General features: G+C 46.0%; 1 protein-coding gene across 1 annotated transcript; it reads left to right on the top strand.

Moving 5' to 3' along the window:
- The first annotated feature begins 22,526 nt into the window (after nt 1-22,526).
- Nucleotides 22,527-116,332, top strand: LOC139259438 (Krueppel-like factor 7). Its single transcript, XM_070874910.1, has 4 exons — nt 22,527-23,074; nt 90,950-91,514; nt 109,009-109,132; nt 114,151-116,332. Exons 1-4 carry the CDS (start codon nt 22,973-22,975, stop codon nt 114,200-114,202), a joined length of 843 nt encoding a protein of 280 aa, XP_070731011.1. The 5' UTR covers nt 22,527-22,972; the 3' UTR covers nt 114,203-116,332.
- Nucleotides 116,333-129,096: the final 12,764 nt, after the last annotated feature.

Below are 129,096 nucleotides of genomic sequence, written 5' to 3' on the forward strand. Positions count from 1 at the left end.
ATCCTCATAAGTCAATGGAATAAAGCTAGTGAAGCTTCTCTGAACAGCCTCTAATGCAAGTATATCCTTCCTTATATACAGAGACTAAAGCTGTATGTGCTACTCCAGGTGTGGCCTCACCAATACCCTGTACAGTTGCAGCAGGACTTCTCTGCTTTTATACTCCAACCCCCTTGCAATAAAGTCCAACATTCCATTTGCTTTCCTGATCACTTGCTGTAACTGCATACTAACTTTTTGTGTTTCATGTATAAGGACCCCCAGATCTCTCTGTACTGCAGAACTTTGCAATTTTTCTACATTTAAATTATAATATGCTTTTCTATTATTTCTGCCAAAGTGGATCACCTCATATTTGCACACATTATACTCCATCTGCCAAACGTTTGCCCACTCACTTAGCCTGTTGAAAGCCTTTTTACTGACCTTCCGAATGCCTGCCCCCAACCAAGCCTCAGGCAACCTATCATCAAGGGCGTTACTCAGCGTCGAGCTTGCGGCCAACATCTCGCCACAGGCAATTAGGCCCATACAGCTGTGCCAGGTTTCCAGTCGTCTTGGACCACCTTGCCACTGGACCAAGACCTTGCTCAGCTAAGCCCATGTGGTGGCCGTGTGCAACGGCCACCCCACGTTACAAGAACTCACGCACAGGCATTTTCCACTTCGTTAACATGAAATTCGGGACCTGGAACATCAAGACCCTCACGGACAACTCCAACAGCAACAGGCCGGAACGCCGCACCACCATAGTTGCCCGGGAACTTAGACGCTTTGACATCGACATCGCTGCCCTAAGCGAGACCCGGCGGGCAGGGGAAGGCCAGCTCAAAGAACAAGGTGGAGGTTACACCTTTTTCTGGTAAGAAAAACCAGAGGAAGAATGCCGCCTTCACGGAGTCGGCTTTGCCATCAAAAATGAGCTGGTCGACCGCCTCAAAGACTCCCCCTGCGGGGTTAACGAACGCCTCATAACTCTTCAACTCACCCTATCCCGGAATCAATGCACGACAGTCATCAGTATGTATGCCCCAACACTCGATGCAACGGATGAGACAAAAGAGGGTTTTTATTCCAACCTCGAAACATCCCTGTCCCGCGTCCCTGCGGGCGACAAACTGATCCTCCGAGGTGACTTCAACGCCAGGGTCGGCAAAGAAACAGCCCTATGCGGAGGCATGATTGGCAGAGAGGGGGTAGGGAAAGCCAACTCCAGCAATACCCTACTCCTGACAAAATGTCTGGAACATGAACTTCTCATCACCAACACCCTTTTCCGCCAGAGGGACAAATACAAGGCATCATGGCAACACCCTCGCTCCAAACACTGGATCCTGTTCGACTATATCATCACCCGAGCCAGGGATCGCAAGGATGCCCGCATCATCCGCACCATGACAGGAGCTGACAACTGCTGGATGGACCACCGCCTAATCCGATCTATCATCGACATTAACATAGCCCCAAAGCGGAGGGGACAGCAGAAGCTGTCATGTATTCAACGATCATTGTAACCCATGTATAAGCTGGCCTAAGTTGTACACCTTGAGAACATTGACCACAAGGGGGTGAACTTGTGGGAGACACTCCTAAACTGGACTTTCAGGTATAAAAGGGGAAGCTCCACCCACCTTCATCACTTGAGGTCTTGGTAATAAAGGTAACTGATCACAGAGTGACCTTCTCTCAAGTATGGGCTTCGTGTGCATTTATACTCTATAGCAAGGACATATCATTGGCGACAAGAAACTGGGATTTAAACCACGCGAGCATGGTCACTAGCAGCACAGAAGAGAGGTACTGTGTTGGTGATGATTGGGACGACTTTATTGAGAGACTACAGCAAAGTTTTGTCACTAAGGAATGGTTGGGACAGGATTCGGCCGACAAACGCAGGGCTCATCTCCTGACGGTTTGTGGATCCAGAACGTACTCCCTGATGAAGGATCTTCTAGCGCCAGAGAAGCCGGCGGACAAGATGTTCGAAGAGCTCAGTAGGTTGATCGGGGAACGCCTTAAACCGGTGAGCAGCATGCACATGGTGAGACATCGGTTTTACACACACTGGTGGCGAGAAGGGCAAAGCGTTCCAGACTTCGTGGCAGACCTCCGGCGACTGGCGAGCCTATGTAAGTTCCCAGATGCATGCAGAGCGGTGATGCTGCGAGACTTTTTTATTGAGGGCATCGGGCACGCTGGGGTTTTCAGGAAACTGATTGAGACCAAAGACTTGACCTTGGAAGTGGTGGCTCTGATAGCCCAGACATTTATCTCAGGGGAGGAAGAGACCAGAATGATGCATGTCAAAAATCTTGGCTCAAATGCAGCAAACAACCAGGGAGTCAACATTGTTAATGCGGCACACAGTTCTATAGGCAGACAAGGGCAATCGGATATGCCCCAGCATGTAGTCGAACCCAAAGGGGGGAATTCAACAGAGAGAATGGCTAGCTGAACGGCGATTCATGCCATCGCAATGGACAATGCGGCTAGTAATGGGGCCATTAACACCTGTTAATGGTGCGCTTAAGGACAGTTACAGGGACAGTCAGAGATGATCGACTGGTAATGGACCTTTTGTTTCCAACAATGGGGCCTCCAGCTCATGCTGGAGGTGTGGAGGCAAACACCCAGCCAGAGCTTGCAGGTATCAGCAATATACCTGCAGAAACTGCAACGTCAGCGGTCACTTGACGTTTATGTGCAGGAAGCCTGCAGCCAGGTTGATGTACGAGGAGGATGGGCCCAATGTAAGCCCTACGAGGCCAAATGAATACAGGGGGAAATGGCTGGAAGCTGAAGTTCAGCGCGTTCATGTGGGGCACATATACAGTTCATATACCAGGACGCCACCAATAATGATGAAAGTGCTCCTCAATGGCATCCCAGTATTAATGGAGCTAGACACGGGGGCCAGCCAGTGCCTGATGAGTATCAAACAGTTCAAAAGGTTGTGGGTGTCGAAGGCCAGGAGGCCAAAATTATTGCCGATTGACGCACAGCTACGGACATATACAAAGGAGATCATTCTGGTGCTAGGCAGCGGCACAAAGATTTGGAGAACAGGTTGCCACCCTGGATTGTCCCGGAGGACGGTCCAGCACTACTGGGGAGGAGTTGGCTGGTTGTCATGAACTGGAAATGGGGCGATGTCAATGCAATTTCTTCTGTGGAGCGAGTATCATGCTCACAGGTCCTGGACAAATTTGACTCATTATTTCAACCCAGCATTGAAACTTTCATGGGGGCCAAGGTAGTAATTCACATAAACCCGGATGCCAGGCCAGTACACCACAAGGCCAGAGCGGTGCCGAACGTGATGCGGGAAAAGATAGAATGCGAATTGGACCGCCTGCTGAGGGAAGGCATCATCTTGCCAGTCGAATTCAGTGACTGGGCGAGTCCGATTGTGCCGGTGCTCAAGGCGGATGGGTCGGTCAGGATATGTGGCGATTACAAGGCCACCATCAATCGAGTGACACTCCAAGACCAGTACCCGCTACTGAGAGCGGAGGACCTCTTTGCGACGCTATCCGGTGGCAAACTTTTTTCACAATTGGACGTGACCTCAGCTTACATGACCCAGGAGCTGGTGAGTGAGTCGAAGAAGCTGACCATCATCATGACACACAAGGGCTTGTTTGAGTATAACAGATGTCTGTTCGGGATTCATTCGGCCGTCGCGATTTTTCAGCGAAATATGGAAAGCCTCCTCAAGTCGATTCCAAGGACGGTGGTTTTTCAAGACGACATCCTCATCACGGGTCGTGATACTGAAGAACACCTCCACAACCTGGAGAAGGTGCAACGCAGACTGGACCGGCTAAGGCTGCGACTGAAAAAGGCGATGTGCGTCTTCTTAGCTCCAGAGGTAGAATTCCTGGGGAGGATGATAGCAACAGACGGGATCAGACCCACTGCATCCAAAATGGAAGCGATCCAGAGAGCACTGCAGACCCCGTAACACAACGGAGCTGCGTTTGGGTCTGGGGGGAAAGCCAGGAAAAGACTTTTGATAGAGCACGCAATTTGTTATGCTCCAACAAACTGTTAATGTTATATGACCTGTGTAAGAAACTTGTTTTAACGTGCGATCCTTCATCCCATGGGTTCGGGTGTGTGTTGAAGCATGTGAATGCCAATGGTCAGTTACAGCCGGTAGCTTATGCCTCCAGAAGTCTGTCCCAGGCAGAAAGGGGCTATGGGATGGTAGAAAAGGAAGCGCTAGCATGTGTATATGCAGTAAAAAAAATGCACCAGTACCTGTTTGGCAGGAAATTTGAGCTGGAGACAGATCACAAACCCCTAACGTCCCTTTTGGCCGACAACAAGGCCATAAATGCGAATGCATCGGCCCGCATACAGAGGTGGGCACTCACGTTAGCCGCCTATGACTACACAGACCGGGCACTGAAAACTGCGCCGATGAACTCAGCAGGCTCCCACTAGCCGCCACTGAGGGGGCAACTGAGCATGATGCTGACATGGTCATAGCTGTTGAAGCTTTCGAAAGCGAAGGCTCACCTGTGACAGCCCATCAGGTTAAAGTCTGGACAAATAAAGACACGCTACTGTCTTTAGTTAGAAATGTGTCCTGAATGGAGACTGGGCAGCCACATACGGGGCATGCCCTGAGGAATTTAAATAGTTTCATAGGCGCAGGGATGAACTCTTCATTCAGGCCGATTACCTACTGTGGGGAAACCGAGTAGTCATGCCCCAGATGGGCAGAGAGGTGTTTATCAGAGAACTTCACAATGAGCACCCGGGCATTGTCACGATGAAGGTAATTGCCAGGTCACACATTTGGTGGCCAGGGATAGATGCAGACCTGGAACTTTGTGTTCGCAGGTGCAACACGTGTGCCCAGCTGGGCAATGCACCCAGGGAAGCCCCCCCTTAGCCCCTGGTCCTGGCTCGCCAAGCCATGGTCACGCATCCATGTGGACTACGCAGGTCCTTTCATGGGAAAAATGTTTTTGGTTGTAGTAGACGCTGACTCCAAATGGATTGAGTGTGCCCTTTTAAATTCAAGTACATCCTCTGCCATGGTAGAAAGTCTACAGGCAATGTTCGCCACCCACAGTCTACTGGATGTCTTGGTCAGCGACAATGGCCCGTGCTTCACAAGCACTGAATTCCAGGACTTCATGGCAGGCAATGGAATCAACCATGTCAGAACGGCACCGTTCAAGCCGGCCTCAAACGGCCAGGCGGAACGAGCAGTGCAGATAATCAAACAGGGGATGCTCAGAATCCAAGGGGGTTCCCTACAAAGCCGCTTATCAAGTCTCTTGTTGGCCAATAGATCCCGACCACACTCGCTCACAGGGGTTCCACCCTCAGAGCTGCTAATGAAAAGGACACTCAAAACCAGGTTATCCCTTATACGTCCCACTATGAAAGAAATTGTTGAGAGCAGGCGTCAGTCACAATGTGACTACCATGTCAGGAATGTGAGGGCGCGATGTATTGATGTCAATGACCCTGTTTTTGTCCTTAATTAAGCTGCAGGGCCCAAATAGCTTGCAGGCACTGTGATTGCCAAAGAGGGGAATAGGGTTTTGGTAGTTAAACTTACCAATGGACAAATCTGCCGCAAACACGTGGAGCAAACTAAAAGGAGCTTCAGCAACCCCATAGATGAAGCAGAGGAAGAACACGACGTAGAGTTTACTCCACCACAGGTGACCGAACACCAGAACCAAGTGGAGGAGAGCCCAGTCACTGTGGGCAGTCCGGACAGGCCTGAGCCACCGCAAACAGCAGACACTCAGACCAGCGTCCAACAACCGGAGACCCAACTCATGCGCTCTACAAGGTAGCGTAAACCACCAAAGAGACTTAACCTGTGATCCCAATAAGACTTTGGGGGGGGGAGGTGATGTCATGTATTCAACTATCATTATTACCCATGTCTAAGCTGACCTAAGTTGTACACCTTGAGAACATTGACCACAAGGGGGTGAACTTGTGGGAGACACTCCTAACCTGGACTTTCAGGTATAAAAGGGGAAGCTCCACCCACCTTCATCACTTGAGGTCTTGGTAATAAAGGTAACTGGTCACAGAGTGACCTTCTCTCAAGTATGAACCTCGTGTGCATTTATACTGTATAGTAAGGACATATCAGAAGCAGTGCCGCAAAAACGTCAATGCCGGGGCACTTAAAGACCCAGCTAAGAGAGACCTATACAGCCAGTGCCTCACAGCTAACCTGGCATGCCTTGATGACCCTGAGATGCTGAATGTCCACAGTGTTTGGTCTGCCTTCCAGGTCGCCATAACCAGTGCCTGTGAAAAGACACTCGGTCACTCAACCAGAAAACACCAAGACTGGTTTGATGAGAATGATCAGGAGATCCAAGAACTAATAAATCGCAATCGCAGAGCATTTCTGAGCCTCAAGCAACAACGCAACTCGGAAGCAGCAAAGCAACATTACGGGCGGCTCAAGGCTGAGGTCCAACAAAAAACCCAGGCCTAAAGAGCAGATGGTGGATGGAGTAAGTACAGGGGATACAACATCTGGCCAACAGCCATGCAGGGAGGGAAACAAAATGGAGACAGAAGCAAAAGACAGAAAGGAGATGAGTAAAAGTGGAGAGCAGAGAAACCCAAGGCAAAAAACAGAAAGGGCCACTGTACAGCAAAATTCTAAAGGGTCAAAGTGTAATAAAAAGGCAAGCATGAAAGCTCTGTGCCTCAATGCAAGGAGTATTCGGAACCCAGGAGAGGGCTCTGAGCTAGTTAGAGTGGGTGAGAGCTCAGATGAACAGGACCCCAAGAAAGAATGCAAAAGGCAGGAGGCAACAGAGCAGAGTAGCACTGGGGTAAGTATAAACCACAAGGTGATAGGAAGGGACAATATGTATGAATACAAAGGGGCTGCAGGAGAGGTCAAAACTAAAAATCATGTTTTAAAAACTAGTATTAAAACACTCTACCTAAACACACGCAGCATTCGAAATAAAGTAAATGAGTTGGCGGCACAAATCATTACAAATGGGTATGATTTGATGGCCATTATAGAAACGTGGTTGCAGGGTGGCCAAGACTGGAAATTAAACATACAGGGGTATCTGACAATTTGGATAGATAGACCAGATGGGAAAGGAGGTGGGGTAGCTCTGTTAATAAAGAATGATATCAGGGCAGTTGTGAGAGACGATATTGGCTCTAATGAACAAAATGTTGAATCATTGTGGGTGGAGATTAGAGATAATAAGGGGAAAAAGTCACTGGTGGGTGTAGTTTATAGGCCCCCAAATAATAACTTCATGGTGGGGCGGGCAATAATCAAGGGAATAATGGAGGCATGTGAAAAAGGAATGGCAGTAATCATGGGGGGATTTTAACCTACATATCGATTGGTCAAATCAAATCGCACAGGGTAGCCTTGAGGAGGAATTCATGAATGCATACGGGATTGTTTCTTAGAACAGTATATTACAGAACCTACAAGGGAGCAAGCTATCTTAGATCTGGTCCTGTGTAATGAGACAGGAATAATAAACGATCTTCTAGATAAAGGTCCTCTCGGAATGTGTGATCACAGCATGGTTGAATTTGTAATACAGATTGAGGGTGAGGAAGTAGTATCTCAAACGAGCGTACTGTGCTTAAACAAAGGGGACTACAGTGGGATGAGGGCAGAGTTAGCTAAAGTAGACTGTGAACACAGACTAAATGGTGGTACAATTGAGGAACAGTGGAGGACTTTTAAGGAGCTCTTTCATCGTGCTCAACAAAAATATATTTCAGTAAAAAAGAAGGGCGGTAAGAGAAGGGGTAACCAGTCGTGGATAACCAAGGAAATAAAGGAGAGTATCAAATTAAAAACCAATGCGTATAAGGTGGCCAAGGTTAGTGGGAAAATAGAAGATTGGGAAAATTTTAAACAACAGCAAAGAATGACTAAGAAAGCAATAAAGAAAGGAAAGATAGATTACGAAAGTAAACTTGCGCAAAACATAAAAACAGATGGTAAAAGCTTTTACCGATATATAAAACAGAAAAGAGTGACTAAAGTAAATGTTGGTCCCTTAGAAGATGAGAAGGGGGATTTAATAATGGGAAATGTGGAAATGGCTGAGACCTTAAACAATTATTTTGCTTCGGTCTTCATAGTGGAAGTCACAAAAACCATGCCAAAAATTGCTGGTCACGGGAATGTGGGAAGGGAGGACCTTGAGATAATCACTATCACTAGGGGGGTAGTGCTGGACAGGCTAATAGGACTGAAGGTAGACAAGTCCCCTGGTCCTGATGAAATGCATCCCAGGGTATTAAAAGAGATGGCGGAAGTTATAGCAGATGCATTTGTTATAATCTACCAAAATTCTCTGGATTCTGGGGAGGTACCAGCGGATTGGAAAGCAGCTAATGTAATGCCTCTGTTTAAAAAAGGGGGCAGACAAAAGGCAGGTAACTATCGGCCGGTTAGTTTAACATCTGTAGTGGAGAAAATGCTTGAAGCTATCATTAAGGAAGAAATAGCGGGACATCTTGATAGGAATAGTGCAATCAAGCAGACGCAACATGGATTCATGAAGGGGAAATCACGTTTAACTAATTTACTGGAATTCTTTGAGGATATAACGAGCATGGTGGATAGAGGTGTACCGATGGATGTGGTGTATTTAGATTTTCAAAAGGCATTTAATAAGGTGCCACCCAAAAGGTTACTGCAGAAGATAAAGGTATGCGGAGTCAGAGTAAATGTATTAGCATGAATAGGGAATTGGCCTGCTAACAGAAAGCAGAGAGTCGGGATAAATGGGTCCTTTTCGGGTTGGAAATCGGTGGTTAGTGGTGTGCCACAGGGATCGGTGCTGGGACCACAACTGTTTACAATATACATAGATGACCTGGAAGAGGGAACAGAGTGTAGTGAAATAAAATTTGCAGATGACACAAAGATTAGTGGGAAAGCGGGTTGTGTAGAGGACACAGAGAGGCTGCAAAGAGATTTAGATAGGTTAAGCGAATGGGCTAAGTTTTGGCAGATGGAATACAATGTCAGAAAATGTGAGGTCATCCACCTTGGGAAAAAAAACAGTAAAAGGGAATATTATTTGAATGGGGAGAAATTACAACATGCTGCAGTGCAGAGGAACCTGGGGGTCCTTGTGCATGAATCCCAAAAAACTTAGTTCTCAGGTACAGCAGGTAATCAGGAAGGTGAATGGAATGTTGGCCTTCATTGCAAGAGGGATGGAGTACAAAAGCAGGGAGGTCCTGCTGCAACTGTATAGGGTATTGGTGAGGCCGCACCTGGAGTACTGCGTGCAGTTTTGGTCACCTTACTTAAGGAAGGATGTACTAGCTTTGGAGGGGGTACAGAGACGATTCACTAGGCTGATTCCAGAGATGAGGGGGTTACCTTATGATGATACATTGAGTAGACTCGGTCTTTACTCGTTGGAGTTCAGAAGGATGAGGGGTGATCTTATCGAAACATTTAAAAAAAATGAAAGGGATAGACAAGATAGAGGCAGAGAGGTTGTTTCCACTGGTCGGGGAGACTCGAACTAGGGGGCACAGCCTCAAAATACGGGGGAGCCAATTTAAAACCGAGTTAAGAAGGAATTTCTTCTCCCAGAGGGTTGTGAATCTGTGGAATTCTCTGCCCAATGAAGCAGTTGAGGCGAGCTAATTGAATGTATTCAAATCACAGATAGATAGATTTTGAACCAATAAGGGAATTAAGGGTTACGGGGAGCGGATGGGTAAGTGTAACTGAGCCCACGGCCAGATCAGCCATGATCTTGTTGAATGGCAGAGCAGGCTCGAGGGGCTAGATGGCCTACTCCTGTTCCTAATTGTTATAGGGGAATAGATAGGCGTTTCTGCGGCCGCAACCGAGACTCCAGGATGGTATGTTGCCTCCCTGGTGCAAGGGTCAAGGATCAAGGATGTCTCGGAGCGGGTGCAGGACATTCTAAAAAGGGAGGGAGATCAGCCAATTGTCGTGGTGCACATTGGTACCAACGACATAGGTAAAAAAAGGGATGAGGTCCTACGAAACGAATTTAAGGAGCTAGGAGCTAAATTAAAAAGTAGGACCTCAAAAGTAGTAATCTCAGGATTGCTACCAGTGCCACGTGATAGTCAGAGTAGGAATCGCAGGATAGTGCAGATGAATACGTGGCTTGAGCAGTGGTGCAACAGGGAGGGATTCAAATTCCTGGGGCATTGGAACCGGTTCTGGGGGAGGTGGGACCAGTACAAACCGGACGGTCTGCACCTGGGCAGGACCAGAACCAATGTCCTCGGGGGAGTGTTTGCTAGTGCTGTTGGGGAGGATTTAAACTAATATGGCAGGGGGATGGGAACCAATGCAGGGAGACAGAGGGAAACAAAAAGGAGGCAAAAGCAAAAGACAGACAGGAGATGAGGAAAAGTGGAGGGCAGAGAAACCCAAGGCAAAGAACAAAAAGGGCCATTGTACAGCAAAATTCTAAAAGGCCAAAGGGTGTTAAAAAAACAAGCCTGAAGGCTTTGTGTCTTAATGCAAGGAGTATCCGCAATAAGGTGGATGAATTAACTGTGCAAATAGATGTTAACATATATGATGTGATTGGGATTACGGAGACGTGGCTCCAGGATGATCAGGGCTGGGAACTCAACATCCAGGGGTATTCAACATTCAGGAAAGATAGAATAAAAGGAAAAGGAGGTGGGGTAGCATTGCTGGTTAAGGAGGAAATTAAGGCAATAGTTCGGAAGGACATTAGCTTGGATGATTTGGAATCTATATGGGTAGAGCTGCAGAATACCAAAGGGCAAAAAACGTTAGTGGGAGTTGTGTACAGACCTCCAAACAGTAGTAGTGATGTTGGGGAGGGCATCAAACATGAAATTATGGGTGCGTGCAATAAAGGTGCAGCAGTTATAATGGGTGACTTTAATATGCACATAGATTGGGTTAACCAAACTGGAAGCAATACGGTGGAGGAGGATTTCCTGGAGTGCATAAGGGATGGTTTTTTAGACCAATATGTCGAGGAACCAACTAGGGGGGAGGCCATCTTAGACTGGGTGTTGTGTAATGAGAGAGGATTAATTAGCAATGTCGTTGTGCGAGGCCCCTTGGGGAAGAGTGACCATAATATGGTGGAATTCTGCATTAGGATGGAGAATGAAACAGTTAATTCAGAGACCATGGTCCAGAACTTAAAGAAGGGTAACTTTGAAGGTATGAGGCGTGAATTGGCTAGGATAGATTGGCGAATGATACTGAAGGGGTTGACTGTGGATGGGCAATGCCAGACATTTAGAGACCGCATGGATGAACTACAACAATTGTACATTTCTGTCTGGCGTAAAAATAAAAAAGGGAAGGTGGCTCAACCGTTGCTATCTAGGGAAATCAGGGATAGTATTTTAAAGCCAAGGAAGTGCCATGCAAATTGGCCAGAAATAGCAGCGAACCCAGGGACTGGGAGAAATTTAGAACTCAGCAGAGGAGGACAAAGGGTTTGATTAGGGCAGGGAAAATGGAGTACGAGAAGAAGCTTGCAGGGAACATTAAGACGGATTGCAAAAGTTTCTATAGATATGTAAAGAGAAAAAGGTTAGTAAAGACAAACGTAGGTCCCCTGCAGTCAGAATCAGGGGAAGTCATAACGGGGAACAAAGAAATGGCGAACCAATTGAACAAGTACTTTGGTTCGGTATTCACTGAGGAGGACACAAACAACCTTCCGGATATAAAAGGGGTCGGAGGGTCTAGTAAGGAGGAGGAACTGAGGGAAATCCTTATTAGTCGGGAAATTGTGTTGGGGAAATTGATGGGATTGAAGGCCGATAAATCCCCAGGGCCTGATGGACTGCATCCCAGAGTACTTAAGGAGGTGGCCTTGGAAATAGTGGATGCATTGACAGTCATTTTCCAACATTCCATTGACTCTGGATCAGTTCCTATGGAGTGGAGGGTAGCCAATGTAACCCCACTTTTTAAAAAAGGAGGGAGAGAGACAACAGGGAATTATAGACCGGCCAGCCTGACATCGGTAGTGGGTAAAATGATGGAATCAATAATTAAGGATGTCATAGCAGTGCATTTGGAAAGAGGTGATATGATAGGTCCAAGTCAGCATGGATTTGTGAAAGGGAAATCATGCTTGACAAATCTTCTGTAATTTTGTGAGGATGTTTCCAGTAGAGTGGACAAGGGAGAACCAGTTGATGTGGTATATTTGGACTTTCAGAAGGCTTTCGACAAGGTCCCACACAAGAGATTAATGTGCAAAGTTAAAGCACATGGGATTGGGGGTAGTGTGCTGACATGGATTGCGAACTGGTTGTCAGACAGGAAGCAAAGAGTAGGAGTAAATGGGGACTTTTCAGAATGGCAGGCAGTGACTAGTGGGGTACCGCAAGGTTCTGTGCTGGGGCCCCAGCTGTTTACACTGTACATTAATGATTTAGACGAGGGGATTAAATGTAGTATCTCCAAATTTGCAGATGACACTAAGTTGGGTGGCAGTGTGAGCTGCGAGGAGGATGCTATGAGGCTGCAGAGTGACTTGGATAGGTTAGGTGAGTGGGCAAATGCATGGCAGATGAAGTATAATGTGGATAAATGTGAGGTTATCCACTTTGGTGGTAAAAACAGAGAGACAGACTATTATCTGAATGGTGACAGATTAGGAAAAGGGGAGGTGCAAAGAGACCTGGGTGTCATGGTACATCAGTCATTGAAGGTTGGCATGCAGGTACAGCAGGCGGTTAAGAAAGCAAATGGCATGTTGGCCTTCATAGCGAGAGGATTTGAGTACAGGGGCAGGGAGGTGTTGCTACAGTTGTACAGGGCCTTGGTGAGGCCACACCTGGAGTATTGTGTACAGTTTTGGTCTCCTAACCTGAGGAAGGACATTCTTACTATTGAGGGAGTGCAGCGAAGGTTCACCAGACTGATTCCCGGGATGGCGGGACTGACCTATCAAGAAAGACTGGATCAACTGGGCTTGTATTCACTGGAGTTCAGAAGAATGAGAGGGGACCTCATAGAAACGTTTAAAATTCTGACGGTGTTAGACAGGTTAGATGCAGGAAGAATGTTCCCAATGTTGGGGAAGTCCAGAACCAGAGGACACAGTCTAAGGATAAGGGGTAAGCCATTTAGGACTGAGATGAGGAGGAATTTCTTCACCCAGAGAGTGGTGAACCTGTGGAATTCTCTACCACAGAAAGTAGTTGAGGCCAATTCACTAAATATATTCAAAAAGGAGTTAGATGAAGTCCTTACTACTAGGGGATTCAAGGGGTATGGTGAGAAAGCAGGAATGGGGTACTGAAGTTGCATGTTCAGCCATGAACTCATTGAATGGCGGTGCAGGCTAGAAGGGCCGAATGGCTTACTCCTGCAGCTATTTTCTATGTTTCTATGTTTCTATGTTCTTATGTTCTATGTTCTTTTGTGCAAGGATTCTTCATCGCAGTCAAGGTTGCCCACGGTCCAAACTCCCAAGGCCTCACCCCACTGCTGGCCAAGAACGGGGAAACACTAATCAAGGACACTGAGGTAGTCAGGGCCCGTTGGAAGGAGCACTTCGAAGATCTCCTCAATCGAGACTCTGCCTTCAACTCGAGTGTACTTGATTCCATCCCGCTGCATGTGACCCGCCACCACCTCAGTGAAACCCCAACGTTGTACGAGGTAGGAAAAGCCATAAGACAGCTCAAGAACAATAAGGCTATGGGAGCGGATGGAATCCCTGCTGAGGCGCTACAGTATGGCGGAGAGGCGCTGTTGGCGCGGATACATGTCCTCATCTCTCTCATTGGGAGGGAGGAGAGCATGCCAGGAGATCTCAGAGATGTAGTGATCGTGACCATCTTTAAAAAAGGGGACAAGTCCGACTGCGGCAATTACAGGGGAATCTCCCTGCTGTCAGCCACTGGGAAAGTTATCGCTAGAGTTCACCTCAACTGTCTTCTCCCTGTGGCCGAGGAGTTCCTCCCGGAGTCACAGTGCGGATTTCGCCCCCTACTTATGGGGCACAACAGACATGATCTTTGCAGCGCGACAGCTGCAGGAAAAGTACTGGGAGCAACGGCAGCACTTATACATGGCCTTTTTCGACTTTACAAAGGCCTTTGACACTGACAACCGCGAGGGTCTATGGAGCGTCCTCCGTTTCAAATGCCCCAAAAGTTTGTCAACATATTTCGCTTGCTCCACGATGACACGCAGGCCGTGATCCTTACCAACGGATCCATTACAGACCCAATCCACGTCCGGACCAGGGTCAAACAGGGCTGTGTCATCACCCCAACCCTCTTCTCAGTCTTCCTCGCTGCCATGCTCCACCTCACAGTTAGCAAGCTTCACGCTGAGTGGAACTAAACTACAGAACCAGCAGGAACCTGTTTAACCTACGCTGCCTCCAGGCCAGGTCCAAGATCATCCGAACCTCTGTCGTCGAGCTACAGAACACGGACGACGCCTGCGTCTGCGCACATTCTGAGGCTGAACTCCAGGATATAGTCGATGTATTTTCTGAGGCATACGAAAGCATGAGCCTTACACTAAGCATCCTTAAGACAAAGGTCCTCCACCAGCCCGTCCTCACCGCACAGCACTGCCCCCCCGGTCATCAAGATCCACGGCACTCGACAACGTGGACTATTTCCCATATCTTGGGAATCTCATATCAACAAAAGCAGACATTGATGCAGAGATTCAACATTGCCTCCAGTGCACCAGTGCAGTCTTCAGCCACCTAAGGAAAAGAGTGTTCAAAGACCAGACCCTCAAATCTATCACCAAGCTCATGGTCTACAGGGCTGTAGTAATACCCGCCCTCCTGTATGGCTCAGAGGCATGGACCATGTACAGTAGACACCTCAAGTCGCTGGAGATATATCACCAATGATGTCTCCGCAAGATCCTACAAATCCCCTGGGAGGACAGGCACACCAACATCAGCATCCTTATCCAGGCTAACATCCCCAGCATTGAAGCACTGACCACACTCGATCAGCTCTGCTGGGCAGGCCACATAGTTTGCATGCCAGACACGAGACTTCCAAAGCTGTGCTTTATGCGGAGCTCCTTCACGGTAAACGAGCCAAAGGTGGGCAGTGGAAACGTTACAAAGATACTCTCAAAACCTCCCTGATAGAGTGCGACATCACCACTGACACCTGGGAGTCCCTGGCCAAAGACCGCTCTAAGTGGAGAAAGTGCATCCGGGAGGGCGCTGAGCACTTCGAGTCTCAAAGCCGAGAGCGTGCAAAAATCAAGCACTGGCAGCCGAAAAAGTGGAAAGAGCATGCGGCAAACCAGTCCCACAAATCCCTTCTGTTAACGACTATCTGTCCCACCTGTGACAGAGTCTGTGGCTCTCGTATTGGACTGTTCAGCCACCAAAGAACTCACTTCAGGAGTGGAAGCAAGTCTTCCACGATTCCGAGGGACTGCCTATGATGATGACTATATCCCTTTGCAGATTTTTTGTCCTCCTCACAATTTGCTTTCCCACCCATCTTTGTATCATCAGCAAACTTGGTTACATTACACTCGGTCCCTTCATCAAAGTCATTAATATAGATTGTAAATAGTTGAGAACCCAGAAGCGATTCCTGCTGCACCCTACTAGTCACTGTTTGCCAACCGGAAAATGACCCATTTATCCCGACTCTCTGTTTTCTGTTAGTTAGCCAATCCTCTATCCATGCTAATATATTACCCCCAACCCCGTGAGCTTTTATCTTGTGCAGTAACCTCTTATGTGGCACTTTATCGAATGCCTTCTGGAAATCCAAATACACCACATCCACTGGTTCCCCATTATCCCTCTGCTCGTAACATCCTCAAAGAACTCCAGCAAATTTATCAAACATGATTTCCCTTTCATAAAACTATGCTGACTCTGCTTGATTGAATCATGCTTTTCCAAATGTCCCACTACTGCTTCCTTAATAATGGACTCCAGCATTTTCCCAACGACAGATGTTAGGCCTATGGTCTATAGTTTCCTGCTTTTTGTCTGCTTCCTTTTTTAAATAGGGGCGTTACATTTGCGGTTTTCCAATCTCCTGGGACGGCCCCAGAATTCAGGGAATTTTGGTAGGTTATTACCAATGCATCCACTGTCTCTGGAGCCACTTCTCTTAAGACCCTAGGATGTAAGCCATCAGGTCCAGAAGACAACTGATTACCTTGCTCTAAGTGTATTTATAAAACATCTTTGGATTTACCTTGATTTTACTTACCACAATTGATTCATGATCTCTCTTTGCTTTCCTAATTTTCCTTTTATTTTCACACTGCATTTTCTATACTCCTCTCGGGTTTCTGCAGTATTGAGCCATCGGTATCTGTCACAATCTTCCCTTTTTTTCTTTATCCTACCCTGTCTTCCCTTTGACATCCAGGGGACTCTAGATTTGTTAGTCCCACCCTTTTTTTTTTAAGGGAACATATTTGCTCTGAACCCTCAGGATCTCCTCCTTGAATGCCACCCACTGCTGACACTGATTTACCATCAGTCCACTTTGGCTAAATCACATCTCAGCTTAGTAAAATTGGCTTTCCCCCCAATTGTGAACTTTTATTCCTGGTATATCTTTGTCCCTTTACACAACTACCCTAAATCTAAATGAATTCTGATCACTAGCACCAAAATGCTCTCCCACTGATACCCCTTTCACCTGCCCAGCTTCATTCCCTAAAACTAAGTCCAGAACCGTCCCCTCCCTTGTTGGGTTTGCTCCATACTAGCTGAAAATGTTCTCCTGTATGCATTCTAGGAATTCTGCACCCTCTATACCTTTCACAGTAATTCTATCCCAGTTCATATTAGGGTAGTTGAAATCCTGTACTATTACTGCCCTATCATTTTTGCACTTCTCAGAAAATTGGCTACACATTTGCTCTTCTATCTCCCTCTGACTTTTTGGGGGTCTATAGTACACTCCCAGTAGTATGATCGTCCCTTTTTTGTTCTTCAATTCAACCCATATGGCCTTGTTTCGTTGACCCTTCTAACATCTCATCCCTTCTCACAGTTGTAATTGTTTTCTTAATCAATACTGTGACCCCTCTTCTTTTTTTATCCCCCCCGCTATCCCATCTGAAAATCCTGTAATCAGCAGAGCTGGTCTCCAGTCATCTTGGTTAACCCTTGCCACTGGACCAAGACCTAGCTCTGTCAAGCCCGTGTGATGGCTGGTGTGCAACGGTCACCCCACGTTAAAAATTCCACGCACAGGCATCTTCCATCCTTCAGGATGTAGTTCGGGTTCTTCTTTCGAAACTCCTGTGAACTCATCCTTTTTTTTGGCGTGGAAGCAAGTCATCTTCATTTCGAGGGACTGCCTATGATGATGAACCTAGAATGTTGAGCTGCTGTACCTGCCCTTCTTTCAGCCATGTCTCAGTAATAGCTACAATATCCTACTCCCAAGTGTCTATCTGAGCTCTCAGCTCATCTGCTTTATTCCCTAGACTCCTTGCATTGAAGTATATACCATTAAGCACTGCCAAATTCTCTTGTTGTCTATTTTCTAGCCTTTGTTTCCTCTGCCTTCCAAATTCACTTTCTAATTTTCCAATTCCAGCTTTGCTTCCCTTCCTTCTGAATCTACTCTCAGTTTCCCAACCCCCGTAGAAGCTAGTTTAAACCCTACCCAATAGCACCAGCAACCGCGCCCGCCCCCCTGCAAGGATACTGGTCCCAGCTCTGTTGAGGTGCAACCCGTCGGCATGTACAGGTCCCACCTCCCCCAGAAACGGTCCCAATGCCTCAGGAATCTAAAGCCCTTCCTCCTGCACCATCTCTCCAGCCATGTATTCATCTGCTCTATCCTCCTATTTCTGTACTCACTAGCACATGATGGTATCCTTGTTAATCTTTTTTGCACCTATTCCAGTGCCTTGATATCCTTCTTATAATATGGAGATGAGAGCTGTGTAGTTATTTTATAGCAGATCATTTTTATTATAGAATTTATGCTATAATGTAGCGGTTTAACGTATTAGAAAAAAGAAAGACCTTGTATTTATATAGTGTCTTTCACATCCTTATGACATCCCAGTAGAATTTGCTATTTGATAAATGAACCATTCCCAGACTCCCAGCAGAGAACCATGCTTGAAGAGACTTCAAAACTAGCTCAATACTCTGCCCCATTCCCACAGAATGAGACTCCCTAATAGGAACACTGTTTAGATGTACAGATGCAGCGTCGAGAATCCGGAGTTCCAGAATCCGTAAAATGTTCCGGAATCCGGACCCGATGACCCTGCCAACCTTGGGGCCCCGCCGCTGCCCAACTTCGGGTCTCACCTCATCGCCGCTCACCGCCGCTGCCCTTACGTTGGGGCCTTCTCGCCAGCCCACCCGATGACCTCCTTGATGGGACCTGCCCAAACACCTCCTCGGTGGGGCCCCGCCTGACGCTAACAGCTCCTCGGCGGGGCTGGCCCGCCCAACAACAACCTCCTCGACGGGGCCCCAGCCAGGCCCGACAGCCTCCTTGGTGGGAATCCCCCCTCTTTCGGATGTTCCGAAATCCATAAATACACGAACCTGGGCTCGGGTGTTTCCGGATTCGTGACGTCAGAAATCAAATTGAAAGTCCGGAAAAGCCCGGAATCCGGAACGGCCTCGGTCCGGAGGTTTCCGGATTTTAGACGCTGCATCTGTATGTGATAGAAGATATGATATATTACAGAATTTACGAGATATACTGTGCATTATAGAATTTATTACATTATCGGAGGTAGTGATCATTAAGTCCCAGGCTTCGAAAGGCCTCCAAAGAAAAATGTTTGCTAAGATATTCAACTACACAAAAATCAAATAATAATTATATTGTTCTGATTTATTTGCTTTCTTGTGTCTCTCTAATGTGGAAAACTTTATTTTTATGAGTCGCTCCTGATGTGACTGATCAAATCAGGTGGTTTCCAAAGTGATTTTCAAACTATGTGTTGGACAATTTTATTGGTACCCCCCCTTATTTTTTTAATTGGTAGCAATTGGCTGCTTGTTGATTGGTAGATTTTTCCTGTCTTGGTACTCGCGGATTGGAACTTTCTCTATCTGTTCTTTTGTGGCTTGATAGTGTTTCATGAAATTGGAATTTGAACCAATGAAGTGCAAATGTGAGATACACTTTCAGGTTAAATTTAACCACAAATCTTTGAGATGTGACATTTTTTAAGTATGACACTTTGAGGTATGATACTGTGAGGTGCCAGAAGCTTGCACTAGACACAAGATATTTCCATATATTGGTGAACTAGCTGAAGTCCTGTGACGTTGCTCATGGTGAGTTGGGGGATAGGCTCTTTTTTAGCAATAGGGGTGCTTTAAAAGAAAAACTTAAAGATAGAAACATAGAAATTAGGTGCAGGAGTAGGCCATTCGGCCCCTCGAGCCTCATCCGCCATTCAATAAGATCATGGCTGATCATTCAACCTCAGTACCCCTTTCCTGCTTTCTCTCCATACCCCTTGATCCCTTTGGCTGTAAGGCCAATATCTAACTCCCTTTTGAATATATCCATTTATATAGAGCCTATCACATCCACCAGACGTCTCAAAATGCTTTACAGCCAATGAAGTACTTTTTGAAGTGTAGTCAGTATTGTAATGTGGGAAATGCAGCAGCCAATTTGCACACAGCAAGCTCCCACAAACAGCAATGTGGTAATGACCAGATAATTTGTTTTTGTTATGTTGATGAGGGATAAATAATGACCAGGACACCGGGGATAACTCCCCTGCTCTTCTTCGAAATAGTTCCTCCAACACATATTAACATCAAAACCTGAAGTTTAATTTGTCTCTCGTAACATATATTAATCTATTGTACTTTAAAAATTGATCATAACCAAACCTTCCAAACTCTTTCTAGGATATCCTCATCCCAAAAGGTTTCTTGCAGACACTACAGGTCAGTGCCTTTAAAACACTGCAACAACTGCTTCAATTTCTTCTCCTCCCCACACCCCACCTCAGTCCGTTCACATTAATCAAGACCAATGTAATCATGGCTCCTAATAAAGGACATGTGCCTGATAATCCCCCTATCATTTTATCTCGGGCTTTTCCCGCCTCTCATGCTCCTTCCTAACTTTTCGGGCAGCTGTTGCTTTCGCCTGCAGCTCCGGCTCTTTTTCACCACCTGTTTGAACCTTCCCTGCCATTTCAGCCTCCTCCTTACATTAGGTTTAGGCCGAGGAGCTGTCTCTTCTCCCTCCTTCTGCCCCTCACTAACCTTTCCCTTTCTACATGATGTCACCCCACCCCCAATTCCAAGTCTCCATCCCTCTTTGACTCCTCACGCTCGAGCTCTTCTATAACTCCCGTCCCTGCTCCCTGTCAGATACATAATTTCCCTTAGAGAGTCTTCCTGCTATCATGGTTTCTCCAACAGTGCTTCTCCCTTTGGCCTCATCTCCACGGTTGACCCTTACTCCCCGTTTCTTCTATCTCTGGAACAACGGCTTGTCTTCACCTATCTTGCTCCCTTTTGACTTCTTTGTCTCCCCGTTCCTGTCCTACTGTCCCTTTAAGACTCCTGTCTCTTGCACCCTCTCCTTGGTTTGCCCCCTCCTGCTCCCCAAGATTTCCAACTCTCCATCTGTCTTTGGAGTACTTATACTTAACTCGCACTCTGTTCCGGCCTCCCCTCCCCTCCGCCCCACAGACACCCGATTCTTTAGGGAGAGCTGAGCCGTATTATGGCTCGATTCTGCCTTTGACTCGTGCTGCCCTCCACTGTCTTTGTCCTTTTCCACCATACTTGGTGTGTTTTTCACCATCTCCATCCTTCTCTTCTCCTCAATTTTTTGCCTCTTCCAGCGCTCTTTTCTCATTCCGTTCGGCGGCTGTGTCCTCCACCTATTCCGCTCCTCCGACTGTTCCACTCACACCTCCAGCTCCTTCTCCCTTCTCCTCATCACTCAAGAGGCTTCCTTCTGCCTCACACTGTGACACACCCCACAGCTCTCTGCCTTGCAGCTCCGAGCAATATATCCAGACTCACCGCAGTTATAACAGTACAGACAGCTTCTTACAAGATGGTTGTGTCCAAGACAGTAATAGAAAACCTTCACTTGGTTATCATGCAGTACCCTGAAGTACTGCACTCCTTCCATTGTCTCAAATTTCTATGACAATGACTTCACCCTATCTAGGAACCGCACTTTTACATAACGGGTTCATCTGCTACCCGCGTTCCTGGATAGTATCTCCTCTTTATTGCTGAGAAAATTATGTCCCATGACTCCAACATCAGCCTCTGGTTTTGGAAGAACTGGTGTGGATCTGGGTTTGGGAGACCTTGAACTAACATAATCTAAAACCCAGATTGTGATTACCAATCGAGCACCTATTATAATTTTATTATATTGTCAAATTTGTGCATGGGGGATGGGAAATTAATTATCAGCAGACATCTTCAATTGGCAGCCCTCAAAACATTCTGAAGAAATACTTGGATTTATATAGCACCTTTCACGACCATCGGACATCTCAAAGGCTTTACAGCCAATGAAGTACTTTTTGAAGTGTAGTCACTGTTGTAATGTAGGAAATGCAGCAGCCAATTTGCATACAGCAAGCTCCCATTAACAGCAATATGATACTGACCAGACCTGTTTTAGTGATGTTGAGGGATAAATATTGGCCAGGATAACTCCCCAGCTCTTCTTCAAAATAGTGCCTAGGATCTTTTACATCCACCTGAGAGAGCAGATGGGGCTTTGGTTTAACATCTCATCCAAAAGATGGCATCTCTGACAGTGCAGCGCTCCCTCAGTACTGCATTGGAGTGGCAGCCTAGATTTTTTTGTGCTCACATCCCACTCCAGTGCAGTACTGAGGGAGCGCTGCACTGTCAGCGATCCCATCTTTTGGATGAGACAATAAACCAAAGCCCCGTCGGCCCTCAGGTGGATGTAAAAGAACCCACAACCTTCTGACTCAGAGGCAAGAGTGCTACTCACTAAGCCACAGCTGACACTTGAAGTGTCAGCATTGCATTGCATTACAGATGGAGCAATAATAGTGATGCAACTCTAATAGACAGTCAAGAGTTATTGTCAGGTCTAGTCCGGAGTGCCACCCTTAAAGTTGCACTGTCTATTCTCTTTCAGATGCTGACTGACATGCAGCCTACTTGCACCAGTTTCTTATTTTAGAAAGTATGTTAATAGGGCAAGGATGCAGAGGTTGGTGTTGTAACCCTCCAACTGACTAGCTCGCCTCTCTCTCTGGCTCGCTTACTTGCACTGCAGCCTTTATATAGGGCTCTAAAAATAGCTTCCCTTGCAATACCATATAAGGGAGCAGGGCGAGCAAGCAGTAGCCAATCAATGGACGCGTCTTATCCGCCGCTGCGCCCTGGGAGGGAGAAAGCGATGACTCACTCCCTGTGCGGCTCTCCCATTGGTCGGCAGTGACGTCAGCATCCACTGCCCTTATACGGAGCGGCCGGCCGCTTTGATTGACAGGCGCTGCCGACAACTCCCCTCTCAGCTGCTGTGTTAACTGTGTGTGTGTTTTCTCTCTCTTGTCTCCCCCTTTGCATTGGAGCCCAGTGGTGCGTTCTGCTAAAGAGGCAGAGAGAGGAGAGGGGGGAAAAAAATTAAAGCAAGGATTGCAAAGGAGACGCATCGCCAATGCGGAAATACATGGGCATCACATGTCCCTGAACCCATTCTTGTCTAAAGATCTGCTGGCGTCGGAGTCTGCAGAAGATTTGCAATCAAAGACATTGACTTTCCAGTTGCATTGCCTGGAATAGCAAAGACTGGCTGCCTTTTGGGTGCAAATTGCAGAGGGATCCGATCTTCATTGCCATTAATAATCATCCCCTTCTCTTTTTCCCTTCCCCCTCCCTCCCCCCTTTTCTTTCCCTTTCCCTTCCTTTCCCTTTCCCTTCCTTTCCCTTTCTCTTCCCCCCCCCCCCTCTTTCCTTCCCCATCCCATCATCACTTCACCACCATGGATGTTTTGGCGAATTACAGTATATTCCAGGAGCTACAACTTGTCCACGACACGGGTTATTTTTCCTCGCAGCCTTCTTTGGAAGAAAACTGGCAGCAGGTGAATGTTTAAAAAAAGTATTATTGCACAGGCTCCGGGGGAACGCCATCTGGCGCGGCTCAGGTTTTTTAAAGGTGATATGTGTGTATTGTGGAGAGGGAGCGGAAATATTACTAACTCAGCACTGGACAGAATCATTACAACTGTCATTGAGAGGCTGACCCCTTTCTCTATATCGCTGGTTTCACGAGAGGGTCTCAAAGCAACTTTTTAATATAAAGAAATCAAGAGTTCGGTTTATTGGATTCAGTTGAATTTTATTTGCAATATATCCTTGCCACGGTAGGTTTTAGTGCATTTTTTTTTACAAGGGGAAATTCAGATAAATCAATGGCTTAGCAACACGAATTCAAAATTGAATGTTTTCTTTTTGTTTTGAAGAGATGACATGAATCCCCATTCACAGCTTCAGACAATAGGATAAAATACACAGCAAACGGAGATGCCCCTCAGTTCCTGTGTGACTTTAAATTTAAATCTATAAACGACACTTCCCCATCCCGTTTCACCTTTACAAACGGCCCCGGTGGGATTTCCTTCTGCGTTATATATTGTGATCTGAATCCTCGCGGCCATTTAGCCAAAATCCTCTTTTTTAAACCCCCCCCATTGTGGCATTGATTTAAGTTTGGGCGATAAGGCTATTTTCAGTCTTTCTGTAATGGACTGGATGGTGTAACTGACCAGAGGTTCCACTTGTCATTTAAAAATGGGAAGAATTTAGCGGTAGCCTGACCTGAACCTCACAACACTCAATAACAAATAACACATACCTGATTAAGTGGCGGATTTGTAGCGTTTTCTGCTTCATATGCTAATGACCGAGGCAACACAATGCAGCTGTAATTAATGAAATGCGAGTTACCCAGTGCTTAATGTAATGGGATTCTATCTAATAAAGCATGCTGTAGGCTTCATTATTAGATAAATATTACTAAAGGCTGTTGTTGCCTTATGCTTCTACAGAATCATTAATACCCCCCCCCCCCCCCCTATGTAATTTCTTACAATGAGTTAGCTCAAGCTGTTGTTAAAATGTTGACTTACTCTGAATATTACCTGTAGCAGTGTTACACTGCATTTCTCGGTTCTGTTGTAATCAGTTCCTGGTATCCCTCTTTTGTAACATTTTAGAACAGTGACTTGAGATGCTGCATTGAGGAACCTGTGTACAGTCACTTGGACACTTATTTCAGGATTTCGACGTTTAATTTGTTTGAGGGCTTCTGTAGCATTCCTACAAGAGCAAAAAAAAAATGACATTTGGTATTTTAAGTGATCTCATGGTGTGTGCATTTTGGCAAGTCAGTGTACCCTGCACCTTTTGAAAGATAGTTGCGGTTTCACATCCACGAATCTTATTCCCTCTTGGCCTTGGAGGGAGTGCTACACTAATTCGCCAGAATGATATTATGGCTAAAAAGGGTTAAATTATGAGAACGGGTTGCATAGACTGGGTTTGTATTCCCTTGAGTATAGAAGATTAAGGGGTGATCATATTGATGTCTAAAATGATTTTTTTTAAAAAGGCTTTAATAGAATAGATGGAAATAAATTAGTTTCTCTAATGGGGGAGTCCAGAACAAAGGCCATAAGCTTAAAATTAGAGCCATGCCATTCAGGAGTAAAATCAGGAAGCATCTTAACACACAAAGGGTAGTGCAAATTGGGAATTCTCATCCCTAAAAGGCTGTGGATTCTGGATTGATTGGACCTTTCAAGACTGAGGTCAATAGATTTTTGTTAGGTAAGGATATTGGGATATGGAGAAAGGCAAGTAAATGGAATTTGAGGTGAAAATCAGCCATAGTCTCATTGAATGACAGATCAGGCCTGAGGGACTGAATGATCTACTCCTGTTCCTATGTTGTCCTCTTCCCACCCCCACCAACCCTAGTAATGAGTTGTCCAGTCTTTTTGCAGTAGAAAAAAATTATTTCTCTTGCTCCCTCTTTTTATCTCTCCTCTCCCCTTTCTTTCACCCCATATCCTTCCTCCACTCTTTCTTTCCATTCCTCCCTTCCTTTCACCCCTTGGCGGTGGAGGAAGAATTTCAAGTGGAGCAAGTCTTTTGATCATGTGAGCTCCTGAGTAACCAGGTTGCGAGCATTGTCAAATGGTACTAGACTTGTTGGCCACTCGTTCAGTTGGGTCATAAGATCGATGAGGATGAAGAAGGCCAATCACATTATCTCGGCACATCTATTCAGAAAAGCCAACAATATTTCCACCTCCCCATCACACATCCAACTTTCTTTTAGAGGACTTCAAGTTTCTGCCTCCATTCTCCTGGCCTGGAAGTCCAATCCATGTGTCAATAACCTTTCCTCCTCCTTCAAGAAAAGCCAAAAAGTACATTCTATTTGTGAAGATGAACCTGCAATATTCACCTTGCACCAGTTTTAAGCCTGTACCTCCTTGTCCTATTTACATGGCCTGCTTTTCAAAAAGAAAGACTTGCATTTATATAGCATCTTTCATGACCTCAGGATGTCCCAAAGTGCATTACAGCCAATGAAGTACTTTTAAAGTAATCACTGTTCAAGCGCGGCAGCTAATTTGTGCACAGCAAGCTCCCACAAACAGCAATGGGATAATGACCAGATAAATTGTTTTTGTGATGTTGGTTGAGAGATAAATGGTAGTTAGGATACTGGGAAGAACTCCCCTGCTCTTCTTCAAAATATTACTGTGGGATGTTTTACGTTCACCTGAGAGGGAAGACAGAGCCTTGGTTTAATGTCTCATCTGAAAGATGGCACCTCTGACCGTGTAGCATTCCCTCAGTACTGTGCTGGAGTGTCAGCCTGGATTTTTGTGCTTGAGCCTCCGGAGTGGGTACTTAAGGTTTAAGTGTATTGGGGCTGGGAAGAGGAGAAGGGGCTTCCTAAGCATTCTATACTTGTAGTTCCTTAGGGATGGATGGAGTCGTCAATGAGAGAGGACTTCTACTATAACCAGTGGGATTGCTCTTAAAAGGGTTGAGAGCTGCTGAAGCGTCATGAGAACAGGACGAGTTCTTTGTTGTCATGTGTGTTACCGACCTCTCCCAGCAGCAACCTCAGTTAGCGATCATGTTCATAATACATACATACATCAGTCGCCCAATTGAAGGACTAAATACATTTCTGGCACTTATGTAAGCCACAACTGCCACTGAGCTGGAACATTTCCATTTGGCTGAATACTTTTGGTGCTTTGCTTCAATTGTGCTAGTTGGCTTAACTGGGAGAGGGGAAGATCAGTCAGTCAGTTATATAGAAATTTAGATATTTATCTTTTTATGATAACCACAGGAAACAGAGGTTAAGGTAAATGGCAAAAGAACCAAGGGGGAGATTGTTGTTCACGCAGCGCGTTATGATCTGTAATGCACAGCCTGAAAGGGTGGTAGAAGCAGAATCAATAATTTTCTAAAGGGAATCGGATAAATACTTGAAAAGGAAAAAAAAATTGTCGGGCTAAGTAATACAGGTACGACATCTGAAATCCGGCAACCTCGGGACTGAGACCACGCTGTTCTTGGATTTTTGGGGATTTCGGACCCCACTGTTGGCGCTCCTCATCGCCCGCCGATTCTCGCCTTCCGTGGCCCCATGATGCTGTGTTTTTTTTTTACCGGTTTACCCATCCCTCGCCGCCCGATGTCGACATCTTGGACGCCATAAAATCTCCAGTTTTCGGCCAATTCAGCTTTTCGAACAGCCGGATTCGAGATGTTGTACCTGTGATTCTTTCAAAGAACCAGCACAGGCACGATGGGTCGAATGACCTACTTCTGTGCTGTGTGATTTCAATGTTGTGTTTCCTCCCCTTAAGCTTTCACCCACTGGTCCAACCAAGTGGGTACATGACGTTTTCCTCGAACTATTCCAACGTAATTGAGTGGCATAAGTTGACATCTTGAAACGGTCTTCATGGCTCCTTTTGATGAGCATGGGCAGAATCAGTAGCACGCAGCACAAAGAATTGGTGTCAGTCCAGCGTTTTACTGGTCTGCATGGTGCAGCGGTCTGGTTACACACTCTCTCTCTCTCTCTCTCTCTCTCTCTCTCTTTTTTGTCGCAGACTAAATAAGGGTTGGCCTGGGTTTAGTTATCGTAAACCTAAAAAAATAACAACTTGCATTTATATATCGTCTTTCATGACCTCGGGACGTCCCAAAGTGCTTTACAGCCAATGAAGTACTTTTTTGAAGTGTCGTCACTGTTGTAATGTAGGAAACATGGCAGCCAATTTTCACACAGCAAGCTCCCACAAACAGCAATGTGATAATGACCAGATAATCTGTGAGGGATAAATATTGGCCAGGACACTGGGGATAGCTCCTCAGCTCATCTTTGAAGTAGTGCCATGGGATCTTTTACTTCTACCTGAGAGAGCAGACGGGGTTTCGGTTTAACTTTTCACCCCCAAGGTGGCACCACCAACAGTGCAGCACTCCCTCAGTACTGCGCTGGAGTGTCAACCGGATTATGTGCTCAAATCTCCGGAGTGGGACTTGAACCCACAACCTTCTGACTCCAATGGGGTGAGATGAGACTACTACCCACTGAGGCATGGCTGAAGGGGGTGAACGTCTGGATTGATAGGATGCTGATATCCAAATTCCAATGCCAAATTTGTTCTTTCGTGTGATTGGTTGTGGTACACACTGTGTGAAAAGCAGTGTTTAAAAATGAATGCTTTGGGGCTTAATCTCTGAGGACCCAGAGCTAGAAGAGAGTGCAATGCGACAAGGTATTGAGTGCTGAGCTGTCACTTAGATTCCGGTAGAGTTGAACAGTGGCAGGATGAAATTTACATACTGTATTCATGTCAAATCGAAATAACCACCTAGCAGTACAATGATGATGACGATGATGAATATTCAGTGCTTGGGTTTGTCTCCTTAGGCAGTCCCTCATATCGAGGATGACTTGCTTCCACACCAAAAAGGGATGAGTTCTCGGGTGTTTCAATGAAGGACCTAATATTCCAGATCGCGAACTACATGTTGAAGTGTGGAAAATGCCTGTGCTTGGATTTTTTTAATGTGTGGTGGCCATTGCACACCAGCCACCACACGGGCTTGACAGAGCTAGGTCTTGGTCCAGTAGCAAGGGTTAACCAAGACCAGCTCTGCTGCACGGACCTAGTGTGGGCTGGCCCGTGCTGCCCCTGGGCCCTCACCTCTCCTGGGTCCTGATCACGTCGCTCTGCAATCTCTCGACGCTCCTTCGCCCCGACCTCACTGCTCCTGCTGTACCTGCCCATGCTCCAATCAGCGAACTGGATTATGGTGAAGTTCAATCCAGTCGTCCTCTTCGCAGGCGTTGCCCTCCTGGACCGGCTCGCGCTGTCCTTTGCAGTGGCCGCCGCCACGCTGCTCCAGAGCACAATGTACAGCAGGCACCTCAAAACACTGGAGAAATACCACCAACGCTGCCTCTGCAAAACCCTGAAAATCCAGTAGGGTCTAGCTGCATAATGTTTGTGAAGTACATGATAACACTGGGGTACAGTGCTGGTGGGTACAGGTCTGTCACTGGATAACACTGGGATACAGTGCTGGTGGGTACAGGTCTGTCACTGGATAACACTGGGATACAGTGCTGGTGGGTACAGGTCTGTCACTGGATAACACTGGTTATAGTACCTGGGGATAGAGGTCTGTCATTGATTAACATTTGGGTATAGTAGGAACCTAGGACGGAATCTAGGAACAGGCTTAGACCATTCAGCCCCTTGAGCTTGTACCACCATTTAGTTAGATCACAGCTGATCTGCCATTTACCATAACCCTTAATAAAAATCTCTCAATCTCAGTTTTGACATTTTTAATTGACCCCCAACCACAACAGCTTTTTGTGGGAGAGAGTTCCAGATTTCCACTACCCTTTGTGTAAAGAAGTTATTCCTGACATCACCCCTGAACAGCTTGGCTCTAATTATAAAGTTATGTCCCCTTGTTGCAGACTCCTCCACCAGAGGAAATAGTTTCTCACTCTTATTTATGCTCTGACTAACCTTGGATCATTTTAAGCACCTCAATTATATTACCCCTTAATTTTCTATATTCAAGGGAATGCAAGTCTAGTCTGTGCAACCTGTCCTCCTAATTTGACCCTTTTAGCATCACTATCGTTCTGATGAATCTATGCAGCACCTCCTCCAAGGCCAATATATTCTTTCTGAGGTCCGGTGCACAGAACTGAATTCAGTTCTCCAGGTGGAGTCTAACCAGAGCTCCCTACAGCTGCAACATCACTTCTATCTGGGAAGATGTCTCAACCATGGCTAACAAAGGAAATTAGGGATAGTGTTAAATCCCAGGAAGAGGCATATAAATTGGCCAGAAAAAGCAGCAAACCTGAGGACTGGGAGAAATTTAGAATTCAGCAGAGGAGGACAAAGGGTTTAATTAGGAGGGGGGAAAATACAGTATGAGAGGAAGCTTGCTGGGAACATAAGAACTGACTGCAAAAGCTTCTATAGATATGTGAAGAGAAAAAGATTAGTGAAGACAAACATAGGTCCTTTGCAGTCAGAATCAGGTGAATTTATATAACAAAGAAATGGCAGACCAATTGAACAAATACTTTGGTTCTGTCTTCACGAAGGAAGACACAAATAACGTTCTGGAAATACTAGGGGACCGAGGGTCTAGCGAGAAGGAGGAACTGAAGGAAATCCTTATTAGTTATGAAATTGTGTTAGGGAAATTGATGGGATTGAAGGCCGATAAATTCCCAGGGCCTGATAGTCTACATCCCAGAGTACTTAAGGAAGTGGCCCTAGAAATAGTGGATGCATTGGTGATCATTTTCCAACAGTCTATCGACTCTGGATCAGTTCCTATGGACTGGAGGGTAGCTAATGTAACTCCACTTTTTAAAAAAGGAGGGAGAAAGAAAACGGGGACTTATAGACTGGTGAGCCTGACATCAGTAGTGGGGAAAATGTTGGAATCAATCATTAAGGATGAAATAGCAGTGCATTTGGAAAGCAGTGACAGGATCGGTCCAAGTCAGCATGGATTTATGAAAGGGAAATCATGCTTGACAAATCTTCTAGAATTTTTTGAGGATGTAAATAGTAGAGTGGACAAGGGAGAACCAGTGGATGTGGTGTATTTGTACTTTCAAAAGGCTTTTGACACTGTCCCACACAAGAGATTGGTGTGCAAAATTAAAGCACATGGTATTGGGGGTAATGTATTGACGTGGATAGAGAACTGGTTAGCAGATAGGAAGCAGAGAGTTGGGATAACGGGTCCTTTTCAGAATGGCAGGTAGTGACTAGTGGGGTGCCGCAGGGCTCAGTGCTGGGACCCCAGCTATTTACAATATACATCAATGATTTAGATGAGGGAATTGAGTGTAATATCTCCGAATTTGCAGATGACACTAAGCTGGGTGGCGGTGTGAGCTGTGAGAAGGATGCTAAGAGGCTGCAGGGTGTCTTGGACAGGTTCGGTGAGTGGGCAAATGCATGGCAGATGCAGTATAATGTGGATAAATGTGAGGTTATCCACTTTGATGGCAAAAACATGAAGGCAGAATATTATCTGAATGACAGCACATTAGGAAAAGGGGAGGTGCAACGAGATCTGGGTGTCATGGTACAACAGTCATTGAAGATTGGCATGCAGATGCAGCAGGCAGTGAAGAAGGCAAATGGCATGTTGGCCTTCATAGCTAGGGGATTTGAGTATAGGAGCAGGTGGGTCTTACTGCAGCTATACAGGGCCTTGGTGAGGCCTCACCTGGAATATTGCGTTCAGTTTTGGTCTCCCAATCTGAGAAAGGACATTCTTGCTATTGAGGGAGTGTAGCGAAGGTTCACCAGACTGATTCCCAGGATGGCAGGACTGCCATATGAGGAGAGACTGGATCGACTGGGCCTGTATTCACTGGAAGTTTAGAAGAATGAGAGGGACTCTCATAGAAACATATAAAATTCTGATGGGACTGGACAGGTTAGATGCAGGAAGAATGTTCCTGGTGTTGGGTGAGTCCAGAAACAGGGGTCACAGTCTAAGGATAAGGCAAACCATTTAGGACCGAGATGAGGAGAAACTTCTTCACTCAGAGAGTTGTTAATCTGTGGAATTCTTTACCGCAGAGAGTTGTTGTTGCCAGTTCGTTAGATATATTCAAGAGGGAGTTAGACATGGCCCTTATGGCTAAAGGGATCAAGGGATCAAGGGATTATGGAGAGAAAGCAAGAAAGGGGTACTGAGGTGAATGATCAGCCATGATCTGATTGAATGGTGGTGCAGGCTCGAAGGGCCGAATGGCCTACTCCTGCACCTATTTTCCATGTTTCTTTGCTTGCTCTTTTGCATTCCAGCCCTTTTGAGATAAAGGCTAACATTCCATTATTGGGTGACCTGACTTTCCCGCATTGAGCTCCATCTGTCCCAGTTTTGCCCACTCACTTAATCTATCTGTGTTCCTTTGCAACTTTATGCTCCCAGCTACACTTAGCAAACTTAGAAATATAGCTCTTTATTCCTTCATCCAAGTCATTTATAAATATAGTGAAAAGCTGCAGCCCCAGTACAGATCCCTGGTGGACATCATTAGTCAAATCCTGCCAATTTGAGCACATACCCATTATCCGTACTCTCTGTTTCCTACTTCCTAACTAATTCCTATCCAAGCCGATAGCTTGACTCCACTTCCATGCGCTCTTAATTTTGTTAACCGTCTCTTAAATTACCAGAACATATAAAAACAGATTGTAAGAGTTTCTATAGGTACATAAAAAGAAAGAGTGACTAAAGTAAATGTTGGTCCCCTGGAGGATGAGACTGGGGAATTAATAATGGAAAACAGGGAAATGGCAGAGACGTTGAACAAATATTTTGTATCAGTTTTCATGGTAGAAAACACTTAAAACATCCCAATAATGGATAATCAAGGGGCTATAGGGAGGGAGGAACTTAATACAATCACTATCACTAATGAAGTAGTACTAGGTAAAGTACTGGGACTAAAGGTAGAAAAGTCCTTGGATCTGATGGCTTACATCCTCGGGTCTTAAGAGAAGTGGCTGCAGAGATAGTGGATGCATTGGTTGTAATCTACCAAAATTCCTTGGATTCTGAGACAGTCCCAGCGGATTGGAAAACCGCAAATGTAATGCCCCTATTTTTTTTTTAAAAGGAGGCAGACAAAAAGCAGGAAACTATAGACCAGTTAGCCTAAAATTTGTCATTGGGAAAATGCTGGAGTCCATTATTAAAGAAGCAGTAGCAGGACATTTGGAAAAACATGATTCAATCAAGCAGAGTCAGCATGGTTTTATGAAAGGAAAACATGTTTGACAAATTTGCTGGAGTTCTTTGAGGATGTAATGAGCAGGGTGGATAGAGGGAACCAGTGGATGTGGTGTATTTGGACTTCCAGAAGGCATTCGATAAATTGCCACATAAGAGGTTAAGATAAAAGCTCACGGGGTTCGGGGTCAAGGCCACCTATGGTCAAAACTCCCAAGGCCCCACCCCGCTCCTGGCCAAGAACGGGGAAACAAGGATATCGAGGCTGTCAGGGCCCACTGGAAGGAGCACTTTGAAGATCTCCTCAAACGAGACTCTGCCTTTGACTCGAGTGTTCTCAATAGCATGCGACCCGCCACCACCTCAGTGAAACCCCAACACTGCACAAGGTAGGCAAAGCCATAAAACAGCTCAAGAATAACAAGGCTATGGGTGCGGATGGAATTCCTGCTGAGGCACTGAAGTATGGCGGAGAGGCGCTGTTGACGCGGATACATGACCTTATTTCTCTCATTTGGAGGGAGGAGAGCATGCTGGTAGATCTCAGAGATGCAGTGATCGTGACCATTTTTAAAAAGGGGGACAAGTCCGACTGCAGCAACTACAGGGAAATCTCCCTGCTATCAGCCACTGGGAAGGTTGTCGCTAGAGTTCTCCTCAACCATCATCTCCCTGTGGCTGAGGAGCTCCTCCTGAAATTACAGTGCGGATTTCGTCCCCTACGGGACAGAGCGGGCATGATCTTTGCAGTGTTACAGCTGCAGGAAAAATGCAGGGAGCAGCGCTATCCCTTATACATGGCCTTTTTTGATCTTACAAAGGCCTTTGATACTGTCGACTGTGAGGGCTTATGGAGCGTCCTACTCTGTTTTGGATGCCCCCAAAAGTTTGTCATCATCCCTCGCCTGCTCCACGACGACATGCAGGCCGTGATCCTTACCAGCGATCCATTACAGACCCAATCCACGACCGGACCGGGGTCAAACAGGGCTGCGTCATCGCTCCAATTCTCTTCTCAATCCTCCTCACTGCCATGCTCCACCTCACAGTCAACAAGCTCCCAGCTGGGGTGGAACTAAACTACAGACCAGTGGGAAGCTATTTAACCTACGTCGCCTCCAGACCAGGTCCAAGATCACCCCAACGTCTGTCGTTGAGCTACAGTACGCGGACGATGCCTGTGTCTGCGCACATTCTGAGGCTGAACTCCAGGATATAGTCGATGTATTCACCGAAGCATAAGAAAGCATAGGTTTTATGCTTAACATCCGTAAGACAAAGGTCCTTCACCAGCCTGTCCTCACCACACAGCACTGCCCCACCCCCAGTCATTAAGATTCACGGCGCGGCCCTCGACAACGTGGACCACTTCCCATACCTCGGGCGCCTCTTATCAACAAAGGCAGACATTGATGCGGAGATTCAACATCGCCTCCAGTGTACCAGTGCAGCCTTCGGCCGCCTAAGGAAAAGAGTGTTTGAAGACCAGGCCCTCAAATCTACCACCAAGCTCATGCTCTACAGGGCTGTAGTAATATCTGTCTTCCTGTCTGGATCAGAGCCATGGGCGATGTACAGAAGACACCTTCAGTCGCTGGAGATATATCACCAACGATGTCTGCGCAAGATCCTGAAAATCCCCTGGGTGGACAGGCGCACCAACATCAGTGTCCTTGCCCAGGCTAACATCCTCAGCATTGAAGCACTGACCACACTCGATCAGCTTCGGTGGGCAGGCCACATAGTTCGCATGCCAGACATGAGACTCCCTAAGCAATTGCTCTATCCGGAGCTCCTTCACGGAAAATGAGCTAAAGGTGGGCAGCGGAAATGTTACAAGGACACCCTCAAAGCCTCCCTGGTAAAGTGCGACATCACCACTGACACCTAGGAGCCCCTGGCCGAAAACCGTTCTAGGTGGAGGAAGTGCATCCGGGAGGACGTTGAGCTCTTCAAATCTCAATGCCGCGAGTGTGACAGGTCAGGCGCAGGCAGTGGAAGGAGCATGCGGCAAATCAGTCCCAACCCCTCTTCCCCTGACGAATGTGTGTCCCATCTATGACCGGGTCAGTGGCTCTCTTCTTGGACTGTTCAGCCACCAAAGATCTCACTTCAGGAGTGGAAGCAAATCTTCCTCGATTCCGAGTGACTGCCTATGATGATGATGAATATATTAGCATGGATAGAGGATTGGCTAACTGTTTTCTGTTCGGGTGTCGGGATAAATGGGTAATTTTCTGGTTGGCAAACAGTGACTAGTGGGGTGCTGCAGGGATCAGTGCTGGGTCCTCAATTATTTACAATCTATATTAATGACTTGGATGAAAGGACCAAGTGTAATGTAGCCAAGTTTGCTGATGATACAAAGATGGGTGGGAAAGCAAATTGTGAGGAGGACACACAAAATCTGCAAAGGGATATAGACAGGTTAAGTGATTGGGCAAAAATTTGGCAGATGGAGTATAATTTGGGAAAATGTGAGATTATCCACTTTGGCAGAAATAATAGAAAAGCATATTATAATTTAAATGGAGAAAAATTGCAAATTGCTGCAGTACACAGAGACCTGGGGGTCCTTGGGCATGAAACACAAAACGTTAGTATGCAGGTACAGCAAGTAATCAGGAAGGCAAATGGAATGTTGGCCTTTATTGCAAGGGGGATAGAGTATAAAAGCAGAGAAGTCCTGCTACAACTGTACAGGGTATTGATGAGGCCACACCTGGAGTACTGCGTACAGTTTTGGTCTCCGTATTTAAGGAAGGGTATACTTGCATTGGAGGCTGTTCAGAGAAGGTTCACTAGCTTGATTCCGGAGGTGAGGGGGTTGACTTATGAGGATAGGTTGGGCCTATACACACTGGAGTTAAGAAGAATGAGAGGTGAACTTATTGAAACTTATAAGATAATGGGGGTTAGGGTTAGGGTAGAGAGGATATTTCTACTCAGGAGAAACTAAAACTCGGGGACATAGAATAAGGGGTCTCATTTAAAACTGAGATGAGGAAAGATTTCTTCTGAGGGTTGTAAATCTATGGAATTCTCTGCCCGAGAGCTATCGAAGCTGGGTCGTTGAATAGATTTAAGGTGGAAATAGAGAGATATTTGAGTGATAAGGGAGTAAAGTGTTATCGGTAGCAGGCAGGGAAGTGGAGCTGAGTCCATGATCAAATCAGCCATGATATTGAATGGCGGAGCAGGCTCGAGGGGCCAAATGGCCTACTTCTGCTCCTATTTATGTTCTTATGTGGAACCTTATCGAACGCCTTCTGGAAATCCATATAAATAACATCCAAAGACACTCCCATATCTAACACGTTTGTTACCCCCTCAAAAAATTCTGCTAGGTTCTTTAGACATGACTTAGCCTTTACAAATCCATACCGGTTTCCTCGGATCAGCTTGTATTTGTCCAAACGCTCAGTCACTCGGCCCCTAATAACAGATTCTTGTAACTTCCCCATAACTAACATTCGATTAATAGGCCAATAATTTCCTAGTTTATCTCTCCTATCCTTCTTAAATGATGTAGTGACATTGGCAGTTTTCCAATCCTAGGGGACAATTCCTGAATCGTGAGAGTTTTGGAAGTTGGTGACTAATGCATCAACAATTTGCTCACCTACTTTTAAAACTGTGGGGTTAAACCATCAGGTTCTGGAGATTTGTCTATCTTTAATATGGTTAGTTTCTCCATTTTCTTTACTTGTATTAAATCTAGTTAATTCCTCCCCTTGATTTAATTTTAGTTTTCCTTGTATCTCTGGTAAACATAGAAAATAGGAGCAGTAGTAGGCCATTCGGCCCTTCGAGTCTGCACCACCAATCAACATGATTATGGCTGTGCAACACCATATTCCCGCTTTTTCCCCATACCCCTTGATGCCTTTCGTTTCTAAAAATCTATCTATCTCCCTCTTAAATATAATCAGTGACTTGGCCTCCACAGCCTTCTGTGGTAGAGAATTCCACAGGTTCACCACCCTCTGAGTGAAAATATTTCTCTTCATCTCGGTCCTAAATTTCCTACCCCGTATCCTGAGACTGTGACCCCTTGTTCTAGACTTTCCAGCCAGGGGAAACATCCTCCCCGCATCCAGTCTATCCAACCCAGTCAGAATTTTACACGTTTCAATGAGATCCCCTCTCATTCATCTAAACTGTAATGAATACAGGCCTAGTCGACCCAATCTCTCCTCATACGACAATCCTTGCGTTCCCAGGAATCAGTCTGGTGAACCTTCGCTGCACTCCCTCTATGGTAAGTATATCATTTCTTGGATAAGGAGACCAAAAATGCACACAATACTCCAGGTTTGGTCTCACCAAGGCTGTAGTAAGACATCCTCGCTCCTGTACTCAAATCCTCTTGCAATGAAGGCCAACATACCATTTGCCTTCCTAACTGCTTGCTGCACCTGTCTGTTTGCTTTCAATGACTAGTGTACAAGGACACCCAGGTCCCTCTGTACATCAACACTTCCCAAGCCATCACCATTTAATTAATACTTTGTCCTTATGTTTTTCCTACCAAAGTGGATAACTTCACATTTATCCACGTTATACTGCATCTGCCATGTGTTTGACCAATCACTCAACCTATCTAAATCGCCTTGCAGCGTCTTTGCGCCCTCCTCACAACTCACAATCTCACCTAGTTTTGTGTCATCAGCAAACTTGGAAATATTACATTTGGTTCCCTCATCCAAATCATATAAATATTAGCTGGGACCCAAGCACTGATCCTTGTGCTTACCCCACTAGTCACTGCCCGCCAACCCGAAAACGACCCGTTTATTCCTACTCTCGGTTTCCTGTCGGTTAACTAATTTTCAATCCATGCCAATACATTATCCCCAATCTCAGGTGCTTTTAATTTTTTACACTAACCTCTTATGTGGGACTTTATTAAAGGCCTTCTGACAATCCAAATACACTGCATCCACTGGTTCTATCAATTACATCCTCAAAAAACATCAGTAGGTTTGTCGAACATGATTTTCCTTTCATAAATCCATGTTGACTTTATTTAATCCTGTTGATATTATCTAAGTGTGCTGTTATCACATCCTTTATAATAGACTCCTAATATTTTTCTTACTACTGATGTTAGGCTAACTGATCTGTAGTTCCCTGTTTTCTCTCTCCCTCCATTTTTAAATAGTGGGGTTACATTTGCTTCCCTCCAATCTGCAGGAACTGTTCCATAATCTTATAGAATTTTGGAAGATGACAACCAATGCATCTACTATTTCCATGGCTACCTCTTTTAATACTCTGGGATGCAGATCATCAGGCCCTGGGGATTTATTGGCCGTCATTCCCATTAGTTTCTCCAGCACTATTTTCTTACTAATAATCATTTCCTTTAATTCCTCTTGATCACTAGAACCTTGGTTCTTCAGCATTTCTGGGACGTTATTTGTGTCCTCTTCCGTGAAGACAGAACCGAAGTATTTATTTAATTGTTCTGCCATTTCCTTGTTCCCCATTATAAATTCCCCCTTTTCTGTCTGTAAATGATCTACATTTGTTTTCACTAATCTTTTTCTTTTTACGTACTTGAAGAAACTTTTGCAGTTGGTATTTATGTTCCTTGTAAGTTTACTTTCATACTCTATTTTTCCCCTCTTACTCAATCTCTTGGTCCTTTTTTGCTGAATTCTAAACTGCTCCCAATCCTCAGGCTTGCTACTTTTTCTGGCAACTTCGTATAACTCCTCTTTGGATCTAATACTATCCTTAATTTCTTATGTTAGCCATGGTTGGGCCATTATTCCTTTTGTGTTTTTACTCCAAAAAGGAATGTATAACTGTTGCAATTCATGCATTCGTTCCTTAAGTGTTAGCCATTGCCTATCCATCGTCATGCCTTTTACTGAATCCTCCCAATCTATCACAGCCAATTCATTCCTCATGCCTTCGTAGTTTCCTTTGTTTAGATTTAGGACCCTAGTTTCGGATTGGACTACTTCACTTTCCATCTTAATAAAGAATTCAATCATGTTATGGTCACTCTTCCCTAAAGGATCCTGCACAACAAGAATTAACCCATTCTCATTATACAATACCCAATCTAGGATAGCCTGTTCCCTAGCAAGCTCCTCAACATATTTGTCTAAAATACCATCTTGTACACACTTCAGGAATTCATCTTCCACCGTATTATTACTAATTTGGCTTGGCCTGTCTATATGTAGATTAAAGTCACCTGCGATTACTGTAGTACCCTTGCTACAAATTTCCTGTTTGATGCCGTCCCTGACACTACCACTACTGTTTGGAGGCCTATAGATAACTCCCACCAATGTTTTGTGCTCCTTAGTTCCACCCAGACTGATTCTACATCTTGATTTTCTGAGCCAATATCCTTTCTCACTGTTGCTCTGATTTCATCCTTTACTAACAACGCCTCACCACCCCCTCTTCCTTTTTGCCTGTCCTTCCTAAATATCGAATATCCTTGGATAGTCAGTTCCCAACCCTGGTCACCCTGCAACCATAATTGCAATTATATCGTATCCGTTTACATCTATTTGCACTGTTAATTCAACTACCTTATTACAGATGCTTCGTGCATTCAAGTACAATACTTTTAAATTTGTCTTTTTAACATTAGACATCTTAACATTATTTTCCACTATAGCCCTATTTGTCTTATCGCTATGTTTTCTTACTTGGACCCTATTTGTTAGTGCACTCTTTTGTTTGTATGCTCTGTTCCTTCCTGACATAATCTAGTTATCCTTACCACAATCACTTTCCTGCATTGCTTCCTTTTCTTTTCTCTTTAGCATTCTAGATTTCTCTCTACTGCGACCGTCCTTTCCCCCCCCCCACTCCCCCCCACCTATTTAGTTTAAAGCCCTATCTACCTCCCTAGTTATTCGGTTCGCTAGAACTCTGGTCCCATCATAGTTCAGCTGTAGTCCGTCCCCATGGAACAGCTCTCTCTTTCCAGAGTATTGGTGCCAGTGCCCCACAAATCGAAACCCACTTCTCCCACACCAACCTCTGAGCCACACATTCATCTCCCTGATTCTATTGACTCTATGCCAACTTGCTTGTGGCTCAGGTAATAATGCAGAGATTATTACCTTTGTGGTTCTGCTTTTCAATTTCGTCCCTAGCTGTTCAAACGCTCTCAGCAGAACCTCTTTATTAGTCCTACCTATGTCTTTGGTACCTATGTGTACCACGACAACTGGATCCTCCCCCTCCCACTCCAAGTTCTTCTCCAGCCCAGAGGAGATGTCCTTTACCCTGGCACCGGCTAGGCAACACAGCCTTCGGGTCCCACGTTCTCGGCTGCAGAGAGCCTTATCTATCCCCCTAACTATACTGTCCCCTACTACAACCACCTGACTCTTTACACCTCCATTTGAATGGCTTTCTGCACCACAATGCCTTGGTCAGTCTGCTCATTCACCCCGCAGTCTGCACACTTGTCCTCAAGGGTTGCAAGAACCTCAAATCTATTGGACAAGTGCAGGGACTGAGGCTCCTGCAATACTACCTCCTGGATCCCCTTACCGGCTTCATTCACATTCCTGTCCCTGACCACATGTCAATTCTAAAGTATTTCATCTAGTGGGTGTGGCTGCCTCCTGGAGCAAAAGGTCCAGGTAACTTTCTCCCTCCCTGATGTCTCGTAATGTCTGCAGCTCGGTCTGCAGCTCGGACTCCAGCTCCTCAGCTCGGAGGTGCAGATACTTACCGCAGATGTAGTCGCCCTGGACCAAAACGTCCAGAAGCTCCAACATATTGCAGCAGCAACACAACTTTAACCTCGTCCTCTACTGTAAAGACCCATACAAAGTAGATATTTAGTAAGTCAGCCATTTCCTGATTTCCAATGACTATCACCTGTGTCTGTCGTTAAGGGGCCCACATTACTTTTAGCCTCTTTCTTTTAATATATTTGTAAAATCCTTTCGTGTTGTCCTTGATATCTCTTGCAAGCAAGCTTTTTCTCGTTATCCCTTTTGCAACTCTTGCCACTTTCTTTGTATCACATTGCTGTTCGTTATACCTCTCCTAGCCCATGGGATCTCTGCAGTTATTTGCTTTCTTTTAGTTTTATACTGTCTCTCACATCCCTTATTGAGCAAGTTTGTTTAATTACAATTGTAGGGCTCTTATCCTTTAGGGGAATGTACAGGTCTTGTATTTGACCAAATACTCTTTTGAACACCTCCCACTGTTCATCAGTAGTTTTATCTGTTACTAGTTCTGCCAGTGTATTGTGGTCAATTCCTGCCTCATCCCTCCAAAGTCAGCTGTACTTGAATTTAAAACCTTGGTTCGTGATTCATCCTTCTTCTCAAACTTAATATTGAATTCTATCATGTTACGGTCACTGTGAGTTAGGTGTTCCCTTACGGTTAGATTATTAATTAATTCAGGCTCATTACTCTTCACTAAATCTATTCTCCTGTTGGTTCAAGAAAATACTGTTCCACAAAACTGCTCGAAACACACACTAGAACAGGTGGGTACAGGTCTGTGACTGTATAACACTAGGGTACAGTACGGGTGGGTACAGGTGTGTCATTAACACTCAATTACGGTACTGGTCAATCACTATAACACTGGGGTTCAGAACTGTTGGTACAGGTCTGTTGGAATATAATAGTGGGTACAGGTCTGTCACTATGTAACAGTGGGGTACAGTGCTGGTGGGTCATGATCTATCACTGTGTAACACTGGGGTGCAGAATGTTAACTCCATCTAACTTCCTTCATTCTGTATCTGTTGATGCCCTTATCTAATAAACATCTATTAATCGGTTGACCCTCCCAGCCTCAACCGCTTTTGCGGGATATTGTTCCAGATTTCCACTATCTTTTGTGTGAAGCAGTGCTCGCCTCTCACCTCTGATTCAGAAGGCTGTGGGGCCCCACTCAATAGACTTGAACACAAAATCTAGGCTGACATTCCCAGTGCAGTACTGAGGGTATGTTATGCTGTGGCCACTTTCCATACCTTGGGAGCCTATTATCAGCAAGGGCAGAAATCGACAACGAGGTTCAACACCGCCTCCAGTGCGCCAGCACAGCCTTTGGCTGTCTGAGCAAGAGAGTGTTCGAAGATCAGGCCCTCAAATCTGACACCAAGCTTATGGTCTACATGACTGTAGTGATATCCACCCTCCTGTGTGGCTCAGAGACGTGGACTATATACAGTAGACACCTCAAATCGCTGGAGAAATACCACCAACGATGCCTCCGCAAGATCCTACACATCCCCTGGGAGGACAGAAGCACCAAGGTCAGTGTTTTCGATCAGGCCAGCATCGAAGCACTGACCACACTCGACCAGCTCCGTTAGGCGGGCCACGTTGTTTGCATGCCGGACACAATATTCCAAAGCAATGCGCTCTACTCAGAACTCCTACATGGCAAGCGAACCCCAGGAGGGCAGAGAAAACGTGTCAAGGACACTCTCAAAGCCTCCTTGATAAAGTGCAACATCCCCACTGACATCTGGAAGTCCCTGGCCAAAGACCGCCCTAAGCGGAGGAAGAGTATCCGGGAGGGCGTTGAGCACCTCGAGTCTCGTCACCGAGATCTTGCAGAAATCAAGCGCAGGCAGCGGAAAGAGCGTGCGGCAAAACAGACTCCCCACCCACCCTTTTCTCCAACGATTGTCTGTCCCACCTGCGACAGAGACTGTAATTCCCAAATTGGGCTGTACAGTCACCTGAGAACTCACTTTTGGAATGGAACCAAGTGTTCCTTGATTTCGAGGGACTGCCTATGATGATGATGCTGATGGAGGTGCTGTCTTTCAGATGAGACGTTAAATTGAGGGCCCGTCTGTTACATCAGGCGGACGTAAAGGATCTATGGCACGATTCGAAGACGAGCAGGAGAGTTCTCCCTGGTGTACTGGCCAATATTTATCCCTCAACCAGCATCACTTAAACAGAATATCTGGTCATTATCTCATTGTGTTTTGTGGGAGCTTACTGTGCGCAAATTGGCTGCCATGTCTCCTGCATTACAACAGTGACTACACTTCAAAAAATAAACGCTTTGGGATGTCCTGAGGTCATGAAAGGTGCAAAATAAATGCTAGATTTTTATTTCTTTCCAATTATGAATTATATAATCTATTAATCTGTTAATTAATGCACAAGTATCAAAACAGCTTTCATCGCTAGACAATGGTTTGTGCCGCTGTGCTGTTTGCCAACCAGCTGAGGTGTTTTTAAAGTGCACAGGATTGTCATAACACAGTCACGCGTGTGTTTGTGAGACACGTATAGCGCTTCACTGTACGGCTGAGTGATGGCTTTGAGAATCCAGTACATACTGGAATGAGCACATGCTATATTCAAAAAACAACACTGGAGTCTTCGAATTCTCAAATGACAAGGCCCCGTCTCTTGCTGAGTGGGGGGTGGTTCTGCTTAGTTTGGGAGTGGAGGACACTGTCTTCAGAGAGCTTTAAATGAAGGGAATCTTTTAATTGCCATTGTGATTTTAATCTGTTTCATTAACAGAGCTGTCCCACCAGCTGATTTTCAGGTGTCACGTCTCAGAGCCTTTACTCCTTGTACTGCTCAGACTTGATGATTTAAAAAAAAAGATTGATTCTGGACCCACTCTGCCATGAAATTGGAGTGGTAAGTGGAGTTGTGGTCAAAGATCAGTGTATTGAATGGCAGAGCAGGCTCGAGGGGCTGCATAGCCTGCTCCTGCTCCTAATTCTTATGTTCTTATGTTCTTAAATGTCAATAGGATTTCTGCATTGTCCTTTTTGAAGGGGAATTTATGTGATGCCCTTTTCAGGACCGTTTAGTTTAAATAAAGTTCCAAAATCTCCCTTGACTAACTGAAGGCTAACCTGAGCTGTGGGGAAGTAGTTGATTTGAAATCTTTATGGTGATTATTTGGGATGAAAGTCGCATGTGTGTTTTATATGAAGATCCCCTGCATTCAAATTGGGTTTAAAATTGTACAGATGCCTGCAGGGTTCAAACCTACTTTTGTATGCTTTAAGATGATATGTGGTCAGTGGAATCACAACCTGTCTGATTTTGAACAGGAACGTCAGTTGCTTTGGCCTCTGTGACTTGCCAAAGTCCGTTTGGTTCTTTCTGGCACCCAATCCTTTCTGTTTACCTTATGAATCTCATTTACTAGCAAAACTCCATCAAAACTTGCCCCATGATACTAGTCTCTTGCCCATCTCCTCCTCCCCCCACCCCCACAACTGACCACCCTTGCTTCCACCATTTTGGATTTGGCTAAATGCAGTGACCCAAGATTCGAGCAGAGTCTGATTTAAGAATCCTTTGGGCTCCGGGCACCAAGAGCACTCTGGACTACTTGTGGACACCAAGCAACAGCAAATGTCGGTGTCAGCTGTGGCTCAGTGGGTAGCACTTTTGAGTCAGAAGGCTGTGGGTTAAAATCCCACCCCAGAGACGTGAGCACAAAAATCTAGGCTGACACTTCAATGTAGTGCTGAAGAAGTGCCACACTGTCGGAGGTGCTATCATTCTGATGAGGTGTTAAACTGAGGCCCTGTCTGCTCTCCGGTGAACATAAAAGATCCCATGGCACTATTTCGAAGAAGAGCAGGGGAGTTTTCCCTGGTATCCTGGCCAATATTTATCCCTCAATCAACATCACTAAAAATAGATTATCTGGTCATTGCAGTGATGTCATCATTGCCGATTGTGACATCACGGACTCCACTGTGAGCTGGCGAGATCCAACACCTGTGGGGTGGGAGGGGTAAGCGTGGGGAACTTTCTCTTTAAGTATTGTCCCTGTTACAGGGATATAAGGATCTGGACTTGGGTATGCAGGGCATAATTTCAAAGTTTGCAGATGATACAAAACTCGGAAATGTAGTAAACAATGAGGATGGTGGTAACAGATTTCAGGAGGACATAGATTGGTGAAATGGGCAGACACATGGAAGATGAAATTTAACACAATTGTGAAGTGATATGTTTTGGTTGGAAAAATGAGAGGCAATATGAATGAAATGGTACAAATTTAAAGAGGTGTATGTATACAAATTTTTGATGGTGGCAAGCTGTGTTTTTTTTTAAAGCATTGGCTTCATTAATAGAGGAATAAAGTACAAAAGCAAGGAACTTATGCTAAACCTTTATTAAATACTTGTTATTATATTGTTATTGCACTTTTTACCCTCAGCTGTGGTATTGTGTTCAATTCTCGGAACTACACTTGAGGACGAAATCAAGCCCTTGGTGAGGTTGCAGAAGAGATTTACCTGAATGATACCATGGATGAGGGACTTCAGTTATGTAAACCTTTCCGTCTCTCTATAACCTCTCTTTCCTCCTTTTAAGACACTCCTTTAAACCTACTTCATCTGCCCTAATATCCTCTTGTGAGGCTCGGTGTCAGATTTTGTTTGGAAACGCTTCTGTGAAGTGCCTTGGGATGTTTTATTATGCTAAAGACGCTATATAAATACAAGTTGTTGTTGGAATATAGATGGTTAAGGGGAGATTTGATGGTGGTGTTTAAGATCATGAAGGGTTTTGATAGAGTAAATAAGGCGAAACAATAATAAGAATAAAACTGGACAGACGACCCAGCATCGAGCTCGGCACCGGCTTCGGACACAACAACGGCACAACCAGCCCAGTCATCCCTGCAAAGTCCTCCTCATTAACATCTGGCGACTTGTGCCAAAATTGGGAGAGCTGCCCCACAGACTGGTCAAGTAACAGCCTGACATAGTCATACTCAGAATCATACCTTTCAGCCAATGTCCCAGACACCTCCATCATCGTCCCTGAGTATGTCCTGTCCCACTGGCAGGACAGACCCATCCAAGGTGGCAACACAGTGGTATACAGTTGGGAGGGAGTGACCCTGGGAGTCTTCAACATTGATTCCAGACCCCATGAAATCTCATGGCAAGGAGACCTGCTGATTACCACCTACTGTCCTCCCTTAACTAATGAATTAGTAGTCCTCCATGTTGAACACTGCTTGGAAGAAGCACTGAGGGTAGCAAGGGCATAATGTTTACCCTGGGTAGGGGACTTCAACGACCATCACCAAGAGTGGCTTGGTAGCACCACTACTGGCTGAGACCTGAAGGACATGGCTACCAGACTGGGCCTGCAGTCGTTGTCGCGAGAACCAACACGAGGAAAAAATCTACTTGACCACGACCTCACCAATCTACCATTCGCAGATGCATCTGTCCATGACAGCATTGGTAACAATGACCACCGCACAGTCCTTGTGGAGACGAAGTCCTGTCTTCATACTTACAAACAGTAGTAGGGAGGTTGGGGATGGCATCAAACAGGAAATTAGGGACGCGTGCAATAAGGGTACAGCAGTTATCATGGATGACTTTAATCTACATATGGATTGGGCTAACCAAACTGGTAATACTGTGGAGGAGTTGTTCCTGGACTGTATAAGGGATGGTTTTCTAGACCAATATGTAGAGGAACCAACTAGAGAGCAGGCCATCCTAGACTGGGCCTTGTGCAACAACAGAGGATTAATTAGCAATCTGGTTGTGCGAGGCCCCTTGGGGAAGAGTGACCATAATATGGTAGAAATCTTCATTTAAGATGGAGAGTGACAGTTAATTCAGAGACTAGGGTCCTGAACTTAAAGAAAGGAAACTTTGATGGTATGAGATGTGAATTGGCTAGGATAGACTGGCGAATGATACTTTAAAGGGTTGACATCCAATGGCAGACATTTAAAGATCACATGGACGAACTGCAACAATTGTACATCCCTGTGTGGCGTAAAAATAAAAAAAGGAAGGTGGTTCAACCGTGGCTAACCAGGGAAATTAGGGAAAGTGTTAAATCCAAGGAAGAGACATGTAAATTGGCCAGAAAAAGCAGCAAACCTGAGGACTGGGAGAAATTTAGAATTCAGCAGAGGAGGACAAAGGATTTAATTAGGAGGGGAGAAATAAGCGTATGAGAGTAAGCTTGCAGGGAACATAAAAACTGACTGCAAAAGCCTCTATAGATATGTGAAGAGAAAAAGATTAGTGAAAATTAATGTCAGTCCCTTGCAGTCAGAATCAGGTGAATTCATAATGGGGAACAAAGAAATGACAGACCAATTGAACAAATACTTTGGTTCTGTCTTCACCTAAGGAAGATACGAATAACCCCCTGAAAATACTAGGGGACCGAGGGTCTAGTGAGAAGGGGGAACTGAAGGAAAATCCTTATTAATCAGGAAATGGTGTTGGGGAAATTGAAGGGACTGAAGGCTGATAAATCCCCAGGGCCTGATAGTCTGCATCCCAGAGCACTTAAGGAAGTGACCCTAGAAATATTAGATGCATTGGTGGTCATTTTCCAACATTCCATGCACTCTGGATCAGTTCCTATGGATTGGAGGGTAGCTAATGTAACCCCACTTTTTAAAAAAGGAGGGAGAGAGAAAACACGGAATTATAGACAGGTTAGCCTGACATCAGTGGTAGGGAAAATGCTGGAGTCAATTATTAAAGATGTAATAGCAGCGCATTTGGAAAGCAGTGACCGGATCGGTCCAAGTCACCATGGATTTATGAAAGGGAAATCATGCTTGACAAATCTTCTAGAATTTTTTGAGGATGTAACTAGTAGAGTGGATAAGGGAGAACCAGTGGATGTGGTGTATTTGGACTTTCAAAAGGCTTTTGACAAGGGCCCACACAAGAGATTAGTGTGCAAAATTAAGGCACATGGTATTGGGGGTAATGTATTGACGTGGATAGAGAACTGGTTGGCAGACAGGAAGCAAAGAGTGGGAATAAACGGTTCCTTTGCAGAATGGCAAGCAGTGACTAGTGGGGTGCCGCAGAGCAGGGGTCAGTGCTGGGACCCCAGCTATTTACAATATACATTAATGATTTAGACGAAGGAATTGAATGTAATATCTCTAAGTTTGCAGATGACACTATGCTGAGTGGCAGTGCGAGCTGCGAGGAGGATGCTAAGAGGCTTGAGGAGGACTTGCATAGGTTAGGTGAATGGGCAAATGCATGGCAGATGCAGTATAATGTGGATAAATGTGAGGTTATCCACTTTGGTGGCAAAAACAGGAAGGCAGATTTTTATCTGAATGGGGACAGATTAGTAAAAGGGGAGGTGCAACGAGACCTGGCTGTCAAGGTACATCAGTCATTGAAGGTAGGCATGCAGGTACAGCAGGCAATAAAGAAAGAAAATGGCCTGCTGGCCTTCAGAGTGAGGGGATTTGTGTATAGGAGCAGGGACCCTGGTCTTGCTGCAGTTGTACAGGGCCTTGGTGAGATCACACCTTGAGAATTGTGTGCAGTTTTGGTCTCCTAATCTGAGGAAGGACGTTCTTGCTGTTGAGGGAGTGCAGCGAAGGTTCACCATACTGATTCCTGGGATGGCAGGACTGACATATGAGGAAAGACTGGATCGTCTAGGCTTATACTCACTGAAATTTAGCAGAATGAGAGGGGATCTCATAGAAACGTATAAAATTCTGACGGAACTGGGCAGGTTAGATGCAGGAAGAATGTTCCCGATGTTGGGGAAGTCCAGAATCAGGGGACACAGTCTAAGGATAAGGGTTAAGCCATATAGGACCGAGATGAGGAGAAACGTTTTCACCCAGAATGTTGTGAACCTGTGGAATTCTCTGCTACAGAAAGTTGTTGAGTCCAGTTCGTTGGACATATTCAAAATGGGGTTAGATGTGGCCCTTACGGCTAAAGGGATCAGGGGTTATGGAGAGAAGGTTGAATGATCAGCCATGATCATATTGAATGGCGGTGCAGGCTCGAAGGGCCGAATGGCCTACTCCTGCACCTATTTTCTATGTTTACGACACCCTCCATCTTGTGTGACACTACCATTGTGCTAAATGGGATAGATTCAGAACAGACACAGCAGTGCAAAACTGGGGATCCATGAGGCGCTGTGGGCCATCAACAGCAGCAGAATTGTATTCCACCACAATCTGTAACCTCATTGCCCGGCATATCCCTCACTTTATCATTATCATCAAGCCAGGAGACAAACCCTGGTTCAATGAGGAGCGCAGAAGACCATGCCAGGAGCAGCACCAGACGTAGCTAAAAATGAGGTGCCAATCTGTGGAAGCTGCAACACAGGACTACATGCATGCTAAACAGCAAAAGCTGCATGCAAAAGACAGAGCTAGGTGATCCCACGATAAATGGATCAGATCAAAGCCCTGCAGTCCTGCCACATCCAGTTATGAATGGTGGTGGACCATTAAACAACTAACAGGAGGAGGAGACTCCATGAACATCCCCATCCTCAATGATGGCAGAGTGCAGAAGACAAGCCTGAAGCATTTGCAACCATCTTCAGCCAGAAGTGCCAAGTGGATGGTCCGTATTGGCCTTCTGCTAAGTTCCCTACCATCACAGAAGCCAGTATTCAGCCCATTCAATTCACTCCACATGTTCTCAAGAAGCATTGGACACAGCAAAGGCTATGGGCCCCGACAACATCCCAGCTGTCATGCTGAAGACTTGCGTTCCAGAACTAGCTGCGCCTCTAGCCAAGCTGTTCCAGTACAGCTACAACACTGGCATTTACCCAACAATGTGGAAAACTGCCCAGGTATGTCCTGTCCACAAAAAGCAGGACAGATCTAACCCGGTCAATTACAGTCTACTATGCTCATAATTAAGGATGAAACTCGATGAGCAAGTGTGACCTTGGCTCCTTTTAATAAGACTCCAGAGTGCAGGTACCTCGTGGGTGGCCTGCTTATATGCCGTGCTCCCAAGGGATGCTGGGATCCCTTGGGACTCCAACAGGTGGGCCCTCTGGTGGTAGTGTAATACAGGTTACAAGGGGTTAAATACATAACATCACTCCCCCGTGAAGTCAACAGTACACTTATTTACAAGGTGAGATGATCTGGGGATTTTTGCTCCCTTGTCGATCATCTCGGTACAAATGCGGATGTGGGTGAGTTGGTTAGTTCTTCACTGGGCTGCTGGGCAGCTGGCCTTGCCGGGCTGCTGGGGATGGTGAGTTCAGCTTCGTGGTCAACCATGATGTCAGTTGCCACTGTGTGTGTGTGCTGGAGGATCAAAGTTGGTGGTGTCTTCTTCGGGTTGTTCGTAGCTGTTGGTGAACCGCAATTTGATTTGGTCCAAATATTTTCTGTGTGTTTGCCCATTGGACAATTTGACCTGAAACACCCTACTCCCCTCTTTGGCTGTGACCGTGCCAGCGAGTCATTTGGGACCATGTCCATAATTGAGCACAAACACAGGATCATTGATCTCAATATCACGTGACACATTTGCGTGGTCATGGTACATACTTTGATGCCGTTTGCCCTCCACGTGATTATGGAGATCAGGGTGGACAAGAGAGAGCCTTGAAAAGATCTCTAAAAACATGGGCAGCTAGGCTGGGGGAACCCCGGTGAGTGAGTGGAGTCTGGTGCGGTAGCTGAGCAGCACTCGGGACAGCCGGATCTGCAGGGAGCCTTCCGGCACATGTTTCAAGCTTTGCTTGATGGTCTGAACTGCCCGTTCTGCCTGGCCGTTGGATACGGGCTTGAACGGGGCAGATGTGACATGTTTGATTCCATTGCGGGTCATGATTTCCTTGAATTCAGCACTGGTGAAGCACGGCCCATTGTCGCTGGCTAGGACATCAGGCAAGCCGTGCATGGCAAACATGGCTCGTAGGCTTTCAATAGTGGCCGTGGACGTGCTTGCCGACATTATCGCACATTCAATCCATTTTGAGTAAGCGTCCACGACAACCAAAAACATTTTGCCTAGAAATGGGCCCGCATAGTCCACATGGATCCTCGACCACAGTTTAGAAGGCCACGACCACAAACTTAGCGGTGCCTCTCTGGGTGCATTGCTCAGCTGAGAGCAAGTGTTGCACTGGCGTACGCATGACTCTAAATCTGAGTCGATGCCTGGTCACCACACATGGGATCTGGTTGTGGCTTTCATCATTACAATTCCTGGATGGGTTCTGTGCAATTCACATATGAATGTATCTCTGCCTTTCTTGGGCAAGACTATGCGATTGCCCCACAAAAGACAGTCCGCCTGCAGGGACATTTCGTCTTTGCGCCTGTGGAACGGCTTAATCGCCTCCTGACTCTCCGCTGGGACACCGGACCAGCTCCCATGGAGGACACAGTTTTTTACCAAGGACAATAAAGGCTCCTGGCTGGTCCAGGTCCTGATCTGGCGGGCCGTAATGGGGGACTTTTCGTTCTCGAATGCCGCCATGACCATGAGCAAGTTCGCTGGCTGTGCCATTTCCACTCCGGTGGTGGGCAATGACAGCTGACTGAGAGCAATCTGTGCAGTTCTCTGTGTCCACTCTGTGGTGGATTACATAGTTGCATGCCGACAGCGTGAGCGCCCATCTTTGGATGTGGGCAGAGGCATTTGTGTTAATCCCTTTGTTCTCGGAGAACAGCGATATGAGTGGCTTGTGGTCAGTTTCAAGTGTAAACTTGAGGCCAAATAATTACTGGTGCATTTTTTTTACCCCGTAAACGCATGCCAGAGCCTCTTTTTCAATCATGCTGTAGGCCCTTTTGGCCTTGGACAAACTCCTGGACACGTAAGCGACCGGTTGCTAGATCCCTTGTTGTAACACTCACCCTACCCCGTATGACGACGCATCGCAAGCTAGCACTAATCTTTTACAAGGGTTATACAGGATAAGCAGTTTGTTTGAACACAACAGATTTTTGGCTTTCTTAAAGGCACTCTCTTGTGAATTCCTCCATACCCAGTCATCTCCCTTGCACAATAACGCGTGTCGGGGTTCTAGCAGGGTGCTTAACCCTGGTAGGAAATTACCAAAATAGTTCAGGAGTCTCGGGAGTGACCACAGCACCGTCACATTCTGTGGTCTCGGCGCGTTCTTGATGGCTTCCGTCTTGGCGTCGGTGGGTCTGATGCTGTCTGCCGTGATTCTTCTTCCCAAGAACTCGACCTCCTGTGCCAGGAAAACACACTTCGAGCGTTTCAACCTGAGCCCCATGCAATCCAACTGACTACGAACCTCTTCCAGATTCTTCAAGTGCTCAATGGTGTCCCGACCTGTAACCAGTATGTCATTCTGGAAAACCACGGTGCGAGGAACCGACTTTAGCAGGCTCTCCATGTTCCGTTGAAAGATTGCCGCGGCCGACCAAATCCCGAACAGGCACCGGTTATAGATGAATGGACCTTTTGTGCATGTTGATGCAGGTGAGGCCTTTCGAAGACTCCTCCAGCTCCTGCGTCATGTAGGCCGAGATCAGGTCCAGCTTGGTGAACATCTTCCCTCCAGCCAGGGGCGCGAATAGGTCGTCTGCCTTGGGTAGCGGGTACTGGTCCTGTAGCGAAAAACGAGACAATCGGACTAGCCCACTCGTTGAATTCCACCGGCGCAATGATGCCTTCTCGCTGCAGCCTGCCCAGCTCAATTTCTACTTTCTCACGCATCATGTACCGTACACTTCTGCTTCCTTGGTACAAGTCTCCAATTCAGCCTGATCCACAGTGGATCGATCTTCCTCTGCAATGTGGTGGTTTGCAGGGTTTGCAGCTCGCCTGCACATTCGCTGGAGGTGTCCCATTGTTCTGCAGCCGTTGCACACATAGTGCTTGAAGCGGCATTGATGGGCCGATGATCACCTCCACAGCACCAACAAGGTGTTAACTGCTTCGCATTAACGATTGATGGCAGACTCTGGGTCATCTGAGGTCGGGCAGCAGCAGTCGGCGTGTACGTTCTGCCATGTATATTTCTGCTCGAAACCAACGTTACTTTATGCACAGTACTGGCCGAAACTTCTTTGCTCTGCGAAATCTGTTTGGTGTTGTCGCTGGTGGACATAAATGCCTGGGCTATCGTTATGGCTTTACTTAGATTCGGAGTTTCTACAGTCAACAGTTTGAGAAGGATTGTCTCATGGCCAATGCCCAGTACAAAAAAAGTCTCTGAGCATTTGTTCTAGGAATCCCTCAAACTCACAATGTCCTGTGAGGCGCCACTTCCTGGCCCTCCAATCGTTGACACGTGTAGAACCGATCTCTCGCCATCAAAACTTTCCTTAGGATTTAGGTGCTTCCGGACCAGTGTACACAATTCTTCATAGGATTTCTCTGTTGGTTGGAGCTAGGAGATTCTTCTTGAGGCCATAGGTTGGATCGACTGGGCCTGTATTCACTGGAGTTTAGAAGAATGAGAGGGGATCTCATAGAAACAAATAAAATTCTGACCGGACTGGACAGGTTAGATGCAGGAAGAATGTTCCCGATGTTGGGGGAATCCAGAACTAGGGGTCACAGTCTAAGAATAAGGGGTAAGCCATTTAGAACCGAAATGAGGAGAAACTTATTCACTCGGAGTTGTTCACCTGTGGAATTCTCTTCCGCAGAGAGTTGTTAATGCCAGTTCGTTAGATATATTCAAGAGGGAGTTGGATATGGCCCTTACGGTTAAAGGGATCAAGGAGTTATGGAGTGAAAGCAGGAAAGGGATACTGAGGTGAGTGATCAGCCATGATCTTATTGAATGGTGGTGCAGGCTCGAAAGGCCGAATGGCCTACTCTTGCACCTATTTTCTATGTTGCCCCACAGACAGTTAGGAGGATCGCCCTTCGTTTGGTAGCATTCTCATCCCCTTCCAGTTCGTTGGCCACGAAGTATTGGTCGAGTCGCTCCACAAAGGCCTCCCAATCATCCCGTTCTGAGAACTTCTCCAGGATACCAACTGTTCTTTGCATTTTTGCGCGGTTGTTCATTATCTCGTCGCCAATTGCTATGCTCATAATAAAGGATGAAACTGAGTACTGTGTACAATGAGCAAGTGTGATGTTAGCTACTTTTAATAAGACTCCAGAGTGCAGGTACCTTGTGGGTGGCCTGGTTATATACTGTGCTCCCAAGGGATGCTGGGTTCCCTTGGGACCCCAACAGGTAGGCCCTTTGGTGGTGGTGTAATGCAGGTTACAAGGGGTTAAATACATAACAGTCTACTTTTAATCATCAGCAAAGTGATGGAAGGTGTCATCGACATTGCTATGAATCAGCACTTACTGACCAACAACCTGTTCACCAATGCTCAGTTTGTGTTTTGCCAGGACCACTTGGTCCCAGACCTCATTACAGCCTAGGTTCAAACATGGAGAAAAGAGCTGAATTCCAGAGGTGAGGTGAGAGTGACTGCCGTTGACATCAAGGCAGCATTTGAGCGAGTGTGGCATCAAGGAGCTCTAGTAAAATTGAAGTCAATGGGATTCCGGAGGGGGAACTCTCCACTGGCTGGAGTCATACCTAGCACAAAGGAAGATGGTTGTGGTTGTTGGAGACCAATCATCTCAGCACTAGGATATCGCTGCAGGGTTCCTCAGGATAGTGTCCTTGACCCAAACAGCTTCAGGTGCTTCATCAATAACCTTCCCTCCATCATAAGGAGGAAAAGTGGGGATGTTCACTGATGATTGCAGTGTTCCGTTCCATTCGCAACTCGTCAGATAATGAAACAGTCCATGCCCACATGCAGCAAGATCTGGATGACATTAAGACTTGGATGATAAATGGCAAGTAACAGTGCCTGGCACTTGTGTGACACAAATAACCATCTCCAACAAGCAAAAGTCTAACCACCTTCCCTTGACATTCAATCGCATTACCATCGCCGAATCCCCCACCATCAAAATCCTGGGGGTGTCACCATTGACCAGAAACATAAATGAACTAGCCACAGAAATACTGTGGCAATAAGAGCAGGTCAGAGGCTGGGTATTCTGTGGTGAGCGTCTCATCTCCTGACTCCCCAAAGCCTTTCCACCATCTACAAGGCACTAGTCAAGAGTGTGATGGAATACTCTCCACTTGCCTGGATGAATGCAGCTCCAGCCACACTCGAAGCTCAACACCATCGAGGACAAAGCAGCCGCTTGATTGGCACCGCATCCATCACCTTAAACATTCATTCCCTCCACCACCTGCGCACCGTGGCTGCAGTGTGTACCATCTTCAAGATGCACTGCAGCAACTCTCCAAGGTTTCTGCGACAGAACCTCCCAAGCCGCGACCCCTATCATCTAGAAGGACAAGGGCAGCAGGCGCATGGGAATACCATCACCTCCAAGTTTCACACCATCCTGACTTGGAGATATATTGCCATTCCTTCATCGTCGCTGGGTCAAAATCGTGGAACTCCCTTCCTAACAGCACTGTAGGAGCACCTTCCCCTGACAGACTGCAACGGTTCAGGAAGGTGACTCACCTCCACCTTCTCCAGGGCACTTAGGGATGGACAATAAATGCTGGTCTTGGCAGCGATGCCCACATCCCAGGAACAAATTTTAAAAACTCTTTCCTGTGGCAGAATGGTCAGTAACAAAAGGACACAGATGGAAGGTGATTGGCAAAAGAACCAGAGACAACATGAGGAAACATTCTTTTTACACAGCGAGTTGTTGTGATCTGGAATGCATTGCATGAAAGGGTGGTGGAAGCAGATTCAATAACTTTCAAAAGGAAATTGGATACATATTTGAAGTGGAAAAATTTACAGGGCTATAAGTAAAGAGCAGGGGAGTGGGATTAATTGGATAGCTCTTTTAAGAGTCTGCACAGGCACGATGGGCTGAATGGCTTCCTTTTGTGCTGTATCATTCTATAATTCTATACAGTTGTAAATGCACCGTCCGGTTTGGGAGGGAACTGTGGGATTTCCCAATTTTTAATTTGCAGTTGTAAAAATTTAGTTACGAGGATTGGAGGTGGAGCTCCTGCATGCCATAGGTCAATGACACAGCTCAGGGAGTGAAGATCTGTAAGGTTTGATGCTGCTGCTGAGTTTGATATATTTTACAAAAGGGGCAGCCTTCATCCTGTTGGTATCTTGCAGCTGGGACTAGCTTTTCGAAAATTGATCCATGAGTTGGGGCACGGGGTGGGGGCGGAAATTATGACTCCTTTTTATTTCTTTTTTCTCTCCCTCTGTTTATTTTTGTTGAAATATGAATCAGCATTACATCATTGGGTGAAACTGGGAGAAACTCTTAAGACAACGAGAGCAGGGTGAAATAAGATATCTGTACAGATGCAGCTGTTAACCCTCGGGCGGGGATTTTGTCGAGCTTCAAAGTAGAATTAGAGATTTGCCGTGGCATTTACGTGCTGGCAGCACCTCTGCCATGCTCCTTCCAGCGCTGATAGAAACTCTAAGCTTCAAATATCTGATTCCTCAAGAACACAAGAACATAAGAAATAGGAGCAGGAGTAGGCCATACGGCCCCTCGAGCCTGCTCTGCCACTTTATGCGATCTTGGCTGATCCGATCATGGATTCGGCTCCACTTCCCTGCCCGCTCCCCATAACCCCTTATTCCCTTATCGGTAAGAAACTGTCTATCACTGTCTAAAATATATTCAATGTCCCAGCTTCCACAGCTCTCTGAGGCAGCGAATTCCACAGATTTACAACCCTCCTGAAAAAAGAAATTTCTCCTCATCTCAGTTTTAAATGGGCGGCCCCCTAGTTCTAGTCTTCCCCATCAGTGGAAACATTCTCTCTGCATCCACCTTGTCAAACCCCCTCATAATCTTATACGTTTCGATAAGATCACCTCTAGATCTTCTGAATTCCAATGAGTAGAGGCCCAACCTACTCACTCTTTCCTCATAAGTCAACCCTCTCATCTCTGGAATCAACCTAGTGAACCTTCTCTGAACTGCCTCCAAAGCAAGTATATCCTTTTGTAAATATGGAAACCAAAACTGCCACGGTATTCCAGGTGTGGCCTCACCAATACCCTGTATAGCTGTAGCAAGACTTCCCTGCTTTTTATACTCCATCCCCTTTGGAATAAAGGCCAAGATTCCATTGGCCTTCCTGATCACTTGCTGTACCTGCATACTATCCTTTTGTTTCATGCACAAGTACCCCCAGGTCCCGCTGTACTGCAGCACTTTGCAATCTTTCTCCATTTAAATAATAACTTGCTCTTTGATTTTTTTTTTCTGCCAAAGTGCATGACCTCACACTTTCCAACATTATACTTCATCTGCCAAATTTTTGCCCACTCACTTAGCCTGTCTATGTCCTTTTGCAGATTTTATGTGTCCTCACACACACTGCTTTTCCTCCCATCTTTGTATCGTCAGCAAACTTGGCTACATTGCACTCAGTCCCTTCTTCCAAGTCGTTAATATAGAGTGTAAATAGTTGGGGTCCCAGCACTGATCCCTGTGGCACCCCACTAGTTACTGGTTACCAACCAGAGAATGAACCACTTATCCCGACTCTCTTTTCTGTTATTTAGACAATCCTCTATCCATGATGATATATTATTCCCAACCCCGTGAACTTTTATCTTGTGCAGTAACCTTTTATGTGGCACCTTGTCAAATGCCTTCTGGAAGTCCAGATACACCACATCCAAATAATTCCCAAGTGCTGCTGATGAAGCAATACAAACCTCGGGTCTCCTAAAAGGCCTGCAACTTGACCTGTAGAACACTTTTTTAAAAAAAAAAACAGGGAGACACAAGTTCTTAAGGTGCCAGCCTCTGCTCATGGTAATGCTCTTGTCTCTGAGTCAGAAGATCGTAGGTTCAACAGAGACTTCAGCACAGCATCTAGGCTGCCATTCCAGTACTGAGGGAGTACTGCACTGTCAGAAGCGTTGCCTTTCGGATGAGACATTAAACCAAAGCCCCATCTGCCCCCTGGAGTGGATGTAAAAGATCCCACGGCAGTATTTCGAAGAAGAGCAGGGGAGTTCTCCTCCGTTTCTAGCACTACTAAATCAAAGCATCTGGTGATTTATCACGTTGCTGTTTTGAGGATCTTGCTGTACAAAATTTTCATTACAACAATGACTGCACTTCAAAAAGGACTGTGAAGCCTTTTCGAACGTCCTGAAAAGGTGCTATAGAAATGCAAGTTCTTTCTTTACTCACTCCCACTGGTGAGCTAATCAGTGACTTTACCCAATAAAGTAAATTTAAAGTTAGACCAATAAAAATGGAACAGAGGGCGAAAGGGTAAACCAGGATAAAAGGAACAAAGTGGTGGGTAGAAGTAAACTATCGTATTAAATATCGATTTATATTATTATCTTTCCTTCTGGTGTCAGGGTTTCTGAGCAGCACCTTACTAATGACAAATTGGCTTTAGTTATCTTTCTCTCATCGTCTGATGCAGCCAGTTGCCCTGTTGTCCTTCGCGTTGTCTGGTTAATTACAAAATAATTGAAAAAGGCTGTATAATAATGCTTTGTAAGTGTTTTATCAAAGGAATCTGATCTCCATCTCACTCGCTCTCATTCTCTCGCACTCTGTTGGAGGTACAGCCTGTACCATCACATCCCCTGCCTCCAACAGTCCCGCCCCCACACTCCCGCCATTGGTCGCCCGATCACCCCGCCAATTGGAAAGCGAACAAACTCCGTGTTACCCGATTGGATGATTCTTGGCTGTCAGTCAAACATCTTTTGTTCCTCATCTCCCATATTTTTATGACTAATAAACAGAAGTGTTCAAAGAACATTTTTTAAAAACACAATTTTTTGATACCCCAATGATTTTTCTCCCAGGTTGCTCACTGCAGTGTCTAGTAGATTAGTCAGTAATTCCTGGAGTCTCCTACTTTAGTGACCCCTTCCCTCCAGGTCTTGGGAATCTCCACACTCCCAACATATCTCCTTGAGGCTGAGTGCTTTATTTACAAGATGCCCTGGCTTGTTTAGTAAAGTGCTGACAAGACACTATACTTAAGTTCTAATGTTCTATACAACACTGAATCCAACCATTCAAATAAGTCCTGCCACCCCAGTTTTATACAGTAACAGACCTGTAGCACCAGTACTGTACCCTAGTATTCTTGATGACTGGGGGGGCAGTGTTGTGCGGCGAGGACAGGCTGGTGGAGGACCTTTGTCTTACGGATGTTAAGCGTAAGGCCCATGCTTTCATATGCCTCAGTGAATGCATCGAATATATCCTGGAGTTCAGCCTCCGAATGTGCGCAGACGCAGGCGTCGTCCGCATATTGCAGCTCAACGATAGAGGTTGGGGTGATCTTGGACCTGGCCTGGAGGTGGCTAAGGTTAAACAGCTTCCCACTGGTTCCGTAGTTTAGTTCCACTCCAGTGGGGAGCTTGTTGACTGTGAGGTGGAACATGGCAGCGAGGAAGATTGAGAAGAGGGTTGGAGCGATGACTAAGCCCTGTTTGAAGCATTGGCTGTGGATTGGAAGCATTGACCACACTCTTATCAGCTTCGCTGGGCAGGCCAAAAAGTTCGCATGCCAGACACTAGGCTTCCTAAGCAATTGCTCTATGCGAAGCTCCTTCACGGCAAACGAGCCAAAGGTGGGCAGTGGAAACGTTACAAGGACACCCTCAAAGCCTCCCTGGTAAAGTGCGACATCAGCACTGATATCTGCGAGACCCTGGCCGAAAACTGCCCTAGGTGGAGAAAGTGCATCCGGGAGGGCGTTGAGTTCTTCGAATCTCAATGCCGCGAGCATGAAGAGGTCAGGCGCAGGCAGTGGAAGGAGCGTGTGGCACATCAGTCCCACCCCGTTCCCCCGACGAATGTCTGTCCCACCTGTGACAGGGTCTGTGGCTCTCGCATTGGACTGTTAAGCCACCAAAGGACTCAATTTAGGAGTGGAAGCAAGTCTTCCTGGATTCCGAGGGACTGCCTATGATGATGATGATGACCCCAGTATTATATAGTGACAGCCATGTATCTCTCAGTATTGTACCCCAGTGTTATACAGTGACAGACCTATACCCACCAGTATTATAACCCAGTGTCATACAGTGACTGACCTGTACCCACCGAGAATGGCCATTAAGGCTGTCTTAACACAGCAACAACTTCGATTTATATAGCGCCTTTAATAATGTCCCAGAGGAGTGTTTTTAGACAATATTTGACACCAAGCCATATAAGGAGATAGTAGATCAGATGACGAAAAGCTTGGTCAAAGATGTAAACTTTAAGGAGTGTTTTAAAGGACGTGAGCGAGGTAGAGAGACGGAGAGGTTTAGGGAGGGAATTCCAGAGCTTGGGGCCCAGGCAGTGATTAAAATCAGGGATGTGCAAAAGGCCAGAATTGAAGGAGCACAGAGATCTCGTAGTGTTAGAGGAGGTCACAGAGATAGGGAGGGATGTGGCCCTGGAAGGATAAAAGGATAAGAATAAGGATAAGGATAACCCCCAGGATGAGAATTTTAAAATTGAGGAGTTGCCAGACCGGGTGCCAATGTAGATCAGTGAGCACAGGCTATGCCTTTGGATCCTGGCATTAGTCTGGGTGTTTCTGGAGCTTTGAGAGCCTTGGGCCTCGGCACCTGATGTTCCTTGGCATGGTCACCTAACCTGCTTTTGGAATTCTGTTGCCCAGGGGAGTATTGAGTGTTTAATTGTGGATGAAGAGGCGTTCGCTTCTAAATGGTGGTATACTCGGCTAAAAGAAAGAATATATGAAAAAGAGAATTCAAATCCCCTGACTCAGCCTGTTATTCTTAGTCCCTGTCATTCATTACTTCGGAAGCCACGAATGATCAGAGCTACATTCCCAAATGTGACATGGATGAACTTCAACAATTGTACATCCCTGTCTGGCGTAAAAAAAACAGGGAAGGTGGCTCAACCGTGGCTTACCAGGGAAATTAGAGATAGTGTTAAATCCAAGGAAGAGGCATATAAATTAGCCAGAAAAAGCAGCAAACCGGAGGACTGGGAGAAATTTAGAATTCAGCAGAGGAGGACAAAGGGTTTAATTAGGAGGGGGAAAATAGAGTACGAGAGTAAGCTTGCAGAGAACATAAAAACTGACTGCAAAAGCTTCTATAGATATGCAAAGAGAAAAAGATTAGTGAAAACTAATGTAGGTCCCTTACAGTCAGAATCAGGTGAATTTATAATGGGGAACAAAGAAATGGCAAACCAATTGAACAAATACTGAGGTTCTGTCTTCACTAAGGAAGACACGAAAAATATTCCGGAAATACTAGGGGACCGAGGGTCTAGCAAGAAGGAGGAACTGAAGGAAATCCTTATTAATCAGCAAATTGTGTCAGGGAAATTGATGGGATTGAAGGCCGATAAATCCCCAGGGCCTGATAGTCTGCATCCCAGAGTACTTAAGGAAGTGGCCGTAGAAATAATGGATGCATTGGTGGTCATTTTCCAACAGTCTATCGACTCTGGATCAGTTCCTATGCTCTGGAGGGTAGCTAATGTAACCACACTTTTTTTTAAAAAGGAGGGAGAGAGAAAACAGGAAATTATAGACCGGTCAATCTGACATTGGTGGTGGGGAAAATGTTGGAATCAATTATTAAAAATGAAATAGCAGCACATTTGGAAAGCCAACATGGATTTATGAAAGGGAAGTCATGCTTGACAAATCTTCTAGAATTTTTTGAGGATGTAACTAGGAGGAGTGGACAAGGGAGAGCCAGTGGATGTGGTGTATTTAGACTTTCAAAAGGCTTTTGACAAGGTCCCACTCAAGAGATTAGTGTGCAAAATTAAAGCACATGGTATTGGGGGTAATGTATTGATGTGGATAGAGAACTGGTTGGTAGACAGGAAGCAAAGAGTAGGAATAAACGGGTCCTTTTCAGAATGGCAGGCAGTGACTAGCGGGGCACCGCAAGGTTCAGTGTTGGGACCCCAGCTATTTACAATATACATTAATGATTTAGACGAAGGAATTTAATGTAATATCTCCAAGTTTGCAGATGACACTAAGCTGGGTGGTAGTATGAGCTGTGAGGAGGATGCTAAGAGGCTGCAGGGTGAATTGGACAGTTAGGTGAGTGGGAAAATACATGGCAGATGCAGTATAATGTAGATAAATGTGAGGTTATCCACTTTGGTGGTTTAAAAACAGGCAGGCAGATTATTATCTGAATGGTGACAGATTAGGAAAAGGGGAGGTACAACGAGATCTGGGTCTCATGGTACATCAGTCATTGAAAGTTGGCACACAGGTACAGCAGGCGGTGAAGAAGGCAAATGGCATGTTGGCCTTCAAAGTGAGAGGATTTGAGTAAAGTAGCAGGGAGGTCTTACTACAGTTGTACAGGGCCTTGGTGAGGCCACACCTTGAATATTGTGTACAGTTTTGTTCTCCTAAATTGAAGAAGGACATTTTTGCTATGAGGGAGTGCAGTGCAAAGATGGCCAGTGGGTGTAGGGTGTCCTACCACAGTGGCCATTTTGTTTGTTGTGTCTCTCTAGATGCTGTGGTCCGAGAGTCAAGAACCCAACGGTTTGAAGTCACAAGATAATCTTGGGCTGATGAAACTCCGGTTCATCTCATCATTCCAGAATATCAAACCCCACCATTTTGCCATTGCAACATGTTTCTTAAATGAGCCCAGTGTCCTGGATTCAACATCTGCCCTGGCAACCCATTGCAGCTGTTAATTACCATCTGTGTCTGCCCCAAACTTGCTCTTCACAACCTTGAACTCGTGCCTTTGGTGTTCTGCGTTTACTTGCTCTGTCCCATTATGGTCTATGTATGTCTATATGATCTGTTCAAAGGTGTTGAAGGGACCCAGATTATCTAGTTATTCCTCGTAACGTCCAAGATCGAGCTTGGCCCTGAGTCATATTTGTGTCAGCCGTGGCTCAGTGGGTCGTATACTCGCCTCTTGAGTCAGAAGGTTGTGGGTTCAAGTTCCACTCCAGAGACTTGAGCACAAAATCTAGGCTGACACACTCAATGCAGGACTGAGGGAGTGCTGCACTGTCGGAGGTGCCGTCTTTTGGATCAGACGTCAAACCGAGGCCCTGTTTGCCCTCAGGTGGACATAAAAGATCCCACGGCACTATTTCGACATCACTAATACAGATTATCTGGTCATTGCTGTTGTGGGACCTTGCTGTGTGCAAATCTGCATTACCAGATTGACTACACTTCAACATTGGCTGTAAAGCACTTTGGGACATCCTGAGGCCATGATCTGGATAGGCTTGGATTTTGGGCCTAGATTGCTGTTGTTGTATGCAGGAGACTTTTCGAGCGACTAATATAAATTGTCATGCAGTCATATCGAACTGTGCAGCAACAATTCAGCAGAGTAGACAGGTTGCACTGTTGACCGGAGAGATTGCAAATGCCCATTATTAATAAATGATTATATGCTTTTGAGATTACTTTACTTTAAAAGAAATTGGAACCCAGGTCGGATCATTTAGGGTGCAGTCAGTGCCCATCCCAATAGGGAAGGGGTCATTCGCAGCCGCCTCAACTTTGCTTCAGATTTTTGCCTGATAGTGAGTGGGTATTCAACCCTGTGATATATGTATATGTGAGTATGCTCACAGTTTGTAGAGCTGTTGATGTAGGCAGCGGGCGGTCGAGGGGGTCGTTCAGCCCGACTGCCTGCCTCTCTTCCGCAGTTGCATCCGAGCCAGGGTGTCCCTGGAGATGGAGCACGCAGCGTCACCCTTTAATCAGGGGGCACTTTATTAAAGTATACAACAAAATAGTTGTAGAGCTGTTGATCCATTTAATGTTCAGTTTAATTTGTCAGTTTTAGTACCCCTTTAATACAGGGACACTTGATTTATTATTTTGCACAAAAATAGTTGTAGAGCTGTTGAGTTGGGAGTGGCTTAGCCAGTCACGCGATGTTCACATGAGTAAATAAAACCCCAGCCAGTTGGGTTCAAGGGATCTACGATGAGGCAGGGTGGTTGTGAGCCTAGTGGATGAACTGGTAATGTGTCCATCTTGCTATCCGGAGGAGGCAGGGGTCCCCAATGGAGTGCTGTCTACGCGAGAGTCCTCAATCTATCTATTGGGGACTTGGCCTGGAGCAGTCCTGTGCAATAAGTTTTTAAGTTGGTTCACGGGCTCCTAGGCCGCCTGTAATTTCTGCGGTCTAGAGGAGTCTATGTTCCATATTTATGTAGAGTGTGTGAGGTTGCAGCCCCTCTTCCATTATTTAAAGGGGCTGCTCCTCCAATTCTGGTTGCACTTCAGTCCCACACTCCTGATCTTTGGACACCCTGTGTGGGGGGGAGCGGGCAGGTCGGAAGGCCTCCTCGTAGGATTGCTCCTGGGCATGGCCAAGGAGGCCATCAGCCAGTCCAGGCAGTGGGTGGTCGAGCAGGCCGTTCAGCCCGACATCCTGCCTCTCTTTCTTTCGCGGTTACATCCGAGCCAGGGTGATCATTTAATGTTTAAATTTGTTTAATTTGCCGGTTTTAGTGCCTCCCCCCCACCCCACCTGCCTTTTAGCCAGGGGGCACTTGTATAATTTTTGTTTTTAGTGCCCAAAACCCCGCCCCCAAAAAAAGGGGCACTGGAAAAAAAATTCTTTTGGAGTGTGACCTCCCCCTTGCAGGGGGCATTTATTTAAAGTGCACAAGTAAAATAGTTGAACTGGTATTGTGTAGTGTGATTGTTAAACCTTTGCTAATAGTTCTTAATAGCAATGTGTTACTATGAATTCTTAATCAAAGAACCCATGAAGCAAATACATTATAGACCCTGGTGTCTTAGCTTCAGGATAGCGAGGTGTGAGTTGTGGTAGGTCTCCGATTGGTGGAGTGATTTGTTAAGATTCAGCCTTTGCTACAATTGCCCGCTGTTTTTAGTGGGCCACCCAGAAACGCAACCCGGGGACACCAGACATGTTTTCTTTTTTAATGAACATCATAGATGGAGGCCATTCGACCCTATGCCGTCTCTTTGCTAGAGCTATCCAATTATAGGTTGATCCTCTCTTATCCGGGACCTGGCCTGTGCAGGATAAGGGATTTTGCCGGACGAGGGGAGGTCACGTTAAATTGGATGGTACAGGTACTGAACAAGGGGATATCGGAGCTGGGAGTATGGCAGAGAGATCGTGGGGAGGGGCGGCGGTGGATCACAGGGTCAGGTCAGCAATTGCGGGAATCGGCAGCGTGGAAGGACTTCAATTTGTTCATGTCAGAGCGGCTGGGAATGGTGCCGGAGATGGGGTGATGCCGGATAAGGGAGGTTTAACCTGCAGTTCCACTTCCCTGCAATGTTTTTCTTTTCAAGTATTTATTCAATTCCCTTTTGAAAGTTACTTTTGAATCATCTTCTACCACGTTTCAGGCAGTGCCTTCCAGATCATCATAACGTGCTGCATTAAACATAAATCCTGTCCTCCTTGCCTTTTTTGCCAATTATCTTAAATCTGTGACCTCTGGCTTACTGACTCTTCTGCATGTAGAAATAGTTTTTCCCTATTTACTCTCTCAAAACATAGAAACATAGAAACATAGAAAGTAGGTGCAGGAGTAGGCCATTCGGCCCTTCGAGCCTGCACCATCATTCAATAAGATCATGGCTGATCATGCAACTTCAGTACCCCTTTCCTGCTTTCCATACCCCTTGATCCCTTTAACCATAAGGGCCACATCTAATTCCATTTTGAATACATCCAATGAACTGGCCTTAACAACTTTCTATGGTAGAGAATTCCACAGGTTCACAATTCTCTGGGTGAAAAAGTTTCTCCTCATCTCGGTCCTAGATGGCTTGCCCCTTATCCTTAGACTGTGACCCCTGGTTCTGGACTTCCCCAACATCGGGAACATTCCTCCTGCATCTAACCTGTCCAATCCTGTCAGAATTTTATATGCTTCTATGAGATCCACCCTCATTCTTCTAAATTCCAGTGAATGTAAGCCCAGTCGATCCAGTCTTTCTTCATACCTGTCATGATTTTGAACACCCCTATTAAATCTCCCTTTAACCTGCTCTGCTCTAAGGAGAACATGTCTCTCCATGTAACTGAAGTACCTCATTCCTGGTACCATCCTGAGAAATCTCCTCTGCACCCTCTCCAAGGCCTTGACATCTTTCCTAAAGTGTGGTGCCCAGAACTGGCTACAATAGTCCATCTGAGGTCCAATCAGTGATTTATAAAGGTTTAGCAAAACGTTTGTACTCTATGCCTCTATTTATAAAGCCAAGGATTCTGTATGCTTTTTAAAAAGTTGTCCTGCCACCTTCAATTACAGGGCTTGACAGGTTAGATGCAGGGAGGATGTTTCCTCTGGCTGGGGAGTCTAGGGCCAGGGGTCACAGTCTCACAATAAGGAGTCGGCCATTTAGGACTGAGATGAGGAGAAATTTCTTCACTCAGAGAGGGTTGTGAATTTTTGGAATTCTCTACCCCAGAGAGCTGTGGAAGCTCAGTCGTTGAGTATATTCAAGACATAGATCGATAGATTTTTGGATCTTAAGGGAATCAAGGGATATGGAGATAGTGCAAGCTAGTGGAGTTGAGGTAGAAGATCAGCCAAATGGCCTACTTCTGCTCCTATTATGCTCTTGTGTTCAAAGATTTGTGTATTTCCACCCCAGGTCTCTACACTCCCTTTAGAATTTGTACCATTTAGTTTCTGTTGCCTCTCCTCATTCATCAAGTTGGCATGTCTTGTGACGTGGAGACTTCAGTTACAATATTGGAACATAGTAATTGCTGGATGAAAAAATTCCAAGGTCTAGTTCGGCTTCTATCATCCTGGCAGTCAGAAGATACAATGATAGTGGAGTTGTTCACTAATCATGGCAATCAGTCCTATTAATGAGTTCACAACAGACCCAGGCATGAGGCAAAAAAACCCCAGTGATGAAGAGCTTCGGGAAGCACTGGTCCAAAGTTGCCTTCAAGTTTAGAACAAACCAGGACAAATGAGCCTCAGGACTTGGGGCACTGACCCCCACCCATCTCCCAATGCTTCCTACCCCTTGTGTCCTTTAGCACCCGAAATGAGGAGGAGACCATGACAACTCTGACTTTTTGTGTTGGGGGTGAGGGAAAGTTGGGTTAATAATGAAGTATTGCACTTGGCTGCTACCAGGGGGACGTGGCCCAGACAGAAAGGAGAGGCTTGAATTCCTAGAAGTGTATTTCTCTCCAGGTTGCCGCACATCCCGCCAGCATATGTGGTGGGATCTAGCATCCCTCCTCTTTCTCTTCCCCTCCCCACCTCCTCCATCCTTCCTCTCCTCCTCCTCCTCCTCCTTTCACCTCCTCCTCCTCTCACCTCCCTCACCCCACCAACAGATTGCTGAAGGTTACATTCTTATAAGTTGGAATCCAAGTGCCATTAAGCAGTTGCTGGGTTGGCTTTGAGCTGACTCTACCCTGCGGTGCTGCGGTTATTGCAGGGCACTGCCTACTTGCCCGATATTAGATGTGACGGGAAGAATGGGCACATTTTTTTCCACTATCCTGAAGCTTTCAGTTCAAAGCCCCTGTTGCTTCTTTCCTCTCCATCCCTCTCAGCTGTTGCAAATTCTGTGTTTTTGGTTTTAAGTGTGCACTTTTTATTTTGTTTTCTCCAATTTTGTTCTTCTCCCTCCTGAAGACGCTCGGGGTCAGGGTCAGTCTGTGCTCTGTCACCTTGCCCTGATTAGCCATTCTTTATGTGGGAGCTATCTCTGATTCGACGTATTCCTGGAGATTTCATCACATGATCTTTTGTCCCATTTGGTCAAATGGCATTTATTCTCCCAATATTTTTACAACTAATAAACAAAACTATTCAAAGAAAAGAACACACTTTTTTTTAAGGCCCCAATGACTTCTCTCGTGTTGCTAACTAGGAGATTAATCTTTAATTCAGCCATGATCTTGTTGAATGGCGGAGCAAGCTTGAGGTGCCAAATGGCTTACTTCTGCTCCTATTTCTTATGTTCTTAAATAATTCCTGGAGACACCGGAGCCGAAATTACCTCCGCCCCAAATGGGCCGCAGTTACCGTTTTGTAAGTTTCTCTCCATCCCAATGTCCCGGAGAAATTCAGCACTTTTTCTTTTTCTGGAAGTGGGGCGGTGTTCCAGGGTGGAAGTGCCGTTCTATTGGGTCAGCCGTCGCTGAGGACGTTGCTGTGAGCTCTGCAGCCATCTGGGGTGTTTCGGCCGGACCAGCGGCCCGGTACCCAAGAGTGAATGGCGGACTGCCTGTTGGCGGCCTGGCCGAACCTGTGGCTGCCATTGTCGGGCCGACTTCGGATTCGGCCAACAATTAAAATAAAATGACGGTCGCGGCAGTGCGCTCTCCCCTTAAAGGGCGGACGTGCCACCCCGCCACAAGAAGCTTCCCGCTGGGGAAAGCTGTCGCCGGCACCAAGTGGTGGCTGATCCGCTCCTGCCGAACAATTTCCCATGTGTGGGGTTTCTGCCGGTCGGTAAGGGTTCAGTGTGTGCCCGACGGGGCGGGAAGACAACCGGGGTGGTTCTGTACACTGCTCCAAAAATAATGGAGGGGAATTTTCAAAATGTTGGCCCCTCTGCGCCGACCGAGTAGTGAGTCCTTCCACGACTCGTATATTTCAGCCCCACCATCTTTTATGCTTTATCATTAATTGAAAACATCACATTCTCCTTTCTTATATTTGTTAGTTTCTCTCTCTCTCTCTCCATCTCTCTCTCTCTCCATCTCTCTCTCTCTCTCCATCTCTCTCTCTCTCTCTCTCTCTCCATTTCTCTCTCTTTCTCTCTCTCTCTCTCTCTCTCTCTCTCTCTCTCTCTCTCTCTCTCCGTCTCTGCCAGTCTTTCTCAGTCTTTTTCTCTCCCCAGAGGGCCCATTTAAAAAAAAATAAAACTGGACCAACCAGTTCTAAACCAGACCGATTACAACCCTGGTTACTTTCCAGCCAACGGAAGTAGCTGTGGGAACCATGTCCCTCTGACTTATCGTAGTCTGAGTTATGTCCAATTCCTGGGACAGCTGGGGATCTCCCACCTCAGCACATGGAGCCTAACAGGTGCTACGGATGGCTTCATATAAGATAAACAAGAAGGAATTCTTCCATTTAGTGTTAAACGTAATGTCATTCTGGGGAATTGGTCACATTTCACCATGGGATTCCACTAAATTGCCAACCTGCTTTTTTTAAAAATAAGTGTGAAAGACTTGCATTTATAGAAAGATAGAAACACAGAAAATAGATGTAGGAGTAGGCCATTCGGCCCTTTGATCCTGTACCACCATTCAATATGATCATGGCTGATCATGCAACTTCAGTACCCCATTCCTGCTTTCTCTCCATGCCCCTTGATCCCTTTAGCCGTAAGGGCCACATCTAACTCCCTTTTGAATATATCTAATGAACTGGCCTCAACAACTTTCTGTGGTAGAGAATTCCACAGGTTCACAATTCTCTGAGTGAAGAGGTTTCTCCTCATCTCGGTCCTAAATGGCTTACCCCTTATCCTTAGACTGTGTCCCCTGGTTCTGGACTTCCCCAATATCGGGAACATTCTTCCTGCACCTATCCTGTCCAATTCCGTCAGAATTTTATGTTTCTATGAGATTCCCCCTCATTCTTCTAAATTCCAGTGAATATAAGCCTAGTCGATCCAGTTTTTCTTCATATATCAGTTCTGCCATCCCGGGAATCAGTCTGGTGAACCTTCGCTGCACTCCCTCAATAACAAGTATGTCCTTCCTCAGATTGGGAGACCAAAACTGTACGCAGTATTCAAGGTGTGGCCTCACCAAGGCCCTGTACAATTGCAGTAAGACCTCCCTGCTCCTATACTCAAATCCCCTCGCTATGAAGGCCAACATGCCATTTGCCGCCTTCACCACCTGCTGTACCTGCATGCCAATGACTGATGTACCATGACACACAGCTCTCGTTGCACCTCCTCTTTTCCTAATCTTCCGCTATTCAGATAATATAATATTCTGCCTTCTAGTTTTTGCTACCAAAGTAGATAACCTCACATTTATCTACATTATACTGCATCTGCCATGCATTTGCCCACTCACCTAACCTGTCCAAGTCACCCTGCAGCCTTTTGGCATCCTCCTCACAGCTCACACTGCCACCCAGTTTAGTGTCATCTGCAAACTTGGAGATATTACATTCAATTCCTTCGTCTAAATCATTAATGTATATTGTAAATAGCTGGGGTCCCAACACTGAACCTTGCGGTACCCCGATAGTCACTGCCTGCCATTCTGAAAAGGACCCGTTTATTCCTACTCTTTGCTTCCTGTCTACCAACCAGTTCTCTATCCACGCCAATACTTTACCCTCAATTCTATGTGCTTTAATTTTGCACACCAATCTCTTGTGTGGGACCTTGTCAAAAGCCTTTTGAAAGTCCAAGTACACCACATCCACTGGTTCTCCCCTTGTCCACTCTACTAGTTACATCCTCAAAAAATTCCAGAAGATTTGTCAAGCATGATTTCCCTTTCATACATCCATGCTGACGTGGACCGATCCTGTCACTGCTTTCTAAATGCACTGCTATTACATCTTTAATAATTGATTCCAACATTTTCCCTACTACCGATGTCTGGCTAATTGGTCTATAATTTCCTGTTTTCTCTCTCCCTTCTTTTTTAAAAAGTGACATTAGGTAACCTCCAATCCATAGGAACTGATCCAGAGTCTATAGAATGTTGTAATATGATCACCAATGCATCCACTATTTCTAGGGCCACTTCCTTAAGTACTGTGGGATGCAACCCAATCAGGCCCTAGGGATTTATCGGCCTTCAATCCCATCAATTTCCCTCACAATTTCCTGACTAATAAGGATTTCCTTCAGTTCCTTCTTCTCGCTAGACCCTCGGTCCCCTAGTATTTCTGGAAGGTTATTTATGTCTTACTTCGTGAAGACAGAACCAAAGTATTTGTTCAACTGGTCTGCCATTTCTTTGTTCCCCATTATAAATTCCCTTGTTTCTGACTGCAAGGGACCAATGTTTGTTTTCACTAGTCTTTTTCTCTTCACATATCTATAGAAGCTTTTGCAGTCAGTTTTTATGTTCCCTGCAAGCTACTCATACTGCATTTTCCCCCTCCTAATTAAACCTTTTGTCCTCCTCTGCTGAATTCTAAATATCTCCCAGTCCTCAGGTTTGCTGCTTTGTCTGGCCAATTTATATGCCTCTTCCTTAATTTAACAGCATTCCTAATTTCCCTTGTTAGCCATGGTTGAGCAACCTTTATCGTTTTATTTTTGCGCCAGACAGGGATGTACAATTGTTGAAGTTCATCCATGTGCTCTTTAAATGTCTGCCATTGCCTATCCATCATCAACCCTTGAGTGTCATTTGCCAGTCTATCCTAGCCAATTCACGTCTCATACCATCGAAGTTACCTTTCTTTAAGTTCAGGACCCTCGTCTCTGAATTAACTGTGTCACTCTCTGTCTTAATGAAGAATTCTACCATATTATGGTCACTCTTCCCCAAAGGGCCTCGCACAACAAGATTGCTAATTAATCCCCTCTCATTACACAACACCCAGTCTAGGATGGCCAGCTCTAATTGGTTCCTCGACATATTGGTCGAGAAAACCATCCCGAATGCACTCCAGGAAATTTTCCTCCACCGTATTGCTACCAGTTTGGTTAGCCTAATCTATATGTAGATTAAAGTCTCCCATGATAACTGTTGCACCTTTATTGCACACATCCCTAATTTCCTGTTTGATGTCATCCCCAACCTCTCTACTTCTGTTTGGTCGTCTGTACACAACTCCCACTTGCTTTTTCTGCCCTTTGGTGGTCCGCAGCTCTACCCACACAAATTCCATATCATCCAAGCTAATGTCCTTCCTTACTATTGCGTTAATCTCCTCTTTAACCAGCAACGCTACCCCACCTCCTTTTCCTTTCTGTCTATCCTTCCTGAATATTGAATACCCTGGATGTTGAGTTCCCAGCCTTGGTCACCCTGGAGCCATGTCTCCATAATCCCAATTACATCATATCCGTTAACAGCTGTTTGCGCAGTTAAATCATCCACCTTATTATGAATGCTCCTCGCATTGAGACACCGAGCCTTCAATCTTGTTTTTTTAACACTTTTTTTTGTCCTTTTAGAATTATGTTGTAATGTGGCCTTTTTTGATTTCTCTGCACTCCACTTTTCCTTATCTCTCTTCTACCTTTTGCTTCTGCCCCCATTTTACTTCCCTCTGTCTTCCTGCATAGATTCCCATCCCCTTTGCCATATTAGTTTAAACCCTCCCCAATAGCACTAGCAAACACTCCCCCTAGGACATCGGTTCCGGTCCTGCCCAGGTGAAGACCGTCTGGTTTGTACTGGTCCCACCGCCTCCAGAACTGGTTCCAATGTCCCAGGAATGTGAATCCCTTCCTCTTGCACCATTCCTCAAGCCATGTATTCATCTTAACGATCCTGCTATTTCTACTGTCTAGCACGTGGCACTGGTAGCAATCCTGAGATTACTACTTTTGAGGTCCTATTTTTAATTTAACTCCTAGCTCCCTAAATTCAGCTTGTAGGACCTCATCCCGTTTTTTACTTAATATCGTTGCATCATGACAACTGGATGTTCATCCTCCCACTCCACAATGCGCTGCAGCTGCTCCGAGATATCCTTGACCCTTGCACCAGGGAGGCAACATACCATCCTGGAGTCTCGTTTGTGGCCGCAGAAACGCCTATCTATTCCTCTTGCAATAGAATCCCTTACGACTATAGCTCTCCCACTCCTTTTTCCTGCCCTTCTGTGCAGCAGAGCCACCCATGGTGCCATGAACTTGGCTGCAGCTGCTTCCCCTGATGAGCCATCTCCCCCAACAGTACCCAAAGCAGTATATCTGTTTTGGAGGGAGATGACCGCAGGGGACCCCTGCACTACCTTCCTACTCCTGCTCTGCCTGATGGTCACCTATTCCCTATCTGCCTTTGTAACCTTTACCTGCGCTGTGACCAACTCACTATACATGCTATTCACGATGCCCTCAGCATCGTGGATGTTCCAGAGTGAATCCATGCGCAGCTCCAGTGCTACAATGCGATCTGACAGGAGCTGCAGCTGGATACACTTCCCGCACACATAGTAGTCCAGTGTCCCTTATTTTCCACATAGCACAGGAGGAGCATGACACTAGTTTGGGCTCTCCTGCCATGACTTAACCCTTAAATTAACTTAATGTGGCAACAATGCCAAAGGTTTCCTACTGATAAGAATCCACTAGCTAATCACTTACCCACTTGGCTGTGACATCACACTTCGATTTCTTTTTACTTCTTTGTTTTACTTTTGGCCTCGATCTCCTGCACCCACTGCTGTGGCTCCTCCTGAACTCCGTACCCTTTTTATGGGCCTCTCGATCTCCCGCTCCTGCGGCTGTGGCCCCTGCCGAACTCCGCGCCCTTTTTATGGGCCTCTCGATCTCCCGCTCCCGTTGGTGATAGGGGGCTCCAGATTCTGGAGTTGGACTTGAACCCATAACCTTCTGACTTTCGGGTGAGAATGCTATTCACTGAGCCACGGCTGACGATTGTGAGCTCCAAGCAGCAGAGTGTTCTTGCAGTTTGGGTTCTAGCACATTGTTGGCATTATTAACGCATGCTGTATCCATCCAGGAAATGCTTGATATTGACCCTTGTGCTCAATTAGCAGGACTGCTGGATCACTTTCAGTGCAAAAAATTCATTTACAATCGTCGGCATTCATCCTCCACAATTTCTCTTTATACTTTGTTGTTGTACCCAGACATCATCTCTGGTATGCACAAGCACCATTTTGATTTCCTTGTATTCGAAGGAAAAGGGGAGGCCATCCAGCCCATTGAGCCAGATCTACCATCATGTTAGCCTTTGGAACTCTTTAATCCCAATTACCTGCCCTTTCTCAATGTCCCTTACGACCCTTACTTCTCTAGTATCTATTGACACTACAATTGGTTCCTCATCTGTCTCCTTCTGGCGCAGTGAGTTCCAATTTCTCTCAGCCCTTTGTGTGAAGTTGTTTTTCTGGGATTCCCTCTGAAGATTGTGTCCCTTTTTCATGAGGTCTCCCATTCTTAAGGCAGTCTCCTATCTACCCTGGCAATTCGTTTCATTATTTGAAACATCTCAATTCGATCCCCTTTAACCTCCTCTTTATTCATTAATTCTCCCCCCTCACAGCCTGCTTTGTGTATCTGTTTCTGAGTCTTGCAAAAGAAAGAACTTGCTTTTATACAGAACATTTCACATCGTCAGTATATCGCAACGTGCTTCCAGCCAATTAATTCCTTCGTATTTTTCAGATTTTCTGGTCATTATCACAATGCTGTTTGTGGGAGCTTGCTGTGTGCAAATTGGCTGCTGTGTTTCCTACATTACAACAGTGGCTACACTTCAAAAAGTACGTCATTTGTTGTAAAATGCTTTAAAAATACGAAGGAATTGATTGGCTGGAAGCACGTTGCGAAATACTGACTATGTGAAATGTTCTGTGTAAATGCAAGTTCTTTCTTTTGCAAGACTCAAACAGATACACAAAGCAGGCTGTGAGGGGGAGAATTAATGAATAAAGATCAGGTTAAGGGGGATCGAATTGAGGTGTTTCAAATAATGAAATGCTTTTGGAGGTCCTGAAATCGTGAAAAGCATTATATAAATGCAGGTTCGTTCTTTTTGAAGTATAATGCTTGTGATGTAAGCAAATACAGCAGCCAATTTGTCTCACACACAACAATAAATAAATAAAGAAAGACTTGCATTTACATAACACCTTTCAGGACCTCAGGGCGCCCCAAAGCGCTTTACAGTGTAGTTACTGTTGTAGTCGTCGTCATCATCATCATCATAGGCAGTCCCTCGGAATCGAGGAGCACTTGCTTCTACTCCCAAAGTGAGTTCTTTGATGGTTGAACAGTCCGATATGAGAGCCACAGACCCTGTTACAGGTGGGACAGACATTCGTCGAGGGAAGGGGTCGGTGGGGCTGGTTTGCCGCGCGCTCCTTCTGCTGCCTGCGCTTTGCGTTAAGACTGGAAGAGTTCAACGCCCTCCCGGGTGGACTTTCTCCACCTCGGGCCAGGGTCTCCCAGGTGTCAGTGGTGATGTCGCACTTTACCAGCGAATCTTTTGAGGGTGTCCTTATAATATTTCCGCTGTCCTCCTTTGGCTCGTTTACCATGAAGGAATTCCGTATAAAGCATTTGCTTAGGGAGTCTCGTATCTGGCATGCATACTATGTGGCCTGCCCAGCGAAGCTGATCGAGTGTGGTCAGTGCATCAATACTGGGGACGTTAGCCTGGTCGAGGACACTGATGTTGGTGCGCCTGTCCTCCCAGAGGATTTGCAGGATCTTGCGGAGACATCGGTGATATATCTCCAGCGACTTGAGGTGCCTTCTATACATCGTCCATGCCTCAGATCCATACAGGAGGACAGGTATTACTACAGTCCTGTAGACCATGAGCTTGGTGGTAGATTTGAGGACTTTGTCTTCAAACACACTCTTCCTCAGACGGCCGAAGGCTGCACTGGCGCACTGAAGGCGATGCTGAATCTTTGCATCAATGTCTGCCTTTGTTGATAAGAGGCTCCCGAGATATGAGAAATGGTCCACGTTGTCCAGGGCCGCGCCGTGGATCTTGATGATTGGAGGGCAGTGCTGTGCGGCGGTGACAGGCTGGTGGAGGACCTTTGTGTTACGGATGTTAAGCATAAGACCTATGCTTTCATATGCCTCAGTGACTACATTGGCTATAATCCTGGAGTTCAGCCTCTGAATGTGCACAGACACAGGCGTCGTCCACATACTGCAGCTCAACGACAGAGGTTAGGGTGATCTTGGACCTGGCCTGGAGGCGGCGTAGGTTAAACAGCTTCCCAATGTAGGAAACGTGGCAGCCAATTTGCACACTGCAAGATCTCACAAACAACAATGTGATAATGACCAGATAATCTGTTTTTGTTTATTCTCTTGATTGAAGGATAAATATTAGCCAGGACACCGGGAATAACTCCCCTGCTCCTCTTCGAAATAGTGCCACGGGATCTTTTATGTCCACCTAAGTGGGTAGATGGGGCCTCGGTTTAATGTGTCATTCAAAAGACTGCACCTCCGACAGTACAGAAGTCCCTCAGTACTGCGCTGGGAATGTCAGCCGAGATTACGTGCTCAAGTCTCGAGTGAGACTTAACTCCACAACCTTCTGACTTGGAGACGAGAAATGGAATGCTACCAACTGAGCCACGGCTCATTAGTGTTCATCACAACTCTTGATCTCAACAACCTGTCACGTGACATCTGTGTTGACAGGCCCCGCACTATACAGGAGGCCTGGGAAATCGCACTCTGCAGAGGTTGGCAGACGAAAACTTCACCACCATATTTGGATTTAATTCCTTTGGCTGCTGTTCATTTTAAACAAGTTAACGCCTCTTGCTAAACCAGTAGACAGAAGAATGAAAATATTAAGCATTCAATGCTAGTCTTGGTACAGTGCCCTTTTGAGGCCTGTGCATTTTTTATTTTAAGAGAAAATAAATCTGTTACAACAGCACAGCTCAGTGACTGCTCGAGCAAAACAGAGCAGGGAACACCCTCTTACTATATCAACTAAAGCCCAGTACAAGGGACATTTCCAGCATCGCGTATCTCCCATATTGTACAGCTACATTCATTGTGGTTCTGTCGATGTAGTGTATTTGCTTCATGGGTTCTTTACTTAAGAATTCACAGCTACACATTTGCTGTAAGGAATTACCTGGTTTGTTAACAAAGGTTCAACAATCAAACTGAACACTACCAGTTCATCCACCAGGCTCACAACTGCACACCTCATCGTGGAGAACCTAGACTGAATTACCTGGTTTTATTGAGTCTTGTGACCATCACGTGACTGGCTAAGCCACTCACAGTGCAACAACTCCACAACTATTTTGTTGTAAACATTATTCAAGTGCCCCCTGATTAAAGGGAGGCGGGGCACACTCCAAAAACTTTTCAAGTGCTCCCTTGGTTTTTTTTTTGAGTGCACCTAAAACACATTATACAAGTGCCCCTGGCTAAAAGGGGGGGGGGGGTGGCACTAAAACCGACAAACTTAGACAAATTAAACTTTAGACATGGTTCAAATTAAAATTTGGTTGCCGGCGGTGATGATGCACTCCAGTCCCTCCGGCGCCCACTTCTCGCGGAAGGTCGTGAGCGTACCGGTGGACACTACGTGCTCCATCTCCAGGGACATTCTAGCTCGATGTAACCGCGGAAGAGAGGCAGGCAGTTAGGCTGAACGACCCCCTCGACCGCCCGCTGCCTAGACCGGCTGATGGCCCCCTTGGCCATGCCCAGGAGCAGTCCTACGAGGAGGCCTTCTGACCTGCCCGCTCCCCTCCGCACAGGGTGCCCAAAGATCAGGAGTGTAGGACTGAGGTGCAACCAGAATTTGAAGAAAAGCCTCTTCAAATATTAGAAGAGGGTCTACAATCTCGCGCGCACACTATATAAACGTGGAACACAGACTCCGCTAGACGGCAGAAATTACAGGTGGCCTGGGAGGCCACGAACCAACTTTAAAACTTATTGCACGGGACTGCTTGGTTCAACACCCTCCAGGCCAAGTCCCCAATTAACAAAAGATAGAAAGAAGAAAAGTAAAAGTGGAGGGCAGAGAAACCAGAGAAGGCAAAAATCAAAAAGGGGCACATTACAGCACAATTCTACAGGGGCAAAGAGTATTAAAAAGACAAGCCTGAAGGCTCTATGCTTCAATGCGAGGAGTATTCATAATAAGGTGGACGAACTAACTGCATGGGCAGCAATTAATGAATATGATATAATTGGCATCACAGAGACATGGCTCCAGGGTGACCAAAGCTGGGAACTCGACATCCATGGGTATTCAACATTCAGGAAGGATAGACAGAAAGGAAAAGGAGGTGGGGTAGCATTGCTGGTTAAAGAGGAAATTAGTGCAATAGTAAGGAAGGACATTAGCTTGGATGATGTGGAATCTGTATGGACGGAGCTGCGGAATACCAAAGGTCAGAAAACGTTAGTGGGAGTTGTGTACAGACCACCAAACAGTAGTAGTGAGGTTGGGGACAGGATCAAACAAGAAATTAGGAATGCGTGCAACAAAAGTACAGCATAGGCGACTTTAATCTACATATAGATTCGGCTAACCAAACTGGTAGCAATATGGTGGAGGAGGATTTCCTGGAGTGTATTAGGATTGGTTTTCTAGACCAATATGTCGAGGAACCAACTAGAGGGCTGGCCATCCTAGACTGGGTGATGTGTAATGAAAAAGGACTAATTAGCAATCTTGTGTGAGGCCCCTTGGGGAAGAGTGACCATAACATGGGAGAATTTTTTATTAAGATGGAGAGTGACAGCTAATTCAGAAACTAGGGTCCTGAACTTAAGGAAACGTAACTTCGATGGTATTGGACTAGACTGGAAAATGATGTTTAAAGAGTTGGCGGTGGATAGGCAATGGCAAACATTTAAAGATCACATGGATGAACTTCAACAATTGTACATCCCTGTCTGGAGTAAAAATAAAACGGGGAAGGTGGCTCAACCGTGGCTAACAAGAGAAATTAAGGATAGTGTTAAATCCAAGGAAGTGGCATATAAATAGGCCAGAAAAAGCAACAAACCTGAAGACTGGGAGAAATTTAGAATTCAGCAGAGGAGGACAAAGGGTTTAATCAGGATGGGGGAAAGAGAGTATGAGAGGAAGCTTGCCGGGAACATAAAAACTGACTGCAAAAGCTTCAATAGATATGTGAAGAGAAAGAAATTTGTGAACACACAGTCAGATTCAGGTGAGTTTATAATGGGGAACAAAGAAATGGCAGACCAGTTGAACAAATACTTTGGTTCTGTCTTCACGAAGGAAGACACAAATAACTTTCCGGAAATACTAGGGTACCAAGGGTCTAGTGAGAAGGAGGAACTGAAGGAAATCCTTATTAAGCGGGAAATTGTGTTCGGGAAATTGATGGGATTGAAGGCCTATAAATCCCCAGGGCTTGATAGTCTGCATCCCAGAGTACTTAAGGAAGTGGGCCCAAGTTTCGGGCCGCGCCTAGAACGGCGCAGCCCCGACCTGGACGCCCGTTTTTCACGCCACAAAGTGCGCCTAAAAAAAACTTCCAAATTCTCCGGCTCCCTGCTGGTCCTCTGGCCCTCGGCGCGGCGCAGCACGAGCTGCAGGGGACGGAGCTGAAAACAGTGCCGGGACCTCTGCACATGCGCGCTACAGTGGGCGGGCATGTGCAGTAGCTCGAGGGGCCCGAAGCACGCAGCCCCTAGCCCTGGCCCAATGGCCTCACTGGGGCTGCGTGAATAAGGCTGCCTCCCACGCCCAGCTCCTGCTTCCTCCGGACCCGTCCCGACTTGGCTCCCGGACCGCCCCCAACAGACCCGACCTCCGCTTCCCCCGCTCCCGACCTTCCCCCCCCCCACTCCCCGACCGACCTCTACTCCCGACCGATCTCATCTCCTCCCCCCCCGACCGATCTGCGCTCCTGACCTTCCCGGACCTGACACCACCTACCTGTCAATCCGGTAAATCTAAGCTCGAAGTCTTGGGCCCCGCCGGGCCCGGCCCGTTCAGCCTCCCTCTCCTTTCTCTCTCTCTCTCTCTCTCTCTCTCTCTCTCTCTCTCTCTCTCTCTCTCTCTCTCTCTCTCTCGCTCCTCTCTCTCGCTCCCTTCTCTCTCTCTCTCTCTCTCGCTCCTCTCTCTCGCTCCCTCTCTCTCTCTCTCTCTCTCTCTCTCTCTCTCTCTCTCTCTCTCTCTCTCTCTCTCTCTCTCTCTCTCTCTCTCGCTCCCTTCTCTCTCTCTCGCCCCCTTCCCCTTCCCCTCCCTTCTCTCCCTTCCCCTCCCCTCCCTCCTCCTACCTCTCCTCTCCCCCACTTCTCTCCCTCCCTCCTCCTACCTCTCCTCTCCCCCACTTCTCTCCCCCCCTCCCCTCCCTCCCTTCTCTTCCCCCCCCCCCCCACCCCCTCTCCCCACTACACCACCCCTCCTCCTCCATCCCCCCTCCCCATCCTCCCCCTCCCCTCCACCCCTCGCTGTTAGAAACAGAGAGTGAGAGACACACACAGACAGAGGGATAGAGACACTGACAGAGACACACTGGGGGCATCCCAGCACGCTGTTGGAGGGCTCCCGGTGCTGCAGTCGGTAAATAGAAAATGTTTTATTTATTGATTTAAAAAAAAAAATTATTTCTTAATTTTTTTAGATTTTATTGGCTGATTTATTGATGTTTTTATCATTTATTATTGATGATGGCTCTTCATTTGTAAAACTGAGGTGTTTAATGTTTGTAAACTTCCCTTTAAACCCCCCCCCCCCATTCCCTACGCCTGATTTATAACCTACGCCTGATTTTCTAAAGTGTAGACAAGGTTTTTTCGAGCGTACAAAAATCTTCACTTACTCCATTCTAAGTTAGTTTGGAGTAAGTTTTCACTGCCGAAACTTTGAAAACAGGCGTATGTGGCCGGACACGCCCCCTTTTGGGGAAAAAAAATTCTGTTCCAAAGTGAAACTGTTCTAACTGACTAGAACTGGAGCAAACTAAATGCCGAGAATTTGAATTTCTAAGATACTCCGTTCTATACCAGTTGCTCCAAAAAATCAGGAGCAACAGGCCGAAACTTGGGCCCAGTGTATGCATTGGTGATCATTTTCCAACAGTCTATCGAATCTGGATCAGTTCCTATGGACTAGAGCGTAGCTAATGCAACCACACTTTTTAAAAAGGGAGAGAGAAAACTGGTAATTATATACCGGTGAGCCTGACATCAGTCGTGGGAAAAATGTTGGAATCAATTATTAAAGATGAAATAGCAGCGCATTTGGAAAGCAGTGACAGGATTGGTCCAAGTCAGCATAGATTTATGAAAGGGAAATCATGCTTGATTTGATTGAATCTTCTGGAATTTTTTGAGGATGTAACTAGTATAGTGGATAAGGGAGAACCAGTGGATGTGGTGTATTTGGACTTTCAAAAGGCTTTTGACAAGGCCCCACACAAGAGATTGGTGTGCAAAATTAAAGCACATGGTATTAGGGGTAATGTACTGACGTGGATAGAGAACTGGTTGGCAGACAAGAAGCAGAGAGTTGGGATAAGCGGGTCCTTTTCAGAATGGCAAGCAGTGACTAGTGGGGTGCCGCAGGGCTCAGTGCTGGGACCCCAGCTCTTTACAATATACATTAATGATTTAGATTAAGGGATTGAGTGTAATATCTCCAAGTTTGCAGGTGACATTAAGCTGGGTGGCGGTATGAGCTGTGAGGAGGACGCTAAGAGGCTGCAGGATGACTTGGACAGGTTTGGTGAGTGGACAAATGCATGGCAGATGCAGTATAATGTGGATAAATGTGAGGTTATCCACTTTGGGGGCAAAAACACAAAGGCAGAATATTATCTGAATGGCGGAAGATTAGGAAAAGGGGAGGTGCAACGAGACCCGGGTGTCATGGTACATCAGTCATTGAAAGTTGGCATGCAGGTACAGCAGGCGGTGAAGAAGGCAAATGGTATGTTGGCCTTCATAGCTAGGGGATTTGATTATAGGGGCAGGGAGGTCTTACTGCAGTTGTACAGGGCCTTGGTGAAGCCTCACCTGGAATATTGTGTTCAGTTTTGGTCTCCTAATCTGCTATTGAGGGAGTGCAGCAAAGATTCACCAGATTGATTCCCGTGATGGCAGGACTGACGTATGAGGAGAGACTGGATCGACTGGGCCTGTACTCACTGGAGTTTAGAAGGATGAGAGGCGATCTCATAGAAACATATAAAATTCTGACGGGACGGGACAGGTTAGATGCAGGAAGAATGTTCCCGATGTTGGGGAAGTCCAGACCCAGGCGACACAGTCTAAGGATAAGGGGTAAGCCATTTAGGACTGAGATGAGGAGAAACTTCTTCACTCAGAGAGTTGTTAACCTGTGGAATTCTTTACCGCAGAGAGTTGTTGATGCCAGTTTATTGGATATATTCAAGAGCGAGTGTAGATATGGCCCTTACGGCTAAAGGGATCAAGGGGTATGGAGAGAAAGCAGGAAAGGGGTACTGAGGTGAATGATCAGCCCTGATCTTATTGAATGGTGAAGCAAGCTCGAAGGGCCGAATGGCCTACTCCTGCACCTATTTTCTATGTTTCTATAAATAGAGGGAGGACACCCGTGTAGAGAGCACTCCATTGGAGACCCCCGCCTCCTCCGGACTTCAAGATGGTGCACCATGGCATGTCCAGACGGCAGACGAGGATGGCAATGTGGAGAGTGTGCAAGAGCAGCACGTACAGGAATCCCTTCTACGCAGAACTGAAAGGCACGGAGGAGATTTCCTGGAGGAGGCTCAAGCTGTGAGGGCAACAGCTCCACAACTCTTTTGGGGGGGAGCAAAATAAACGTTAGATCAAGTGCCTCCCGTTCTGGGGGACACTCCAGACACTTAACTGCCCCTTTTTTTAATAAATGATTTTTTTTGTGTTTTTATTTTGTGATTTTTTTCGAGGCATTAAAACCATATATTTTACAAGTGCCCCCTATAAAAAGGGAGGGGGACACTAAAAACCCCGGCAATTAAAGCAAATTAAACTTTAAAATTTAAAAAATCAAATGAAAATTTGGTTGCCGGGGGTAACGATGCACTCCAGTCCCTCCGGCGCCCACCTCTCGCGGAAGGCCGCGAGCGTACCGGTGGACACCGCGTGTTCCATCTCCAAGGACACCCTGGCGCGGATGTAGGCGTGGAAGAGAGGCAGGCAGTCGGGGAAGAACGACCCCCTCGACCGCCCGCTGCCTGGACCGGCTGATGGCCCCCTTGGCCATGCCCAGGAGCAGTGCTACGAGGAGGCCCTCGGACCTACCCGCTCCCCTCCGCACAAGGTGCCCAAAGATCAGGAGTGTGGGACTGAAGTGCAACCAGAAATTGAGGAGCAGCCCATTTAAATAATAAAACAGGGGCTGCAACCTCGCACACGCCATAAAAATATGGAACACGGACTCTTCCAGACCGCAGAAATTGCAAGCGGCCTGGGAGCCCGTGAACTGGCTTAAAAATTTATTGCACGGGACTGCTCTGTGCACCACCCTCCAGGCCAAGTCCCCGATAAATAGTGGGAGGACTCCCGCGTAGAGTGCACTCCATCGGGGACCCCCGCCTCCTCCAGACTTCAAGATGGTGCACCATGGCGTGTCCAGACGGCAGACGAGGATGGCAATGTGGAGAGTGTGCAAGAGCAGCACGTACAGGAATCCCCTCCACGCAGAACTGAAAGGCACGGAGGAGATTTCCAGGAGGAGGCTCAAGCTGTGAGGGCAACAGTTCCACAAGCCTGTGAGCATGCTTACAGGTGCATACATTACAATCTAGTTGTATTGCTACCTGTGCAGCTAGACAGTGAGTGAGTGAGTGAGAGAAGGTGGCTGCAGTTTTATTGAAACGGAAAACATTGGAGACACTCTTAAGTCAAGCAATATCTGCAGACTCATGTTGTCCAGTGGTTAGCCACTAGTCATATGTGGCTAATTGGTAATCCAGATGTTGCTAATTGTATTTCTGATTCAGCCATATAAATGAGTAATAGCCACAGTCGTTGGGCCTGTGATCTCAATACTTGTCTTCACACGGCATCTGCACAGTGAGCTTTAACCTTTTTGTGCGCTTGTTGGTAAAATAGTACGGCGAAAAGCCAGCTATTTTTTGATTATTGTGAGCTTTTACTTCCTTGGCAGATGTTTGTTAAATAAATATACACAGGTGATTTTCCTGTTTTGTGTGCAAGGTGTTTTCTACTAAAATTAGTGCATGCGGCTAAAAGGGTGTCACCACAGCCATATCTGTGGCTAGTCAGCATTCAATTGGACAAGACTGGTGTGGAGAAAGCACAATTCAGTGAACCTGTCAGGTATGATTCCCTGCTCGGAACTGGTTGGAGTTTGAGTTCAGTTGAGGATTAGAAATGTCTTGAGCTTTGCTTTGATAATTTGTCATCGCCAAGCATCCAGCTCTGGATATGCTGAATGATAATCTCTGTCATTCTTCTATTTCCTGTTTGGAAAAAATACATATTTAAAAAAATAAAAAACCTTAAATGTTTAATACTTAACCTTCCAGATACCAAAAAGCAAGATGGCAATTGGGGTTGGGAGAGAAAGTTTGAAAATTTGCTCCAGAGAACCATCTTGTGGCCAGAGCCTATAATTTACGTTGCAATAGGAAATAGTTGGCATAGAAAAATTGAATGATATTCCTAATGAGCGAAGGCATCGCAAGAGTGTAACCAAAGAACACGACCACAGGAAGTAACATCTCATGTAATTGGCCGCGATTTGAACTCCAGGGTTTTAATTTTTTTTTAAAAGGGCTCTCAATCCTAATCGAACCGAAGTTAATCCTTACGGAAGAAGTTAATGGAATGAAAGCGGGCTGTGATTCAAGGGAGATTGGGAGCTGCTGCCTTATTAGCTGATGTGCTGCAACATCACAGAAGCTGCTTCTCCCAGTTTAATCCCATTAGTAGCCAACAACTGCTGATTGATTGTGTCTGGCTTCACTGTACAGTGTGGAAATCCATATTTAAATGGGTCTCGCAATGAATATATTCCAGCCAGATATTTGAACAACATTTTTTTTAAAAAAAGCAACAACCCCCACTTCCGGCTCCTGTGTCTCGAGAGCTTACACGCTGTACAGTAGCCCCTTTCACATCATATCTGCTGCGGGAACGAGCAAAACCGACCAATTTGGACAGTCATCTTGTGGGAATGAGTGACATTCTTTGTTTGGATGTAATTTGAAGACAAATTATCACGGCTCCTTCCCCTTACATCAGCCTATCTTGTCATCTTTATTTTATCATCACATGGGGGGCGGGGGAGGAGGGGAGAAGAGAGTATGATGAGTTTATGTGCATAGGAACAGGAGCGGGCCATTCAGCCCCTCAAGCCTATTCTGCCATTCAATTAGATTATGGCTGATCTGTATCTTAACACCATTTATCCCTTAATACCCTTACCCAACAAAAATCGATCAATCTCAGTCCTGAAATTTTGAACTGACCCACCCGACTCCAGTATTTGGGAGAGAGTTCCAGATTTCCACTACCCTTTGTATGAAAATGTGCTTCCTGACATCACCCGTGAATGGAAAGGATGAGGCAATTGGGCAATGGGAGGTCAAAGGGGCAGTAAGAGTGGATAATCTAGGGGCAAATAAGACACCAGTTACAGCAATGATCAAAGGGACAAAGAGAAGGCCTGGGAGAAGATACCAGTGTATCAAACTGGAGCCTGCTTTTGCCTTTTTAAATTGTGGTCTTGCAGTAAATTTTATGATCCATCTTCCCACTGACTCCTCTGATCCCTCACCTTGAAATAAAGCCTTTAGCACATACTGTACAGTTGTGCCAGGCTTAGGGGCATCCCCTGTTTTGGAACCAACAAACGTAGGGCCGAGGTTCAATCTGTGTGCAACTAAAAGAAAAAAAAACACTTGCATTTCCATAGCGCTTTTCACGACCTCGGGATGTCTCAAAACGCTTTAAACCCAATGAAATATTTCTGAAGTGTAGTCACTGTTGTAATGTAGGAAACACGGCAACCAATTTGTGCTCAGCAAGCTCCCAGAAGCAGAAATGTGATAATGACCAGATAATCGTTCTTTTTTGTGATGTTGGTTGAGGGGCCTCGGTTTAATGTTTCATCGCAAAACTGCACCTCCAAAAATGCAACACTCCCTCAGTACTGTGTTGGAGTATCGGCCTAGGTTTTGTGCTCAAGTCTCTGGAGTGGGACTTGAACTCTCAACTTTCGGACTCGGAAGCGAGAGTGTTATTACTGAACCAAGGCTGACACCGCATGAAGAAAGGGATGTTGAAGAGATGGCTGCTTCTGCCACCAGTGGAATGAGAGTCGGTGCCTGTGGTATGGTGTGGGGTGCAAAACTGAATATGTCTGGCAAGGACTGTGCCACCTCATTTACTTTGACACACCATCTGAGTACCAGTCTTCAAACAATTAGGTTACATTGTCAAAAAGTTTGTGATGTTATTGGGCTAGTAATCCAGATCCCACCATTGCAGATTGAGAATTTTGAATTCCGTTTATAAAAAGAAAATAATCCTGGGAATAAAAATGTGGTAGCAGTAAAAGTGACCCTGAAGTTGTCATTAAAAACCTTTGGTTCTGGTTCACTAATGTCCTTTAGGAAAGGAAACCTGCCATGCTTACCTGATCTGGCCTATATGGAATTCCAGTCTCAAAACAACAGGTTGTTGTCGTTTTGTCACACAAGGAGATATTTGGACATGTGACCAAAGATGTAGGTTTCAAGAAGCGTCTTAAAGGAGGAAAGGTGAAGAGACACACAAGTTTAGGGAGGGAATTCTAGAGCTTGAGGCCTGGACAGCTGAAGGCGTGGCAACCAATGATGGGGCGAAGAAAATCGGGGCTGCGCAAGAGGCCAGAATTGGAGGAGCGCAGAGATCTGAGGGTTGTAGGGCTGGAGGAGCTTACAGAGATAGGGAACAGAAGCTTAGGAGGAGCAAAATTAGGTTTGATGTTCCCGTTTCCCTCCCCCTCCCCTATCCCCCAGGATGTTTCAAAAGCTCAAGGAAAAGCTTTTGTCTTTGTTTTCACAGTGTAATTAAAATCTGTTTAATTTTCTTTAGTACTGGGCTGTGATGACAGAAGTCCCATTTCATTAGTTGCCTTGGCTGCCTGCAGGACCTATTAGTTTTGAATGGGTTTCCTCCTAATTGCCGTGTAATCTTCCTGCTGGGAAGCATTCCGTGTGCCCACCTGTGTTGGCCGGTGGAGTCGAAGGGCAATACAGCTGGCCGGCTGTGTTCACCGCGGCAGAGACTGGGAGGAGTGGAGAGGCAATTAGCGGCTCCCAATGCAGTGCAAAGGCATTGTACAAATTCCTGTACCTTTTTTCTTTGAAAAGCTCTGCTTTTGCTTTCAAATAAATGAACCTCCACTTTATGTAATCACACTGCTGTGTACTCTTTCTAGTAGATTAGTTGATGTCCAATTCTCTTTGGCTGTGAAATCGTGCGTGCAGGTGCGCATCTGCCTGTGGGTGTGTGTGTGTTGGGATGTGTGCGTGGAGGGATGTGGGGGTTCATGTGTGTGTGTACATGCAAGAACGTGTTTTTATTAAACATTGCTAACCTACCACACTCTGATAGGGTGCAATGCTCCTTAATCCCCATCCTATTACCACCCAATGAAACCGCCCTGATCGGCATCATAGTGCAGGAGCAGATGGAGATGAGCACACTTTTTAGTTCCTTTCTTTCTCTGGGACATGAAGGAGGCCCAGCATTTAATCATGAGTATGCACTAAAACTTTAACACGCAAGTGTTGGCAGAGGCAGGCGCGTCCGAGGGCGTAATGTGTAACTAGGAGGCCCGAGTGCAGATTGCTTTTGGTATTACTATGGGGAGTCTGGGAGGGGTGAAGGGCGCACTATCTGCTGCTTTGGACAACGACGGCCACCGATTGCTGTGGTGAGCTCGTTAGCGGCCCGTAATCGAGCTACATCGCCTCTGTCAGAGAATTCTCCCAGTGTCCTGGCTGTGAGTGAGTGTAAGTGCGAGTGACTGTTTTCATATCGCCAATTTGTACACAGCAAGGTCCCTCAAACAACAAATGAGAGAAATGATTGCGGCCAGGACACTGGAGAGAACTCTCCTGCTCTTCTTCAAATAGGGCCCCGGGATCTTTTACATTCACCTGAGACAGTTTTTAATGTCTCATCCAAAAGAAGGCACCATACCCAAAGTGCTTAACGTATCAACAAATTGCTTGGAGGTGCAGTTGCAAGTGTCAGCTGTGGCTAACTTGGTAGCACTCTTGTCAGGTTGCGGGTGCAAGTCCCACTCCACAGACTTGAGAACAAAAATCTAGGCTAACACTCCAGCACAGTACAGGAGTGCTGCACTGTCTGAGATGCCTTCTTTCAGATGAGAGTTAAACTAAAGTTCGACAGAATCATAGAATCATAGAAATTCACGGCACAGAAGAAGTCCATTCGGTCCATCGTCTCTGCCGGCCTAACCCCACTTTCCAGCTCATGGTCTGTAGTCCTGTAGGTTATGGCACTTCAAGTGCATATTCAAGTACATTTTTAATGTGATGAGGGTTTCTGTCTCTATCACCCTTTCAGGCAGTGAGTTCCAGAGCCCCACCACCCTCTGAGTGAAAAATGTTCTCCTCAACTCTCCTCTAATCCTCCAACAAATTACTTTAAATCTATGCTCCTTGGTTATTGCTCCTTCCTTTCCACTCTATCTAGGCCCCTCATAATTTTATACATGTCAATTAAATCTCCCCTCAGCCTCCTCTGTTCCAAAGAAAACAACCCCAGCCTATCCAATCTTTCTTCATAGCTAAAATTCTCCAGATCTGGCAACATCCTCGTAAATCTCCTCTGTACCCTCTCTAGTGCAATCACACCTTTCCTATAATGTGGTGACCAGAACTGCACGCAGCACTCTAGCTGTGGCCTAACTAGTGTTTTATACAGTTCGAGCATAACCTCCCTGCTCTTGTACTCTACCTCGGCCAATAAAGAAAAGAATCCCATATGCCTTCTTAACCACCTTATCTCCCTATCTTTCAAGGATCTGTGGATATGCACTCCAAGGTCACCTCTGTTCGTCTACACTATGCACCAGTAGCCTGATATCAGAGAAGTTTGCTGAGAATCAGAAGAGCAGAATCTTCATTTCTTTTTTCTCAGCAGAAAGAGGCCAGCATTCACCTTTCACCTCTTCATTTTCCAAGACTTAGCGCCTGGTATTTTTACGTCAAGTAAATGTGGAAGGGGTGAGGGGTGGTGCTCAGTGAGGTACCCCCTGGTGAGACCCCCTCCCCCGCCCAAAGCCATGCAGGTCTCCAATATTTTGAGGGGGTGGGGGGTAGGTAGGTCAGTTCATTTGTTTTGGAGTGCCTTTGGCACCAGAGTGTTGGACACCTGCCGTCAATGGCGTTATAAAGCTACTAACAGTTGTGATGAAGAATTGCGCTGTCTAGGCTTTTCTCCCTGTGGGCAGAGAAAGTGGGATTCCAACCAATATAAATACAAGTTCTTTGGGGAGGCCTAGGTTTTAGGCCTAATTTCATGTGTAGTTATGCTGGTGCCTATTTATTATTCTCATTACTTTGGCCGATAGTGTTCACTCCATGTGTCATGAGCCTTTAATTATTGGGAGCATGGGGTAGGATTAAAGTTTAGGATGGATATGTTTAGGGACCACATTGAAAGAAAGAAGGACTACATTTCTAAAACTCATTTCACAACTTCAGGACATCCCAAAGGGCTTTACAGCCAATGAAATACTTTTTGAAGTGTAGTCACTGTCAAAATGTAGGAAACCCAGCAGCCAATTTGCGCACAGCAAGGGGACAAACAGCAATATGATAAATGACCAGATAAGATGTGTAAATACTGGCCAGGACACTGGGGAGAACTCTCTTGCTGTTCTTCATATAGTGCCATGTGATCTTTTACAACCACCTGATCGTGCAGATATCTCCTCTCCAAGATGGCACCTCTGACAGTGCAGCACTCCCTCAGTACTGCACTGAGAGTGTCAGCCGAGATTATATGCTCAAGTCTCTGGAATGGGACTTGAACCCACAACCTTCTGACTCCGAGGCAAGGGTGCTACTACCCAGTTAGCCACAACTGAAGAGCATGTGCTTTTGTAAAATTCATTGTTGGGATATGGGCGTCACTAGCAAGATTGGCACTTATTGCTAATCCCTTGAGAAGGTGGTGGTGAGCCGTCGCCTTGATCCGCGGCAGTCTGTATGGTGCAGGTGCTGCTACAGTGATGTTCAGTCGGGAGTTCCAGGATTTTGACTCAGTGACGACAAAGGAACAGTGATATACTTCTAAGTCGGGATGGTGTATGACTTGGAGATAACGGTGTGTTCTCATGCTCCTGCTGCCCTTGTCCTTCTTGGTGGTGTAGGTAGTGGGTTTGTGAATTACTGTCATTGTTGAGCTGCTGCAGTGCAACTTGTAGATGGTACACACTGTCCAGGCAGTTGTATGTGTGGTAGTACAGCTTGTAATTTGACTGAAATAACAGATATTGCCCAAGAGGTGACTATGTGTATATTGTGGAGTAAATGGGGTTAGTGCACAGTCATGATGACACATCGAGTATCGGCCGGTGCAGACAGTGTGTCCTATAAAGGACAGCTCGTTGCGTCTGTCAATCCAGCTGCCACTGGTATCAGCTGGATTGAGATTGATTTGCACTGAATAAACTTTAAATTGGGCTGAGGAAGCCCCACTGATTTATAGTTCTCATCCCAATTAGAGATGAGATTACAACCTTAAAACCACTGCCATGCGTGTGTTCTTGGAAGGCCCCCTTTCCATTTGCTGGTAACTAGGGGCAACTGGTACATTTTGTGCAGTTGCTGTGCGACAAACATTGTCACTGAAGGATTAATGAGTATGGCAAGCCACACTTAGAGATGAAGTTTAGGAGAGGAAGAATAAGGGAATTAGTTTGTTGTTCTGTAGCAGAATAATAAAGAATCCTTGTATTCAAATTCCACCATAGCCTCATCCCTCCCTAGCTCTGTAACCTTCTCCAACCCTATAACCCTCCCAAATTCTCTGTGTTCCTCCAATTTTGGCATTTTGTGTATCCTCGATTTTCCTTCCCCCACCCCCAAGCTTGGCGGTCATGCCTTTAGCTGCCCAGATCCTAAGCTCTGGAATTCCCTCCCTAAATCTCTCCACCTCTCGACCTCTCTCCTCCTTTAAGACATTCCTTAAATCCTACCTCTTTGAGCAAGCATTTGGTCATCTGTCTTAATATCTCCTTATCTAGTTTGCTGTCAAATTTTATCTAATAAAACTCCTGTGAAGCACCTTGGGATGCTTTACTATGTTAAAGGAGCTATATAAATACAAGTTGTTCTTGAATGGAGAACATAGGATCTGCCATTTCCCATCATCCCTTTATGTGACTAGTATGTGTTTCTTAGTAGGCCAGGGTAAGGAAATGGTGTAGATGACACTTGCTGGTTGGGGACAGTATCTGCCTTTTGGCAAGTCCAGAACCAGGCAAGGGTTCAGCTCCGGGCTGGAGTCCCATGCTTGTTTTGATGGTGAAAGTTCACTGCCAACCTCATTAACTTTTATAACTCTCCCCTCGCATGAATACAACAAAAACTTGCCTCTTTATCGCGCCTTTAATGTAGAAAAATGTTCCATGCCCTTCCGGTAAAGTGCCATCAGAGAGAAATCAACACCGAGCTAAAGGAGATATTAGAAGGGATGTGGTAGGTTTTTAAAGAGTGTGTCAAAGGAAGAGAGGTTTAGGGAGGGAATTCTAGAGCTTCGGGCAAGGGTGATGGGTGAACGGGAATTGGTGCGAGTTAGGATACGGGCAGTTTGGATGAGCTGAAGTTTAGGCAGAGTGGATGATGGGAGGCCGGCCAGGAGATCATTAGAATAGTCGCATATGGCGGTGACAAAGTTATGGATCAGGGTTTCAGATAAGCCATGAAAAGTAAGTACATTTTCAACAAGTGTATTTCTATTTTTAGATATTCAGTTGACATGTTAAAAAAATCAGTACAACATTTTCGCACAAGTCCACCAAAAAGGGGACTACCAAATTAAAATGGCTGTCCCCATGACACAGGCTCTGTGTATATGTTCTTGTGTTTGGCTCTATCGAGGCCGATAAGATGACAGCGGGGTTACTCACTCTGATTTAACATGTCTCTAAAATGGAATTCAATAGGAAATTTCTTTCCAGTGATGCTTCTGTTTGTACTTTATGCCTCTTTCCCCCCCCCCCCCCCCCCCCCACAGACATGTCTCGAGTTGGAGCGATACCTGCAGACGGAGCCCAAAAGGCTGTCGGACCCGTTCCTGGAGGAGTTGGACTGTATGCTGAGCGCCTCGTCGGCAGCCAGCGGTGGAGGGGAGATGGCGGACTCTCTGCAACCCATCCTACCAAGAAAGCACACGGACAGAAGTGACCTGCCTTCTACCCCCACCTCCCCGCACAAGTTCCCGCTGGAGATGCCCTTCGCCTTACACACCACAGCGGAGCTGGTCTCCGAGGCCCCGACCTCGGTCAACCCGGCCCAACTCAACGCCGTGACGTCCCTGACGCCTCCCTCCTCGCCGGAGCTTGGCAGACATTTGATCAAGCCGTCACACGCCTTGGCGGCCACAGATGACTCCACTACGCTAAAAGTTGTCCAGAGGAAAGGTGGCCTTGGCCTGGTCAAGGTGATGAATAAGAACGAACAGGGCGACCTTGAGATCTCGCCAGACAACAAGAAGAGGATCCACCGCTGCCAGTTTAACGGCTGTCGAAAAGTTTACACCAAGAGCTCACACTTGAAAGCTCACCAGAGGACACACACAGGTAGGGCAACTCTTCTCTTGTGCCTGTCGGTGGGGGAAGCCCACCACTGTCTCTACATCCTCCCATAAAGCATGTTTTTTTTCAATTTCATTCTCCGTATGTGGGTGTAGATGGCAAGGCCATCATTTTTTGCGTGTCCCTAGCTGCCCTGAGAAGGCGGTGGTGAGCCTTTTGCTAGGCCACTTCAGCGGGCAGTTAAGAGTCAACCACTTTGGTGTGGGACTGGAAACACATGTAGAACAGACAGAGTAAAGACGGCATGTTTCCTTCCCGAAAGGGCATCAGTGAACCAGTTTCGTTTTTACCACAATCTGTCAGCTTCATGGCCATTTTTTTTTTTTACTAAGGGCAGCTTTTTATTTCCAGATATTTTTTGGGTAAATAAATAACTGCAAATTCTAGATGATCACTCACTGACTCTGTTAACCTCTTCATTCCACTCAGTACACATGGCAATCCCTAAGCTCTTGCTAACCTGTCCCTAACTAGAGTGGGTCAGTGTTGGGGGAGAGTGTGTGCACTCCACCTCGAGCAAACATCCAAACATCAGCCGCGGACACGTGCAAAAAAACCATTAATACGCTGAAGGGTTTCCAAATCAAACGCTGAACATTCCACACAAGTACAGGTTCTGTTTACTTGGCATAGAGTGTATGCTTTCTCCCTGTAGGACACACCCCACTTACATTAAACCTAGAGAATTGTCAGGAAAAGTTGTCAAGAACCAAGAGATATGGGACCCCCACCCACCCCAAAATACACTGGAGTTCAACCATTGAAAACCATCATCATAGACAGTACTTCGGAAACGAGGAAGACTTGCTTCCACTCAAAATGAGTCCTGAGGTGGCTGAACAGTCCAATACGAGAGCCACAGTCTCTGTCACAGGTGGGGCAGATAGTCGTTGAGGGGAAGGGAGGGTGGGACAGGTTTGCTGCACGCTCTTTCTGTTGCCTGCGCTTGATTTCAGCGATGAGACTTGAAGTGCTCAGCGCCCTTCCAGATGCACTTCCTCCACTTAGGGTGGTCTTTGGCCAGGGACTCTCAGGTGTCGGTGGGGATGTTGCACTTTATCAGGGAGGTTTTAAGGGTGTCCTTGTAACATTTCCTCTTCCCACCTTTGGCTCATTTGCGTGAAGGAGTTCCGAGTAGAGCGCTTGCTTTAGGAGTCTTGTGTCTGGCATGCGGACAATGTGGCCTGCCCAGCGGAGCTGATCAACTGTGGTCAGTGCTTCAATGCTGGGGATGTCTGCCTGGTCGAGGACGCTAATGTTGGTGCGTCTGTCCTCCCAGGGGATTTGTAGGATCTTGCGGAGACATCATTAGTGGTATTTCTCCAGCGACTTGAGGTGTCTACTGTACATGGTCCATGTCTCTGAGCCATACAGGAGGGCGGGTATTACTACAGCCCTGTCGACCATGAGCTTGGTGGTAGATTTGGGGCCTGGTCTTCGAACATTCTTTTCCTCAGGCAGCCGAAGGCTGCACTGGCGCACTGGAGGCGGTCTTGAATCTCGTCATCAATGTCTGCTCTTGTTGATAAGAGGCTCCCGTGGTATAGGAAATGGTCCATGTTGTCCATGGTCGCGCCGTGGATCTTGATGACTGGGGGGGTGGGGGGCAGTGCTGTGCGGCGTAGACAGGCTGGTGGAGGACCTTTGGCTTACGGATGTTTAGCGTAAAGCCCATGCTTTTGTACGCCTCAGTAAATATGTCGACTATTGAAAGCCATGCAGCTTAACTAGCCTTTGGAAATCCCTTGATAATGGAGCAAAATTGTTTCTTAGCATAAAAGGAAAAAACAGGTTTTAATATTGTCCGCGTCTTTAGTGAGCATTTAGATGGCTTTGTAAACCAATCCAAGAGTCTCTGTAACCTCCTCCAGCCCTACGACCCTCCGAGATCTCTGTGTTCTTCTAATTCTAGCCGCTTGTGCATCCCCGATTTCCATTGCCTCACCATTGGCAGGTGTGCCTTCAGCTGCCTAGGTCCTAAGCTCTGGAATTCTCTCCCTAAAGCTCTCTGCCTCTCTCTCCTCCTATAAGATGCCCCTTAAAACCTACCTCTTTGACGAGGCCAAAACTGAGATTGAGGGTGGATAGAGTTAAGATACAGATTGGGAATGATCAAATTGAATGGCGGAACAGGCCAATGGCTTACCTCTGTTCCTAAAACAGGAAGCCTGGTCCCCCCCTCTTGGTACCGGGCCACTGGCCTGGCCAAAACCCTCCTTGGTGGACCAGTGGGCCCAACTAAACTTTGTGCAGAGCTTGCAGCGGCCCTCCCCTTTACCTGAAGGGGAGGGACATTGTGACGCATCAGCATGATGTGGCTCTACCACCGCGCTGACCATCCGTCTTCCGCCTCGCTCCCGAATAACTTCAGTCCCTCAGTTGCCCCAAACACCGCCCAAAGAAAAAAAAACTTTTAAGATGTCAATTTAGTTCGACACTCCACCCCATGGATTGAGGCGAAGAAAAATCATTTGTATCAGTAGGTGCACCCCGTTTCGGTCAGGGGGGAAATTTCGGCCTCTATGTCTCTACTTATAAAGCAATGTGCTTTTTTGACAGCCTTATCAACTTGTCCTGCAACCATTTGTGTACGTACATCCCAGGTTTCTCTGTTCCTGCACCTCCTTTAAAATTGTGCCATTTAGTTTATATTGCCTCTCCACATTGTTGGAAGCTACGTGCAAATACAGTTCAGAGGAATGGGATGAAGTCTCCTCGATCTGCTAGCCAATAATACTCTTGTGTAAAATGAGTTGGGCAGGCTCACTCCAGTGCTTTGTGGCCTAAGTACAAAACTGCCTCCTTAATTCAGCGGTAGCGATTAGCAGCGAGTTGACTATCTCTGTGGCTGGCACAGAAAACTGAAACATGTCCAAACTGGTGCAGTCCAGGGTGCCCCTTTTGAGATTTTGCCCATGCAGAGAGAGTTGCAACCTGCTGTGTTATATCTGACCTGGGAGTGATAGAGGCTGGTGCTGCATGCTGCAAGTGGAACTTTCTATTATAGGATTTATTGAACAGAAATGGGCCATTTGGCCCAACTGTGCCAATCCACACAAGCCGCCTCCCACTCAATATCTCACCCTAACAGCATATCCTTCAATTCCTTTCCTCATGTGGTTATCTAGCTTCCCTTTAAAGGCATCTCTTCTGTTCGCCTCAATTACTCTGGCAGTGAGTTCCACTTTCTAACCACTCTCTGCATAACTATTCTCTTCCTTGGCAACCTTGCCTTGATCAGCACAAAATGAACAAAAGAGAGGGGTATAAAAATAGGATAATTGATTTGGAAATAATGTAGTGCAGAAAAAGTCCTTTAAATTTGAGGTCAGAGAGCGCAAGCCAATGCAGGTTTGATGGGAGCATCTCTCTGGTGATTTCATAATGGTTCATAACCAATGGGCCTGAAATCCCGATTTCTTCTTCCCGCGGGTGTTCGACTAAAAATAGGAGAAAAGATGCGCACTTACCTTTTGGTCGAACGCTCACCAGAAATTCCGGGCTCAAGGCCTCCTCCTCTTGCACAATGGAGCGTGTTCCCGTTGGGACGCCCGTAGGCGTCACATGGGCCTGGACATCCAATCACGGTAAAGTATTTTCTCATTCATATTAATAGGAGTTTCGTATGAATGAGAAACACCCCCAAACACTACTTAAAACATTTTTTAAACCACCTCACATTAATAGATTGTAGAAATTCAAGTTGATAGAAATGTTTTTGAAAATAAAAATTTGCCAATTTAAAAAAAGAAAACATTTAATTATGGTTTAAAATAAAATGATCTGAGTGGGCAGGGTTTTTTTAACATAAATATATATTTTAAAATTTTAGTTTTATATGTTTTAAAACTCTTGCGCTGGTAAACTTAGGCTATGCACCTGCTTTTACCAGGCACAAGAGTTTTAAGGATTTTTGCAGGGCAAGAGATGGGCAAATAGCCCAATCTGTGCCATGGGAATGTCCTTCTCCCTGAGATGTGCAAGATCTATCAAGCCAGAACTTGTCAGATCGGAAAAGCTGGTTTTCACTGCATGTGCATGGCGTGTCGAAAACCAGCTTTTCTGATGCTTCCCAGGTCCGTACACAATCTGTACAGACCCGGGGAGGCCGGACTTTCAGAACCAATATTAACTCTGTGCCTATCATTCTGTACTTACTCTGGGCTGCCACATTGTGGGCCATCCCCAGAGGACACCACCACAGGTCGAGAGTATAAAGAGCTAGAGAATGCCACTACAGCTTCCAGCGCGAGTCGCCCCAAGTGTGCGACGACTTTGAGGTAGGCGACTGGGTGATCTCATCAAGCCCCAGGTCGCCGGTTAGAGCGTGGGCTGGAACATCGGCAGGGCCCAGGTTCAGCAGAGGAGTGGGAAGGTTGTAGCGGAGGTGCGGCAAATGAGGCTATGGGCCCAGAAGAGCTGAGGGCCCAGGGGCAGCACGGGCCAGCCCACACTGCAATTTGTGTGCACACTAGATCCGTGCAGCAAAGCTGGTCTCCAGTCGTCCTGGTTAACCCTTGCCACTGGATAAAGGCCTAGCTCTGTCAAAAAATCCACGCACAGACATCTTCCACCCCTGGAGTTCAGGACTAGAATATCTGGTCCTTCATTAAAACATCTATGAACTCATCCCTTTTGGTGTGGAAGCAAGTCATCCTCGTTCGAGGGATCGCCTATGATGATGATGACTCTGGGCATTCTTCACAACCGCGAAAGATACACTCGAGAAAATTCTAATTTTCTTAGCTTTTTTTATAAATCTAGGAACCTTTTAAAGTTTTCCAAGATTTCAATGGATTGTCGATGGATAAAGAAGGGTTGGAGAGAGAAATGGAGAGGTCACATTGGTTTAGTGATTGGGGTTAAGATGCATCTTTGGGACAGCGTAGACAGATCTGTAGTCTGTACCCAGGTGTCTTGCCTGGGAGGGCTTGATGTTGAATCCTAGGGATAAAATTGCCAGAAAAACATGGCTTTTCACTGGTGAGGAGGATTACAGACCTCCGATTACTGTCAACCATGGCTCAATGGGTAACAATTTCGCATCTGAGTCAGAAGATTGTGGGTTCAAGTCCCAATCCAAGGACTTGAGCGGATTATCTAGGCTGACACACTCCGACGTTCAATTGAGGCCCCGTCTGCCCCCTCAGGTGGATGTAAAATATCTCATGAGGCGGTTTGAAGAGGAGCAGGGGAGTTTTCCCCAGTGCCCTGGCCAATAGTTATCCCTCAATCAACATTCACTAAAACAGATGATCTGGTCATTGTCACGTTACTGTTTGTGGGACCTGGCTATGTCAAAAACAGCTGCCGCATTTCCTACATTACAACAGTGATTAAACTTCAAAAGTACTTCATTGGCTGTAAAGCGCTTTGGTATGTCACAAGGTCATAAAAGGCACTTTATAAATGCAAGTACTTGCTTTCTTTCTTTACTCATGAGCAATGGCACGGAAGATCCACTTGTGTTTTTTTATCGTGCAGTGCACAACGCATCTTTTCACTCCACTCGTAGCTCTGTGCTTTGAACTTTCCAAATATATAAATATTCGGGGTCGGTGATGATGTTGCTGGACACCAGTTGATAATGATGATTTGATGTACAAATAAGCCTCTTTATTAATACAACCTATTTTACTGCATGTTGGTTGATAGTGACCTATCTCTGGGTCAATGGTATGTCGAAAACTATCTGGAAGATTTTAATTGGACGCGATGAGTAATTTGTTTTTCAATAACTCCTGCGTCCCATGATCTGGAGGGCTTAATGATTTCAGATGTGCAATAAGCTCTCACTGCTGAAGGTGGTGCGTGATGTGGAGAGAGATCTAGGAAAGTGGACTAGAGACTGGACTTTCCTCAGACTGGAGACTGGAAGCTCCTTGCACTGGACAGTGGGGAATGGAAGCACCTTTTATTTTGTTAGCAAAGCTAGTTTGGACTCCAGTATACTGATAATCCCCTTGGTCTTCACTCCTGTGCTCAGACACCTGTAGCTCATGATTTGATGCTTTCTTGAAGCACATTCCTGACAACTCAGTTGAGTCCTAACTGCGTGACTTTTGACTACGTCAGATTTGATTGAGGATGCTTAGGATTAATTTATTTTTCAAGGTTTGCGAAAACCAAACAGCAATTTTACTCCTTTTATTTTATTTTGTCAACGTCCGGTACATGTTTATATGCTGTAAACCAAATTATAGTGCGGTATTGAAAGCTTTGTTTTTCTCTTTCACTCTCTTTCGGGACTCGATTGATGACAGAAGTTTGAAGGATTGCGAAGAGAGCCCGGCCTGTAATTAGTCAGAGCAGCAGTCGATGTGTTCGTGGAGGATGGGCAGACAGGGGGTTGCTAGGCAACTGCATCAGCACCATGCACGAAGCAGTAATTGGCTGGGCCTGTGTGGCTGGCTGCGTGTTGGGGCCTGCTCTATTGCTGTTCTTCGTTAGGGGTGGGGGGGGAACCCCTCCAATTAAAGGAGCTGGCACACAAGTGGTGGAGTGTCTGGCACCTGCGCTTCCTGACTGCATTCATCATCTGATTTGTAAAAGAAATGTATTCCTTTTCCTGAGAAGGAAAGGAAGCACTAAATTCGACAGCCTGAAAAATCTTTTGTCTGAAATAGCGCTCGCTCTCTCTCTCTCTCTCTCTCTCCTTTTTTTCTTTTCTTTTCTCTCTCTCGCGCTCTCTCTCTCTCTCTCCTCTCTCTCTCTCTCTCTCTCGCGCTCTCTCTCTCTCTCTCTCTCGCGCTCTTTCTCTCTCTCTCTCGCGCTCTTTCTCTGTCTCTCTCTCCCTCTCGCGCTCTTTCTCTCTCTCTCTCTCCCTCTCGCGCTCTCTCTCTCTCCCTCTCGCGCTCTCTCTCTCTCCCTCTCGCGCTCTCTCTCTCTCTCCCTCTCGCGCTCTCTCTCTCCCTCTCGCGCTCTTTCTCGCTCTCGCTCTCTTTCTCGCTCTCGCTCTCTCTCTCCCTCTCGCTCTCGCTCTCGCTCTCGCTCTCGCTCATCTCTCTCTCGCTTTCTCTCTCTCTCGCTTTCTCTCTCTCTCGCTTTCTCTCTCTCTCGCTTTCTCTCTCTCTCGCTTTCTCTCTCTCTCGCTTTCTCTCTCTCGTGCTTTCTCTCTCTCTCTCGCGCTCTTTCTCTCTCTCTCGCGCTCTTTCTCTCTCTCTCGCGCTCTTTCTCTCTCTCTCGCGCTCTTTCTCTCTCTCTCGCGCTCTTTCTCTCTCTCTCGCGCTCTTTCTCTCTCTCTCGCGCTCTTTCTCTCTCTCTCGCGCTCTTTCTCTCTCTCTCGCGCTCTTTCTCTCTCTCTCGCGCTCTTTCTCTCTCTCTCGCGCTCTTTCTCTCTCTCGCGCTCTTTCTCTCTCTCGCGCTCTTTCTCTCTCTCGCGCTCTTTCTCTCTCTCGCGCTCTTTCTCTCTCTCTCTCGCGCTCTTTCTCTCTCTCTCTCGCGCTCTTTCTCTCTCTCTCTCTCGCGCTCTTTCTCTCTCTCTCTCTCGCGCTCTTTCTCTCTCTCTCTCGCGCTCTTTCTCTCTCTCTCTCGCGCTCTTTCTCTCTCTCTCTCGCGCTCTTTCTCTCTCTCTCTCGCGCTCTTTCTCTCTCGCTCTCGCGCTCTTTCTCTCTCGCTCTCGCGCTCTTTCTCTCTCTCTCTCGCGCTCTTTCTCTCTCTCTCTCGCGCTCTTTCTCTCTCTCTCTCGCGCTCTTTCTCTCTCTCTCTCGCGCTCTTTCTCTCTCTCTCTCGCGCTCTTTCTCTCTCTCTCTCGCGCTCTTTCTCTCTCTCTCTCGCGCTCTTTCTCTCTCTCTCTCGCGCTCTTTCTCTCTCTCTCTCGCGCTCTTTCTCTCTCTCTCTCGCGCTCTTTCTCTCTCTCTCTCGCGCTCTTTCTCTCTCTCTCTCGCGCTCTTTCTCTCTCTCTCTCGCGCTCTTTCTCTCTCTCTCTCGCGCTCTTTCTCTCTCTCTCTCGCGCTCTTTCTCTCTCTCTCTCGCGCTCTTTCTCTCTCTCTCTCGCGCTCTTTCTCTCTCTCTCTCCGCTCTTTCTCTCTCTCTCGCGCTCTTTCTCTCTCTCTCTCGCGCTCTTTCTCTCTCTCTCTCTCTCGCGCTCTTTCTCTCTCTCTCTCTCGCGCTCTTTCTCTCTCTCTCTCGCGCTCTTTCTCTCTCTCTCTCGCGCTCTTTCTCTCTCTCTCTCCGCTCTTTCTCTCTCTCTCTCGCGCTCTTTCTCTCTCTCGCGCTCTTTCTCTCTCTCTCTCTCGCGCTCTTTCTCTCTCTCTCTCGCGCTCTTTCTCTCTCTCGCGCTCTTTCTCTCTCCCTCTCGCGCTCTTTCTCTCTCCCTCTCGCGCTCTTTCTCTCTCTCTCTCGCGCTCTTTCTCTCTCGCTCTGGCGCTCTTTCTCTCTCGCTCTCGCGCTCTTTCTCTCTCGCTCTCGCGCTCTTTCTCTCTCGCTCTCGCGCTCTTTCTCTCGCGCTCTTTCTCTCGCGCTCTTTCTCTCGCGCTCTTTCTCTCGCGCTCTTTCTCTCGCGCTCTTTCTCTCGCGCTCTTTCTCTCGCGCTCTTTCTCTCTCGCGCTCTTTCTCTCTCGCGCTCTTTCTCTCTCGCGCTCTTTCTCTCTCGCGCTCTTTCTCTCTCGCGCTCTTTCTCTCTCGCGCTCTTTCTCTCTCGCGCTCTTTCTCTCTCGCGCTCTTTCTCTCTCGCGCTCTTTCTCTCTCGCGCTCTTTCTCTCTCGCGCTCTTTCTCTCTCGCGCTCTTTCTCTCTCGCGCTCTTTCTCTCTCGCGCTCTTTCTCTCTCGCGCTCTTTCTCTCTCGCGCTCTTTCTCTCGCGCTCTTTCTCTCTTGCGCTCTTTCTCTCTCTCTCTCTCGCGCTCTTTCTCTGTCTCTCTCTCCCTCTCGCGCTCTTTCTCTCTCGCGCTGGCTCTCGCGCTCTCTCGCTCTTTCTCGCTCTCTCTCTCTCGCTCGCGCGCGCTCTCTCTCTCTCTCTCTCTCTCTCTCTCTCTCTCTCTCTCTCTCTCTCTCGCGCGCTCTTTCTCTCTCGCGCGCTCTTTCTCTCTCGCGCGCTCTTTCTCTCTCGCGCGCTCTTTCTCTCTCGCGCGCTCTTTCTCTCTCGCGCTCTTTCGCTCGCTCGCTCTCTCTCGCGCTCTTTCGCTCGCTCGCGCTCTTTCGCTCGTTCTCTCTCGCGCTCTTTCGCTCGTTCTTTCGCTCGCTCTTGCTCGCTCTCGCTCGCTCTCTCTCGCGCTCTTTCGCTCGCTCTCTTGCTCGCTCTTGCTCGCTCTCTTGCTCGCTCTCTTGCTCGCTCTCTCTCGCGCTCTTTCTCGCGCTCTTTCGCTCGATCTCTTGCTCGCTCTCGCGCTCTTTCGCTCGCGCTCTCTCTCGCGCTCGCGCGCTCGTGCGTGCGCGCGCTTTCTCTCGCTCCCTCGCTCTTTCTCTCCAGGCTTTCTTTTACCTAATATTTGAAACAATAGTTTATTTGATTAGATTACAATGTTTTGTCCATAAATGTTACCAGTCCTTGGTTCCATATCTTGCCATGTCTGATACTGGCTGGGCAAAAAGACGATGACCTTTTCTATATTTTCCTCTCCTTGATTCAAACCCCCTTCCTACAGCCTAATTCCATCTCTTTGCCTGATGCCCGTGACTGGTGCCAGATGCTTGAAGGATGGTGAATTAGTTCCCCATTGCTGTATGGCACTGAGTATAGTTGCAGAATAATTTTTCCCTGACACCTTACCCCACCCCACCCCCGCCCCATGCCCCAACTCTGACTGATCATATTGGGTGAGGATTGTGAGACACCGCGAGCAACTGCTGGTTTTGATGTTCCAATTATGCCCCAAGCATCAAAATGTTCAAGAAGCTCTTTCATGAATGGGACCTGAAATTACCGCCACAGGACAAGTAGGTGATGAGTCATTGATCCACAGAAGAAAATCACTCACCTGTGGAGTATTTGACAAGCGCAAAAGTATTTTTATACTGCGAGACATCAGCCCGTTGCCGCTACACTCTGTGTAGTAACCCAGACTATCTTTATCATAAGAACATGAGAAATAGGAGCGGGAGTAGGCCATTTGGCTTATTCTGAGACTATGTCCCCTAGTTTTAGTTTCCCTTATGAGTGGAAATATCCTCTCTGCATCCACCTTGTCAAGCCTCCTCATTATCTTATATGTTTCAATAAGGTCACCTCTCATTCTTCTGAACTCCAATGTGTATAGGCCCAATCTACTCAACCTATCCTCATAAGTCAACCCCCCCATCTCCGGAATCAACCTAGTGAACCTTCTCTGAACAGCCTCCAATGCAAGTATATCCTTCCTTAAATACGGAGACCAAAACTGTATGCAGTACTCCAGGTGTGGCCTCACCAATACCCTGTACAATTGTAGCAGGACTTCTCTGTTTTTATATTCCATTCCCCTTGCAATAAAGGCCAACATTCCATTTGCCTTCCTGATCACTTGCTGTACCTGCATGCTAACTTTTTGTGTTTCATGCACAAGGACCCCCAGGTCCCTCTGTACTGCAGCACTTTGCAATTTTTCTCCATTTAAATTATAATTTGCTTTTCTATTTTTTCTGCCAAAATGGATAACCTCATATTTTCCTACATTATACTCCATCTGCCAAATTTTTGCCCACTCACTTAGCCTGTCTATATCCCTTTGCAGATTTTTTGTGTCCTCCTCACAATTTGCTTTCCCACCCATCTTTGTATCATCAACAAACTTGGCTACATTACACTCAGTCCCTTCATCCAAATCATTAATATAGATTGTAAATAATTGAGGACCCAGCACCGATCCCTGTGGCACCCCACTAGTCACTGTTTACCTACCGGAAAATGACCCATTTATCCCGACTCTCTGTTTTCTGTTAGTTAGCCAATCCTCTATCCATGCTAATATATTACCCCAGCGTCGTGAACTTTTATCTTGTGCAGTAACCTTTTATGTGGCACCTTGTCAAATGCCTTCTGGAAATCCAAATACCAAATACATCACATCCACTGGTTCCCCCTTATCCACCCTGCTCATTACATCCTCAAAAAACTCCAGCAAATTTTTCAAACATGATTTTGCTTTCATAAAACCATGCTGACTCTGCTTGATTGAATCATGCTTTTCCAAATGTTCTGCTACTGCTTCCTTAATAATGAACTCCAACATTTTCCCAACGACAGAAATTTGGCTAACTATAGTTTCTTGCTTTTTGTCTGCCTCCCTTTTTAAAATAGGGGCGTTACATTTGCAGTTTTCCAATCCGCTGGGACCGCCCAGAGTCCAGGGAATTTTGGTCGATTACGACCAATGCATCCACTATCTCTGCAGCCACTTCTTTTAAGACCCTAGGATGTAAGCCATCAAGTACAGGGGACTTGTCCGCCTTTAGTCCCATTATTTTACCAAGTACTACTTCATTAGTGATCGTAATTGTTTTAAGTTCTTCCCTCCCTATAGCCCCTTGATTATCCATTATTGGGATGTTCTTAGTGTCTTTTGCTGTGAAGACCGATACAAAATATTTGTTCATCATTTCTGCCATTTCCCTGTTCTCTATTATTAATTCCCCAGCCTCATCCTCTAGGGTACCAACATTTACTTTAGCCACTCTTTTTTTTTTTCCTTTTTATGTACCTGTAGATCTTTGTTCCCTCTCTATCATTTTTTAGTCGTTCTTTGCTGGCTTTTAAAAGTTTCCCAATCCTCTGGCCTCCCACTAGTCTAGGCCACATTGTATGCCCTTGTTTTCAATTTGATACCATCCCTTATTTCCTTAGTTACCCATGGATAGTTATCCCTTCTCTTACAGTCTTTCCTTCTCATTGGGATATATTTTTGTTGCGAGTTATGAAATACCTCATATCTGCCACTGCTCATCAACCGTCCCATACTTTAATCTATTTTCCCTGTCCACTTTAGCCAACTCTGCCCTCATACCTTTGTAATCTCCTTTATTGAAACTTAGTACACTGGTTTGAGAACCAACTTTCTCAGCCTCCAACTGAATTTGAAATTCAATCATGTTATGGTCACTCATTCCTAGAGGATCCTTTACTCGGAGAGCGTTTATTAATCCTGTCTCATTACACAGTACCAGATCTAAAACAGCCTGCTCCCTGGTTGGTTCCCCAACGTACTGTTCAAGGAAACTATCCCGATACACTCTATGAACTCTTCCTCAAGGCTACCCTGGCCAATTTGCTTTGCTAGGTCCAATCCGTTATTTCTTGATTTATACTCCGTCCAACAGTGTAGCTGCTGTGAGGGGACATATAGACTACGTCCACCAGTGACTTTTTTCCCTTATTGGGCCCAAATTTCCCCAAGAGTTGCCCCGTTATTTTTGGAGTAAGTAGCTTTTTTTGAAGTAACTTAAAAATCGCAAATTTCCCCATTTAACTTGCTCCAATGTAAGTCAGTTAATTAGGTTTTTATTTTAGTTTAATTTGTTTTCTCCAAAAGGGGGCATGACAAGCCACTTACACCTCTTCTGGCCATAGAAGCAAATTTGGCCAGCTGAAAGTTACTCCAAACTAACTTAGGCCAGTGTACGTGGCCACTTTTGTAGGCACAGAAAAACCTTACCTACATTTAAGAAATCAGTGCAGGTAGCCAGAGATAGAGGTGGGGGAGGTGCGGGGGGAAGATGAGTTAGAGGATTCCAAAGCTCTAAAGACCTTCACATCAGCACAACATTACAACATCTTTAGCACAACAGCTGCACAACATCACCACAAATAAATGAAAGATAAATCAGCTACAGAAAATAGATTAGTCCTACCTTGCTGACTGCAGAACGCACCGGCTAGCCCTCCTGCCAGAGCTAGGGGTGGCAGGTACGCATGACTGTAGGGGGTGAGGGATTTTTTACTTTTTACAGTTGACCCTAAATGTTGCATGGTCCTAATGGAGGATGATTCAGTTTTGATGCAAAATACCTTTTATTGTGAATTTTAACAATGCACTTCAACGATACCAACAACAACAACAGTCACAACAGGAAAGAAAGTCTGCACCCATCCCTCACCCACATCTCGGGGAAAGTGCACTTCCTTATAGGGTCGGTGATGGTGATCGAGGGGGTTGAGGGGCCGGCTTGGGTCTGACCCGTAGCTGGTGCATGGAGTGAAGTGGGAGTGACATTTGAGTCTCCGGTCTTTGTGCCCTTATTGCAGAAGCCAGCTCCCTCATGGCATCTGCCATTGTCTGCACACCCTCTGAAATGCCCGCCCTTACTTCCCGTCTTAGTTTTCACCCGATAGTGTGGCAACCTCATCACGCACTCCGGCCACCACGAGTGAACTTGAGGGCTTTGGTCTCCTCATCCAATGAAAAAACCTGATTAACTTCTGCCGAGGGCTGCCTCTCAGGAGAGACTGATTGGCTTCTCCTTCCCTTCGCCGTGGGTCTGCCTAGTGGCACCCCTCCAGTGCGAGGCGCAGGCTGGGACAGTGCGGGACTGGGTGTCCCAAGATGCATTTCCCAACCGCCACTCGGACCCGCGACCTCGGAAGGTGTGAACCCATGGAAGGTTGCCGAGGAGCTCATGGAGGGTTCTGGCAGTGTGATGCCCTGTGATATGTCCTGATTGATATCGCGGTCAGCATTCTCCTGAGCACACATTTCCATGGACCCCTCCTCCCCCCCCACCCGCCTTGGTCTGGAGTGTCGTCGTCGTCTTCTGCAAAAGACAACACAACAGTCAAATGGTTAGCAACACAGGAGGGGGCAGGATGAGTGGCATGAGTAGTCTCACGCATAGCAGGCCAGTTAGCAGGTTGATTTGAAGGGTCACTATGCATTTTAATGACTCACCCTCACCCTCGCGTGTGGGTCCAGCTTGTGAAGAGCTTATCTTTCTGCCAGAGCGAGTCAGCAAGGCAGCAACCCTCTGTTCCAGGGGTGTCAGTTGGTGCAGATTTGGCGGACTTCCTCCTGTTCTAGTTCTCTCCCTCTTGTAGGCCAATTTCTTCTGCAAAGATGAAAATATTAATTGTCAGACATGGTGCATTTCTGATGGGTGGGACACATACAGATGCTCACATTTTTCCACTGCAATTCAATTAAAAGATGAAGATATTACTTACACTCACTACTTGACCAATGTCCTGCCATTTCTTCTTGCATTGGCTTCCAGATCTTGCGGTGTTGACCCCAGCGGAGAATTCTTCGGCAACGAAGTTTCATCTTTTTCTCATTTCCTTGGGGGAGACCTTTGAAGGACCACTCTTGCTGATATCCAGCTCCAGCCATTTCTCCTCAATAACTGTCACTAATCTCTCCACTTACTCATGGAGGAAATTCTTGGTTCTTCTTGCACGCTCTTGCGCCATTCGTCTATTGGACTCAAACGCAGGTAATGTTCAAAGATTACACTTACACCCCTCTTACACCTATCCAGCACTCCTTTCCACTCCCTCAGCCACACAAAAGTCAATATTCAGACCTCACCTTTATATGTGCTCCATAAACAATTATTCTGAGGACGCTCTCTCTTTAATTGGCCAATTGCCAAGCTTCCTGTTACACTGCGCACGCAGACTGAACCGCCCATTGCGCATGCGCACACACTCAAACAGTCATGCGTGCCCCTGCTGGCACTGCACAACACGCTGGGTCCAAGTCCTGCACCACTGCCGAAGCTCCGCCGCGCCCCCCTCCCCCCCCTCCCTCCCAGACTCTGCTGCGCGACGCCAATGGATCCGGACGACGAGGGAGCGGCCAAATTCAGAGGTAGATTTTTGCCGCTTTTTTTCTCTCCAGGATGTCGACGCACAAGATACGCCACTCTAAGCGGCTGGGGAAATTCGGGGTCATTATTCTTTATCTCCACCCAAACCGATTCAACATCTTGATCTTCTGAGCCAATATTGTTTCTCACTAACGCACTGATCTCATCCTTTATTAACAGAGCTACACCGCCTCCTTTTCCTTTCTGTCTGTCCTTCCGAATTGTCAAATACCCCTGAATATTTAGTTCCCAGTCCTGGTCACCTTGCAACCACATCTCTGTAATGGCTGTCAAATCATACCCATTTGTCTCTATTTGTGCCGTCAACTCATCTATTTTGTTGTGAATGCTACATGCATTCAGATAAAGAGCTTTTAAATTTGAGATTTTACAATTTTTTTCCTGCTTTGACCTCACTTTCTGATTTACCTTTATGTTTATACATTCTATCCCTTCCTGGCATGCTCTGAATTTCATTAATTTAAAGCCCTCTCTACAGCCCTAGTTATTTGATTCGCCAGGACCCTAGTCCCAACACGGTCTAAGTGAAGCCCGTCCCAACGGAACAGCTCCCTCTTACCCCAGTACTGGTGCCAGTGTCCTATGAAACAAAACATCTTACTCCCACGCCAGTCTTTGAGCCACGTGTTTAACTCTCTGATCTTATTTACCCTATGCAAATTTGCTCGGTTTGATCAGTTGGCTTTCAGATGAGATGTTAAACCGAGGCCCCGTCTTCTCTCAGGTGGATGTAAAACATCCCACGCTACTATTTCGAAGAAGAGTGGGGGAGTTCTCGCCGGTCTCCTGGCTAATATTTATCCCTCAACCAACATCACTAAAACAGATTGGCTGGTCAGTACTTCATTGCTGTATGTGGGATCTTGCTGTGCATAAATTGGCTGCTGTGTTTCCTACATTGCAACAGTGGTTACACTTCAAAAGTACTTCATTGGCTGTAAAACATCTTGTGATGTTCTGTGGTTGTGAATGGTGCCAAATAAATACAAGTCATTCTTTCCCTTTCTTTGAGGGTCTCCTTATCTGCCACTGCAATAACCACCTCCATTGTTGGCCAAATGAACCCCTTGGGTTGCTTAAGAACATTGGCCTGCTTAATTCGTCAAAGCACCAGCCTCTGCTTCTCAGCTAGTTGCGGCCAGTTTCATTTTCTTCCCTCGGACAAACAGGTTGATTTAGGGGAGGCAATTCAAGTGGAATAAAAAGAGAAAAGGAACATTTTATAGCATTGCCTACTTTCACACTCCTGTAGGGCAGTTGGAGGCCAATTCAAAAAATAGATGCTGTCTATTGGTGGTTTAAATTTCAGACAGGAATTAACTTTTTAGGATGTGGATTTTGGATTTCTTGCATAGAAGATGTTGAAATTTCATTGTGCTGTCTACTGTAGACCCAGGACTATATTCTGGTGTGTAGTGTAGGCCCAGGACTATATTCTGGTGTGTAGTGTAGACCCAGGACTATATTCTGGTGCAATGTACTGTAGACCCAGGACTATATTCTGGTGCAATGTACTGTAGACCCAGGACTATATTCTGGTGCAATGTAGTGTAGACCCAGGACTATATTCTGGTGTGTAGTGTAGGCCCAGGACTATATTCTGGTGTGTAGTGTAGGCCCAGGACTATATTCTGGTGTGTAGTGTAGGCCCAGGACTATATTCTGGTGTGTAGTGTAGGCCCAGGACTATATTCTGGTGCTATGTACTGTAGACCCAGGACTATATTCTGGTGTGTAGTGTAGGCCCAGGACTATATTCTGGTGCAATGTACTGTAGACCCAGGACTATATTCTGGTGTGTAGTGTAAACCCAGGACTATATTCTGGTGTGTAGTGTAGACCCAGGACTATATTCTGGTGCAATGTACTGTAGACCCAGGACTATATTCTGGTGTGTAGTGTAGACCCAGGACTATATTCTGGTGTGTAGTGTAGGCCCAGGACTATATTCTGGTGCAATGTACTGTAGACCCAGGACTATATTCTGGTGTGTAGTGTAGGCCCAGGACTATATTCTGGTGTGTAGTGTAGGCCCAGGACTATATTCTGGTGTGTAGTGTAAACCCAGGACTATATTCTGGTGTGTAGTGTAGACCCAGGACTATATTCTGGTGCAATGTACTGTAGACCCAGGACTATATTCTGGTGCAATGTACTGTAGACCCAGGACTATATTCTGGTGCAATGTACTGTAGACCCAGGACTATATTCTGGTGTGTAGTGTAGGCCCAGGACTATATTCTGGTGTGTAGTGTAGGCCCAGGACTATATTCTGGTGTGTAGTGTAGGCCCAGGACTATATTCTGGTGTGTAGTGTAGGCCCAGGACTATATTCTGGTGTGTAGTGTAGGCCCAGGACTATATTCTGGTGTGTAGTGTAGGCCCAGGACTATATTCTGGTGTGTAGTGTAGGCCCAGGACTATATTCTGGTGTGTAGTGTAGGCCCAGGACTATATTCTGGTGTGTAGTGTAGGCCCAGGACTATATTCTGGTGTGTAGTGTAGACCCAGGACTATATTCTGGTGCAATGTACTGTAGGCCCAGGACTATATTCTGGTGTGTAGTGTAGGCCCAGGACTATATTCTGGTGTGTAGTGTAGACCCAGGACTATATTCTGGTGCAATGTACTGTAGACCCAGGATGATATTCTGATGGCGCCTCTGTAATAACCTTCTATTCTGGATGAGATTAATTGCAGAATTTGCCTACTTGGATAAACCCTTTTTCTGGATTGCCTCCCTTGCAGGTGAGAAGCCCTACAAGTGCTCATGGGAAGGTTGCGAGTGGCGTTTTGCACGAAGCGACGAGCTTACCCGGCACTACCGGAAACATACAGGAGCCAAGCCGTTCAAATGTAACCACTGCGACAGGTGAGGTGCCACACAAATACACCCCCTCGTCATGGAGTTGTGTGTGGCAGGGTTTGGTGGGTTCGGGCCGGTGATGTAGGGGCTGGGTGCGGGGAATGGGGGGCAGGATGCCAGATTGGTGGGGAGGGTGCGGGGTAAGTGGAAGGGGGGAGCGGGGGCGGGGGGGAAGAGAAGGTGGGTAGGGACTAAGGCTGTTTGTCCAACTATTGAGCTGTGAAGTGCTTGCTCCCTTAACTTCATACAGTCCGCAGTGCTGTAACGCCCCCTGCTGTTGCTCCTTGATTTGTATCCTAGAGTGTCCAGACCAGTTATCTACATTATAGTTTGCAATGGACTCTGCCATTCAGAGACAGTCCAGGAGATAAAATCAGAGGAACATTTAAATAAAATTATTCATTTTCTTTCAACACCTTTGTTTGTTAGGTATAAAAACGTGGGGGTTGGGAAAGGAACGGCTGTTTGACTGGCGCTCAAGAAGCGTCGAATTGGGTAAGGAAGAGTCTGTTTGCCTTCCAATCGGCCGGGCGCCGTGAGGATGGACATGTTAGGTGGCCAATGACGGGAAGTGGGAACAGGGCGATTGATGGGTGGAGGTCATGTGATGAAACCTCCAGGAATACGTCCAACCAGAGTTGGCAACCCTATATCAGTGGTGTCTCAATACTGGCATTGATCCTTTTGAATTGGCGATAATGTCAGCGGGCTAGTGGGTCTCTTAGCATGTGGAGTGGGATGGCTTGGGATTCACAGTCTTCACCTCAGTACTTGGACTCTTAAGAGAAGATCCAAGTGGCCTATTCCAATTAACGGAGTTGAAGGAACTCTCTCTTTCCCTCCCCCCCCCCCCCCCTCTGCTGTAGAGACATCCTTTGGAGCCAGTCGATTAGTGTGACAGGCTCCAGCCTGTCTGCCTGGTTCTGTCTGAAACTGGTCCCCAGTCGTCCGTTTGCTGTTCTACGGTGGAGCTTTCAAGTTGGACTCAACTACGCTCTGCTCCTAACCGGGCTGTGGGTATCACCTGGCAGGGCCATGCCAGAGCTACAGGCTCCTTTTAGACTCCAGGTTCAATCCAGGAATCCAAATTGGAGCTGTCCTGGATCTCTGCCCCTCTATGCTCCACAAATGTGAGGAGAAAACGAGATGCAGTAAATAAGCTGCCGGCACATTATCAGAGCATTAATGAGCAGTATTTTTATTAGACTGGCTGGCTGCCCAATTCCGACACCTTGGAGCCTTCCAGTGGCATTGTGCCAGAAAATCAGTTGGCCAATGGCTTCTCCAGTATGCCACACTTCTGTGTCTGGCTTTCTCCAGCCCACTGGTCTCTGTCTGACTTTACCCAATTTTTTTATCGCTCTCTCTCTCTCTCTCTCTCTCTCTCTATCTCTCTGCCTTATTCATAATCTTTCTGTGTGTGTCTCTCTCGCTTCTCTTTCATTCACGTGCTCTTGGTATTGATCTCTTTTCTGTCTGTATAGATCTAACAACTGCCTGTGGGGCTGTTTTGCGAGGGGGCGATTATGAATAATTTATTGACTCTTCCCATCTTGCACTGTCATTTATTTCCCATTAGCTTAGCTCAGTTAATGAAGGCATGAGTGCAGCTCCGAACTGGCAGGCTGCATTGTGTAGTGTGTGCTCCCTGCCGACAACTGTGCAGCTTCTCATTAATTCGGTCTAATAACTTAATCAGGTGCCGATGTGTCTTGCTAGGCCAGGTTGGGGGGAGGGGTGGTGGAGTGACTGTAGAGGAGTGGGTCCGATCAGATGTCCCACTGGCAGTTTGATTGCAGTCGGCATGCCAGCTGGTGAGGAGCCACATATACACCTGCTCATGGTGCCATCTGCTAAACAGATCACCACCCACCTGCCACTTTCACCCAACACACACAGACTCACGGAAAAAATGCTCCTACATTTCCTGGTTGTCTGTCCTTTGCTTGTCCTTATCTGTCTTTCTCTCTCTCTCTCGCACACGTTCTAGTTCCCATTGATGCTCTCTCGCTCGCTTTCTCTCACTCTCCTTTCACGTTTTCTCACTCATTTTCTCTTTGACTCTTTCACTATCTCGATCACTGATTCTTGCTTTCTGTCCGCCTCACTCTGTCTGTCTGTCGGCTTATCGCACTCTCATATATGCAGAGGGCTCCTGGGTTAGTTATGGTCAAATTGGGCAGGGTTCCCTCACCTGATTGCTGAGATGCCTATTGGAAGTGTGAGTGTGTGAACACTGGCTGAGGGTGGACTTGGCCTCTCTCTCTTCTCTCTCTGTTTCTTTCTCTGTTCTCTCTCTCTCTCTGGTCTCTCTCTGGTCTCTCTCTCTGTTCTCTCTCCTTTTATCTCTCTCTCTCAGTTCTCACCTTTTTCTGTCTCTCTCTCATCTCCCAAGTCTCTGACTTCTCCTAGTGTATAACTCCACGTGAACAGGCAGCTCCCCTGTATCTTACTCTTGTGGAGGTTATTCAACCCTGTCCTTGCCCAATATCCTGCATATGCTCCCTTCCTAGCAGGATTCTTGGCCTCTTGTTACTTCCCTGGCTGGGCTTCATTGACCCATCACAGACTGGGAATCAAAACCATATCACTTGGGCTACACGGCCATTGTGGGATTGCTATCCTGCTTTTTAGAAAAGAAAGAGCTTTAATTTATACAGCGCCTTTCATGACCAAAGCATTTTACTTTTGAAGTGTAGTCACTATTGTAATGTAAGAAACGCAACGGCCAATTTGCACACAGCAAGCTCTCACAAACAGCAATGTGATAATGACCAGATAATCTGCTTTAGTGATGTTGGTTGAAGGATAAATATTGACCAGGACACCGGAGAGAACTGATCTGCTCTTCTTCAAAATAATGCAATGGGATCTTTTACATCCACCTGAGAGAGCAGATGGGGCCTCAGTTTAACATCTCATCTGAAAGATGGCACCTCTGACAGTGCAGCACTCCCTCAGTACTGCACTGGGAATATTGTGCTGGATTTTTGTGCACAAGCCTCTGGAGTGGGACTTGAATCCATAACCTTCTGACTCAAATGTCAAAAGTGCTAACAACTGAACCACGGCTGACACTCAGTTATGAAGACATCCAGTTAATTGTACCATTGGTACAATGCTCTGGTCGGACCACACCATGAATACTGTGCCCAGTTCTGGTCAGACCGCACCTGGAGTACTGTGCCCAGTTCTGCTTGGACCACACCTTGAATTCTGTGCCCAGTTCTGGTCAGTCTGCACCTGGAGTATTGGGTCCAGATCTGGCCACTGAGACACAAGGGAGATCGTGTAGAGAAGGGCCATGAGTTATGCGGAAAGACTTGGGGCTTTTTGCTCTTAATAAGTGCCATCTGTTTGGTGATCTTGTAGAGGTTTATAAGATAGTAAATAATATGGGAAAGCTATATAATTGTGAGACTAGGACTAGGACAAGGGGACAACAGATTCAAACCATCAAGCGGGAAATCTAAGACTGATCTCAAAGAGTGATCGATACTTGGAATGAATCTCCAGATAGTGTAGTGGAGGCGACACCCCTGTTAAACTTGGATGCTACAATGGGGGAGGGGGAGCCTTGGGGTCTTTCTGGGGGGAGTAGACTGTGATGGGCTTCCTCATCCGTAATTATCTTGTGAAGTGTTCCGATTGTGAATCTTATATATGAGAGAAGCATTCGAAGAATGTTATTTCATTACCTCGAGGTGTATTGTAATGGCTTATGTCATTAAATAAAAGTTGTATATTTTTTAAAATACCTCACAAAATGATCTCACTGATGCTGGATCAGGTCGGACATGCTCCCAGCTCTCTGGTCAGCAGAGTTGCAGTGGCCCTCAGTGCAGCTCAGTTTGAAAGGGGATGGGGGAATTTAGCCAAAGCTTCAACTCCTGAACATTACCCACGGACCCAGGCCGTTGGTTTGTGGTTTGGACAGGAGTTGTGGAACTTGATGCCCCACCCCCAAATGTTCCCGAAGAAGAGGAGAAACACTTATTCAGTAAACTGGTCCTGATGATTTCAGCTCAAAATTGGATGTGGATAGGCATTGGTTGGTGAAGGTAGGGTCAGGTACAACCTAAATATACTGCTGATGTTAATCATCATTGAGGCTCATGAATGCTTTGAGTGTGGTACAGTACAGTGTCATCTGATGCTTGTGAAACCATATTCAATCAGGTATAAATACCTTGAGAGGAGCAAAATTGTCAAAAAATAGTAATTCTCGGACCTGGATTTGTGTCCCGTGCGAACTGATGTCTCACACAGTCTGTAATCCCTGCTAATTTTGAAGGATCACTATGAAACAAATTTGGAACCTTTGGAACTAAGGTCCACATTGCAAAACTCTCTGATTTGGCCTTCAATTATATCTCGGAGAGGATTGCAATAGAAATGTCATATTCTGTGCAGTGTAAGGATATTTTATTGAGTCCAAGATACAGGCATGTTGTTGGGGCAGAGCAGAAGATATTTTACTCTGAATCTGACCTAGAGATAAGGTTGTCAATTCTGATTGGATGTATTCCTAGAGGTTTCATCACATGCTCTCCCACCTCCAACCGCCCTGCCCAGTAAAACAGCCTTGTTTCCAATCTACAATATTTATATAACTAATAAATTAAAAGTGTCCAAAGAAAATTTTAAAAGTCTTTTTAATGCCCTATGATTTTTCTCCCAGGTTTTTGCTCTCAGCAGTGTCCAGAAGGTTAATCTCTAATTCCTGGAGACTCCAAGGCAATCCTGGAGTCCTACCTAGGGATGCAAGAAAGGGAAATACATTTCAGTTCCTGTCTCTCAGACCGCTTGGTTTTGATTTATGCAAAATTCTCCCAAAAATATTTATCAGGAAATTCTGGAATAAATCACCCGGCTGCAGAGAGGGATGAAATGGCTGCTTTTTGTATGGGAAGAAAAAAGATGACTGCCCTTTTTGGGTGAACCTGGATGCTTGGGGCAATACAGTGAAATACGCACACTTTTTGGGTGGTTCGCATTTTAATGGATCAATTTTCTTTTCTCAGGTGTTTCTCCCGATCTGATCACCTCGCTCTTCACATGAAGAGACACGTTTGAGAGAAGAGACCAATCCACACAACACCATGGCATGACTGTTAGCGGGGGAAGGACCTGTTTCTAAAGAGCACAGAAATGTGGTTGACTTGTTGCCATTGTTGCAGTGAGCATGTGTGCATACACGTTCTTGCGCTCACGCACACTCTCTCTATCGATGTATACACACGCACTCTATCTCTTGGTCATGCCTTACCCAGTCTATCGGTCAGTTAGCCACTGCCAAACGATTGCTGATTGAAATCGCATTTGGATTTCTGTTGCCGTGGAAACCAAAGGGGATTACAAACTTGAGACCACCTTCCAAGCCTTGACAGTGAGAACAGTTGGTCCACTCGTAAATCAATTGGCCTTCCAATTTTGGATTCCAACTCCCACCTGGCATAATCTCCATATTCTCAGGCCAACAAGTTGAGACAACCTGCAGGTAGAAGTAAACAGTGGTCAGAACTCAGTGCTGCATTTCTATAACGTGCAACCAGGCGATCATCAGGGACACCCAATGCCAACCTGTTGTGGGCCTTTTTTGGCTCTTGTAGCTATGTGACTTTTTTTAACAGAGCAGGACAGTGCAGAATGAACACCCGCTTCTCTTTTTGAAGAGGACACCCTAAGTGGTGAAGTTTGAACAACGTGAACAAATGGTTGCTGACGTGCCCTGTCCTCTTTTCTACCCCTTTCTCGCACGCACCCAGCGGCTCGCCACGCGCACTAGAAAGGTTGGTGGCCGCTGGCACCATTTTGAGCAGGCCCAAAGGAACTGCAGCAAGGCTTGCGGGAGTTGGCTGCATCCTTTAAACATGTTCCTCCCAAAACTTTTTCTGCTGAACTGGACTCGAATAGATGTGAATTGACTAATTTATAAACGGTTAGCTTGGATCCTGTCTACATAGGTTGATTGAATGAACTTCGGGGTGTGGGGGCGGGGTGAGAGGAGGATTTATTTTGCTGAAAAGGCTCATGGGAGATTTCCACCTCCACGTCAGCTTGACTCTAACCATTCTGTTTGTAAATGGCGATATTTAAATTGACCTTCCTTGTGTATTAGGAGCCTATGGAAATGGTAACTAGATGAATTTGGTTTAAAGTCAGTGAAATCACTCTCCTCCCTTTCGGTAGTCATACGTTCTCCCCATTGTAAAGCTATACTGCGCACCTGAGCGCGCAATTAATGCGCGGGTCGATACAGGCCAATGACTTTCAGCCTTTTTGTTCTCTTTCTCTGGAGGATGCATCTCCACTGGCTTGGTTTCCTGGGCAACGCCGAGGAGGGCCAAGCTAAGCCACCCTCCAGCTGACTACCTTGTCTGCTCTCAGTGCACAGTTCGAGGCCAACAAGACAAACCAAAGATTGGGGCAGACGTATAAAGAGCACCACTAACTCTTCTTTTTAAAAAAAAATATATATATATATTATTTATTTAACCGAGAATTATCATGGCAACACAGCTCAGTTTAACCACTTCACTCACCTCCGTGATAGTCAAGATTTTGTTTGGCTCTAGGTTCAGAGGACTAGAGGAATTTGCAGTTTGATATGCAGCCACTGGCAGATGTCTGCTGCTCCCGACTCCATTATTGTGGAAGGAAACACAGTGACTTTCAACATCCCCATGTGAATTGCCCTTCATGATTTAAACGAGGCTTGGCCTTGACATGGGATACATCTGACTTACCCACCTCTATGCAACTCCTTGGAATGGGTTAGCCATGTTGGGATTGGCATTGAAGGTACACTGTGTTCTGGTCACATTACATTGGACTTGGGAAGGAGAGGTGGGAGATTTACAGAAAGACGCCAATTCATGTATCCGGTGAGGATGCAACCTGCCAATGAGTAGGGCCATGGGTAATGTGTGTATATAGAAATCTAGCCAACTAGATGGCTTCACATTTGAGTCGGCCTGTCATTCCAGCCTAGCTGCCACAGTCCCTTCTCAAGTGGACCAATTGGCCATGTACCTCATAGAAATGGAGAGCTCTATGGGAGGGCAATGGTGGGTGAAGAATATGTTTTGACTTGCACATTTCCATCCAATAAATTGATAGACAACATTGACCAAAAGTGTATGGTAGGCCCAGACTAACCTGGAAAGAGGGCGCTTGGAGCTGGCAGCCTTTAAAACAAAAAAGAAAAGAGAGGGAAGGGCGGGAGGGGTTGAATGAGGAAAGGAATGTGTCGATGCGAGTAACGTTTAACAATTAACGTATTTATTTTACACTATTACTGAAATGGTCTTCTATCTCCAAGTTCATGCAAGTGTTTGAGTAAGCCCAGTTGCATCAATAGTTGTCTATAGCTGCCGAATATCCAGGCTGCCACCCATGAATTGCTCATTATTATTGACCAGCTTTACTTTGTTGCCCCAAAACAAATTGCCGCCAACTTCCAATATTGGCAGCACACGGCGCGATTACTGGTGGTTTACCATGGCTTTGAAAAAAGACTCGACGCAACCCAGCACCATACACTTGCCTAGTGCAACCAATGAGAGTATGAACAGGTCCTGGCTCACTGAGAATTGTGCCTTATGTAGATGCTGGCCCACGCATTGATCATCCTAACTGCTGCCCCATGTCCTTGGAAGCATCGACCTACACGGCACTGCGTGACCATCGTTGTTTCCCATCCAACTCGTCTGAAACACTCGACCATTCTTGGCCTGGCCAATCAGTTTGGAAGTACGGTGACTGTCAAACAGTTAAGAACGCACCTGGTTGAATCCCAGTTTGGTTTATCATTATTAATCCTTCTGAGCATAGTCCATTCTCGATGACTTGATTTGTTTAAGGTGGGGAGGGTGGGAGAGTCATTTGGTGCGAACTACATGAAAAAAATATGCTGGCAATTTTTTTTATAATTTACACTCCAATAGCCCATTGGTGACTCCCAATTAGCTGAATAAATCCGTACAGGCTAGTTTTTTTAATATATATATATTGTTTTGAAAGTATCACTTTGTTTCAGATGAACAATGGTTAGAACTGTTTCACTGACATTTTCAGTGGCCCGAGAATCAACTCCAATGTTTATTATATTGTATAAATTGAATATTTATTGTGATCTCTCTCTCTTTTTTTCTCTCTCTCTCTCTCTTTTTCTCTCTCTCTCTCTCTCTCTCTCTCTCCTTTTTCTTTCTCTCTCCTTTTTCTTTCTCTCTCTCTCTAACATTATCTCTCTCTGCTGCCATATGTTTTCTTTTCCTGCTATGTTCTGTCAAAATAACAATAACCTATTGCCCAAGAGACAGCTAGGTCAAAAAGATGTCCCAAACTTCTTGTAGGATTTACTGAAAAGTCTTTGGCGATGATTTGCAGACACTGCTAGTTTGGACAGAAATGAACGGTCTGTCAGTTCTACATCCCTTCATGCCCTGGCCCTGTTTGCTCCCCACTCTTCCCCAATCTTGCCTCCTTGCAGCAGTTTAATCTTTCGTGACCTGTGCGTCTTTTTTTTGGGATGTTAAATCCAGGCCATTCTTGAACCGGTTGATCAATGCACTTGACGCTTAGTATGTCCTTCTAGATGGGTTTAGGAACTAAATCCATCCAAGCGTTTGATTGGATAACTCCGATATCAAATAGTCAGTCAAATAGCTGGATCCAAAGTCTGTCACGAGTTTAAAATGTCCATTCAAGTAGTTAGATTTTGGTTCCCATACTAACCAGCTTAACCACTTTTAAGCTGTAATTGGCCTATTTCCTCTCCTGTGCATTAGCAATCAATAGTATTGGCATAAATTCAGATGATATTATTCATCCAAGTCTGTGCACCAAGACTGCCAACAGACAGCATTCAGTGCCAACAAAACAATGAAACAAACTTGGTAACAAGGGCACTACCATTGAGAGATGCAGAAATTTCTGAACATAGATTCTGAGCACATCCAGAGAATTGGTCAGCGGAAACTTGCATCTTAAATTTGACGACGGAAACATTTTTTGGGGTGGGGTCAAGAAGGGAGAGTGATAATCAGAGCTCTGATGTGCATTCGTGATTTCTTGGCTATTCTGGTTCAAAAAATGTTTTGTTGTGGAAATATCAATTGTGCCAATAGGTCCTCTACCTTTTATCACGGCTGAAGACTGGGTTATTCACTGCCATATCCCATTAATGGAAACTTATCAATGAAACTTTCTTCATCCCTCCTCCATCACTTAACATTCCAGTCACCAGCAAAGTCCTGCTCCTAAGCTAGCTCCATATCTCAGTCTCTAGTCTTAAGTCACAGCCGTTCCTGATTATTGATCTTGCATTGAACCCAACACAAATCTGTAACGTGAGGAGTGGGGGGCAAGAGTTCAGTCTATCACAATGTCATTAGTCCATTCAGCACAATGATATCTTCCCCCCACCCCCCCCCCCACCTCAACACTAATCACATTTACAAGAATTATTTGTAATTACTTTCCAAGCTCCTTCAACCCTTGCAGACACTCTGAATGGTCTCTGCCCACTCCGGTTGTTTGGTTCTCCCACACAATTCATGGTAACCTATGAGATAGTTGGGACAGAGAAGCTTTCAAGATGTTGTAGGGTTTTGATTGTTAAGGGGATAAACCCCATGGCTCCTGCTTTATGGTGTGATCGATATGACATATTTCACCTCCAGATCGGAGATCACTGGACTATATTGGTTCACATTCCTCTCAGCCTGAAAGATGTGCTGTAAATGGATCCAAAGGCAATAATTGTGGTGTTTAACTCATCACAGTGTAAGTGCCCATCATATAGTTGAAAGGACTGGATTTAGACTAGTTTGCATTTTCAGAGCTCATACAGTCCACTTAACGTGTTCGGGGGGGGGGGGTGGAAGGGGTTGCCATTAACTGGGGAGTTTTCAGAGAGTGTGACTGGCTTCCACTAGAATTAAAATACTAAACTAGTTTTGCATAGCAGTGTCACTGAATGTGACAATGTAGGATTGCCAACTCTTGTCCTACATATTCCTGGAGGTATCATCACCTGACCACCTGACCACCTACCACCAACCACCCCGCCCCCACACTCCTACCATTGGTTGCCCGATGCTTCCATCCTCGCGGTGTACCACTTTCCCATACCAATCGGAAAATAAGCAGACTCTTCGTTACCCGATTGGATGGTTCTTGACTGTCAGTCAAACAGCCTTTTATAACCAAATAAACAAGTGTTCAGAGAAAAGTTTTTAAAGAAACATTTTTATTAATGCTCCAATGATTTTTCTTCTGGGTTGCTCGCAGCAGTGTCCTGGAGATTAATCTTTAATTTCCAGATGCTCCAGGACAATCCTGGAAGGTTTGCAACCCTAGTGCCTTGTCCCACTCCCACATGGCGAGGTCCCAGTTTCAATCATGGGGCGCTTTATTCTTCCCTCACATTGGAAAGAATGGCGAAGTGGGGTGGGTGGGGACTGCTGACACGTCATCTTTTCCCCGGGTAGCAGTGGTACAGCTTCTCGGCAGCTAGTTAGAGCGATGGTGGGAGAGGCCTGGCAGAGGGGCTGAAATGCATTTGAAGAAACCATTGCAGTGGTGGGGGGTGAACTTTTGTGATTGTAATGATCACAGTTTGCAAGCTTTTTAATTGAGAGCAATTATTATATTCATATATAAAGACTGATTTCCCCCTTTCTACCTCTTCCCTCCAAGTTTCTTGGCTTAGTCTATAACACCAAGCCCAGTATGTACTTTATTGTAACCATAGGGACCCTATTGGAACTTTCACAGGTAAATGTCCATCTAACAAAGTATCTCCAGAGTACTGAGGTGCAGATTTTCAAGGCCCATATACTCCAACTTACCTGATCACATTACCGCCAAGGGATGAAATATAACCATGTCTTTCCGCTGTTTAATTGTGGGTCTTTTATTGGTGTGGGGTAGGGGTCAGTTCTATACAGGGTACATACTCCACTCTGACCCACCCCCTCTCTGTTTTCTGCTTCTCTGTCCTGTTGCTTAATTTAAAATATTTTTTTTATGTGTGTCTCTGTGTGCGTATGTTGAGAGGGGGCGAGGGGCATTAGTTTGGAAATCTGATCATCTGACCTGTGATTTGGCGGAATTGCTTTACAATTAAGTGACTGGGAGAGTTGGCATCCCTATGAGTATCTAGCGATGACCCCATGGTGATGGAGGTTACTGGAGCTGTAGAGCTTCTCATGTACCCGCCCCCCTTTTTTCCATGGTAACCCTCCTCTGACTTATCGTGTACCCTCTCCCACATATAACAGTTGAAATAATTTACTTTTTTTTAACGGAAGGAAGGGGAAGGGACTTCTCCTAACTATATAACTGTAGGATATCAGCCAACCTTTTGTTTATCACTGGGGTGCGTGATGCCCATTAGCTGTGCAACGTTTGCTGTCCAATTACCCCAAATCTTAGCTTGGAAAGGCCCAGTGAAATTTCAGCCCTCCTTCCGAGTTCCAGTCATTCACACCCGTCCACCCCCGCTAATTCCAGTCATTCACCACCCCCCCCCCACCCCCCCACCCCGATTCTCCATGTATTTGCTTTTTGAATTCGCACATATTCAATTGTCAAGTTCTGGGCCTCAACAGGGTTAGGTACAGAAAACTGGCTTGTCTGCCAGAAATCTTAATAGGATAAGATGATGGTTTAAGGGGAGGGAGAGATATTGGAAATCCATATCGGGCTCAGTGCAAACGAATAGATGTTGAATGAGCAAGATGCCATTTCTCAGGCCTTCTCAGAATTCCACACGCCTGCCCTTGAATTTTTTGTGTTTTTTGTTTTTTTTTCCTTTCTCTTCCTTTTTCTTTTTGTTCTTTTCTGTTCTGCTGTTTGTCAGTTTTACTGTACAAAGAGTCTTAAGGAAAAATATTCTTTGTATTATATGATGGTAGTATGTTAATGTTACAAAATTATTAACAGAAGAAAAATTTATTTTTGTTACTGGTCTGTTTCCTAATTCTTTTTTAAATTGGTATTGTAAGATATCTATGCAAAATTTGTTATGTGGAGCATTTTTATTTAAGAATGTAATATGTGTAGAATACAGTAGAATATGCTCGGCCTGGGATATATGGCTTGTGTCCTTTTTTATTTTGATGTGTGCAATTTATGAACACTTAATTAAAAAAAAATGCAAACAATGCTACAACCTCTCCTGTTGAAATGTCTGTCAGTTTAACTCTTGGTGCGAACAGTCTTGATGTCCAGATAATGTGTTGAGGTAACTCAAACAAAACATGTCTAACAAAAAGACCACAGGAACAGAAGTAGGCCATTCAGCCCCTTGAGCCTGTTCCACCATTCAGTTAGATCATAACATCTCTGCATATTAACACCATTTACCCGCCTTGGTACTGTATCCCATAAAACCTTTACCTAAAATCAATCAGTCCCAGTTTTGAAATTTTCAATTGATCCCCAGCCTCAATAGCTGTTTGGAGGAGAGTGTTCCAGATTTCCACTACCCTTTATGTGAAGCAGTGCTTCCTGAGATCACCCCTGAACAGCCTAGCTGTAATTGTAAGGATGTGATGTTGAATATGTACAAAATATTGGTTAGGCCCACAGTTGGAGTATTGGGATAAAGTTCTGGGCTCCCCATTATAGGAAGAATATTAGAACCATGGAAAGGGTTAAAGAAATAGAGCACCTTTCACGACCTCACGACATTCCTAAAGTGCTTTACAGCCAATGAGGTACTTTTTGAAGTTTAGTCACTTGTAATATAGGAAAAGCGTCAGCCAATTTGCACACAGCAAGCTCTCATAAACAGCAATGTGATAATGACCAGATAATCTGTTTTAGTGATAGAAACATAGAAAATAGGTGCAGAAGTAGGCCATTCGGCCCTTCGAGCTGGCACCACCATTCAATAAGATCATGGCTGATCATTCACCTCAGTACCCATTTCCTGCTCTCTCTCCATACGGCATGATCCCTTTAGCCATAAGGGCCATATCTAACTCCATCTTGAATATATCCAATGAACTGGCATCAACAACTCTCTGCGGTAGGGAATTCCACAGGTTAACAACTCTGAGTGAAGAAGATTCTCTTCATCTCAGACCTAAATGGCTTACCCCTTATCCTTGGGCTATGTCCCCTGGTTCTGGACTTCCCCAACATCGGGAACATTCTTCCTGCACCTAACCTGTCCAGTCCCGTCAGAATTTTATATGTTTCTATGAGATCCCCCCTCATCCTTCTAAACTCCAGTGAATACAGGCACAGTCGTTCTAGTCTCTCCTCATAAATCAATCCTGCCATCCCGGGAATCAGTTTGGTGAACCTTTGCTGCACTCCCTCAATAGCAAGAACGTCCTTCCTCAGATTAGGAGACCAAAACTGAACACAATTTTCCAGGTGCGGCCTCACCAAGGCCCTGTACAACTGCAGTAAGACCTCCCTGCCCCTATAATCAAATCCCCTAGCTATGAAGGCCAACATACCATTTGCCACCTTCACCGCCTGCTGTACCTGCATGCCAACTTTCAATGACTGATGTACCATGACACCCAGGTCTCGTTGCACCTCACCTTTTCCTAATCTGCTGCCATTCAGATAATATTCTGCCTTCGTATTTTTGCCACCAAAGTGGATAACCTCACATTTATCCACATTATACTACATCTGCCATGCATTTACCCACTCACCTAACCTGTCCAAATCACCCTGCAGCCTCTTGGCATCCTCCTCACAGCTCACACTGCCACCCAGCTTTGTGTCATCTGCAAACTTGGAGATATTACACTCAATTCCTTCATCTAAATCATTAATGTACATTGTAAATAGATGGGGTCCCAGCACTGAGCCCTGCGGCACCCCACTAGTCACTGCCTGCCATTCTGAAAAGGACCCGTTTATCCCGACTCTCTTTCCTGTCTGCCAACCAGTTCCATAAATGTCAGTACATTACCCCCAATACCATGCTCTTTAATTTTGCACTCCAATCTCTTGTGTGGGACCTTGTCAAAAGCCTTTTGAAAGTCCAAATACACCACATCCATCGGTTCTCCCTTGTCCACTCTGCGAGTTACATCCTCAAAAAATTCTCGATTATTTGTCAAGCATGATTTCACTTTCATAAATCCATGCTGACTTGGACCAATCCTGTCACTGCTTTCCAAATGCGCTGCTATTTCATCTTTAATAATTGATTCCAACATTTTCCCCACTACTGATGTCAGGCTAACCAGTCTATAATTACCCGTTTTCTCTCTCCCTCCATTCTTAAAAAGTGGTGTTGCATTAGCTACCCTCCAGTCCATAGGAACTGATCCAGAGTCGATAGACTGTTGGAAAATGATCACCAATGCATCCGCTATTTCTTGGGCTACTTACTTAAATACACTGGGATACAGACTATCCGACCCCGGGGATTTATCGGCCTTCAATCCCATCAATTTCCCGAACACAATTTCCCGCCTAATAAGGATTTACTTCAGTTCCTCCTTCTCACTAGACCCTCGGTCCCCTAGTATTTCCGGAACCTTATTTGTGTCTTCCTTCGTGAAGACAGAACCAAAATATTTGTTTAACTGGTCCACCATTTCTTTGTTCCCCATTATAAATTTACCTGAATCTGACTGCAGGGGACCTACATTTATCTTCACTAATCTTTTTCTCTTCACATAGCTATAGAAGCTTTTGCAGTCAATTTTTATGTTCCCAGCAAGCTTACTCTCATTCTCTCTTTTCCCCGTCCTAATTAAACCCATTGTCCTCCTCTGCTGTATTATAAAATTCTCCCAGTCCTCAGGTTTGCTGCTTTTTCTGGCCAATTTATATGCCTCTTCCTTGGATTTAACACTATCCTTAATTTCCCTTGTTAGCCACGGTTGAGCCACCTTCCCCGTTTTATTTTTACGCCAGACAGAGATGTACAATTGTTGAAGTTCATCCATGTGATCTTTAAATGTTTGCCATTACCTATCCACCGTCAACCCTTTAATTATCACTCACCAGTCTTCTATCTAATTCATGTCTCATACCATCGAAGTTACTCTTCCTTAAGTTCAGGACCCTAGTCTCTGAATTAACTGTGTCACTCTCCATCCTAATAAAGAATTCCTCCGATATTATGATCACTCTTCCCCAAAGGGCCTCGCACAACAAGATTGCTAATTAGTCCTTTCTCATTACACATCACCCAGTCTAGGATGGCCAGCCCTCTAGTTGGTTCCTCGACATATTGGTCTAGAAAACCGTCCCTAATACACGCCAGGAAATCTTCCGCGCATTGCTACCAGTTTGGTTAGCCCAATCAATATGTAGATTAAAGTCGCCCATGATAACTGCTGTACCTTTATTGCACACATCCCTAATTTCTTGTTTGATGCTGTCCCCAACCTCACTACTACTGTTTGGTGGTCTACTCAACTCCCACTAGCGTTTTCTGCCCTTTGGTATTCCGTAGCTCCTCCCATACCGATTCCACATCATCCAAGCGAATGTCCTTCCTTACTATTGCGTTAATTTCCTGTTGGTTTGATGTTGGTTGAGGGATAAATATTGGCCAGGACACCGGGGAGAAATTCCCTGCTCTTTAAAATAGTGTTGTGGGATCTTTCACGTCCACCTGAGAGGGCAGATGTGGCCTCGGTTTAATGTCTCATCCGAAAGACAACACCTCCGACAGTGCAGTGGCCCTCCTAGGTTTGATTCCTGATGTGTGTTCACCTAACTGACCCTGACTGAATGGGCTACAATTGCCATAGTATTCCTGCCCAGTGAGGGGGCAGGGCGGTGAGGTGGGGGAGATAGAAGAGAATCAGCCATGTTTCCTGCTCGAGATCGCTTCCCAGTCACTGCTGCTTGAAAATGTGCAAATCTGAGGAGGAGCACCAGGATTGGATTTGGCTCCGATTACCTCCTCTGTGACTGAATGCCCTCCTGCTACCACTCACTCTATGGGTTGATGCGGTGGTCACTGAGTAGGGTATTGCTGGCCATGGAATCAAACCCCACAGAGAGTCTGGGCCTTTAGAGAGATGACATTTTGTGTTTCAACACCAATCTACGCAATAAATGCCATCGACAATCCCTGGGCTGGGAGGACAGGAAGTTCCCTAATTGCCCTGCTAGAAACTATTTGCCCCTTCCCTTCCACTTGCCGGACAAAAGCTGAAATAAGGAATCCACAGTTTTCCTGAGTTCAGCTTCTGACGGGGGTGAGATTGTAACTAAAATTCAGTGGGGTTTGCTTTGCTGCTGCTGAAAGTTCATCCAACTAAATATCTCGATGTCAAAAATGCAGAAGTGGAACAAAATGGACTTTCTACCAACCCTCCAGGATTGACCTGGAGCCTCTCGGAATTCAGGACTAATCTGGATACTGATGCAAACAACCCAGGAGAAAAATCAGAGGAGCATAAGCTTATTTCATTTTCTTTGAACATTTTTGTTTATTAGTTATCAGAAATGGGGAAACAAAGGCTGTTTAGACTGGACAGGGCAGTTGGACATAAAATGGGAGGTCATGCGATGAAACCTCCAGGAATACATCCAGCCAGAGTTGTTAACACTATTCCTGCAGAAACGGGTGGATAAAGGGGAACCAGTGGATGTGGTGTATTTGGACTTCCAGAAGGCATTTGACAAAGTGCCACATAAAAGGTTACTGCACAAGATAAAAGTTCACGGGGTTGGGGGTAATATATTAGCATGGATAGAGGATTGGCTAACTAACAGATAGAGTCGGGATAAATGGTTCATTCTCTGGTTGGCAACCAGTAACTAGTGAGATGCCGCAGGGATCAGTGCTGGGACGCCAACTATTTACAATCCATATCAACGACTTGGAAGAATGGACTGAGTATAATGTAGCCAAGTTTGCTGGTGATACAAAGATGGGAGGGAAAGCAATGTGTGAGGAGGACTCAAAAGGTCTGCAAAAGGACATAGACAGGCTAAGTGAGTGGGCAAAAATTTTTCAGATGGCGTATAATGTTTGAAAGCATGAGGTCATGCACTTTGGCAGAAAAAAATCAAAGAGCAAGTTATTTAAATGGAGAAAGATTACAAAGTTCAGCGGGACCTGGGGGTACTTGTGCATGAAACACAAAAGGATAGTATGCAGGTACAGTAAGTAATCAGGAAGGCCAATGGTATCTTGGCCTTTATTGCAAAGGGAATGGAGTATAAAAGCAGGGAAGTCTTGCTACATGCGAGCATATTTTGGTTTCCATATTTACGAAAGGATATACTTGCTTTGGAGGCAGTTCAGAGAAGGTGCATTAGGTTGATTCCGCGGATGAGGGGGTTGAATTATGAGGAAAGGTTGAGTAGATTGAGCCTCTACTCATTGGAATTCAGAAGAATGAGAGATGATCTTATTGAAATGTATAAGATTATGAGGGGGCTTGACAAGGTGGATTCAGAGAGGATGTTTCCACTGATGGGGGAGACTAGAACTAGAGGGCATGATCTTAGAATAAGGGGCCGCCCATTTAAAACAGAGATGAGGAGAAATTTCTTCTCTCAGAGGGTTGTGAATCTGTGGAATTCGCTGCCTCAGAGAGCTGTGGAAGCTGGGACATTGAATCAAGTTAAGACAGAAATAGACAGTTTCTCAAACGATAAGGGGATAAGGAGTTATGGGGAGCGGGCGGGGAAGTGGAGCTGAGTCCATGATCAGATCAGCCATGATCTTATTGAATGGTGGAGCAGGCTTGAGGGGCTATATGGTCTACTCCTGTTCCTATTTCTTATGGTCTACTCCTGTTCCTATTTCTTATGTTCTTATGTTCTTATGATGAGCATTAATCTCTGCTCTTTTAGGAACCAGCACTTGATAAGAAAGTACAGCTAATTCCAAGGCTATGCAACCTCTGCAAGGCAACATTGGTCCTCCAGGGTTTTTGCCAACAATGTGAGGGATGCTTCAACTATACCTAAACTTTTGCATTACACAGAGATGCAGTCATGATACTTCATAACTTCATTCAATGATGCTCCTACCAATGAAATACACTGCTATAGTCTAGTGTTTCCTGCAACACTAGCCCGTTTTATCCACAACTTCAAATGCAAAGCTCGTGAGCCGAACCAGGGTTTACTATACAAGATGATGGGCAACACCACATCTGTTAGTTAGTTATATGTCCTCAGAACACTTGCTTCATAGGAGTTCTCTCTAGCCAGCATGGAATAGGTATACAGCTTGAAGGGTAAATGATAGAAGGGTAAACACAGGAGGATTAGAGATAGAGGGGTAAACACACTGAAGCATTCAGTGCCCTTGCTACCCTCAGTTTTTCTTCCAAGTGGTGTTCAGCATGGAAATGTACTGATTCATCAGCTGATGGAGTGGGTTAGGTGGTCATCAGCAGGCGGTTCCATTTTTGACCTGATGCCATGCGACTTCAATGTTGATGACTCTCAGGACCATTCCCTCCACTGTGCCACCACCTCTGGTGGGTCTGTCCTCCAGTGGGATGGAGGAGTCTGGGATGTTGTTGAAAGGTATGATTCTGTGAGCATGACAATGTCAGGCTGTTGCTTGACTAGTCTGTGGGATAGCTCTCCCAATTTTGGCACAAGTCCCCAGATGTTATGGAGGAAAACTTTGCAGGGTTGACTTGGCTGGATGTGCCTTGGTCGATGCCGGGTGGTCTGTCCGGTTTTATTCTAGATATACGTCTTTGTAGCGATTTGGTGGCTTAATTAATTGAATTTAAATTCCCCAGTTGCCGTGGTGGGATTTGAACTCATAAGTAACATAACCACTGTACTACCGTACCCTAGAACATTTAGTAAGGGGTAAACACACTGAGGGGTTGGAGATAGAGGGGTAAACACATTGGGCGAGAAATTTGGTTGTGTGGTGCCTCATTTAGCACCCCAGAATGGCGTTAATGGTGTGCAGATTGTAGCGACTCCCTGGGAAATTTGGTTCAGGTTTACCGGCGGCGCAAAACGGTACCACCTCGCCGTCTAACTTCAGTCAGATCATGACGTCAGTACGCATGCAATGACCCGCTAGTGCCCCACTCGCAAAATTAGATGTCTCTGCCTCATTTATTGTCCGCCACTGAACACGTTGGAGAAACCAAGCAGTCCCACCTACTTTAGGCGATACCTGGACGTTATTTGAAGGGAGGAGCAATCGGATTAATCGGAGGTCACATCGAGTGCAACGTTTCGACAGAGCACGGTGCGTGAACCTCTTATTTTGCAGCAGCAGATTTATCTGACCTTACAGGTTCCTAGCAATTTGAGTTCGAGAGTTAAATGGGTACCTTACTAGCATGCCAGCATCATCTTCTGCGTGCTCTTGCTAGGCGGCATCAAGATAGAAGGGCTGTTGGCCATTTCGGCCCATGACTGAGAAGATCCCATAGACATTGGGACAGGAGGTCTTACCCCCTCAGGGTTTTACCGGGAGCATCACTCATACCTGGACATGTCAGGGGCACACTGTGTCAGAAGGCAGCTCTTCCGAAAGGAGGTTCTGACTGAGATATGCCATCTCCTGCAGCCTGACATTGGCACCAGGACTGAGCTGCCTGTCGCAGTGAAGATCACGGTGGCGCTGACCTTCTATGCCTTCGGCTCCTTCCAGGCTGCATCAGGAGACATATGCAGCATCTCACAATTTGCTGCACATCGCTGCATCTACGACATGACACAGGTGACACAGGCTCTGTACAGAAGGAGAATGGAGTTCACAATGTTCCCAATGAGCAGGGATAAACAGGATGAGCTGACGTGGCTTTGCCAGGATAGCGAGCTTCCTGATCGTTCAAGGAGCCATTGATTGCACACATGTGGCCTTGCGAGCACCATTCCAGAATGCCAAGGTCTTCTGAAACCAAAAGGAATACCACTCCCTGAATGTGCACCTGCTGTGTGACCACACGCAGCGCATCCACGCAGTGAATGCCCGCTATCCTGGCAGCGCACATGATGCATTCATCCTGTGTGAGAGCAAAGTGCCA

The sequence above is a fragment of the Pristiophorus japonicus genome, chromosome 3 (assembly GCF_044704955.1).
Source record: "Pristiophorus japonicus isolate sPriJap1 chromosome 3, sPriJap1.hap1, whole genome shotgun sequence".
Classification (NCBI taxonomy): domain Eukaryota; kingdom Metazoa; phylum Chordata; class Chondrichthyes; family Pristiophoridae; genus Pristiophorus; species Pristiophorus japonicus.

Coding starts and splice junctions, on each gene's coding strand:
- LOC139259438 (XM_070874910.1), top strand. CDS start 22,973: ATGGATGTTTTGGCGAATTACAGTATATTCCAGGAGCTACAACTTGTC. Junction 23,075..90,949: donor TGGAAGAAAACTGGCAGCAG/GTGAATGTTTAA, acceptor CCCCCCCCACAG/ACATGTCTCGAGTTGGAGCG. Junction 109,133..114,150: donor AAATGTAACCACTGCGACAG/GTGAGGTGCCAC, acceptor TTCTTTTCTCAG/GTGTTTCTCCCGATCTGATC.